Raw genomic sequence first — 126,017 nt, 5'->3', positions numbered from 1 at the left:
TAACGGGAGACAATCTCTTTCGTGTGATTACATCGCGTGCCGATGAAACGATCTGTCGATGAAACGTCGTCCGATGAACTGATTTGACCGCCAATGAGTGACGACTGCCAGTAGAATTTTAGGGAAATAATTCTGCCGGCTGCCGGGAGACTCGACCCTACCCAAGAATTACCCCGGTTCTTGTTTGTTTCCCAACATTCTGAATTGTATACCAGCTTATTAGTACCTCTTCGGATATTACAGGAAAAAAAACAAAAAACGATGACCGCCACAAAAACTCTGGCAGCCCGGCTCACAGTCATGTGGAGACTGACAGGTGCTCGTCAGTCGCCACCATGCCTTGAAAGCTACCGGTTCCGAAGAACCGGAGCGCGCAGAGAACTTGTTGTTCCACGGTCCGAGGCGGCGAACGAGGCTCGTCGCAGAGTCAACGCACAACGGCTTTCGATAGCCGGTACTGTCGCCGAAAGTCGTCGTCGGGGAGTTGAAAGGCGTCCCCGGTGGTCTCAGTAGCGACGCCGACGGTGGCGGAAGATAAGGTCGGCCGCAGCCAACGTTACTAAAACACTCAGTTGGGAAACTCGCCGTCGAAACCTGGGCCGCTGGCGTCCACCGAGACCGAGCTAAATGCGACAACAGCGCCACTCTTTATCGTTTGTCTGTACCGTGGTCACCTTGAGCTTTTTGAAAGCCTGTTTTTTGCGTCAAAACATACGGAAAAGACTCTTTTTGTATGAAATTTATTGAAGTTTAGTACCAAATGATGGGCGCGTGATGTTTTTAACATCTTTAGGTTGCAGGGTTTTGCGGCACAATTAATATTGTTTTTATACAACCATGCCTCACCGGTCCTTTCAGGTAGCGCGTCCCGACTTAGGTGCATTTAACTTCGGTAGCTGAACGCGGCGCGTCCGCCGGGGAGGCCGGGGTGGCACCCCTGTAACCTCTACCGCTGTATCTGTTCTTAGAGCCACAATAGAAGTCACGTGCAGTTCCTCGAGTGGCCGCTGCGGGAGATATGGTGGCGTTGTGTTCGTCATTAGCTCGGTGCTCGGAGACAGATTGGGGCCACTTTTTCAAAGCTGTCTCTATGGGAGTTTTCCAACTGAGCGTTTTAGTAACGTTGGCCGCAGCGTACGGCACCGCCATGTTGACAAAGTTTAACTTCGCCTCGATCCGAAGCGAAGATCTCGAGCTCAAACCACGGCTCTCGCAAAGTTCGGAAACGTCACTTTGACGTCAGCGACAACTTCGACAAACGAGGTTTCTTTTTAACACAAACTTTGGAGGGATTTGGAGCGTCAGCCGGTCGCCTAGGGACAATCTGCAAAGCATTAATTTTAGCTTGGCGTAGGGATGTAGGGACAAACGGGCGCTACGTCATCGGCGAAGCCGTTCAATCAGCGGGCTCCTCGCGCCCCTCACGCGCTGCACGCTTGCCTCGATGAACTTCGCTACATTCTGCCACTTTCAAAGAAGTGAGCGTTCGAATGATTGACAGCTCGCTCGGCGCGACGTCAGGGTCGCGAGGATCCAATTAGCGCGTTCCGCAAACTTTGGGCACAAAGTTGTGCTTGACGAGTTTAGCGACCCAGGTATGGACTCCTATTGAAAACCACGCCAGAAGCCTGGCAGATAAGCTCTACGACATTAAGGGAAGGCAGGGAGCAGTAGATAGCGAATACCCGTGTTTCGCCATACCGCGTCTCCCTATTACGTACGCCGCAGCTAAAGTCACCAAATAAGCGACGCTTCAATGTAAGGACGCTTCAGTCATGGGTGGATGCTAACGGTTGTACTCTTTATAACGGGCGGTAGCTTGCGCCACCTAGCCTAGGAATTAAAAACCAAAATTATGATTCCTCCCTTCGCCCTTCTAAGCCAATTTGCTTCCCCTCTGCAATTTCGTAACTATCACCAGGCGGTGTGGAGTGTCACCAGGATGACCTTTGCACCTTGGCAGTGAGCCTTTCAGTTCACTGTCAAGAGTGCCTGTACGAACCGTCTTTTAATACCACCACAATTTTGGGAAAGCAGAGAGAAAAAGTGACACGCGAGGTGCTCAAGGCCAGAGCCGTATATGGGCAGAGTTTGCGCATAGATTGGGAAGTATATGCAGGCAAATAAGGAGGTGCCATTAGTCGAAAGCGGGCTGGGCGTGTTCCATGAGCGTCTTCACAAATTCGAATGCGGCCATGCCGGAAGCTGCGAATAATAGCCTAGCGGCAGTCACGAGAAACAAAATGAATAAGTGCTTCAGGGGGACTCTCGGTGACTGAAAATATGGTGCACGTAATTTTTCAATCACGGTCATGCAAAATACGAATTTATCACGGCGATCGACGTAATCCGTACGCCAGGCGCCGAGGGCCGGGAATCTGCCGTCCAAGCGATCAGACTGCGTCTGAGCAAAACAGAGTTCGAGCGGCACATTCGATTTTTACATCTTTTTGCGTGATCACAATCGAAACATCACGCGCACAATATTTTCAACCATGAAGAGTTACTACATTTAACTCTTACCGCTTATTAAAACTGTTTCTCGCTACCAGAGCTAGGAGATTCTTTTCGGCATCTGGTTGGCCAAGAGAGCATGTCAAGCCCTCTATCTGCGTCTGGTGCACACCCTGGCTCTGTCCGCTCCTCCCATCGACAAAGCTCTCCCTATATACGGCTCACCTCGAGGCATTTTATGTCCGCAATGATGTAAGAAACTGCATTAGCGCAACTAAAGTGGCGTTGTAAGGAGCTGCAATTCCTGTAACTGACAATGAAGGTCCAGCGGGTGCCGCAAAGAATCGATATCATGGTCAGAAGTTGTGCGTGTGGACGCGCGGAACAATGTACGTTTTTTGTTGTTTTTTTATCTCTCAGTAAAAATACATAGTGGCGAGTCAGCCCTCTGTCCTGAATTTCCCTTTGTCACTTCCTTTTGTACCTCTTTGCGCTGCTCTATCGCAGTATGCTTAACTCCTGATGTTAGTTATCCCCATAATGTTACCACTTTAAAGTCCACTATACTTCGTCTCACCTTAGAATGGACGAACCGTGAATGCTGTGCTAGCGCAAGCGGCTAGCCGTAAAAGGGTTATAAATACATCGCTAACAATAACGGAGTAACCTTGACTCACAGAAGAATAAACATTGACACTTTCGCTGACATACTTACGATAACAGCTGTCCAACAATTTGCGTATGCCATCAATAGGGAGTTTTAGAAAAACGTACGCAATTTTAGCGCACGCTAGCGCTAAATTTAGCGCTTGTATTAGCGCCCGCGACGCAAGAGAGTTTTAAAATATGCGTTTCTCCGTCGCGACGCAAAAGCCCAAGCATCTCGCGCTTGCGACGCCACCAAGATAGTCACAATTTTTATTTCACAAACGAAATGCTATAACTTAAGAAAAAAACAAGTTTTTTGGTCCAGAGTATTATTTTAGATTTGTTTAAACGTGAGAATGCGACGCGAGCGGTTGACCGGTTGTGTCCGCTTGCGTCGCCTCGGCAAGAAAGGTCTTGTGTACTGACCTTCGCACATCGTACCTTCGCCGAGAAATCTTCGCGCGTCACAAGCATCAAGCTGTCGGTGATCGTTGTCAAACCGAGTACAATGTCGTCCCGTATTGAAAATCGCAGTCGCGAGGATGCCGCCGACGTCGCACTCACGACGCCGCCACAGCAGCCGCTGACATAATCGTGGAAGCAGCAATTTTAGATGAGGAGCATCTCTTGCTCGGGTCTATGTCCCGCGGCGTCGTAGTCCGCACTCACACTACGCATGCGCAACTCTCCTCCTTCCCTCTCTCCAACAGCTGCGCGTTACTCTCTCCGCTCTCTCTCTCTACCAGCTGCGTGCACTTCGCGTGCGTTCGCTTCTACTCACACCGCGCGCGTATGCGCAACTCTCCTCCTCTAGTCTCCTCTCCTTCAAGTGTGAATATAAGCAGCGGTAGCGCGCTGCGCGCGTTCAGTTCACCCGCTGTTGACTCCACTTCACTCCGTTCTTTCGATGAAGTGTGATGGAAGCAACAGTCGCGTCAGTTAGTGGGTTGACGCAAGCAAGCGCCAGCACCACCCCACAAACTAACAGCAACGCTACGTCCACTAAGACAAAGCTGCGCAGCGAAGGGCACGCGACGCTGAGCGCAAACGCTTGAAGCGAGCGGCAGACCCTGAACTACGGCAACGAGAAGCGGCGGATGCTGAACTACGACAACGTGAAGCAGCGGCAGTTCGAGAACGTCGAGCAGCAGAACCTGAGGTTCGGGACCGTGAAGTTTAACGTAAACGTACGAAGCGAGCGGCGGAACCCGACCTTGGAGAACGGGAAGCCGCGTTGGTTCGTGAACGTCGAGCAGCAGAACCTGAGGTTCGGGACCGTGAAGTTCAACGTAAACGTACGAAGCGAGCGGCGGAACCCGACCTTCGAGAACGGGAAGATGGTGTAACTTTCTTTCGACCCTGCTCGTCTTGGCTTTAGCCAACTTCTCATCACGAATCCTCCTTGGAGAAGCGCAAAGACTTTTAGCGTACGCACGCTATTTCTGAGAAATAGCGCACGCTAAAATTGCGCACGCAAAGCGCAAAATCTGGTTTGCGTTCGGAGCATGCGCAGTGGCGACGACGCTATTTGCGCACGCAAAGCTTTAGCGTGGGCTATTCTAAAACTCCCTATTTTGTGTGTTTGCGTTAGCTTTGCGTGTTCCACACTGCGCGTGCGCCAAGCCAAAAATCGCGGTCTTGGATGGCGCATGGCGATGAAGCACACGCACAACGTGAGGCACGCAACCCTAACGCAAACCGCTTGCGTCTGCTTCTATGCGCAATACTAAAACTCTCCTGTAAAGTACAATCCCATACCGGCTGCGACACTATGTCGGGGCAGTGAAGAGTTGTTTGCATTTGGAAATGACATTTCGCGAGCCAAGATCGCGAGCAGTTCCGCCATACTCGCTAAGCAGGAGAATCGGGGGAGGCCGAGCGTCAAGCTGGAGACGCTATCCATAAGTAAAACGAACTGCTCTTCTCTGGACCATCTCAAGTTTAGATCTTCTTTGCTTTCGGGTCCCAGACTGCCAGCATAATCTAATTTCGATCGAACCAAGGAGTTGTATGGCACATGTGCAAGAAAATATGAGCGTATCAACACAAATGTTTAGACAGTGTATTACAACCCCTTTCTGTATCTTTCTCCCACTGATGTGGAACCCTATAGACCGACACGCTGTTTACAAACAAGCCCGCGTTTGCCCACACCAGGTGTGGGCACTGCGCGTGCGCAGAAACCGAATTTGCGTGAAGTGAGACGTCTGCGCATGCGCTGTGCCGTCGACAGCGCCACCGCAGTTGCGTGACGTCAAGGCCGCGTGTTCTAGTACAATTTCTCCCCTTCCTGCCTCACGGGAGCTCTCCTTTACAAGGATTTCTGTCCTTCATTTTATTACAAGTCCCTGGGCCACATCTGGTTTGCTGTTGTAAAGGTGAGAGGCACATGCACAAAATGACAAGTGCAAAAATATAAATATTTTTTATTCAAAAACAAAATTAACTTTGACGACAATACAAAGTGCTGTAAGGAAACAATGCCACAAACAAGATGACTACTCAAATGTCACAGTAGATGTCCCACTTCCGATATAACAGTGTTGGTGCCTTGTCTTCAGACTAGGCTTTGCGACAGTCCTGGAATAATCTATCAGTTAAACTTTCCAGTCTAAATGGCCACAAAAGTGGAACGCGACATGGCCATATTGTCTTGGTTGAACAAGATTGATGTCCCGACATGAGAACTCTTTGCCAGTGCTCGAAGGTAACCAACCCTATTGGTAAAATTTGGCTGCCATTCTAGGGTTTCATGGTGCTTCTCCCATTCTATGCTTTGGGGACAAGTTTTAGAAGATTGTTGAGATTAAAGCATATGCACAGGAAATATTCAAAATGTTCGATCTCTCCAGCGACACTAAATTTGACAAGAGCTAGGATGCAAGCACATCGCTCATGAAGGGGTTTGTGCTCTTAGGTAGCCAAACCTCTTGCAAAATTGGAGCCAAAGCAAAACTTTGGCTCCAATTCTGAGGCTTTTATGGAGCCTCTTCCCAAGCATTGTTTTCCGCATGCTTTGGTGATATTTTTTTGAAGGTTTGTGAGATCAATGCATACATACAAAAGAATGCTGAAAATGTTAATATCTTTTCAGCAACACTACAAATACGCTTCATTTCAGAAGAGTTAGAATGCAAGCAGATTGTTCATGAAAGGGCTGGTGCTCTAAGGTAGCCCAATCTCTAAGCAAAACTTCAGCTGCAATTCTGAGGCTTTCATGGTGCTCTTCCCAAGTACCATTTTCCATTGTATGCTTTGGTGACAAGTTTTAAGAACATTAGTGAGGTTAGTGCATACTCAAACAGGAATGTTCAAACTGCAGATTTTTCCAGCAATGTTTACGACATGACTCATGCAAAAGTGCTAGAAGTTGAGCTATGGGAGTGACAGTGGCAGTAGTAAGGGAGCGGTTAGCCTGGCACGGGCAGGCATTGCCTGGCTTAAAGCACAAGTGCTTTAAGCAATGTCGCATATGGAGAGAAGCATGTTTTCACCAGGGACACATTCCAGAGCTCAGCACTCCTTTCACAAGGGTGCACAGGGCTCTGCTACTCAATGTTCACGATCAGCACAACAGGGCAATTAAGTTTTTCATAACAATTCCAACTTCAGTATTTCGTGAGGAATAACAACTCTGTTCCAATAAAAGTGTGCGACAGGAAGGTAGATGCAAGAAAAACTGGCAATTAAATGATAACCAAGGCACAGGTAAGGCAGCTCACACCAGCTAACCTTTCTACATAATGACAAAGGAAGTGGCACTGCCTGTGGAACACAGCATGTGCAGATAGATGCTTTACTTTTCGAAAAGCAAGCTCCTGCACATGCATGCAGTGCTCACAGCTTCTGTACAATAACCTGCTTGTTTACAGACTGAGTTGGTGTATAGGGGTTGGGGATGTTGAAATACAGGAAAAAAGTAATGGATACAGTTTCAAGGCATGAAAAACAGCAGGTACAATATTATGTTATGAATCAGTCTTTCATTGAATATTATTTAATCACAGCCAGTACCTGGATCACGAAATGGACCTGTATGATAACATACCCAACTCGCAGACACCCATTCCTCATCTCCGAAGTCTGGGAATGCCTCTCTCACAGCATTCCTCTCGGTGCTAAGGCCAACCACTTTTGCACTATGCCACCGGAGGGGGCAGGGGCAAACCAGATGACCCCCTCCCCAGGGACGGGGAGCAGTGCCCTCGGTATCCCTTGCGCGCCGCCGGCCAGTGTTTGCCCTGCCCAGTGGCGGCTGTTTCGCGGGGGCAAAACACATGCCTTGCCCTCCGGTTGGTATACCCATGCCCATCAACATCACTTCCTAGAATGCGCACCAAAGCACATATCTGCTGCCAATAGTAACCATGAGATAGGCTGAGCACACAGAATGTAACACAAAAGAAGGAATGCAAAACTTAAACAACCCTGAAGGAATATTAGAAAAAGTATCGAGTAGAGAAGGCAGGCAGCTATGAAGTAAAAAGGCTTTACCATAACACTGTGAAACAAGAATTAAACAAATATTCTATTTGGCTTTTTTTTTTTTTTTGCACCGTACGAAGGATGTGTTATTTTTATAAAACATGCACTGTCAATCAAGCCGGACATGGCATGTTCCTACCGGAGCCACTACTTTGATGTTGCTGTTGCATGAACTGTGCCTGCCAGCTGCTTACCAGGCAACTGCTCACAGAATGCAGCTTCCCAGACTCGCAGAAGTGCAGCTTGACCCGCATAAGGTTCTCGCTATAGCCGACAACCTCAGCGAGAAGGTCTTTTCCCGCTGTAGACTCCACAAAAGCCGCACATGCTTCAGCGCTCCAGGTACGTTCACGGCCACTACCTTTAGGCTCCACGTCGGCCAAGCACGCCTGCACCGCCTGGAAGGGCAGGCGTAGGAACTGCGTTTCCAGCGTCTTAACCCAGCTCGCAGACACCCATTCCTCATCTCCGAAGTCTGGGAATGCCACTCTCACAGCATTCCTCTCGGTGCTAAGACCAACCACTTTTGCACGATACCACCGCTCATCGTCCCTGCTTCTGGCGGCTACCAGCTCACCTTCAGATTTGTGTACCAGCCTGTCTTCATTAAAGGAGCTACAGCTGCAGGCCACTTGCAAGGTCTTCATGAGACTCTCAAATCTCTCTTTGGAAGCTGACGATCCCTTCTCAATGAGCTTCTGGATGGATTTATGGCCATAGGGAAATATGAGATAGAAGTTGCTAGGGCTCACTGCATACGAGACCTGTGCCAATACTGTGCAGCCTTCCTTGGGGAGCTTGAGGGTCGCCATGCATGTGGGAACTTCCTCCTTGACATGCAGGATCATGGAATTCGTTTCACCCAGGATGTGCTTGTAAATGCAGTACTCGCCTTGCCTGCAGTAGCCCTGGTTGCTATAGAACTTGCATATCCTACTTTCGTCCTTCACAGCAAAGTCTGCAGTGGCCACTCCAGGATCGTCTGTGTCGACCTTGTAACTGTTGAAAGAGTTGTGGTAATCTTCGTCCATGGGACTGAAGTCTTCGATGGCAGATCTGTCAATTCTTTTGATGAGGGACTCTCTCCGACTCGGTGCTCGTGCATGTCCATCTCTGATCAAGCGTTCTGCAATGTCACCTTCAGTTCTACTCTTGAGATTCACAACAAAGATGTAGTCTCCGTAATCATCGCTGCTCTTCTCCTTGCTGGTCACCACGGCTACCAGCGGCGACTCACTATGGGTCAGCTGCGCAAACCGCTTCACGTCGATATCTGTCCAAGCATTCCAAGGTTCGACACCGGCTAGCTGAAACCTCAAAGCCAAGGGGCCCTGCTGTGCCAGCTTGGCATCCATCTTGTAAAGGCACAAAGAGCTGACTGTCTTCCGGTTGCCATAGTCGACGAAGAAAACTCGTGTCTGGAAGTGTGATCCCACCTTCTCCAGATCCTCGACTCTCACCCTGACCGCAGACTGCACTGCGAGGTCTCTGTAGATGTAGTAGCTCCCTTTGCGAACTTCGGAGGCAGCGCAGGGCTCCAGGTCACATCCTGCAATATTTCTTTGAACATCGGTTAAGCGTCCTCTCAGCCCAACAAGCTGGCCGTACCAGAAGTCGGGCGAGCACGTGAACGTAACTTCAACTTCAAAGCAGCTCTCTTCGGGCACAGCCGTGGGCGGAAGACTCGATGGGACACAAGGCGTGTACTCGATCTTCGAGACCGCTTCTGGGTACGCCTGTATCGAAGCGCCAGCGCCCGTGTGATTGGAAACGCTTTTGCCGTTCATGAGCGGCTTCGTTGTCTTCACGTCGGTCGGCGCCGTCACGTTGAGGTACCGCAGAAACTCCGCAAACCCGTGCTGCACGAGAAGCTCAGCTACGTTCAGGCGATTGGTCGGTTGCGCCTTTGGATCTCTCACGAACAAGTCCACGTCGTACACTCCGGCGTCCGACATCCCATAAAAAATGGCGTCGAAGAGAACTTGGCTGTGCGGAGAGACCCGCTGCAGGTCAAGGCGAGAACTCTGGCTCGTTGGCCGAACCTTGCGAAGGCAGCACGGGGCTGTCATGTTGGGCTTCGAGGAAACTTCTCTGGTGATGGGAAAAACGCAGTCGAGCCCTATCATGTCCGTGTTTCCCCGGTCAACGTACAAAATCTCGGCCGATACCTGGATGCCGCTGAGGTTCTTATGGACGTCGGTGACTTGGGCCCTGAGGAACCGCTGGCTCTTCTCCTCGAAAACCAGGCAGAACATTCCGATGTGAACTTCGTACACGTGAGACACCCCTGGCGCAGGACTCGGGACGCCGTCATCGTCGGAGTCGTCGAAGTTGTAGCGGAGGAACAGTTTCGTGGGTCTCGCGTAATGCGTTACCTGAACCGACACACGGACACGTATCGGAACGTCAGTGGGTTCTGGTATGACATGTCGCCGTGCGACGGGCATTTTGGAGTCGGCTGCAGTCACCCAAACCTCGGGGTGGATACCGAGGTCAGTTGCCCATCCCGACTGGAACGTGAGGGAGCTGCTTCGGTGCGAGGGACAGAATGGAAAGTACAGCGCAAGTCAAGTCGCGGAATCAGTCGTCGCAACCACCAACAAGGCAAACACTCGTTCACACGGACAAGAACACAGACGCGTGAAATTAATCGCGTGACACGAACTGTTCCACTGTGCAACGTCTTCTTCTTAAAAATAAGGGAAGAACAAAGACTTCCTCGTTGCGTTGATAAAACGATAACACGATAAAAGACGAAGACGAGTGAATGGATGATAATCAGGTTATTATGCTAATGGTTGTATACTCGGCTCTAAACTGTACCCTTTTTAACGGGCGGTAGCTTGCGCCACCTAGCTCATAAGTCAAAAGTTTTTTTGTTTTTTTTTGTTTCTCACCCGCCACGATTCGAATATGAACGCGAGAAAACAATGATTGCACTTTAAAGAGATACTTCAACGAAATTTGAAAGATACCAGTCATGTTCAAAAATAGGTTGAACATGACCCACAATATCCGTAAATGATAATCACAAGTTGGTATTTTGAGCCTGGTTGCTCCATTTTTCGTTATAAACGGCCCAACCTGGCAAGCGCTCGGAGAGCAGCCAGGTAACGTTAGCAGCCAGTGGAGACCACGTGACATCCGACGCAACCGTGACGTAGTTCGTCTCAGGACGAACAAAGCTGCGGTGAGGCTGGCGTCGAGAGGATGGCCTTATAGTCCTTCTAGCCACCGAAGCGGCTGCTTTTGTACGAATTTTGAGTGACGGGTTACAATCTTCTGTAATCTTGTAGAGGGACAATAGCGACTTCTGGGCTACCTCGTTGCTTCTGGGACATACAAAAGAAACTCTCGGGGAAAGAGGAGTTCCTCCCTTTCCTCTTCTCTCGTGGTGGCCAGAGGCGAGACCACTGATCTCTATTGTAGATTAGTGGGCGAGACAGTTAGAGTCACTACCTTTCAAGGTTCCTAGACGGGCATTACAAACAAGGCATTAGCGACATCCACCAGGTGCTCTTTGCTAATCGTTTAATTTGTTTTAAAATTCCTTTTTGTGCTTCTTTTAACAAGATATCGGTGTGTCCGATGTGATACTGCTCCTCTGAATACATATAGACCAAAATATCAAACCTATATGCTGGGCTAGTTGGTATTGGTCTTGGGTTGCCAAAGGCATGGTAGCGCTTTTTTGGACGAGGACAAAAGAAAGAAAGACAACGCTCGTGTCTGTCTTGTCTTTCTTTCTTTTGTCCTCGTCCAAAAAAGCGCTACCATGCCTTTGGCAACCCAAGACCAAAATATAAGTGCTGAAATTTAGTTGTAGTATCCCTTTAAGACAAGAAAAAAAGAAAGAAGACACCACGGAGCGCTAAAACTCTGTGGTGTCTGCTTATCAACATGGAAAGGTGTTGGGATTGATTTCAGGAACCATACATTCTGCAGATCATGGAGCTTGTGCCCTATGTACTCCGAGCAGTGGAGCGTTGATACACTAAGCCACCTATCCCCTCCGACACTGTCTGCATTGCCCAATAGGTACCGAAATTTGGAGTTAATCGTGAAAATATAGGGAATAAGCGCATGTGAGGCCATCATTTATACATATATATGTACTGTGCATAATTTTTCAGGTGTTTCAAATATTGGGGGTGGGCAGATGCACAGTATTCTATGGTAGATGCCTAGGCCCGAGAAAAATTAATATTGTGGGCGATGTTTGTGCTGCACAATATGTGTGCGAGATAGATCCTGTGTCGTTGACAAACATCTTATTATACCCCGTCATGAAGGACTTTCATTGATGGTGTTCCTCTACAAACACCAGTAATTCAGACCAATTCAAGAGACTTAATAAACAATATACACTTCTCTAACATATTTGTCGACACACAGAAATAGCAACAGTAAGAATTAACATAAAAAAAGCTCCAGCAGAGAGTGCAATTTTACCTCCGAGTGTGCTCAGTTGCTATGCATGCACATAGAGGTAATTTAGTCATTCACATCACGATTGTCTTTTGGTGCAGCTGCCTTGAAACATCCACATCATGCAGCATAAAAGAAAACGCATGATGCAACTGCTAATGAAACTACCCTATGTTCAAGTAGTAACAAGATGACAACTGTCGAGTTGATGCAGCTTTATTCAACATTTTTATATTTGTTTCTCAGGTTCACTGAGCATATGTAAATAAAGAAGATGAGTAAACCCCTGTTTCCCTTCACTTTATTTATAATGGCATTGAAAAAACATTTTTAGCACATTATTAATTCATAATCTAACCCAATATAAAATAGCATTAAGATATATCACAACATCATTCTAGCACGTGTAATAAACAGTACTTAAACAAGCCCTTGAGGAATGTAACACCAAAAACCACGAAAAATGCCAATGACTCTTATGGTTATAGTAAGAATCAAATGCCCAAACAATTTACATTTGACTAGATTTTGTTAAAATTAATGTAAACAGTGTATTCTGGCCTACAAACATGACAACTAATTGTTACTTCACCCAGGGGCGGATTTAGAGGGGGGGGGGGGGGGGGGGGGGGGTCTGGATGTCCTGACCCCCCTCTTGATTTCTGCTTGTGCAAATTTTAGAGCAGAAAACGAAGGAGAGGGGGAGGGGGTTCCTACACATGTGGTATGCTGACCAACACCTGACCCCCCCCCCCCCCCCCCCTTCCCTCAGGAAATTCCTGCATCCTCCCCTGACTTCACCATTGGTGCCTTCTTTTCAGGAAATAAATATAAAATCCACATACTGCATCAGCACTGCTTGAGGAGAAACAAGATGGTTAATGTTTCCTCAAATACCACACTTGTGATTTGCACACAAAGCACAAAGGTAGTCAAAACTGGTCAGACAAACTTGAGGAAGAGTCATCAGTAGCAGACGACATTTCGCTAATAAAAGACAGTGTTTGTGGCTTCACTTTAGGTTTTGAAGAAACTAGATCTTTAAGCAAAGTATTGCCTGCCACTCTCAAACTCCCAGAAGGTTCTTTGTATCCCTTACAAGCACATGCGATTTGATGCACTGGATTCTGGTACTGTCCACCATGAGCTGAGAGTTGTAACAGAGGGCAAAGCGTACACTTCAGAATGAGATCATAAGGCCATTGAGGCAAGTTGATACAGATACAATATACTATAAGGAAAATATTGCGATGTTATCATATTCCACGCAAGTGTCCTTATCCGAGTATGGCTGCTAGGAAATAATATACCCGCGGCAACAGTATGAAGACGAGACATGCCTCAAGCATTATACAGTTGAACCTTGATTTAAGGAAACCCAATTTTACGAATTTCCTGATGTAATGAACAAATTCGGATTCTCCGTGCAGCCTACGCGCGATGTCTCCCTTCCTCGACTTTACAAAGTTCCCAATTTAACGAAATAATTAAAGGGTCCCGGTGACTTCATTAAATTGAGGTTCAACTGTAGTAGGCAAGGCCAACTTTTCATCGAAAATATAATGTATATTCTCTATCGAGCAAACAATACATAATTAGTGACAGCATCATAAAGCTCAAAGGCTCGAAAGGAATATAGCGGTACATGCTTTAGAGATACATGGAACCGAGCTCTCGCAGAAAAGTGTGCTTGCACTTTTTATACTGAAAAAATTGTAAGGGTGCAGGCGAGCTGGTGGAAGTTAACCATAGTTTTGTTTAACCCGAGACTGGGGTATTTCGGAAAAGGGACGAGAAGAAAAGAGGCCACAAGGAGGCGACGTCTCAAACACAGCTCAAACTCAAACAGCTGTGTTTGAGACGTCGCCTTCTTGTGGCCTCTTTTCTTCTCGTCCCTTTTCCGAAATACCCCAGTCTCGGGTTAAACAAAACTATGGTTAACTTTTTATACGTGGCTTGCGTTGACGTCACATCAGCTGCCATTGTTCCGTACCATGCTCCTGTGCCCGTACCTTCTGCAGCATGCGCTTGGCACCCTCCATTCTGTTCTTCTCGGCAAGGTTTGATGAGAAAAAATTCGATGGTATGAAATGTAAGCTGCGGAAGGTATGGACACAGGAGCATGATATGGAGGAGCAAAGGCGGCTCTGGTACGGTCCCAATGACATCACATGCAAGGCACGTATAGCCTATGCCATGAATGGCGTAGCCAGGATTATTATTATTTTTTTTATTTTGGGGCGGGGCGGAGCTAAAGGTGTTAGGACGTATATGACTTAGGGTGTGTGTGTGTGTGGGGGAGGGTGTCTGAAGCCCTATAAGCTCTCACCCTGGCTATGCCACCGTATGCCATAGACACTCAGTATGCTAAATAGCTACACATAAAGAGTTGGTATTTGCAAAAAGGCAGTTAGACATGATGCATCTTAGCATGGCCCACAACAGACCGACTGCACAAATTTCAGTGGTGAAGTGCCTTTGATAAGGAGGCGGTGATTTTCCCTCTCTGCGGCGGGTGAGGGTACCATATCCTCGTAGCAATCCCCCTATCGATGTCTTTGGCGACGTTCATCCTCTCTTGGCCGTTCTCTCCAGTCATTACAAACATGTCTACCTGATACATGCCCGCCTCAGAAGTTCCATAAAAGACTGCCTCCAGCTCTGCACCTGGTGTGACGCACCAGTCCACCATGTCTCGAAGACGCGTGCTGCTGGGCGACGTCAGGCGGCGAAGGGAACAGGGAACAGTTAGGCACGGAATCTTGGCGTCAATTTCAGACAGGGGAAACAGCTTGGTCATGCCCAGCACTAGGGATAGCCCGCAGTCCACACAGCAGACCTCGGCGGATATGGGCATGCCGAAGCCGTCCTTCTGGACGTCTAGCACGAAGGCCCTGGCGAGGTCGAAGTTCCTGCCGGTGTCCGCTACGCAGTAGGCTCCCACGTTCAGCGTGTAGAAGTGCTTCGTCTGTCCGCGGACGAAGTCTCGGATGTACGGATCGCGGTGTTTGTTGTCCTTCAGCCTGAGCCAGAACTTCGTAGGGCTGGAGCACACCTGCGATCACACGCATAACTCTGCCCCATCCCTCACGGTGCATCACTGCCCTGCCCTTCATTATACCTCTGTTCATTAATCACTAACATAATCACCCCCTCTAGACGGGCCTCACAGGCATTATTGTACGGGCTACACGCCTTTCTGTGACGCCTGCGCTCACGAGCGCAAATAAATACCAAATACCAAATGAAGTTGCTGACCCAGACGGGCAGAGGGACCTTCATCGGAATGCATCTGAGCTCGGGGATGAGTGGAACTTGCATTGCTTGGAACTCGAATATCAGCTGCGCTGAAGCCAAAGCTTTCAGCGGCTGAACCCACAAATAGCAGGGTAGCTGAACGGCTGAACCGCCAAGCTACAGTGGGCTAGCTGAGCTGGTGCCTCAATGTCCTTCTGTTTAGGGTGATGCCACCCTTTGTAGCACCCGATGCCGACAGCACGCGCTCACGGGGAAAATACAAAGAAATCGACGAAAACAAAATGTCGCCATAGCACAGACATCGCCGAAGACGCGTGCAGGGACAAGCTCTTTCACGCGCTTCTGAACAAAAAATAAAAATAAACCCGTGGGACAAAATGGCCTAATGTCTCCACCCTAAGCAAAGCGCACATGAAGGTATTCTAGCTGAGCTGAGCCAGCTGAGCTGAATTTAGTGAACTGAGCAAGCTAACAAACCACATCTACCGCGTGGAACAATATCCCAACGTTGCGTGAACAGGCGTAAAGTCTTGACCGTCTTGACGTCTTGACTCTTGAGCGGCCTTGCCAGCCTTGCTGGCCTTGCCGCCTTGCCTTGAGTAGCCCTGAGTGCATTGAATCAGCCAGCCAGTCAACCAAGCCAGTCGCCAACCACCAAACTTTTTTTTTTTTTTTTAGCTGAATTAAGAGAATGTACGGACGCAGTTTTAGCCAACGTTTGTTTAAGCATTTCAAGCGTTCCAGTTTCGGCGGTTTTCGTGGACCTTTTCGTTTCCGTCTCACGCGTCTCACGCCGCTAGGGACCCTTGCAATCGGATTTCCAAATGTTGTGGTAGTGAACGTTGGTGGTGGCTACCGGTGGCTACTTCGCTCTTCGGTTTTTCATGCCACCGTATTTCCGCGATGGCTACGTCCACGGGAACTCGTCGGGAAGATAAAAAACAGGTATAGTAGGTAGCATGCTCCCTATCACGGCGATGGCAGTGTTGGACATTTAGGAAATGCGGGCAGTAATCGTCCGGTCGGTCTGTGGAATTTTTGCCGAGTTTGCGTTCAGTTCCTACCGCAAAACGCGAGGTGTGGATAAGATCTAGTTCAATTTCGAAACCATTGGGAGTTGCGAATTGTTAATTGTGCTACTGGGGTGCCATGAAATCAAACTGTTTTTCATGTGTCAATTTCTAACATCTGAAATTTATCTCGAAGCTGTAGACCGTGAACCACTCCGCTGCAAGCACCTTTGACGTAGTTCTAATGACATCGGAAGTTTCTATTATTCTTTCATTTTCAGGAGACCACAACGCTGCCGTTGCATGACAGGATGATGCAAGTAGTTGATAAACATGGCGAACTGATACAAGTTCAGGCATTGGTAAGCTTTCCTCTTTCTAAAGATCCAGCATTAACTTTGCGTACAAGAGCATGAAGTTCAACTTCGAGATTTAGGCGAGGAGACATGATATGTGATATGGACACAGCCTCAAAAGCAGCCGTGATGTACTACAGCAAGACAACTGAAACGTGAGACCAAGCAAGCAGAGAGAAGACAAACAGACAGGCAGAGATGTGCATTGCTTATCAAACATATCACCGCCACTCGGTTATTCAAATATTGACCTATAGCCGGCTACTCAAAGCTAAGTTGATTACCGCAGCAGCTGGAATGTCTTCCTCAGGTTGGGTTTCAATTGAGGAGCAGAAAGTTCATTACATAGTTCGACTAAAAAGAGGACAACATGTGCCAAAGACGGACTATCTCGTGGCAACATTGAGTTTGGGCAGCACTGTACACTGCGCGGAACTGTTAGCATGACTGCGACGTTGGCACATAGCATGCATGGCGTCACCGGACAAAGAGAAATCCTTGGTGGTAGATATCGCTGTTGTCATACCGGAACAGTACCACCAATTTTCGCTAGTCTGCCCTACGGGCCTAGGTTACCTGCATACTGTTGCCCATATTTATTACGATTGTACACTCACTACTTTTCTCTTCTCTTTTGTTACAGAGCAGAGGATTCGTAGAGCTTGTGTACTGGCTGAAATACCGACCAGCGAGATGCATCTTCAGCTTCGAGGACCAAATGCAGATATGTGCCAATCAGCTCGACAATCTCGCAGAGCAGTACAGGGCTCCCATCGACGAGTGGCTGGCTCGCATGACTCATATTGAGCAGGATCTGACGAAGGCCCTTAGGATTCCACATAACAGGTACGCTTTAAATTCCTTGAAGTGGTCCCGGTTGCCCGTTATGATGCTTGGTGTCTGAAATGCAAATCTGTATCCGTAATTCACTCATATATGCCTCCACAAAAACGAAACTTGGTCCAAGCTCGCAAGGCCATTAAGTTTTAAAAGACTTATCTTGGTATTTAAATTGTTTGTTCAGTGCATTTAAAAAAGGCAGACATTTTCTTCTTTTTTTGTGCTCTTTTCTCACTTTATATCTGCCTGCTATATCCAACTCGCTGCAACCGACCAAGTAGACTCATTATTCTTATTAAAACTTTGGTTGGGGCTAGTTGGTTCATATCGATTAAAAGGTTAAAAGGCGCAAACAAACGGGACGAAAAAAGTCACACGTACGACACCTGTCGCCTGTCCTTGCCGTACGTTTGTCTTTTTTCGTCCTGTTTGTTCGCGCCTTTTAAGCTTTTAATCATTGCTTTTAGTGCATGCTTATTTCCTGAGGTTTGCCTGCCCGTGTATGTTGTGAGAGTGACTATCCAACTTCTTTTTGCCCTCTAATAACAATGTCAAAGAAATACAGCAAGAATTGCTTTATCGCACATATCAGGGGAGTGTCCTCTTTTTTCCGTAAGGATGAGAAATTTACACAAGCTGGGTATTGAACAAATTAAAGTCAGCATTGAATAGTGGGACAACAAATTTTGTTTTCTTCTAAATTACTTCGAGGTAAACAGATTTTAGTCTCATTACCCGGACACATGGGTCCACTTCAGTGGCTCACAGGTTATGTCATTATCACAAGTTGAAAGTTGGTCGCAGCCCTGTGGAAATGGAATATGTAGAACTTAGCAGTCTGCTGGAACCACTGATCTCTATGTCTATTTGCTGGATCGCGTTTGACCAGCTCCTCCTATGGACCGGAATGCGGTCACTGGCGGCCATCTTTAGGTAGAGTTATATCATCTCTAGCCATCATAGTAATATGGCGGACAGCGCAATGGCGGCAGGCTGCCATAAAATAGCCGTAGATCTAGTACACTGTACCGTGGGTGACATTTCGTGCTTGATTGAAGTTGTTCGACGAAGCAGATTCTTGAAACCCGGCGTGAACAGTAGCCTCATCTTTGAGGACCCGGCAAAAGTTCTACGAAAGCGCAGCACCGGGGGAAAGCAGCGCAGCTCGCATCAAAAGCAGACTCCGTACCGTCGTCTGCTTTCGATGCTTCTTTCGATGCGACTTTCAATACGTGCTGTGCTGCTTTTCTCCCGGTGCTGCAATTTCGTGAAACTTTTACCAGGTCCTCAAAAACTGTTCTGTACTGTTCACGCCGGGTTTCAAAAACATGTTTCGTCAAATAATTTTAATCAAGCACGCAATATCACCCACGCTATTTTGACCGCAGCCTGCCAACCCGCCTGCCAAAACGCTATCTGCCATGGATGAATGATAGCGGCTGCAGCAGCTTACAATGGCTAGAGGTGATATAACTCTACCTAAAGATGGCCGCCAGTGACCGCATTCGCGGAGCGGGCAAACGCGATCCAGCAATTGTCATAGAGATCAGTGGCTGGAACATACTCTGGCATTCTGCTGGTGTGGTGCAAGGTCCTAACAACAGGTTTATTGTCATATTGTTCATGATTGTGGAGTGGGAGCCTCTTTCTTTGCCTATTCTCACACGCAAGTGCTTACGTGTGGCAGAGTGAAGAAACCTGAAATTAAATCATAAATATTATTATTATATTCAACCTCAAAGGGTCGTGTGCAGCGTGGACATAAGCATGGGACTATCAAGTGACTTCCTTTCCAGGGGCTTGTGCAGACACGGCATATTGCAGAGCTATTTTCTTGTGCTCTTTTTCTTTGAGTGCTCCACTCAAGAAGGGTGAATTATGTGTTTTGTGTTACGTGCAGGCATACCTCGGCAAACCTCACTCATGAGGGCCCTCACTCACCCTCACTCACCCTCATCTTCACAGGTGAGGTGAGGGGGAGTGAGTTTCTGAACCAGGAAAATTCATGAGTGTGAGGGTGAGTGAGGGCCGTGAGGGGGGTGAGGGCCGTGAGGGGCCGTGAGGGCTGTGAGGGCCGTGAGGGCCGTGAGGGGCCGTGAGGGGCCGTGAGGGCCGTGAGGGCTGTGAGGGTCGTGAGGGCCATGAGGGCCATGAGGGCCATGAGGGCGGTAAGGGGTATGAGGGCCATGAATGCGTGAGGGGCGTGAGGGTGGTGAGCGGCGTGAGGGCCATGAATGCGTGAGTGGTGTGAGGGTGGTGAGTGCGTGAGTGGTGTGAGGGCCATGAGTGCGGTGAGGGCAGTGAGTGGCATGAGAGGCGTGAGGGCCGTGAGGGCGGTGAGCGCATGAGGCGTGTGAGGGCCATGAGTGCGGTGAGTGCGTGACGCCCCCTTCAGATCGAGCATCTTTCTCAGCAATTTTGGAGTTAATGGCGGGTTGTTCTCTAGTTTTCCGTAGATCGACACGAATTGCTGAGATCGGGTGCGGCTCGGAATAAGCAAGCAATTCGGAGCAATTCAAATGCGTTTGAAACGGCTGCATCCAATCAGGGACGCAAAATTTTCACGTGATACCTCGTGCCGGTGATGATGACACCGAAAGACTTGGTTCTGGTTTGAAATCAATCGTTTTTTTGGAAATAAACTGTTTCAGAAAGGTGCATTAGTATTCTTAACGAGATTTAAATGCATAAAAACACGTTTATAACGCGTAATTGTGTCTAAATAGTGCAAGAAAAATAAAATTTTATGATGACGATGGCAAATTGCAGCAATTGGTTGCTGCGTGTGATCGCGGGCGGCCCGTGTTGCTTTAGTTGCGACGTAAGGTTTCTGGGCGAATTTGCCCCATCTGAAGCTGGCCTGAGTGGCGTGAGGGCCATCAGTGCGTGAGGGGTGTGAGGGCCGCAAGAGCGGTGAGGCGCGTGAGGGCGGTGAGTGGCGTGAAGGCGGTGAGTGGCGTGAGGGCGGTGAGTGGCGTGATGGCCGTGAGTGGCGTGAGGGCCATGAGGGCGGTGAGTGGCGTGAGGGCCGTGAGGGCCGTGAGGGCGGTGAGTGGCGTGAGGGCCGTGAGGGCCGTGAGGGCGGTGAGTGGCGTGAGGGCCATGAGTAAGTGAGGGGCGTGAGGGTGGTGAGTGCGTGAGGGCCGTGAGGTTCAGTGAGGGTGAGTGAAGGGCTGAAGGTGAGTGTGACTGTGAGGGTGAGGGTGAGTGAGGGGCTGAAGGTGAGTGTAGCTGTGAGGGTGAAGGTGAGTGAGGGGCTTAGGTGAGTGTGGCTGTGAGGGTGAGGGTGAGTGAGGGCGACCTAAAATGCCGACCTCTGCGTGCAGGCACGTAGCCGGGGGGAGGGGGCATGACGCCCGGGCTCCCCCCCCCCCCCCCCCCCCCCCCGAAATCTTCTATTTTGCTGGGTCCTCTTCCTTCCCCTTCCCTTCATACAGCATTTTGTCATGGGCGCCCCCCCCCCCCCCCCCCCTCTTCCCGAAACAAAATCCTGGCTACGTGCCTGGTGGCAGGAGGGGAGAAAAGATTCCAAGCCTTTCATGGTAACAGTTCTTGGGATTTTAGGCCTGGCTTGAGAATTTTCATTAAGGAACAAGCATAGTATCTGGGTTTTAGCTCTACTAAGGCAGTAAAGCATATTCTGTTGATGTTACGAAAACCTTTTCCTCTCATTGTAAAGCTCAATTAATCCAATAAATACACCACAAAGGCATAGATATTGTAAAGCTCAATTAATCCAATAAATACACCACAAAGGCATAGATATATGGTATGTAAAATTAGGGCTCAATTCCTTTTCTCCCGAATTCAAAGAATGTGGCAACTGGACATGGTATGTTGATGAACTAGCGGCTCCATTTCCTTGCATAAGTGCCAAAGTGGGCTTCTGTTGATGCAAAAAAGTACTACAGTTCCAAAAATTCAAGAAAAGTGCCTTTACCATGTTCTCTGTACAAGAGGTGCTTTTATTGATTTGGTTCTTGGAAATAAATCGAGGAAGCAGCCTTTGAAAAAAGGTCACAATCTCATTCACCGGAAGAAATAAAAATCGGTTCAGATAAAATCCAAAATTGTGTCCCGAGTTCTTCAAAAACAAAAATCTGAAACCATGCAGCTCCAACTTATTGTTGTTTCGGGTACTGCAAAACCCTGAAGTGGGTTTAACTCTGAGGAATTCCTTGTTCAGGTTCTGGTCGCATGCAATGTATGATGATGGATTCCACCAGCTGCTGGAGTCTTACCTCCGCCTGGCCCCGAGGTAAGCACACTTTCGTTGCAGTCTTTGAAGAACAGGGGTTCTCTTCGACGAGCAACAAGCACTCGTTAGACTACCATAAAATTACGAGAGATGCCTCACACCCGAAAGATGGCCCGCCCCCAATTTTTGGCTCGATTTGGTATTTTTTTTTAAACACCGAAAGGTAGCCCACCTTTAGTAATAGTAGTGTTGGGATCAATGATAGCCCCGGCGTAGATGCGGCTAGTTCGCTAGGGCGCGATAGTAGCGAACGTTGCTGACTGGGAAGATCAGTCATCTTTGCTTCGTTGCCCCTCACCACCGTAACAAGCTTGGAAAGGGCACAACCTAAAAATAGCAATTTTTAAAACTTTTCTCTATTGTACTTCGAAAGTTAGCCCACTTCATATTTTCAGCCGGTTTGCTCCTGATGTTAGCTGGGCTATCTTTCAGGACTTTACGGTACTTCAGTAGTTGTGACCTCTGTTGATTTTAGCAAGGCTTGTTACCATGTCTGCAAGGACAGGGCTTGCAAGCTACTGTTTTGAGGGATCCTGTTCATTTAGTAAATTGTTCGGAAAAGGAATGCCTGATTCCGTCTTCAGGTTGGAATAACTTTGGCCCATAGCTTTGTTGTGCCATTGAGTGGTCATTGTTACAGACATTTATTCAATTCGCATGAGCTGAAGCTTGAAGGGTGTAAAGAGTACAAAGACATAGAAAGAGAGTCCCATAGACCGTTTTTGCCAAGCACTTGGGGCATGCATGACGCCGCCATAACTAGCCCACAGGTGGCAGTGCACGAGACGACTTGCACATGCAGAGCAGTGGCGAGATTGGTGCATGTGAAGATCTAAAGTTCCCTTCGATGCATCGTGGCAGCGGTGCCGCATCTGAACTGGCTGGCGAGATCGGTCTGTCGGATTAGCTGTTTTCTCTTCCAAAATATGATGTGTGACATTGACTCTAGTCATTTGCCTTCTAGATAGGTACTCATTTATCCCTTATCCAACGACTTTCTCCAGTCCAAAATAGCTTGCCGGGGTCCTGTGCCCATTCTAACCTCTCTGCAACTGTCCCCTCCCTTTCCCTTTCACAAACTGGAGGCATTTGTGCCGTACATCACTCCGTAGTTACTGACGGCTGAAGAAACGCAAGACGTCAGTTATTATCTTCACGCTTCTTGTTTCGTGATACGTTTTTCGGTGCTCTTATCAGCCAATGTCGCAATTTCATTGGCTGTGGAGTGACAATGGGGTGCTCGGGACTTTTCGTTTCCTAAAGTGTCGTTGAGTGTAGTCCTTTGAGCAGATGATGTGCATCGTTCGGTGTGCAGGTACACGGAACTTCACCGCTACCTTATCACCAAGGAGATGGAGGATGTTGAAGACAGGGTGTACAAGCTGGTGTTCCGCACCTTCCTGCGGCTGTCCACTTACAAGGAGTCCAAGGTGACCCGAGAAAAACCCTCCAGAGTTTTCCTCGCTATTCGTGCTTTCCTGTTTCTGGGGCGCCGATTGACTGATGTAGTCTAGCGGAGCTAAACAAACTTATACTGCCGTAGTAACATGGGGGTGCCTCCGCTTTGAAATTCTCCTCGGAGGTTGTGGAATGAATCTCGACACATTTAAACGATTGTACCGAGGTTCATCGACCCGTAAACGTCTTTCACATCTGTCAATTTTGCCAGGTGTGACCAGAGTACTTCTGCAAATTTCTCGCTTCTTTTTTGCCATTTTGTTTTAATGCCTTTTGTTCTATACCATGCAAATGTGAGCCCAGTGCTAATGATCTTCTAAAGTGACATTCCCAGTGCATGCGGGGCAATAGTGCGTGTTTAATGAATCCACTTCTCCATTTTACTAACTGATTTCCTAACTATTATTGTGGCAATACTATGAAGTGGTCTCCAGGTCGAGACTTTTGATGTTCTCAATTTGGTCTTGCTTCATCACAAATGCCTTTATACCACGCAGGTGAATCACATTGACAAGGAGAAATTTGCCAACCTCCTCTACGACAACTTCATCTTTGACATCCCGAAGATCTTTGACTTGTGCGTCCTGTTCCAGCGAGGCAATCACGACCTCGTCTGCCGCATGGTCGAGAACATCATGGGTTGTCAACAGAAGTACACCTCGGACCTGAAAGACATCGAAGACACCATGCTCATGGTGATTTCATTCAATCAATCAGTATTTTGTGTTCGTACGAAATAGTACAGACACTGGGGGTCGTTTCTTGTCCGGGTCTGGTCGCCCATTTTCTCGGCAAACAACATGTATGCACGGGGACAGAAGTACATCAATGTACCTAATAGAACACACAAGTAAAATAAAGATCAGCATTAAGAAACTCACAAAAACTTGTTAAATGGATTATCATTTTTGAGCCAACTCTATGCACTTTTGTGTTTGTCCTTCGGTTTGTAACCAACAAAGCTGGTGGCATGCGCCTCTTGCATACCTACTTCAATCATGCATACGGGAGTAATGCGTCCAATGAATGTGATGTGATATATTAGCATCTTGATGGCAATTACAGTTACCAGAAGTCCTTTTATGTTTATTTACATATTATGTTTATATTGATATAGCAAGAGAGAAACATTTGAATTGCAGTAATGCTACAACAAAAGTTGTTGGTTGGTTGCGGGAAGCCCGTCCATGGGAAGGGGCAGTTAGGTCAGAAAATGATCTGAATTGGTTTTAAATCTGACAGAAGACCTCACGGACGTCGACAAAAAACATTTCTAGAATTTACGCGGCAGTTCCTAGGCACTTTAATAAACATCTGTGCAGTACAATGCTGCGAAACGCTGTCGCGCTTCAGCGACAATCTGCCCCTTTTTTTATGAGGGAGTTGTTTTTTTTTTTTCCGATATAGTGTTTTGACATTTGAGTGCATAGCTATCTTGTTCTTAGGTGCCTTTATCTGATCGGGAATACGAACGACTTCCTGCAGGCATTTGAGAGAGCGGTGCACTCCATTCAGTCGGACATCGACGATGATGAATTTGAGACGCTGCCGAGACGGCTAGACGACCTGGCGAAAGGATCGGAGCTGAGCTCCATGCCCTTCTGGAAGCTGCTGGAGAGGGTCACATACACCGTGGACATTGCAGCCAGCCTGCTGGCCTTCTTCGAGGTCTATCCAGCCGTCGCAAAGATCTTTACTCTTGGGACTGTCGGACCTCGGTTGGTCAAGTATTTTCTCTGGATTTTGTTCATTGTGCTCTTATGACTTGGCATGGTTGGGCACGTAAAAGGTATTCACTGTGCTGAGAGGTTGGCATTGCTACTACAATGTTATACTACTACAGTGAAAGCTCGTTAATTCAAACTTCAATAATTCGAATTGATGAATATTTCGAACTGTATGACTTGGTCCAGCCAAGCTTCCATAGAAGTCTATGTATAAAAAAGCCCATTAATTTGAACGCTAGTAGGTTCCACCACAAATAATTCGAATTACGCTCCACCGCGCCGGCGGCTTCACGCCTGGCACACGGCCAGAGAAACGCACCCGCTGCCTACACACGGGGCTGCGTCGTCTCCGAAACTGAGAGAACGGTGAGAGAAGGCAAAATCGGGAAAAATCTAAACGGCGCGGAGGCGGTCAGAAGCGCCAGAAGGCAGCGGCGGCTGCCTCCTCTTCAATCTACGTGCACGTGACCTCCGAGACTCCTTGCCTGCGCCGACCCGCCAAACAAAAAAAAAAAAAAATCCTTGGTGGGCTTTTGCTCCCCTCCCCCCTCTCCCCCCCTCTTTTACAACGCCTAAACACACACACACACACACACACATCTGTCTCGACTGTCTCCGTCGGGTGTGCTCGTTTGTATTCAGCTTTGGGGGTACCGGCCGTCGCGATTCCTTGTGGTGTTGTTAAGCCTCTGCTAAAGTTTGTTTTGGCGGACATCGGTGGTGTGGCGCCGGACCGAGAGCTGCGACTTGAAGATGACGTGTTTTGCGGCAAATACCGTGCCAAAACACTGCAAGACTGACGTCCTGCGGGAAGTGGACGCCGGACTCTTGTCTAAGCAAGAAATTGCGAAGAAGCGTGCAATACCGAAAAGCATGCTATCTACTTACATAAAGAATAAGGGGGCTATTGGCGGCAGAAGTTGCCAACGAAAGGAAGAGGATGCGGGCCGCAAAGTATCGTGACCTTGAGAAAGTGCTTCTGCTTTGGATTAAGGACATGTGTGCACAGGATATTCCACTGAGCGGCCCTGTCATACTGGAGAGGCAGCGGACTTTGCCCAGCAGCTGGGTTACGACGACTTTGCTGCTTCAGATGGGTGGTTGCACCGATTCCGCGAGCGTTACGACTTTGTTTTCCGTGCTATGTCGGGAGAAGGAAAGGCCGTTACTTCACTTTTGTTTGTTCAAACTTTCGTTAATTCAAACTGAAGCGGCTTCACCTTGCAGTTCAAATTAACGAGCTTTTACTGTACTACAATATTAGTACATAAACATCAGTGCTGGAGGGAAACGCAAGCTGCCGGAATTCTGAGCGTCTTGTAGCGACGTTTTGCTACGAGACTTATCTAAATTAAGGGTATGCGAAAGTGGATTTAGAGATTGCCTTTTTTATGATGCGAGCTCAACCTACCTGTTCTAAGCACCCTAAAAAGATAAAAATTACAATCATGAGTGACCTTTCCCTCTAATAAAAACGTGACCAAGCATTGTGTCACGCCCCTTTGGCCCAAGCATCTCAGAAAATTCAAAATTTTGAATCGTGGGAGGCCTTTCTTTTTTTAAGAATGCGACCAAACATTGCAACACACCCCCTCCTTCTGAGGTGTGTCTCAGAAAAAGGGCATATCGCAATGTTCGGTCACATTTTCAATGAAAAAATAATCAGCAGATGATTGTAATTTTTGGTTTCCTGAGACGCTTAAGGCATGTAGGTTGAGTTTGTGTCATAAAAAAAGACAGTCTCGAGATCTACTTTAGTGCCCCTTTTAGTTTTTTAGAGAAAATTTGGCTACTGCTTCGAGGTTTTCGGCAGGTTCCTTTTCGAGTTCATCCTGCCATCTGTGACCACTTTTATGTTTTGCTTTTACTTTAGATAAAATATTAAAGTGCCTTAGGTAAAGTATATAAAGTTGCGTCGCTCTGAGGGCCACCTGTAATGTCAGTAGGAGAAATTAGCGCCTGCACATAGCAAACTTGGAGGAATGTTTTCTCCAACAAAACAGACTTGGAGGAATGTTTTCTCCAGCATGCTTTTAGGGGTAAGTTTTAGCACCTGATGTTTGAAGGCATGGCTCTGTTCCTGTGAAAAAAAAGAGAGCAACGTCTTTGGAAAGGAGATACATACTACCAAGTTGTGCTGGCAGTCAGGGTTTTTCCCCTTACCAAGCTGTGGTAGGATTAATACTTTTGAGCTGAAGAGTGTAGTATTGCAAAAGGGGAACTACATTCGTTTAAAGAGTTTTACAATGGAGCTGTTAAGGGCTAGGTTCCCCGGGATCGTGTCCCTGTATGTCGACACAAACCTACCTGGACAGCTACCGCCATCTATAAGCGACGGCGGCATGCACACAACCAGTATGGTTTCCGCCGTCGCTCGTAAATGGCGGCGACCTTTCCAGTTATAATAGAAGAATGGATAGTCGCGCGCATTGGTGAGAATTCATCGTAGGAAACAGTGCGAAAAACAGACGACGACGAAGAAGAAGCACACAGCGTATTGAGTATAGCTCTGCTGGTCTTTCTTCACGAGAGTGGAAAGGCTGAACGTTTTTTTTGCATGGTTTTATTGCGTAAATATTTTGTAGAAAACTTTATCTTAAGTCTCCTCGCAGTGAAAAGCCACACTGTGTGCTAGTATTAAGCCAAGTATAAAGCCATCGATGGTGTTTTTTTATTTGTTTTTTTACTCATTTCGTCACATTTCAGGTTAGCGGAATTCTTTGACTCGACCTTTCCCGTCCTGAAGGAGGAACTCATCCGTCGCAACAAGCTCAAGAGCTTTGAGCCGTGAGTGTGAAGCTCTCGTTGATGTGACCTGAGCAGAGTGTGTTCACCTTGTCCGTGTGCATGCCCAGAGTGTTCACCATGGTGAAGAAGCGACTCTCCTACGCCAAGACCTGTATCCTGAAGGTGTTCCGGTCCATGCTCCAGCAGTCCTGCCTGCAGCCGCTCACCGAGCTGGGGTCTGTTTCCGTGGAACACACACCTTCCATTTAATTTGTATTAGATATATATTATATCGACATAGACAAACATGTCTAACCGCCGAATTCAGAAACCTCACTCAAACTACACTCAAACTGAAGGGCCCCTCCACTTCCTCGAGAAGGCGCGAGGGCCGGCGCTGGCCAATCGCGAGGACAGATCCGCCGTCGCGATTGGCCAGCGCCGGCCCTCGCACCTTCCTCGAGGAAGTGGAGGGGCCATTCAGTTTGAGTGTAGTTTGAGTGAGGTTTCTGAATTCGGCGGTAAATCTCTCTAAGATTGTCACACGTTGCAACCATTTGTAGGTTATCAAACTATTTAGCATTGCTTTGTCCCAGAACAAAAATGAAGTGTGTCAGCGGTATTGTGTTTTTAACAAAAGCAACATGTTTTAACTTTTCAAGGCTTGTTCCCATATTTGCTGTGGAGTGTGCTCAAGTGTGTTGCGTGAGGTAGCCCTTGAATTGCGTATAACGAGACTGGAGGTTTTGAGTAGGTGTGAGATCAAAATTGGGTTATGGGGATATTTATACAGTGTGTAGTTGGTCAGCCATTTAAAGTTGCGACGAGTCACTCGCTGTAGTTGAGCAGTTTAGCCAGTGTAGTACAACCGCTAGCCTGAGGTCTTTAACGTGCACCACGCAGTAGTGATACACGACCGCACGATGAGATCAAATATGTGTACCATATATGACACATTGTCAGAATTATTCCAATCCCATAATAAAAAAGTTATGCGTACAAAATTGTAGAAATACATTTGCAGGTTGAGTGTGCTTTAAAGGGGCCCTGCAAGCACTTTTTTACTAGTTTTTAATTTGCATCAAACCTGAGCGCACTGACCGTAGTAACTTAATGCAACTTTTCTTTTCTCGAATTTCGCCTTATTTTAAAAGTTATAGGCAAATTAAAATTACAAAAACAAGCAAAAAATAACCTCCCTCATGACGTCCTTGGTTGCTGAGCGGCCGTGAACTAGAGGAGTGATAGTGAGCTCAGCGAGCGCTTACGGCTGCCGCACTCCGTGTTGACGGCGCGAGAGGGCGCCACTAAAGCGTATTCTGGATAGGCTGTATACAGCGGGCAGCCAGAGCGGCTCTCATTGCATTTGCTGCGCGATTAAACACTAATTCGGCATGACACTTCATTGGCCACGAACGACAGCAAACACGGGGTGAAGATCAGTTCAGAATGGGAGCCACTTCGCGCTGCCGTACCGCGAAATGGCCAAAACGCAAGACAAAGCTACTCGCTGAAGGCCTTCGGAACGCTCGGAGCCGGTCGGATCCTCAAGTCCGTAAACGACCGCAGCGCCGCCGCGTACATTCGGGACCTTTCCGTGTCGGCGCCTGATCCCACTACTCTTTTCTAGTATGCGCCGCCTTTTCCCCCGCTTGGTGGCGCGTATGTCGACGGGTCATTTCTTGTTTCCGTACTTTATAAACTGCATTTGTTTCTTTTCTGACCTAAAACATTGAACAAAAACTACTTTTATAAACAATTGAAACGTTTCGCGCCACTTATATTTTGTATTTCGACTAAAAAGAAGCTTTTAGCGGCTCTGACCAGTAGTAAGCCAAGGACCAAAGACGTCATATTTCGCGCGCTTTCGGTACCGCGGGTCGCCCCCGTCGGTGGAGGAAGCTTCCGCGTCGTCCGGTTAAAATATGATGCACTGATATTCAGTTACTCTCTCCGTGCCCGCTGGCTTGCCCGAACCCCAAGACACGTGGAAACCGCAAAAAAAGTATACACTTAAATGTGATTGCAGGGCCCCTTTAAGGCACCTATTAGACGGCACCAGTGTGCCAGAGGGTTCTATCCTTGTAAGTGGTTAGAAGTAGAAATGTGCGAATAGTGGATTTTAAGTTCAAAGCGATGAGTGGTTTCGCCGAATATTTTTTAATCGGATATTGAATATTTTCTCTAACCTTTCACTACTGCACCATGCTCTAAATGAAAACCCAGCCGAATTCGTGAAGGTTGTTCCCAAGCTTCCATTTGTCCATTTCGAAGCTAATTTTAATCTAACTGTCTTTATTGACTATGGCTTCAGTAAGTCCAATGCCTACATCGGAATGGCAAGTAGATGGTGCACTTGACATAAAATTAAACCTATAGACAGACAGATTGTTTACGGACAAGCCCACATTTGACCACATTGGGTGTAAGCACTGCGCAAGCGCAGAAGCCAGACTCGCACGAGGTGAAGTTTCTGCGCATGCGCCGTAGCAACAACAGTGCCACCGCAGAGATGCGACGTCAGAGCCGCAGGTTGGCGTATAGGGATGCCCAACTCTACCTCATCGAGGAAATTTATAAATGTTATTGCTAAATGCAAATATTGTTTCTTCAGTTGTGAATGATAAATGCAGGTTGTCAGGGCATCTCTGCTGAACATATACTTACGCATAATAGCGAATTTAACCTTGAAAATTTTATCCAATGGAGACATTAACATTCACAAAGCTTTTTTTTTTTTTTATATACACCAGTGGTTTTTTTTTAGCACGTGGCTGCATTATCTTGTACTTTTAGAAGTGCTGATCGCTGGGTTCTAGTTTTGTTGGGTGCACTTCTTAGTGAGCACTGGTGCAGTGAGGAGATGACTTACCAACGGCAGTGAGCTCCACGGGTGTTGCTTCTTTGTGGTGCATTGGTGCTCAGTAAGAAGTGCGCTCAACAAGGCTAACCCACCGCAATCAATATTTAAAAAAAATATTAATATTGCGGTTTACCCCGAAATGAATATCGAATGGCGTATTATTGTAAACTGCTGTTCAGAAATTTGAATATTCGCACAATTTTAGTTACAAGGGAATGCTACGCAAATGAGCTCACTCAACGCAAATGAGTGAACCAGCCTTAAAACATATTTGCTGTACTCTTCCTGACAAGACTGCGTTCCTGCACCCATGAAAGAATAACCCTGCAAAATTTCTTTCTTTTCACAAGTACTTGTTCAACAAAACAGTTTTTTACAGCCACATTTACTGCCATCTTGCTACTTAACACACCATAGGACTTGCATTTCTGACATAGATATAATATATTTACTAGAACGTTACTTATGCTATTCTTACTCTAAAGAAACTCTTAAAAGCAGAATGACTAACAGATCTACATAGCTTAAATTGTTTCTAGGCTAGTTATGTGTAGCAGCATTTGGTTCTAATTTTATCACTTTATGTCTTCTATTTCAACACCAGTCAAGAGAAACCAACAGGCCAGGAACTTCCCTACCTGGAATCTTTCTTCGAAGTCATCTGCAACTGCCTGACAGAGAAACAGTAAGTTTTTCTCTTTCCTTGAATTTGTATTGTCCCGTATTATTGTGGCTTCCCAAACTTACTTGGGAAGCCACCCAAGGATTGCTGGGTATCACGGGTTACTCGAGCCTTCAAAAGGTTTTTGCTTGCCCAGCCCTTGAGTTGTGTACAGTGTAGACCGTATATAACGTATGTCGCGGGAGTCGCGAAAATCCGCACTATAAGCGGTACCGCGCTATAACCAAAACATAGATTTTTCAGCCCAAAATACATGCCATGAGACAACTTACCTTTGTAAAACAATTTATTTTATATTAAATGAAAAAATGAAAGCCGTTTACAACTCCCTGTAACGCCGAATTAGAGTGCAGCTCTTGAGGAGGAGGAGGGAAGGGTACTGGGGGGTGGGTCAAGTGACCTCGGGGGGCGGGGGGTCACGTGACCTTGGGGGTCACGTGACCTTGTGGGTCACGTGACCTTGTGGGAGTCACGTGACCTTGGGGCGTCACGTGACGTCGGGGGGTCACGTGACCTGGGGCCACGTGACGATACCGATGACGTCATCAGTAGCGTCACTGATGACGCCATCAGTGATGATGATGACGATGCGGATGCCGGTGACGTCATCAGTGACGTCACTAATGACGTCATCAGTGATGATGACGATGACGATGCGGATGCCGGTGACGTCATCAGTGACGTCACTGACGACGTCATCAGTGCCTATGACGTCAACGGGGGGTCACGTGACCTCGGGGGGTATCCCCAGGTCACGTGACCCCAGGGGGGGTCACGACCTGGGTAACCATCGTGACCCTCGTGAGGGTAACCCTAGTAACCCTTGTGAGGGCAACTCTCGTGACCCTCGTGAGGGTAACTCTCGTGACCCTCGTAAGGGTAACTCTCATAACCCTCGTGACCCTCGTGAGGGTAACTAACCCTCGTAACCCTCGTGAGGGTTACGAGGGTGAGTAACCCTCGTGAGGGTAACTCTCATAACCCTCGTGACCCTCGTGAGGGTAACCCTCGTGAAGGTTACCCTCACGAGGGTTACTAACCCTCGTAACCCTCAAAAGGGTTACCTTCACGAGGGTTACCCTCACGAGGGTTACTAACCCTCGTAACCCTCGTGAGGGTTACAAGGGTAAGTAACCCTCGCGAGGGTTAGTTACCCTTGTAACCCTCACGAGGGTTACAAGGGTGACTAACCCTTGTAACCCTCGTAACCCTCGTGAGGGTTACGAGGGTTACGAGGGTTAGTTACCCTCGTGGCCCTCGTGAGGGTAACCCTCATGAGATTAACCCTCGTAACCCTCGTAACCCTCACGAGGGTTACGAGGGTTGCGGTTACGCCGACGGCGACGGCGACGCCGACGCCGACGGCGACGCCGCTCAAGCCGGGAACAGGCCCCTAAGAGCTGCGCTCTAAAATAAAGCTTAGTTTGAGGAAAGTCTTTATTTCACCAGACTAGTACACTTCTCTCTCAAGTGTGTCATGCATTTTGAAAGAAATGAGCGACTTTTGCCTGGTGCAGCCTTTTAACGGTGTCGCGGGTTGCGGACGTACGTTGCGAGCGTTCAGGATTGCTAACCCTAATCACTTCTCTCCGGCGATGAAAACGCGTGAAAATTCGCATCCTTTATACGGTACGCGCCAGTAATACCTTCAACTTGAGCACAGTCATGAAATGCTCCAAATAAGAAATCCGGGCGATGTTCGAAAACACAAATGCTTAGAAAGCACCACTGTAGTCGAAGTAAACAAACACGATGACACGGGCGTTTCTGCTGTCTTGAGAGTGCCGCCATGACATCGCCGCACGAGTAGGTGGATCTTCCCTTCTAGTACGTGCTGGGTTATCATAGCGACGCTCGACGAAAATTCACAGTCAAGGATAGCGCTTTTACGCAGAACGATAAGCTTCCACCACGCCGTCTACGTCGACGATCACAACCAACGCCATGCTTGCGGATAGAAGAAGTCGCCCCGCGACCGGCATGCAACGCGCGCGAACACTTCTCGACCTGCGATTGGTCTGTCGTTGCGGTTTCCAACGCAGCGGAGTGACGCACGCACGTGAACAACATGTGCGTGCGTCCCTCCATCGCTATGGCAACTGAAGCTTCTCTCTTCGCTTCTCCCCGCTTCTTCGAGCAACCTCCTTGCACCGCGAGTTCCGCTTGCGGCTAGCGCCGTCCGCCGTTATTTTGCTTATCTAGTGTCGCACAGAGAAGCGTGCTCGCTGCGCCGGTTGGCGCGGTCGGCGGGCTGTTTCAGAAACCGCATTATAACCGGTATTTCCATTCGCGCGCCTGCATTTTAAGCGGTATGTAATTACATGGAGTTCTATGGGAGGCGAACCGGTGGTTTAAAAAAGCCGCGTTATACCCGGTGCTGCACTATAACCGGTTACGTTGTAAGTGGTCTATACTGTACTTCTCCAGCTTAGCTGAACTTTGGTCGTGGCTGAGTTGTGCTCTCATGCATTTCTTTAGTAAAAGAATGGCATCTTTATTAATAACTCAGATGGGTTTATTTTTTATATGGGTGTCGTGGAATACAAATTTTTAAACGTTTCGTAAGCCTCGAATGAACTAGTAACCCCTGCAACGACTTTTTGACTGATTTTTAATTTGCACCGAACCTGAGCGCACTGAGTGTAGTAACTTAATGAAACTTTTCTTTTCTCAAATTTTGCTTTATTTTAAAAGTTATAGGCAAATTAAAATTTACAAAAACAAGCAAAAAATAACTTCCTTCATGACGTCCTTGGTCGTGGCTTGAGTGACCGTGAACTGAAGGAGGGATAGTGAGCTCAGCGAGCACTCATGGCTGCCGCACTCCGTGTCGACGGCTCGAGAATACCATAAAGCATATGCTGGATAGGCTGTATAAAACGGGTGTTCAGGGCGGCTCGCATTGCATTTGCTGCGCGATTAAACACTAATTCGGCATGGCACTTAATCGGCCACGAACGACAGCAAACACGGGGTAAAGGTCAGTTCAAAATGGGAGCCACTTCGCGCTGCCATATCGCCAAACGGCCAAACCACAAGCCAAACCTGCTCGCCGAAGGCCTTTGGAATGCTTGGGGCCGGTCGGATCCTCAAGCCCGTATATGACCACAGCGAATCCACATACATCCAAGACCTTTCTACGCTCGCCGCTCGTCGGTGGCTGATCCCACTACCCCTTTCTAATATGCGCCACCTTTTCCACCACTTGGTGGCGGGTATGTCGACAGGTCATTTCTTGTTTCTGTACTTTATAAACTGCATTTGTTTGTTTTCTGATAAAAAATACTTAACAAAAACTGCTTTCATAAGTAATTGAAATGGGTCACGCCACTTATATTTTTTATTTCGACTAAAAAGAAGCGTTTAGCAGCTCTGACCAGTAGTAAGGCCAGGACCAAAGACTTCACATATCGCACGCTATCGGCACCGTGTGTCGCCCCCGTAGGTGGAGGAGGTTTCCACGTCGTCCGGTTAAAAAATATGACGCTCTGATATTTAGTTACTCTCTCCGTCTCTTGTGGTTCGGGCTTGCCCGAACCACAAGAGACGTGGAAGTTGCAAAAAAGACGCTTAAAAGACACTTCAATATGATTGCAGGGCCCCTTTTAGGGGGTACACTATCTAAAAAGGTCAACTTTTGAACCTTTAGCTTAATATGGATTAAATTTACTGCATATATTGGCAGTTGTGAGAGAAAATGCAGTGCAAAGTTTAATTTGTGTATACATGATTTGTGAAATAAATTATATCATAGTTGTTTTTATTTGGAGCACACTGACATTGTTTAGCAAAACTATCGTAAAAAAACTAATGTAATACCCAACATTTTTCTTCGCTAGATATGCAGCAGAATGCCGGGAGAGTGCAACTATGAAAACAAAATTTCAAGGAAGTAATTTCTTTTATGCTAACATTGTGCTGAAAGACCAAATAAATTTTTTACCTTTTATGTTGACAAAATTTAACATCTATTGTAAAATACACTCTGAAACTAATAAAAAAAATGACACAGTTGCATTGCTTACCAAATTCCAGTTAGCAAAGACAATTAGGAAGCTTTTCTTTTTGTCCCTTTACCAAACAGTAGTTTTCCTACAGTAAAATTTATGCCAAAAACTAAAAGTGAAATGGAGAGAAATGCTTTCGAAGTGCTCTAGCTTCTACGTTTTCTCTAGCATCGGTGGATCGAAAATAAGTTATAAAAAAATAACAATGCAGTTTAAACAAATCAAAATTTCTGGGAATGCTCTAGAGTCGAGATGTTGGTGGGTGTAAATATTGCATTTTTCAAAATTACCTTTTTTGGCAGAACTTTTTCTGGTCTAATAAACTGCTCCTATTCTGCAAGAATTGTTCATCAAGGGACATATTTTTCTTGCTTGCAGCTTCATCTTTGCATACCAGCAGCTCTACCCGGTGGAAGAAGACATTGGAATGTTTGAACAGTTCAATTTCTTTGTGTATCCTTTTGTTCTTGTTTGGCCCACCAAAGCTTTATTTGCTCGTTTTATGTTGGTAAAGATCTTAGAAAGTGCGCATGGCGTTAGCGAAAAGAATAAACGGGTATTTTAGTGATTAGTATATTCTCTTTTATTCTGCTTTTATCTGTTAGATCACTACAAATGTTTTCAAAGGAATCCGGTCAGAAGTAGACTAATTTACTCACAGTGCTTATAGTGTTCAAAACTGCAGTCTCACCACACTATGACAAAAAAAAAACACCTTCTCTGGTCTCTTTCATTAGTGCAAATGTGGCGAGGTTAACTACATCATTGTACTCACCTCACTTGATGTTAGGGGTTTTTTTGGTAGCATTTAGCAATGTTCCATGTTCTTGTTTGCCAATCCTAAAGAGCATGCTTGAAAGGGCAAAGAGCAAGACTTTTGATGATGTTCTTAGAATCTGCCTGGTAATGAAGTGTGCACCAGCGATAGACAAATCAGAAGGAGCCATAGTATAAACTATTATCTCTGTCTCTTTATCCGGCCTTTTTTTTTCTGTGATTTTTGGGAGATTATAAGAAATGCTGGGGAAAAACTGGCCCGCATTTACAACAGAAAATGCCGATCCACTTTTGTTGCTTGCCGTTAGTGACCTCCGCTAGTCGCACGCCTGGTACCTTGTGACAGATTATGTTTTGAACGCCTCGTGCTGGTCATTTTTCAAATGTGAGCATGCCGATTCCTTGACCGAGTTCATTCCAGGGACAACACGAGAGTGTTGTATGTCCTCCAAAGCATATGCATGGTGTACGTGGGACTGGGCTGCACGCCTCCGACGAACCTCTCCACTGCACAGGTGGGCATACCTGGGACCGTGACTTCTGGTTGGCAGGGCTCACAGGCATTACTGCAGGTCCTGAACGTAACACGTCGCAGTTAGGTGGTTGCTTGCATGAGGCATTGGCTCTCAGACAAAGGCCTGCAGACATCCACGAAAGCATTTTAAAGCAATAGCTATAGTTGGGAACCCCCGCGTTCGCGGTTGACTGACCGCTTGATGTGACATCAATTTCCCCTTTATATATTTAGTGGGGAAATCATTGTGGTGTCGCACGATGTTGCATGACATGGTCGCTCGTTAATACTCGACGAAGCGCCGTTGCACCTTCGTTGCGTTTGATGGAATGCCTAGGCCAAGCGGTCTTTTTGTGGTCCACGAAACCTCGCTCGTCAATCTTTCGATAGATGTGGCAGCGCGCTGTGCTTCTGCAGGACCTGGCCACGAAACCGAAGGCAGAGAAAACGATACCTTCCTTCCACAACGCCAGCAACAACAACGCTGGCAGCGGCGGCAGAGAGGAAGGAGCTTGCGGAGGCGGACCGTCAACTTCATCGGCGGCTGCGGACCAGAGTTCCCAAGTGCAGAGCCTCGGGGAGCTTTTCCCAGATATGCCTTCGGAGTTCCTTCAGGTACAATTTTTTGGATTCTTTGCCGTTCAGTTTTTAGAATCATTTTATGTCAAGTTTCTACGTAGCTAGAAAACAATTTACAGTAGACTCGTTAATTCAAACTCCAGGAAGCCACAAATTTTGTTTGAATTATCAGAAGTTTGAATGATCAAATTCATCTCAATATGATGCTAGATAAAGTTATGATTTGCCATATGAACGGCTACTTTTACAAAGCAGATATTTGATGATTTCCTTTACATAGGGCTACTGTTCATAAGCAGATGTGCCACACATGAAACATTTATGAAATGTATGGTGTGAGTTTATTTATCTCTAAAAAATGTTTATTGTGGACTGTTTAGACAGCACATGACATCACGGAACAAAATTAAGCTTGTTCCTCAGGCCAAGAAGTTGTCTACATGAGTAATGAAAACAGGAATCACGTGGCAATTTTTATAACAACTTGCGCGTAGTGCCAGTTTTCATAGCTCATGTGCGTTCTGCTTGAGCTCCGTTGAGTGTGCTAATCACCGAGCAGTTGTGCTCTGCGGAGAAGCAGCACCCACGGAAACAAGCTCTGCGGATGTTGCTTCTCTGCAGTCCACTAATGCTCGGGAAGAAGTGCACTCAACGGGGCTGCAAGGACAAAAAGTATGAATTACACGAAAACGCCGTTCGAATTAAGCGGCTCATGAATACATTAAAAACATAGAGGGACAGCCAAAATTTGGAAATTCGTTTGAATTATTGCGAACCAACTGTAGTCTAACTTAGGCGCCTTTAGGAGAGTCGAATGTAAAAAATCATCCACTCAACTTTAACATTGGCATTCTAATAGTGTGAATTTTAATATTGACTGGACATTTTGGGTATAGTAGTTTTCCTACACTCTATCTCGCTAGTTGCTCACCATGCTACTATAGGAACAAAGATGCTAGCAGTTGGGAGAAGAGGGAATGAAGGAACTCCCCTCTTAACCTGACCCTCTTTTGTGTACCCTGTGTTGCTTTTCTCCCCTTCGGAGATTAGGACGTCGCTCGAAATTCGTATGAAAGTGGCTTTCCTCCTTCTCCCACCTGTAGCTTCCAAAGCACCATATGCAACTATAGTCGGTGACAGGTCAAGAACGAAGTGGAAGCTCCTCCCACCTCTTTCCACTTTAGCAGAGCAATCGCCGAAGAGGAGGCGATCTCTTCTCCACCGTTCGCTCTGCGAATGTGGAAAGAAGTGGGAGGGGCTTTCATTCTTGACCTGTCACCAACTATAGTGAGAGAGTATAGTTCCACCTGCAGCTTAGTAGCATACATTAGAGCACTGTATGGGCCTACCTTTTACGGCCCGGGCCCGTTGGCCCTGAGTCTTGCCCAACTGGGTCCGTCCCGGCTGGAGGTTCCTCGATAGTGGGAGATAACGCACGTCTGGGGTGGGACCCGAGAACAACGTGTACTACCTGGCCCGGCCTGGCCTGGGCCCGTGGCAGAGCTCTACTCCACCTGGCCCATGATTCTGCTGAAAGTGTTCTCTTGCAATTTGCCCATACCCTTTAACCCGCTTCACTGCAAAGGGTAATTACAGTCGCTGATCAATTTTCAGACTTCACAGGGACCGAAGAAACATTTAAATAATAGAGCGGTCTGAAAAATAAGCGGATTAATTAAAAGAATCGCTTTTATTATGCTGAGCGGGCTTAAGAAAGACGTCAATATTGTTTTGCTTCAGGTTATGCCTCCGCTTGCATTCGGGCACTTTCTCTTAGCTCAAGAATCGCTGCCTTCTTCTCTAGCATTGTGGCCAAGTACCTTTCGCGCTTTTGAGCAACACTTTGCGGCACGTGTAGAACAGTTAGGGTCACGACATCCGAGCCAGCATAGTTCGAAAATATGATTCACCGAGACTAGATGAGGGGCGCAAGTCCACAGCTGCAGATAGGTGAATGAACAAAGCAAAATCGTAACAGTGATAATAATGACACGCAGCTAGAGATAAAAAAAAAAGCCATAATATAGCGTCACCTAGCGTTAGGCCTTAGCAGTACTCAGGTGGCGCTGCCAAACCAAGCCAATCCTGGTTTACAGGACAGAGATAACATCTTCGCGCGAAGATACCATCTGTAAAGAATGCATTTGTATGGAGAATTGTGTTCTTTATTTGATTATTCGCTATGTTATTTATGCGCAACGCGATGATTGGCTGTATATGTGTTCTGCGGGAAAGTAGGCGCAAGGGCCTTGTTCATAAATAGTGCGGCTATTAGTCGAGGGAATACGGTATTTGTATCGGGTAGATCACGGTTCCTCGTTTTTCTGGCCTAAATATCAAACAAGTCCCGAATTATCGGCTCCAAAAAATTGGTCGGCGACTGTATAATATTTGCCAGTCTACAAAAACTAAGTTTGAGTAAGTATCTCTGGGAACGAAAGGTGCTATTGTGCATGCCCTTGATCAGTGGGACATCTTTACAAAGATATGAGCTCATGCCGACAACCTTGGTAGAAGTGCAATGAGAGCGTACAACCATGGATGAACCAGGCTTGTGTAGAGCACTGACCACATTTGATTAAATCGTATGTTTAGGTTTAAACTTAGTTTGCTCGGTATTCTTTTTTTGCATATATAAATGTGTTTGTTCCTCTCTGCAGCAATGCCTCGAGTACTACAACAACTATGAGGAAGTGGTTATGGCACTCCTAGACAACAACCTTCCTCCAAGCCTCTGTCAGCCAGAACCTTCAAGCTCACGGTAAGTCAAGTGATGAATGTTCCTCTGGGTTTTTTATGTTTTTTTATTTTGTTTTGTTTTCTATGCGAAGCACTAGTAAATTGTGGTGTTGCGGAGGGTTCTCGTGTTTTTGTCCAAATTTGCACGTGCAAAATTACTAGTTCCAGTGACATGCGAGTTCGTAGCAAGATCCTGCGTTTTGTTTTGCGATTTGCGCTCATGTTGTTGGTTCCAATGGCTTACAAGTTTTTTTAGCCAGTTTCTATGTGCTTATCGCAACATGAAACACAAATTTGTTGCATGCACAATCTGCTGTATCCTTTCCCCGTTACGAAGGAGTTTGTAGCGAATTCCCGCGTGTTTATTGCGTTGTTAAACATGAATTTGCTGTGTCAGTGATCTGCGGTGCCGGTTCCTGTGTCCGGTATCCCTGTGTTTATTAATTTTTATAAAGCTTTGCTGCCTCATCCCCTAAGATAGCCCACCTCATGTTTTTTTACCATTTATATGTCTTCATTTTGTGTGGGCACCCTTATGAAATTTTACATTAATTTGTTTTCTGTTTTTTTTTCTGTGTTGCATTTCTGATTTGGAAACAATCCTAACTGAATCAGGTTCTACAGAGTGAAACAAAGAGACGCCAGGCTCTTTAAATCGACCGGAAAATTCGGTTTCTTAACCTATCGAGCTACGACTTTGTGCAGCGTTGCCCACAGATGGTGCATTTTTTTCTGTAAAATTTGCAAAGAGCGAACTTACCTGAGGAAAAAGTAAAGAAAGAAAAAGGCTTAGCTCCTATGGAAAGGCAGCGACGCCACCGGTCTTCAAACAACACGGCGCCGTTTCGCACAGGAGACAAGAGATGGCGCAAGCGGTCGCGACGCCAACTGCCGCCAACGAACGAGCATACGACGCCGAGAGCCGGCGTCTTTAGCAGACAAGGAACTGCAGTTCCTTGTTGTTACCGCGCCTGTTTTTGTTTCTGCGACTGTCGCCGCCTGCGGAACGCGCCGCTTTTGAGTCCAAAAAAAATTGTCCGCTAAAGACTGTCCGCTAAAGACACTGGCTCTCGGCGCCGTATGCTCGTTCGTTGGCGGCGTTCGTTGCGCAATCTCTTGTGTCCCGTGCGAAACGGCGCCGTGCTCTTTGAAGACCGGTGGCGTCGCTGCGCTTCCATAGGAGCTAAGCCTTTTTCTTTCTTTACTTTTTCCTCAAGTAAGTTCGCTCTTTGCAAATTTTACAAAAACAAAATGCACCATCTGTGGGCAACGCTGCACAAAGTCGTAGCGCGATAGGTTAAGAAACCGAATTTTCTGGTCGATTTAAAGAGCCTGGCGTCTCCTTGTTTCACCCTGTATTACATTTTATGAACTGCAGTCTTACTAGGTAGATGTTAGAAATCAAAAGTATCACAGAGGTTTCATTCAACAGGCATGACTAAGTACTAATATATCTGTGTCAGTCGTTATCGAAACATTCTCCCAAATAAGAAAGTCAGTGATTATCTTCATGATCTCCGTTAACGTCCTTTTAAACCTTTCTCAATGTTCGAAGCCCTAAAAAACATTTTTCTCTCTTTCTCCATTTTTAAAAACCTTTCCAGGCTTGCCACGCTCGAAGCAAGGAGCATCTACGACAATGATGAGTTTGACATCCTACGGAGGGACGACGTGGATTTGTCCAGAATACACATTGGAAAGAAGTATGGTTCCTTCGACCCTTTTGAGTTTACAGTCTTGCGTTAGATCTTGTTCATCTGGAGGACCGACTGACTGTAAATAGCGACCATAAATACTTTGTAAAAGCAAGAGCTAGGAGACAGCTATTACCTACTATTTATACAAATATTGATACATCAGTTACACCACGGGTTCGAAATCGTAGCAAACTTCCCCTTTCCAAATTGTGTCCCGTAAATCTGGGTGCGGAAATATCGGTTGCTTGGTTTCAGATTTAAATCAACATTTGATCTTGCAGAGCCAAGAAAGAAAAAAAAGAGCCTTAAAGTGTGTTACTTGGGTTTCTATGGATACTTCACAAAAGTAAAGGCCCGGGGGCCGCTTCTATGCTCCGTTTCGCCTTACGATAGACTGCAACAGTTGCTACGAGCCGTCCTATTCTCAATCCAGTGCTGTGGGCTTATCACGTGACTCCCCGCCCCATATGTCACTGCTCCCTTCCGGAAAGTCACGTGATGCTCCCACGGCATTAAACTGGCTCCGATGGCTCGTGGTGTTCGCCATGATCTATTGCAAGGTAAAACAAAGTATATATACCGTTGAGACTGGTTATAGCGAAGTTGGTTATAATGAAATAGCGGCTACAGCAAAGCGATCACAATTTCCCGTTCCCGTTTGCACTTTTTCAATGCATCTGTGTCTGTTTCTAGCGAAGGAAATCGAGCGGCTCCTGTGGATATAGCAAAAATAAATTTTGTGATAATTTTAAAAAAATAATAAAATTCGGAAAGTTTATTGAGTCTCGGACCGCCACACTTTGCTGCCGCCGCCAAGGAGCCACTCAGAACAGGCTGCAGAAGATGCTGGAAAGGCTGCCGGCGGCAGTCTCTGCAACGTCGTCTGCTTTCTGTTCCTTATCTGGGAAGTGGCTTTACCGCATCGCACGCGAAGAAGCCGTCTTGGCATGTTGATAGGGGCATTCGGAGCACTAGCAACAACGTACCGGCGGAGATGACGGAGAGAGCCTAGATTTAAGAGAAGGAGCGTGGCCAGTGTGGCGAGGAAACTGGGCGGAGAGGTGGACACGTTAGCAGAAGGTGAACGCTTTTGAGTTTTGACCCCTTGCATGCTGCAGCTCGTTTTGCAAACGCGGTCGACAAACCACGTGACCCCGATCGAGCAGTTGCCCCATCTCTTAAATCTAGGCTTTTTATACTGATGACAGACAAGCTTGAGCACGAACTCGGTGCCGTGTATGCTTCTTTATTTGCTTCGTGATCCGTGGCGGCGTTGCTCAAGCACCGATTCGGTGAATCATTGCCACTCAACGATGTAGAGTCCCGGCACCCTCGGCACCTCGACGGGGAAGAGGAAGGCAAGCTCCTTGCATCAAAAGTGTGCCATCCACGACGGAGTGCTCATAAGCGTAAAAAATGCCATCCACTGCCGGCGTCCTCCTTGGGGCCATCGCAGCTGTCGACACAATCTGTACATAGCAGGATCTTTTTTCGGTGGGCTTCTCGCAGTTGGCAAAAAGCGGCTCCGATCTAGCAGCAAACGCATGCAGGGAAGCCTTGGCCGCTTTCTGCAGGCCCGATAAACATGTGCCCGTGACAACCTGTGTTACCTTTTTTTTTTTTAATGTTATTTGTATGAGTCCAAGTATAACGAAGAAGCGGATATAGCGAAGCGATTTCCGATTCCCGTTGACTTATTGTTATAACTGGTCTCGACAGTAATAACATACAAATATCAATACCTGTGTTTCACTATGGCCACATAATAGTAATACTGAGTATCCCTTCCCCAAAATGTATCCTGTGAATCTGGGCCTAAAGTATGCAGCGCGCCACTTCGGCTGCTTCTTTTGAGTCGTGGCGGTGACGTCAAAATGCCAAACTCTGATTGGCTCTGATTGAAGGATGGTGGGTAGACCTCAAGGCAGCTTGCAATGAGTTATACCCCCTGTCCTTCAATCGGAGCCAATCAGAGCTCGGCCTTCTGATGTCATCACAACCCCTGCAGAAGAAGCAGATAAACTTACGCTGACATTAGGCAGGTAGCAGCTGTTTGGTATCTAATCTTAAACGAACATCCCTCAAAATTGCGGGCCTAAGAAGACGACAGACCTTAAAGTGCGTTGCTTGTTTTTGTCCAGGAGCAAGACGCCAAAGTCCCTGGACGAAAAGGGCCACGACAGAGTACTGAAGGAAGTCTACGAGAAGTACAGCATGATTCACGAGGACGTTGCAGAAGACACGTACGAGGACGAGTATGACGACACGTACGATTCCAACGACGTCGGTCTCGAGGAGCCGGCCCGTGGGGACGAACTGACGACGCGAAGGTAGGCTCCTTCGAGGTGCAATTACGAACCCAGTTGTCACTGAAAGTGGGGTGGGCGTTCCCCCATTATTTTACGGTACTACCTCTGTTTGTCGTCTGTTGGCACAAGTCGAGCGAAAGAGCCGTAATCACCCGTAGCTTTTGGGGGAAAAAGTTTTGATGGGCGTACGGGAATTTCAAGACACCATATATATTACGGGTTTAGCCGCCGCACTAACGGGGCTAGGTGATGATACTAGAGGTGCGACAGCGGCAGAAATTTGTTCCTGAAGGATCACTATGGTGACGGGATAGCCAACTGCATCTACATATACTCTGTTATAGCAGAAGCTACTGGAGCGGGTTTCGGGCATTCGGAGCCCGCGGTGCAAGCACCGTTCGGGACAACCAGCTTGTCCGTGTAGTTTCGGCTTCGCTCGCATTTGAAGTGAAACGGACTGGAGCGGCTGTTTTACCAGTTTTATTGCTTCATTTGTTTGAGTATTATGATTCATGGTTGGGCCATAGTTTTGGGATGTGTATGTAGGCGTGTATTACGGAGCGTGTACAGAAAAGCAGTTCAAGAGTGGTGCCTAGCGCAAGCCTTGTCCATCCAAGAAATTTCCCTTTGAAAGTATCACGAAGGGCCAGGAGGACCAGACAACTGCCAACTCTCGTCCAAGTACATCCTGCATTTCTTGGTGTAGTCTGTTGTCGTGGAAACTGAGTCAACTTGAACCATCTCCGTCCTAACAAGCTGTCCCATCGCAAGGAAAGTTACTGTGGCTGCTAAATCTGCCGTATAGCGCAGTAACTAGGTAAATGTGGGCGTTGCCCCAAGCTGCTGTTCAGAAATTTAGGCGTGTCTGTGGTTTGTCTCGTGTTTAATGCGATTGCATGCGCCGCATCTCTCAAACGTTTTCTTCTGTTCAACTGGACCCTTCCCAGGCCCTTCACCGTACCTCGTGTCTTGGAACCAAAGCAGGGGCGGAGGAATGGAGACAGCCGCTATGACGATGGCGGAGGAGCCTTCGAAGAGGTATGTTAGAGTTATAAAAAGATGTTTTCTTGCCTTCCCGTTAAAAAAAACAAGGTCTCACCATTTTATGAATTCAAGTCACAGGATCTCTCATTCCCTTCATCACTTTTTTTGGGGCGAGTTTTATTAGAATACCGTATTTAGTCACATAATGAACACACTTTCTTTTCCCAAACAATTGGCACATATTTGGGGGGTTCATTACGCAGGGTAAAATTTTTGCATTTACACACTTCGTGCAAATGTCATATTAGGTGCCAATATGACACGGCAAGGTACTGTGGCACGTCTCCACTGATGGAGACACACCCAGTAATCATGCTTTATAAATTGCGAACCTTTTCAGTGCGCTTTCGGCGTGCCTTTTGCCGAAGGAAAAGCGTCCTACGAAGCTCACTTAGCACAGAGAGCAGTGGGGCCATTCTTAGGCCTAACCACTTTCATGATTTCACCGTCCAAAAGCGGACCACAGCTGACGGCGTGTTTGTTGACATCAATGTATCTGATGGACGAAGCACGTCCGGGGCTGGGCAATTCCTCGACCCCAGCTTCGCTAGGCGTGTGCGCCGCTTGGTTTCACTGTTGATCACCTTTGCAACTATGCACTTGGGGCTGCTTGCAGTCATTTCGAGAGCAGCTTGGCTTGGCTTGATTTGGCCTGACTGCTTGACGGCAAAAGAAAGTTGGCTTGGTGGCTAGCTAAATTAGATGCAATTCGAGACTCGGGGAGCCGAAAATTGGAGGGGCGTTCATTACGCGAGGGAAACAAAAAGTAAAAATATTGATATCGGTCGCGGGGGTACATTCATTATGCAAGTGCGTTTATTATGCGAGTAAATACGGTATCTCCAACTCTTCAGCTTTCTTGGAAAGAAAGTCAATTCTGGACCTGACCCAAGAATTTCATGCAAGGAGTAGGAAACATTAGCATAAAGAAACAGGCAGGGTGGAAGTGGGCCTGTACCAGCCGGCAGAACCGAGTTTGTTGACGGACAAACCAGAATTAATACTACATCTCATTTATGCTAGGGTCTCGATGATACTAATCACGCTTTTCTCAATCAATCATGAATTCAATCATGAAAATCTCAATCAATCATGAAAAAAAATTTTTATCATCCCGAACATTGATCAACCTCGGTGGTATCATCAATGTTTTACTGTGCTGGGAAGCGAGTGCGTAGATACGAAAACGTGCTCAAACTCCAGTTTTCTAGGCTTATGAATAGTTTCAAGCGGCAATTGTACAGAAATGTTCGGTACCATTTTTGTATCGCGTCTTCTCAGGTAATTTAACGTCGACTACGAACGATGTCCACTTTCATGCAAGAAACTCTGTAGGTGGCATCGATTCTAGAATTCGTCCTGCCCAATTCCGGGCAAGCGAAATGCCACGCTTAATGTCGAAGTGAAGAGAGAACACATTCGCACGAGTATGTCATGTCTACCTCGTCATTTGCTAGGTTCCTTCCTCAGGTTGCTGACGGCTTTCTCTTGTGGATTGCAGGAAGAAGAGTGGCAGCCTCCGAGGGACCAGTTTGTGGCCAACCCGGCGGAGATCCGCGAGCGGCGCGAGCAGAGGCATCGGGAAATGATGGAGAGGAAAGGGGGACCTCCCAGGCAACGAAATGTTAGAGGTGGGCTGCCTGCTGTTATTCGCTTTCCCGTCGTTTTAATTGAGACCGTACTCGGTTTCTTTACGGGTGCGAGCGTAACGGAAGCTGCAAACCCGAGTTCCAGGCTTCCGACGTCCCTGCCCATCACACACGCTCGTGCAGTGCAAGCGTCTTTTGGGGGAACGTGCTTGTAGCTTTGGCTTTGCTCGCGCTTCGAGTGAAGCGAACTGTAGCAAACCAACAGATTTGGGGGCTCTTCGCCGAGATCTCGCTGTCACACGCACGGGGACCAGTACCGGACCCCCTGAACCTCGCTTTTGGCTTCTACTCTGTCCCAACTATGGAAGGTCCCTTGGGCAATGGGCCAGTCTCACTAACCGTCCCACTTGTGCATGAGTGAGGCCGCCATAACTTTAATCTGCAAGGGACCGGCTGCGGTGCACTGTCTCACACTCTGCTCGCTTAGATCTGCAGTGGGGTTGACACACATGCGGGACTGCAGTTCCCACGACTCATGCAGGCGGCGGCAGCGTTACAAAACTAGTTTCGGGGTAGTGGGTGATTTCACATTGAGAAGTGCTAATGAACAGACTTACTTCATTTATTTTCGGAAAAGTTCAATATTTTTGGTGCAGTCTCGCTTTAGGCATGATCACAAAACAATATTAAGCTTTAGCTGCTGCAGGCAACATTGGCCTCATGTTGTCAATGCCAGGGCACAGCCGCGTGCTATGGAGAGTCATGCGATAGAACACAGTTGATGTGTCGTCTGCCTTACTGCACACGCTGCATCCACCGACATCTGCATTACTCTGGCCCGCGCATGTGTGGTTCAGAAACGCAGCCAAGTTTGTAAGCAAGATGTTATCGGGACAGATCAGACGTGCACTATGTCAGGATGAACTTACAGCAGACAACTGTTCTGGCATGTTCACAACGCTGTGTGTGTGCCACGATCCACTGCCGATCACACTGTTTTCTCAATAACAAAGATTACGTGATGTTGCCCCTTAAATTCCTTAAGGCTGTAGCAGGAGTGCTTGACATCTGATCTTCGTGTGATGATTTGGCACGGCTGTCTTGCCTTACAAAGGTTATCACAAACTATATTCTGCCTCTTTGCACCCACTGTAGAGCAGACAGCTGCAGTCTCATGTCAGATCAGGCCTGTTATGTTAAGCCTTCCTAGTCTTCAAACTAGAGGTAGGCTCGACAATTCAACGAAGTAAAAATGTCTGCAACATAGCAGCGGGGTTATGCAGCATGCTCTACTTAACTTCTTGTGCCTATAGTAAAAAAAAAAAAAAAAAAAAACAGTTTCTCTCAACAGAAAGGCTGTTAGGTGTTTAACCCTTTAAGTGCCACTTTTTTTTTTTTTTTTTAAAGCAACCTAAAAAGGCCATATATATTTTTTTAAGTTTTAGTCCTCTAGTATATAACAAATAAAATTTTAAAAGTTTATTTTGCCAAAATCAGCGGCGGCAAAAAGAAAAAAGGCGCCAATTCAAAACGAGTGCTGCTATCTATGAGCAGCACCGCTAACTACTCAGACGAGCCTAGTTCGTCCGAGGTATCAAGGGCTACCGGAAAACCACTAGACGAGCCGAGCTTGTCCATGGCATTTTTAACCAAAAAGCGGCCGACAAGCTAAGCTCGTCCAAGGCTCTTAAAGGGTCAAGTCTCATTGCAAAACGCCATTCCTGACAGTGTCAAATTCTGTCTATCCTGGTGTGCTGGAGTCTGGTTGACTTCTCTGTAAATTTGTTTGGAAGAGAGTAAAGGCAAAGTTTCTCATCCCCCCAATCCGAGCCCGCCGGATTGTGTCCAAAGATTTACAGAAAACTAATCCGCAGACTCTTTCCAATTAAAGCTTGTAACCGAATCCCCGTAAATATTTCAAAGCATATCAGTTCTTGTATAATTGAAACAGAAAACCCTGTGGCAAAGGTTCTGAAACTTTTCAATCTCGATGACCCCTGTCCGCCATGAATGGCACCCAAAGAACCACTCCTGGTCTTGGCATCGATGTAATAAAGCAGCACAGAAACTTACACCTTGTAAGTAATGACTAGGATTCCATGTTTTCGGAGTTCATTTTTCTTTAAATTCAAACGGGGGTTTTCTGAGTTCATTTTTCACTGAAGATTTAAAGTTTATTGGAGTTTATATTTTTATATTCCCAATGCTCCAAAATAGATTTTACTGTTTCCAATATTTTGGTATTTAAAAGAAGAGTAAATAATATCTGGACACAAACATGCACTAAATTTATAAGAACTCACCTGTATTGAATGGTACCTTTGAAGCTGCATTTAGCAAGTCCCTTACCATCGTCAGCACCACTAACTGCCCCACGACAACTCTCGCAAAGGAGTGTTGTTGCAGATAATGTCGACACTTAGAAATTAACTAAACACCTGGACGTAGTCGCTGGGAAGCAGGAAGCTCCAACTGCTCTGCCCCTCCTATAAAATCTACAGGTTCATAGCAGAAAATCATAGCTCTCACTGTTACAAAAATACAACTAGTACTTCTACCTCAAAGCACCAATATCGTAATACTCCAAAAGATGCCCCCCCCGAAAGATTCTAACTCATCCCTATTTTTGGCATGATTTGCTATTCTTTCAGTAACACCAAAAGAGAGCCCACTTCTAGTAATTGCAGGGCCCTGGCCAGTGGTGAACTCAGCGGAAATGGTGTTACTTAGCTGCGGCGGGAGATTAGCAGACATTGTTGCCTGAAGAGGACAGTAATCTTTAGTTCATCACTCCTTGCTGTAATCACAAGTTTCGCAGGTCACAGAATCTAAAACTAGCATTCTTTTAGCTTTCTTTTACTGCACACCGAAATTTAGCCACCTCCTTCTTTTCACTCGATTTGCTTTCAGTTTTATGGGGGGTATCTCAGGGTATTACGGTAGTAGTATGGCTTCGAGCTGGAAACCTGAACGGTGGCTTTTGTAGTGATCCAGAAGTACAATGAACTGTTGCTCCGAACAAACCTTGATGAGATAAACAATGAACTCCCTTTTGTGAATAGTCCAATATTTCAAAGGAAACTGAAGTGGCCTCTCCTCAGCACCACTGTCCCTGTGCTTTTAATCGATCGATTCGTAAAATACTTAATATTGCTTTTTATTTTTTTATTGTTACTCCGAAATTCAGTTTTTCGGATATATCCGAATTGACGAAAATATTACAGCCTATAGTCAGTTACAGGTTAAGAAGGTAGCGGCAAATGCCCCTCAAAGGGAATCAGATATCGCTCCGCCACCTCCGCATCCAATAGCGTCCCACCGTTTCCGTGACGTCGCGGCCAACGCGCGAGGAGGGTCTTGCCTTTTTGTAGATATCTGCTTTATCTTTCGACTCTGACTTAGCATCGTGGAAGGCACGAGAGGGAGATTAGAGTTCTCCCCCACCGACGGAAACAAATACGACTTTCGGGGATTAGCTTCCCCCCCGATGGATACAAAGGCTGCTTTCAGGGGCTCGGTTCCCTCTCCGATGAATACAAAGGTCGCTTTCTTAAAAAGTGGGATCGGAGACGAGTTGCAATCCATTGAAGCGGAACAAGGAGCGTTTCCAGTGAACTCTTCTTTCGACTGCGGAGAGATTTGAAACGGGCGCATCACACTTGTGGGAGGAGCTTCTCCTACCTTCTTGACTTGTAACCGACTATAGTGTTTTTCGGAGTTCTTCGGATTTAAACGGAAACACGGAACCCTTGTAATAATGCACATGCTAAAAGCATTCGGCTCATAGTTATGCATTAATCGATGACTCAGATCCACTAAAATGGTGCTTGAACTGGGAAAAAGTAGTTTTACTTAGGGGCAAGGACAGTCGAGGACATTTGAGAGCTCTGGAAAGCTTTGAGTGGTGCTGTGGGTAACTCTGGGTTCCTCAGAGTACCCTCAGGGGCTCCCCGAGCTCATACAATTTCTTAACCGTAGGGACGGTCAAGGAAATGTCCCTAGCCCTAAGTGGGTGTCCAGATTAGGCACTATCTGAGCAGATCTGAGCCATCCATTGATGTATAAACGTGGGTCAAACATTCCCAGTGTGCGTTATTCTGTACATGGTTTGTGGGCTTCTGCGCTGCTTCAATGCGTCAATGGATGCATAAGAGCCCCTGGTGTAGGGCACGAGACACCGTGTTTTCAAGTGGTTGGAGAACAGCAATAAACCTTGGGCCACATTGTCTGTGTCGTAAAGGTGGCCCCCGCGGACGAGGCCAGTCAAGGGACGTGTTGCGGGACCGACAACTGAAGGAGAGGCACGGATCTGCAGGGCATAACCAGAGGGCCCAGGCAGACCACAAGCGCAGCAGAGGAATGTACTCTTAGCGTCCGCACTCCTTCACCCTCTCCCCGTGTAGGTCTATAGGCCCGACAACCGTCGGGTGCGGTGCAACGACGATCCCCAAACGGACGGTGTTGGAACTCTACCGTGTTTTTGTGGGGCGGGCTGTGCAGGGTGTGTTTTTGGAGCAGCTGGTATTTTTGTTTGGTAGAGCTCAAGATTGCGTTTGTTTGGTAGAGCTCAAGATTGCAACAAGCACCGCATTCGTGGTCTGCAACACCGAAGGTGGTTCGTGGTTGACGTGAGCGCAAAATATTTTGGTCAGGGGGTTTTCCAAGAGCTTGGTGACATTTAATTTATGTTTTGCGACGATGATATGTTAGTGGCATTTTGCAAACATGTGGAGATCTGTTTAAAAATTTATATTAATTCTATTTGGTTGTTTTACTTTTGATCCAATATTCATTGACAGGTGTGGGTCGCATTAACGTTTTATTATGCTGCTTATAAGGTAATTAATTTATCTGTCTTGACAGAGAAGAAGATAACTCGGAATGGTTTTGGTGGTACAAACTCAAGATTGAAGTTGTTCGGCGTCCTGCACTAAGGAAAAAAGACTGCAGATATTATAACGAGGTAGCGAGAATGTTTTTCAAGGGCTATTTCATCGCTCATACTGTAATTATTCTTTTTCTTTGCAAATGAATTGTCTTTCATATTTAAATCTCGCAAATATGTTGTACATACGAGAGAGTATGCTAATTATTTTCCGAATATGTGCAACCATGTACATTGTTTGGATTATCATAAAGCTATTTTTTTCCACAACCATTTCTGTGACCGACTTTTCGCTGTGAAAATATGAGTTGTCTAGAGCCACCCTATAGTGTGCTTGCTTGAGGCACAAAATAATGCAGTCCTGAAGTCTGCTATTTTTGACCCAAATTAGCACCAACATTATCAACACTGGTCACGTCCGTGCCTTGCTTGCATGTTCCTCAGAAAAAATTTTCAAGCCCTGGTTGCTAGAATTGCCATCGAAAAAACTATTTGAATAGATCTTGCTTTGAAAGAATGGTTCAACAAAAGTCATAAACCAATTTCACCCTTTTCGTTGTGGCCCAAGCAAGTCCTGCTTGCACCACAATACTGACTTATAGTGTTCTGTAAATAGAAATACTGTAATGGGGCATTGATAAAAAAAAAAGCACCCTTTAGAAATATTTGCGGGGAATAGGATATTACCCACGAAAAGTTCCCAGCGAAAAACTTTGGAGCCGGTTGAACCTGTCATAGTTCGGAACTTGCTACGCCCTACATTTTTAAGCTACCAGAGATTATGGTTTTTTAACAGACTTCAGCTCTCTCCAGAAGAAGTGCATCAAAAAGGTAAGCTCTTTGAACATGTTTTTTTTTTTTTTAATGTGAAAGCATTAACTGTCTTATGGAGCGAACCGACGTTATGAGCTATGAAGCCGCGCCAAACGGCACCTTCCCGTGTCCCAATGGAGCGAAGCCTGTCGTCTGTAGCACAAATCTGATGGATAGGCTCCCATTGGCTGGCACGCGTCATCAAGGAACGAGGCTTCCATTGGCTCTTGGGTGGCATAGTTCCCAGGGACGCCACCAGAGAAGCCCTCTCCACGGTGGCGCAGCGCACGCAGCGGCTCGACCTCCGGTAAGAGGTGTTGCGGTGCGGGCCTGGCCACACAGCCCGCTCGGGCGAACTCCGGAGAGGCGGCACAGCCAAGCTCAGCGCGGTGCGGTCACTTCATAGAGCGTGCACTCGGCCGTCCACGCCACTGCGCCGCAGAGGAGCTAAGGGAGCGGAAGAACGACATTTATGCTTTCGCATTCACAACTCGTAAGAAGTGCTTAGGTGTCCTCGGACTTTTTTTTTTTTGCACTTTAAGTTGGAGTTTGTTTTACCTTTGCAACTAGTGCCAGAGGGATGCCGTCCCAGTTAGACATTGTCACAGATTGTTGCAGTACCGGCAATTGTTCTGGTGCAATATTGCCACGAAAATTGAGCGGACAAAATAGAGGGCTGGGTAAGCGCACAGATAAGGCATGTTTTGGGCATTGTAGTGCAGGCGTTCTTTGCAATAGTGGTGACCTCTATTCGAAGAAACGTGACATTTGTTTTGAGGTGTGCTGGCAGCAAGAAATAGTCTTGTGATGCTTGCCAGTCATTAATACCAATTGTATTGTCAGTTGTTGTTTTTTTTTGACAGCAACAGTGTGTTGGGTGGAAACGTAGAAAGGGGCGGCAGGTCAGGCAAGCTTTTTCCAGTCTACAGGTTCCATGAGCCATCTTTGACTGCTGCCACCGTGACAGCGCTGCAGAGTGACACCTTGAGGTCCCCGTCGACTGGGAAGGTCCAGGCACATCCTTGAGGTCTTGTGGACAATGATCTGCGCCTAAATTCGTAATATGTGTTTAAGAGCTCGTGCTTTTTTTTTTTTTCTATTGCTGTCACTGTCGTGTTTCTTTATAAGGATCGCAAAAAGGTTTACAAGTGGTGTTCAAGCGAACTGATAATTGTTTTTGAAAAATGGTAGGTCAGGCAAAGTTGACAGATGTTTTGCTCTGGGAGTTGTTTTTTTGTATTGCACCATAATGTTAAATTTTCTTCTAGCACTGCAAGACAACTCTACCTTTTCACTATGTAGAAATAGTCTGCTATCACGAAAGTTATTGGAGCTTTTAGAAAATTCGGGAGTGCAAGTTTACATTGCCACGGTTCTTTGCTGTATATTCTCAAGTGAAGTGGGATCATCTCGCAAAGCTATCGGCTTGGGCTACTGACCTTCGTAGATTGCTGAATCACATACAGATGAACTGAACTCCTCAAAACAAGGAAAGGGTAATAAGTGAGGCTTGTCATGCTCCTTATATTTCTTTATTTATGTTCATGAATTTTAATTTTTTGTACAGAACAGAGCATCAAGTGTAGGTTATGTTGGCCGGGCGTGCCTTTGCTTAACTGTCGCTGTATGAAGTTTTATTCTGGCACAATTGGCAGACTTGTAGAATTAAACTTAAAGAAGTGATGCAGGCATTAATATCATAGTTAGCACCTCTAGCTCTATTGTGCAATGTGTGTGATTGTTTGGAAAGACAACACTGGACCATATTGCATACATCCAAACATTGTTTTGGACTTGCTACAAAAATGACATTTCCTCTGTTAAACCAAAGTTCTGATTGCATTTCTCATATCTGAGATTAAAGAAATGGGAATATAGCTGTTAAATGAGTGCTTGTGATCTTTGCCTATTGCCTATGCTTTCTTCTTGATGTGTGATGGTGTGACAACAGAGGTCTCATATTCTTACTTACCTTAGGGTCATATCTCCATTTTTGTCTTTGGAGGTCGTTGCAAGCAATCATGACAACATTGGTGTCTGCTTTTGATTCTGGGGAGTCTAGACAGATTGACTCGTCTGTCTTGATGAATCCCTCCTCGGTAAAAACAAAGTGCTGCAAAGAGGGGAGGTAGCAATGTGCTGTCTGGACAAATAGCGGTATGGTGTTAACCTCGGAATTTACATGTTTGACGTCGGTCACAAAAATCAAGTGCTTGACCAAAGGAGGTAAAACCCAAGTTTTAATTCTGCTTCTTTAGGTATTGAAATCGAAGCATTCGTCAGATTTGGCATTTAGAACTGTTCTTGCATTAACTCCTGCAAAATCTGACAGTCACATTCCCAATGTTTTGTTAACATATTCAAAGCTAGTTTGGGATTCAGAGTTACTTCTATGAATGATCAAACAGCTCTAACAATGTAGGGCTTGTTGGAAAGAATGTTTGGTCCGACAATGTGTCAATATTATATATTAGTCAGTCTGCCCAAAGGAAGATATCCTGAATATCGAAAGTTGGAAATATTCTTAGCACCTTGTTCATACACAAGCATTTAGGCAAGTTGACATCAGAAGATGTCCTTTCCCATTGTATTTCATACCTGCATTGCATAGTATGTTAATGCACATTCCTCCAGGACCACTCTCCCCACTGGCTGGTGATAATTCTTGGAGCTTGGCCTCACAAAGCATTTCCCACTCTTTTTATTTCTCACCTGCAATGATCACAATTTTCTTATAGTCTGAACGTTTTTCACTGTAATGTACACCTTGTGAATTTTACTTTTCATTAGCAAAATCATATATTTTGTCTAAAATAGGTTGACAAAGCTTTTTTTTTTTATCGTGGTCACCAATTTTTCGTTTAATGCAGAATTTTGGAGTTTGGTGGAAAATCTTATTGAAATGGTAGAATCTGTAGATTCTGTCTATGTTGTACAATCTGTTTTCCTCTTTCTGTTATGGCCAAAGGTTAAGCTTTGCTTAGTGTGTTTTCATATTAGAGTGTCTAGTTATGCCTGTATTTTTTATCATTGAGTTATGTGTTTAATTACCCGAGTGTCATGATTTGTTTATGTTAAGTGATTGAAGGCAGCATGTTTGAAGCGGCTCACCTTGCCAAAGAATCTGTTATCGTTGGGTAGAAAATTCTCTGGCCATATGTTTTTGAGGTACCACTTAAAACTCTTGCACTGAAGCTTTTCGCGAAGCTTCTTTCGGGCAGTGACATCTTGTAGCATGTGCCTCTTCTTCACATCTGTTTGGAGAAAGTTTCGATTTTTCTTAACTTGAATCTTTCCCACAACTATCCCTTCATGAGAACAAAAGAACATGTGACATTATGTTCCGCTTCTATTTGCCCGGTGGTTCTCAAACGTTTTTATCACAAGGAACACTTGTTTTTCTCGATTGACAGCTGAGGGGCATTTTTCGCGTTCTTGGCATTGATGCAATAAAGCGACAAAAAAGAGTACAGACTGTGTTAACAGTAATGCACATGATAGAGCTTGTTGGTTACATAGGGTATCTAACTATGCATCAACGACTGATCTGGTCACATTAATGTTAAGCTCGAAGACCACTGTACTTTTGGGGAAGGAACGACCAAGGACATTTGGGAGCTCAAGGAGCCCTTGAGGCCAGGTTACAGCATGGGTTCTCAGACTGGGTTCCTCCAAGTACCCTCAGATGTTCCTCAAACTCCAAAATATCTTTGACTGCCCCTCCTTCAAAGTAATGTTTTTAAGCGCTATTAAAGTGTGAAATGCCTCTTAACGGAACTAGCCCCAATCCCAATTATTTTTTCCGGTTGTCCGCGTGATTTGACGTTAAGAGACTATACAATGCTCTAGTTCCCCCGCTAAATTAGGCTGAAGAATTTACGTCACGTGACGTGATGTCACGCGACCTAAACGCCGATTGAGTTTCCCTCTAAATTTGACGGGGAAATTGACGTCACGTGACCTTATGTCAAGTAACATATGCCAATTCAGTTTCCCCGCTAAATATAGCGGGAAAAGTGACGCTACATGACCTATGCACCCCAGTTTCTTTGCTTAATGTAACGGGGAAATTGATAAAAATAAAGGTTTTTCTGCACTCAAAACCACAATTTAATATCTCCTGAATGATTCTCAACGATCGCACTTTATTTCCTAGGCAAAGGAAATAAACAGACTCGATTGAGAAAAAAATGTCATAAAACGAATTTACAAGGAAAAAAATTGCGCGAAATGAATTTGTAGTTGGCGCCCGCGGGAGCCCGCGGAAAAGTGGCCGCTAAAGTCACGTGACTGGCCGCTATAGTCACGTGGTGCTTGCGCTCTTCCGGGAGTTTTCTGTGGGCTCCAAAAGTTATCTATTAATGCGAAAGCATTTACTGTCCCATGGAGTGAAGCCGGAAAACGGCACATAAATTCCCATTGGCTGCGACGCGTCATATGGCTCCATAGCAACGGTGTCATCGTTGCTAAGGAGCCAGCCGAACTGCTGGCGGCGCAACGCAAAGGGTGGAAGAAATTGGAAACTTTTTAGTAGAAGGAATAGAAACAGAAAGGGAAAGGTTCCTTCTACTAAAAAATTTCCAATTTCTTCCACCACAGTCTCGGGTGTTATGAGACAGGATTAACTATCACCAGCTCGCCTGCACACTCGCTGTCTTTTCGCTTACAGTAGAAACACGTCAAAAATTTCTCGGAAGAGTGTCTACATCCTACGCGCGGGGATGTAGACAAGTCGGGAGGAGATAAGGCTCCATCCACGCACTACCTCACTTCCGGTGTGGATGTACTGCCCTTTACCCTCCAGTTGTTGATTCAACAACTGGAGTGCACTTGCCTCTTCATTGCAGAGACTGTCTGTGCCAGCCCAACTTTCAAAATACCATGATCGTGGGGAGGGCTCGTGAACAGCTGCGAGGGAAGTGCTTGAACCGCATGCTATAGAGAAAGAGGGCACTGAAGGCTGCGTGAGCCAGCCGTCAATTTTTCTGCATCAAAAGAGTGATTTTATTGACGCGTGGTGATGAGTGACGCCACTGAGCGATTCAGCGGTGGCAATCAGTTCGTCGAACGACGTTTCATGGACAAATCGTTTCGTCGACACTGCGATGTTTCATCGACAGATCGTTTCGTGGAAACGAGCACCCGCTCGTTTCATCGACAGATGTTGCGACGTTCAGTCGACACCTCCCTCTGCCAGCTCCTGGCTCCGCCAGCTCCGCCAGCTGCGCCTTCTCGCGACTTCTGCGCCTGCGCGGCGCTCGGCCTTGTGTTGGATGGATGGATGGATGAAAGATGGCCGACTGGGCCAAGATAGAGATCAGTGGGGCCAAGTATGGCGAACCAGTGCGCAGCCATCTTCCCTCACCAACTTAAACTATCGCATTTTTTTTTTTTTTTTTTTAGGGGAGGGGGGGGGGGGGGGGGGGGGGTCGCCGATTGCACTGATTTTGGAACTTTCGATTTGAATGGTTTCGCTCGTGTCTTTGCCCGATCCTTTGGGGAAGTGTTGTCAAAGCCGGGAAGTTTTGTTATCGACCAGTGCCCTTTCTCAAATTAGATTTTAAAACATTCAACCATCTGCGCTGCTCTTGAGGGCTACGCTTTCGGCAGCATACGTGATCGAGGTATCTGTACGTCATCGAATGCAACCCTTCGCGGGCTGGCCGCCGGCACTCCGACTGTTTTGAAAAAGTGGCTGGGTCATTTCCAGAGCAAGCGTAGCTTTCCGCGCGTCGCGTCTTTTGGCAGAATCCTCAAGAGCCACCTGAACATAGCATAGATAGTCCACACGTCAAAACACTGAAGCTCTTAAAGAAAATTTGAAAGAATAAACGAGGCCCGTTTGCGGTGCACACAGCCTTCCTACCGTTGAAAATGGCATAAAATCATTTCGACAAAAACCCCGAGACTGGGACAAAAAGGGACGGACAAACACAAAGTTGTCCGTCCCTTTTTGTCCCCCCTTTTTGTCCCAGTCTCGGGGTTTTTGTCGAAATGTTTAACCACCTCCAGCTCGTTTGCGCCCTTACCTTTTGTGCATAAAATCAGTTTTCAAGCTAATTGGCATCTGGTCTTAGCCGCTAGCAATAAACTTTGAAGGAGACTGAGCATTTTCCTACGCGTTGTTTACTTTTACGGTGATAAAACACGGTTGTTTTCTCCTCCAAACACTGGGTATTCAACGTACTGTACTTACCAGACCGCATACGATTTTTAGTTTTAGCATATTTAGCTTCTGGATAATGAATAACACAATAGTTCTGCATATGTTCTGCCTGTACTGAAATATTGCATGCAGATAAACCAATATGTGACCAAAGAACATTAGATTTGGAAGCCGCTCTTTTATGAAAAGAGCTACGAACTTGCCCCGGGTATCTGTCTGCTGGCATCGATAAAAGAACAATTCAATGTCGCGTGTGAGGACCAGTCGGCTGCTGCCGACAGATTTCGTCTAGTGGTACTACCACCTCCAAGGCCTTGCATGTGGCGGCTGCTCGAGACATTAAAGGGTAACTGCAAAGAAAAAAAAGTTTTTTTTTAAGCAGCCTAATTGGGACAAGCATGTCACAAAACAAATGTTCCGCGAAAAAAATGATTTTTTTAATCAATATTTACGCCACAGGACGTAATTTAGTAGAGTGAGAACCTCTCCACATTTGAAACTCCCGCTCTTTCGACCCCCGCGGAAGAGGAGTACGCCCCGCCCCTCACTCTCCTTGCGTTGCGGAGTTGAACGACGCAGCGTCTCGACTTCCGGCAAGATCTGGCAACTACGCCAGGCCGCGGTACCAGCGGTACCGCGGTATTGTCGTATTGTTTTGGTTTGACGCGGGTTTGCGAGCACATGTAGCGAAGACGTGACCGGAGAAGTGCCCCTGTGATGTTCCCGGAAGACGAAAAGTATCGTTCGTAATCGTCGTGCGCGCTTTGAAAGCGAAGGGAGTCACAGAATCCACCAGTGCGCAACCACAAGCCAAGGTTCACGACAGCGCTGCGTTGGTTTCGGCGATCTCGTTCTGTTTGGTGCAACACGGCGATGCGACAGAGCTGAAACGTTCGTGGTGTGTGTAATGCGGTGCTAACACGGAGCGCAAATTGGTTGTTGTGGGGTTGACGTTCAACCAGTTAAGTCCCGTCGTCGTCAGCTGATCCAGTCAAACTGGTCCGGGAGGACGCTGGGAGCGTTTTTAAAAGTAAATCTGCCTCGTTCTGTTCCAAAATGTGGAAGTTTCCCGACGCATACCGTGAGTAAAAAGCTGCGGGCGTTTTCAACAAAATTACGTCGTTTTAATTGAACAATAGACTCCGAATTGTTGTCCTAAATCTGCCGTTTTTATGCTTTGTGTTGGACTGCGTTTGTACAGCGACGTGTTACATCGTGCGGTGTGAATAAATTTGGGCACGATTTCGTACCTGCCTACAGATGCATGAACTGAGACCATTTTTACGTAGTGGACATAGTGCTTTTTTATTTTCTGTCTAGTCGCGGACGTTAGGTGCACACGGGGCGAATCTCGACGGCCTCCAGAGCGATATGACGAGAACGTAACTTGACACGTTGGTCGCTACGCGAACGCCCGATTGCCTCCAGCCAAATAGCATTCCTTTCGGGGCGACATGGCTGCTGGAAGGCTCACTGTCGGGATCAAACATCTGACATCTCCGAAAAGTCAGCATTTGCACGCGCAAACAAACAACCAACAAAAAAAAAAAAAAAACACGCTACGCAAGCAAAGAGGAAAACGAAAGAACCGCGCTATGAAAGCCAAAACCCCGCGTCGCTTCCTTTCACTAACACCTGCGACAGATGCTAAACACACACTACTTCACTTCAAGAAGTCTCACTCAAGCACCTGGGTCAGCACGAAACGACGAAACACTGATCACTTCGGTGAAACGATTAGTCGAGGTAGGCGAGACCGGCGAGACAGGCGGGAGCAGAGACTTCGGCGGCCATGAGAGAATGGCGAAGCGCTTTTGTTTGTATGAATCCAAACGGAAGTGCCCGTCTTGTAAACCTTTTGTAAAGAATAATAACTCTCATCACATGGGTTATTCTTTAAACGTAAAAATATGCCGCTCAAAAGGAAATTGCAACATATAACAAAGGTTTAACAACCAAGATCTAAGCTGTCAATCGAACTCCTAGCCAATGAGAACCTTTTGGGATTGACGTCACATAATCACAACTTCGTGGCGCGCGATTTAAAACGGACGAAATAGCCGCAAACTAAAATGAGTCTCACGCAATAAATATTGCTGTAAAAAATGTTTTTTCTCGCGGAAAAATTGTTTTTTGACATGCTTGTCCCAATTAGGCTATTTAAAAAAAAACTTTTTTTTCTTTGCAGTTACCCTTTAAGATGCACATTCGATATCAACTATGGTTTACTTTGTGTAATACGACTAAACTTTCAGTGCTGTTTTATTTATCTCTTACCAATTCTCGTGTTTATTTATTTATTTATTGCATTGCAATGTCTTTTTTTTTTTTAGGTTTACTCGCGGGCAGCGTGCTCCCGGTAGTGCGAGTGTTATTGGTTCTCGTGCTTTTTTTATTTAATTTTATGTGACATTGTTTACAGCCCCCTTGTTGTGTAATGTCCTTTTTAATCGGCCCTTAAGGATAAATGACGATGAAACGAGTGCGACTAAACAGTTTTTTCGCGTATAAGCCGCAGTAGCCAGTAAAACACTGCATCACTTTTCCTTTTGAATAATTGAGGGTAATGAACATGCTTAACTTCAATTGAAATATTAGGGTTGTAACGTTGCAATAAAAGGCTTTTCTTCTTCCAGTAACTTTCGGTTCCATAAACGGGCATCGGAACTTGCAAATATCCGAATAGGCCGCGCGCGAAGTCCTGTGCGCTCTTGCTTCTCCATCTGACACGGATGACAGCGAAAGGATAGCGCAGTTGCTCTCCTTGGAGAGCAACTGCGCTAGGCATCGTCTTTTTCATCCGTTACAAGCGCATTTCCCTTAAGTTTACGGCATTCCTTTCGGAACCGCAAAAAAAAAAAAAAAAAAAAAAAAGTTTGTCGACGAAACGTTTTACGGTGGTGCTGTCGACGAAACGATTGTCGACGAAACGTAACACTGTCGACGAAACGTGTGTCCACGAAAAGTTGTCCACGAAAAGTTGTCCACGAAACGTAATTCCACGAAACGAGTTTCGACGAAATGATAGGGACCCGCGATTCAGTGTATTTTTATCGGAGGTTGTTTGCTTTAGCTGTTTTTAAATAAATGTTCAGTTGAGAGTAAGCGCTCGTCCTGTTCGCGGCTCGCCTTCCTTTTATGTCTCCGTCTTTGTTAGCGCTTTTAAATTTTATATATAACTCCCCCCCCCCCCCCCCCAAAAAAAAAAAAAAAAAAAAAAAAAAAAAAAACAATAACTGTGCGATGCGTGTTACATAAGCTTGCGACTGATCACGAATAAACTCCAGAATAACAGGATGATGCAACCGCAAGCCTTTCAACTCGCATGGCCACGAACACACACTTATCTTTCTTAACAAGGTGACTGCGACCGCATCACCGAAACACACAAAAAACGTACAAGGAACTGATCCACTCTCACTTTTAATAATAATGGTACCGCTCGGTCTTTTGTTCTTAGTCAGAGCATACAAATAAAGAATTGATTAGCGCGTGATAAAGAAACAGCAGTCGTATTCAACTCACGACCTCGTTACCACACTACGAAGCTCGTACCGGGGCGACATAAACGAACCGGGAGCATCCATCAAGATGGCGTCTTCTGCCCAGTGTATCCAGCCGGATCGAGCTTTTTATTTCACTGTTGTCAAACTTTTTGAAAGGGGTCTATATAGGACGCTGCTTCCTGTCGGAACGCTTTTCAATGACTTTCTCACCACGGTTCATGTTGAAGTAGAATGCAGCCCACTCGTCCATCCAGACGGCGGCGACTCGTGCCAGATTTGAGAAAAGGACGCTTCCGACACCTCCGGGGTTCGGAAATGTGTAAGGCGACGTACGGCGGAACAGGTGACCCACGTGGGAGCACGGCACCACCTCGACGGAACCTCCGCACTGCCAGATCTGCCAAAGAAACGGTTTGCCCATGAGCCAGAGTGACAACCAACGCAAAGGCTTTGGTGAGCATGCACTGTGATGACTGTTTCTTAGACACGTGCGAATGGTGGATTTTGCGAGTTTGAAGCGAATATAGCGATTTTGACTAAATATTTTCTAATCTGATATTGAATACTTTTTCCAGGCTTTTCACTACCGTGCACGAAAATTCAGCTGAACTTGTGAAGGTGACTTTGACAGCTGAACTTCTGAGGCTGACATGTGACTAAAACAAAAATTCAGCTGAACTTGTGAAGGTTGTTTCCAACCCTCCACTTCTAAGCTCAGTTAATTTTAATGTAACTATATGAATAGGGTTCTTCGTTTTCGGGTTTTATATTGTTCAAAAATAAGGAGTCAAAAATCGTTTGCTATTTTCCAGGCCCACAATCGGGAAGAAATCCGGTTTTTTTTCTTCCACAAACCAGTCTGGAATTTGGGTTTTATTTGGTCCTAGCGTCGACAAAGTCTATGGTAGGAATGATTCTCGAGAGCACATAATCTTTTCACCTTCTCGCCCATTAACTGAAGCGAATCTATGCCAAGGTTACGTGAGTCGAAGAAGATCTTGACATTCAAACGAGTGACCGAGGAAATACATTTCAGAGATCCAGAATCGTTTCTATTTTCCGTAAATACAGCTGATGTCAAAGCTGGTTTTCGAAGAAAATTGGGTTTTACTTGATTTTTATAAAACCGAATCGGGGGACAAAAATGGGGTAATATCAGGTTTTACTCTGTGAGGGTACGGATGACAGAGGCAGAGTTAAACGTTACTTAAAGGGTTTAATAACGATGGCAAATTCATACGGCGGTTATGGCGGGAACATCGCATAGCGGGAGCGTCGTCTAGAGTTCCCTGGTTGGGCCAGGCTTGGCTTTGTGAACAACAAGATGTCGGCAGGTGGCGCTAGTAATGAGCCTGCTCACATCCGACTCCCTCTTAATAGGACCAAGGCCCTTTGGTCCCGAAGCTTTCATTCAGAAAGGTCGTAATCTGTCAAGTAGTTGGGCAGGCGCCGCACTCGTTGGGTCCTCGAGCTTGGACCGGGGGTTGCAAGTTCTGTGTTGACACTAGGCGTTGGTCCGGTTGTTAAGGGTTCTGCTTCGGCACTGGCTGTTGGTCCGGTTGTCACAGGGTCTGGTTCGGCACAGGCTGTCGGTGCGGGTCGCAGATGGGCAAGGAGGGTAGGGTCAACGTATGGAGGACGGAATACTTTGAGCTGGCTGGAGTGCGCAACTCTCTCGTCTCTTGATGAATTGTCGGCTGGATTAGTTATACGGCGAATCTCATAGGTGACTGGAGTCTTCTGTGCGATGATTTGATAAGGTCCCTTGTAGGTTGGAGCAAGTTTTGTAGTGCCATCTGTGATTGGTTCTTGACGTCGAAGCCATACATGCTGGCCTGGTGTAAAGGTGACATGGCGATGGCTCTCGTCATAGCGACGTTTCCGTCGTTGCTGAGCTTGCTCAGAATTCTGTTGCGCTTCACTGCGGCGTTCTGAAAGGTCTAGAAGTCTTGCTTCTAGGGTGGTGGTTCCAAGGCGTCGGAACTTCTCCATGGGCAGTTTGGGCACATATCCGTGCAGCAACTCAAAAGGGGAAAACTGTAAAGTTGCATTGACGGCTGTGTTCACAGCGAAGGCTGCGGCGCTTAGTTTCTCTTCCCAACGTGATGGCTCTGCGTTGCACATCTTTCTCAGCACCGAGATGAGCGTTCCGTTACTTCTCTCGACAAGCCCATTGCTTGCCGCACGGTAAGCTACCGAGAAGTGTTGTCGAATACCATGAAGAACCAAAAATCGTGTGAATTCGCAGGACTCAAAGGCACGGCCATGGTCAGACAGGCAGTCATCAGGCACACCGTAGTGGTAGAAGACTGTGTACAAGTGCTGAATCACTTCTTTGGTGCAAGTAGTTGAGACGGCACCTGGCACAATGAAACGCGTGGCAAAGTCTATAACGTTCAGAATGTACTTGCCACCATCGCTTAGAGGCATTGTAACGTGGTCCAGTGCAATAGTGCTGAAGGGGACTTCGGTTGTCGGCATGAAGCCCATTTTCCCAACGTTGCGTGTGGTAGGGCGGTTGTTGACCTGGCATGTTTGACATCCGTCAACGTACTGGGTCACTGTTGCAGTCATTCGTGGCCACCAATAGCGGTCCTGCAGTTTCTTCAGTGTGCGCTTTGCATCCATGTGGCCGCTGTTATCGTGAGTCAGCTCAAGCACAGACTGACGCAACTTGTGGGGCACAACAATTGTGTGCACGTTTGGATGCGTGCGACGGTACAGGATGTCATCGATGACGACAAAGTCCTGCCTTGCTTCATCGTCGGTCAGCAGTCTCTGATGTAGGGCAAGGCACTCCTCGTCTTCTTGCTGAAGTTGGCACAAGGTCACCATGGGCTCCACAGTGGCACAGGCAAGACGTGACAGCATGTCTGCGACAACATTTTGTTTGCCTGGTTTGTGTTGCACAGTGAAATCAAACTCCACAAGGTCCATAAGCATTCCCGTGAAGCGACGCGACGGCTTGAAGTTGGCCGTCAGGCAGGCGACTGACCAATTATCAGTCAGTAAGCAAAACTTCCGGTTAAGGAGGTAGTGCCGGAACTTCTGGGAGATAGCCCAATGAACAGCCAAGCATTCCCAAATGTTGCTGTGCAAGTTCTTCTCAGTGGCTGACAAAGCTCTGCTAGCATACTCAATGACCACCTCGTTGCCATCCTGGAGTTGTGAAAGGACAGCACCAAGTGCCACAGCTGATGCATCCGTGGTCACCGTAGTCGGCGCTGAAGGATCAAAATGCCCGAGAACAGGAGCAGAGGTAAGCGCTTGGCGGAGAGCTTGAAATGAAGATTCACAAGCAGGGGTCCACTTAAAGGTTCCAGTCCTGATGATGGTCTGGAGAGGAGCCGAAACCTTGGAGAACTCGGGGATAAAACGTCGGTAAAAGTTTGCAGTCTGCAACCAGGACAGGAGAGACTTGGCAGTTGTCGGTGTGGGTATCTTCAGGATGGCTTCCACTTTTGCTGGGTTGGGTCGTTTCCCTTCTTTGGAGAGGACGTAGCCTAGGAACGTCAATGATGGTACAGCGAACTGGCACTTAGTTAGCGAAACTTTAAATCCACTTGTCTGTAGCAGTGCGAGGACTTCTTCGAGCAAGTCGATGAACTCGTGAAAATTGGTGGCAAAGAGCAGGACATCGTCCAGATACACACGAACTCCACACTTGGGGTGTCGGGATCGAAGCTGCTCGAAGACTGCTTGCATGGCTTTTTGAAATGTGGCAGGGGCATTTTTGAGTCCAAATGGCATTCTTGTCCACTGGAACGTGCCACGATGCGTAATGAAAGACGTCTTGAGCTGGTCTTCCGGGCGCACTCGTATTTGCCAGTAGGCAAACCTCAGGTCAAGGCAGGCGAACAGCGAGCAACCTGCTATGTCGTCCATAATGTCCTCGGCACGGGGAAGCGGCTGAGCGACACTGATTGTCTCCTTGTTAAGTGGGATGTAGTTTACACACAGTCGTTTCTTGCTTCCACGAGAAACAATGACAATGGGGAAGGCCCAAGGGCTAGAAGACGGCACTATGATGCCCTTCCTCAGGAGCTCATCAGTTTGCTGCTCAATAAACTGTCGGTCATCAGCAGCATACCGATACGGTTGCCGACTGTAGGGTACAGCGTCTGGAACGAGGTCAATGGCGTGCTGTGCTCCTTCATAGAGTCCCAAGTCGTTGTCGTCTGTAGCAAAGAGAGCAATGTGTCGCTGCAGGACATTTTGAATCGCAGCAGACTCTTCTGGCTGTAGCTCTGTGCCAATTTGGGCTTCGTTTAGAATAGAACTTGTCTTGTTTCTCTCGAAACTGTTCGGGCTACATGTTTTTGGAGAATCACGCTCTGGCTGGGGCGACTTTTCATGGCATGCCAGAGCCAGCCACAAGGGCTGGTTGTCATCTGGGAGAGGCTCAAGTTGGAGACCACCTGTCGAAGGGATAGTCGGTGCAAACGGGGAAGAAGTCAGGGTGTGGAGAAGGACAGCGTTCGACATCCTCGGCAACACCTTCTCCTGGCACAACAAGACGGCACCTGAGCTGGGGTGGCGAATTTCAGTTGGATTAGGCGGCCTCACAACAAGTTCTGCATGTGCTGCTTCGAACCAGTCCTCTCCGAGGATCAGAGGCAGTGGGTTGCGCGCAAGTACCATCACCTCCACGACGGCAGAGATGGGACCAACGGAGATGCGAGTGCACAGAGTACCAGTTGGTACAACTGTGCTGCCACCAACGACAGCAATGGGTGGCTTTGTCCATGGTAGCAAGCTCAAGGTTCCGATAAGCTCTTGCGACAATATGGTCAACTTAGACCCACTGTCAGGGAAAGCGTCAACCTTGCCGATTGTTGGGACATCGGCTTGGACTACAGCACACTGGACCATTGAGCCCTCAAGTGGCTCAGAGTTCTGGAGGCAGGACATGGCAGGGGCATTGGTCTTGAAGCTGGCTGGCTGCTGATTACGTGGGGTCCTTGCAGCGGTGCACTTGGCGGAGAGGTGACCCAGCTGCCGGCAGTTGTAGCACACAGCCTTGCTCAAATCTTGGCCGGGGCGATGGGCGGGAGCTCCGTGTTTTGATGCGATGGCAAGGTATCGTGCCTCCTGCTGTTCTTGTGAAAGAGACGAAATGCGCTGTGGTATGGCAGACACACGTTCAGCTCGATTTGAAGATTGAGTAGAGGAAGGCGTTGCGTGTGGTTTGGCAACTGGTGGCCTTGCACTTTCAGCCTCCGTGCGGTTTGACCTTAAACGAGAATGGCTTAAAGTCTGGTCGAGTCGTGTTACAATGTCCATGTATGCAGGGACCGTCGCAGGACACTGCGCTGTGATGGATGTCGCTAGATGTTCGTCATTGATGCCTTGAACAGCATACTCTATGCGCTGAGCATCAGTCAGCACAACGGGGCATTTCGAAATGAGTTTTAGTTTTGCCAGGGAATAGTTCACGAGGCTCTCTGCAGGCGACTGCACCAGAGTGGTGACCTTGTGCTGCCACTGCAGAAGCGTAAGGCGATCACCGAACTGCGCCTGAAAGGCGGCCTTAAAGCTGTCCCAAGTTAGGCACTGGCGTCCAGAAACAGCTTTCCAGTTAGCGGCTGGGCCTCGAAGCTTGCCGAGAGCGACTGCGAGAAGTGTCGAGGGCTCCCAGGAAGCCAGTCCTTGTGTTCGCTCCAGCTCCTCGATCCAATGGCGGGCCGAAATACCTCCATCGCCGCTAAAAGTTGGAAGCGACGCGGACAAGTCCGGCAGGGTAGTCACCTGCACAGGGGCTGGTGCACGTTGAGACACGGTCAGGAACTGCTGCAACAAGCTTGTCAGTAGCTGCGTGGACTGCGCCGGGTCGAGAGTCGGGAGAGGCGATGACTCTTGCGGGCCTTCTGCGGAGGCCGCCGAGTCGGGAAGAGGCAGGGTCGATGGCGGTGGCGGGGGGCTTCGGGCGATGTCGTCCAGGAGGCGGTGGATGATTTCCTCCTTGGATCCGGCGACGTCAAGTTTGCGACGAGACAACTCGTCGCGAAGGTATTCCGCCGTAAAACCGGCGAGGTCGCTTGGCGTGGCTTCGGCCCAATTGACAAGAGGCATGGCGGGCGGGCGGGCGGGCGAGCGGGCGAAACAAAAGATGCGACTCGTTCTTCAGGCGAGTTAGGCAGGCGGTGCGGGCGGGCGAGTGGCATCCAGGCTCCTTGACATGTCGACTGCGCCAAATGTGAGGGTACGGATGACAGAGGCAGAGTTAAACGTTACTTAAAGGGTTTAATAACGATGGCAAATTCATACGGCGGTTATGGCGGGAACATCGCATAGCGGGAGCGTCGTCTAGAGTTCCCTGGTTGGGCCAGGCTTGGCTTTGTGAACAACAAGATGTCGGCAGGTGGCGCTAGTAATGAGCCTGCTCACAACTCAAAAACGAAGAACCCTATAAATGAACTGTGGCATGTAAATATGTTTGTTGCAGCTATCCTAATCGAGGGGATTTATTAATGTGCTCGCTATATGGAAATATTGGACAAAACGTTAGGGCGCGAACGAGCTGGTGAAGGTTTAACATGATTTAAGACAAACCCGCGAGACTGGGGAGACGACGAAAGACAACACAGTAAGCAGTCTCAAACGCAGCTGTGTTTGAGACTGTATGTTGTGTTGCCCTCCTTCGTCGTTTCTCCAGTCTCAGGGGTTTGTCTTAGCTTATGCAAATATTTTTTCTTACATTTCGAATTTGATAAAAAAAAAAACTATGATTGATAAACACGGGCTTCTCAAGACATCGCTGCCTAACTCGCATAAAGCGCGAAACACATGTACGACGAAACCTTCCGATCCGACGTGCGGACTGCCGGAATGACCTTGGGGGGGAGAGGGTTTTCGTAGCATCGGAGAGCGTTGAAAACCCTCGCCTCCGACCGTCGTATTGCGCGGTCGGACGTCGGATCGCACGGTTTCGTCGTACATGTGTTTCGCGCTTAACCGCGGCAGGTTAGCCGCATTGAGTGAGCTTCTCACCGAGCTCCTGCGCACTGCAGGGAAGCAATGCCCGGGTGCTCCGTGGGTGTTGCTTCCCCGTAGTGCGCAGGTGCTCGGTGAGAAGTGCACTCGACAGGCTTTAATCTTCCATGATCAACACTTAGAAAAGTATAAATATTGCAGCTCACCTCACAGCGAAAATCGAATAGCCTATTATTCTAAACTATTATTCGAATATTTGCACAATGCTACAACTGCGGTAAAGCCACCAATTTGTTCTTGAACAAGAACTGATCAACCTTGTTGTGTTTAAGGAGGCATAAATATGTGAATGTTTCGTCGCAAAACATAACTTTTTGTAGTTAATTTCGATACTTGTCTGGCTCACAACATGGCGTCAGGAAGCTAGTCATCATGGGGCTTTATCTTATTGCCTTCGTTGCACATCATATTTTGCTGCAACATAAGATCAACAGTTGATGCTCTGCCTCCAGCATGCGCTGGTTGCTTTGCCCGTTTTGCTGCTCATGCGCCGCAGTGGTATGAAAAGTGGAAAGCTTGCGCTGGGGGAGATGGAGGATGTATGGCTGATCTTGCAACAGCGTATAGTATTTTTTTGTTTGAAATATATGTGGGTCACTGAGGATCACCCAGATCCATCTTCCATCCAATTAGTAAAAAAAAATGCTTTAAAGGGACACTGACAGGGTATTTATGCTCGCAAGGTTTTCATTTGTACATGACACATGAGAGCCCAACTACACGGAACATAATTTGCGGCTCGAAATTTATTTTCTTTCCGCTCGAAAACCGTCGATCGAGGACTGGCCGGTTTGAGTCGCACTCACTCTCTTCTCCGAGGTCACGTGCCATTTTCAAGGGTTTAGGTACAACCACCAAATATAATCAAAGCCGTAGGCCATAAAAGGCACACACTCAATATTAAAAATGAAAAAAAAAATGATACCCATTTGTTGCGGCTTCTAAAAAGTTGCAATTACGTTAATTAAAAAAAAAAAAAAAAGTTGCACAGCCACGCGATTTTTGGCCACCGCTCTCCTCTATATTTCTTCTTCCTCACGAGTCCAGTTTCGGTTTCGGTTTCGAGCATTTGCATTTTTTTTACTTTATTAAAACTATATGTGATGCTGTAGCAAAATATTTAGTGGGTAGTCTTCTGACACCATTATGAATCGCCTGGCAAAAAAAAAAATGGGGGTGTCAGTGTCCCTTTAAGTAAGGTTTATAACCTTCCCACATCTCAAGTGTTCTTGGTACGTGTGGCACATACCCTAAACGATATCTCCATGTTCTCCCCTCCCCAGATATCCATCTGGTCGTCGTAGGCCCCCATTTCATAGAAGTAGCCCCTGTCTATCGAGAACAGGCCGCCAGCCATCACCGGGGTCCTGCAACAAAGCACTTGTCAAAGCTTTTGCACTCCTGTTGTCACTTTATTACAATTAAGTGTTATCATTCCAGTATAGCATATCGTAGTTCACGCGTGGTCTTGTGCAAGTCCACGGGACATCACGACGTCCTATAGATCCTGTCTCATGTTGGGGATTGTAGCTGCCATTAGCAACTCTGCCTATAACTAGGGTTCCCTGTTTTCAGGTAAATCCGATGAACTCCGAAAGACACCCGCCAGTCAAATTTTTGACAATTTGGATTTATCCGAAAACTTCCGAATTCCAAGGTCATGATGGCAAAATGAAAAGCCGGAAAAGACAATATTTTACGAGTAAAGTTTGTCACTACTCGGTGTTGGTCTTAAAAAAATACTAATCCGGTTTGTTTTTATCTTTGGTTATTGACAAAAGGGAATTTCCTATTTATCTCGTCAAGGTTTGGTCATGACAATGGGCCAATGTACCTCTTCTGGACCCCGCTAAAAGCTTCTGTTCCAGTTTCCAGTTTGAACCATACTATTGGTGCTTGTTAGAGGGAGGAGAGGTTGTGCTTTTGTAACAGTGAAAGATGTGAGCCTGTTGATTTCATGGATGAGGAGGAAAGCTGAAGGTTTTATGCAACCAGGAATTTGGCTCTTTCAAAGTACCAAAGTTTATTGCAAAACATTTGTTTTCAAGAGTTGTCGCGGGACACTTAGTAGTGCCAATTGAAAGGGTTTCAATGTCACATGCAGCTGCAAAATATTTTTCAATACCAGTGATTTTTTAAAATAAATTTAGTATATGTTTTTGTTCACACATTATTTTTATTTTCAAAGAAAATAAGAACACAGTAAAATTAGGCTTCGAATTTCGGAGAATTGGGAATCTAACAAAAATAAACTCAGATTTTTAAGCGAAAAATAAATTCCAAAAGCATGGAATCCTACCTATAATCTCATATGCTGAGGGTTGCAAGACGTTGACCAACCTGAAAGGAGCAGTTGCATTCCCGCTTCTTCGTTTGTGTTCTCTCTCTCCCACGGGGAACCAGCGGAAGTGAAGCTCCCAGTTGAATGCTCCCCAGTGCATCTCGAAGCTCCGGACGTAGGCAAAGGTTTCATCATTGATGATGTCGATGACAGGACAGACCACTCTCGTCCTATGTAAGCAGAAAGCTTGGTATCATTCGTGCTTAATAGGCTTTCAACTGATTCAAAAAGATGCCACAATAATGTGAAAACATTTCTTCTCTGGCAGGTAATATACGAAATCAACTTTTGAAAATTATGCACAAACTATTTATATAAGCAAACCAAGTGTATGTGCCACCACTAATAATATGTTTGGCCTGGCAAACTTGAACCAAAGAGTCGGGTGGTATTGGCGACCAGCTTTTTTCATTATTTAGTTATTAAGCCTCTGTTTTGTCTTGTATACCATCATCAGTGTATAAACGTAGTTTTTGAAACACCCACATGATAGCTAGCCAGGAATTAAGTATGAAGCAGGAATAGGGTTTAAATGTTTTTGAAAGTCAACTGAACTGTGAAGGTCTCTTGGGGAAGACTCCTCTCTGTTTATGCCATACCACTGGTTTCCAACCGTCTAATGAATATTGTAAGAAGGTCCGATATGCTTATTCAGTTTTTAAGTCTTCTGATGGTGCTTCCCTGTATCCATCTAAAGATACTTGTAAAAACATCTTTTAGAGAAACATAGCAAACGTGTTGTTACAAAGCGTTGCTGCGACGAAGCCGTTCTCACCTGTCTTCTGCTATCCTGGCTAGGAGGGGCTCTAGCCAGCCCCTGGTACACTCGCAGTGAGCATCGAGGAACGTCAGTACTTTCCCCTTAGCCTGTGCTGCCCCAAGCAGCCGTGCCCTGATGAGTCCGGTCCGGTTGTGTGCCCTCACTACCTTAGTGGGCACAGGCAGCTTGGAAACATACTCATCGAGTGGTGCTTTCAGGAAGGCTGCATGCAATAGTAAATGTCGCAAAGGTCACATTGCAGGCTCCTTGGCAGCATGAACATATGCCATTGGCACTTCTGCAAATTATTTACTGTCCAACAAAAAATTTTGGTATTTCATGCTGGTGCTTTATATAAACATTATATGCATTTGCAGTTCTGATTACAGCTTTTCAACCGGGAGAGAGAAACAAGGAAATGCAGCAGTCACGTGTTTTTGTTCTTGTGCATCTGTATGTGTTACCGCACAAAACATTAGCCAACATACATAAACCAAATAATATGCTCATAGGATTTTTTTTTTTGTTGTTTCAAGGGGGAGGGGTTTTAGACCAAGGGGTGGAAGGAGGAGAAGCAGAAGGTACTCCACATTGTGGATTGCCTTGTGGTTTGAAGTTCGCAATAAAGAAACTGTGTCCTCTCTACCACTGACAAATACAGATAGGAAGGAACGATTTTGATGGAACAATGCACTTGCGAAAAACTTTCTTTATCTTTCAGGGTAAAAAACCAATGTAAAATGCATAAAAAAAAAAAAAACCGAGTGTAGTAACGCAATATCTACGCTGCGACATTCATTTTAAGCTCGGAACAATTTTGTCTGTTCGCGCGTGGGAAACACTGAAAACCACTCAATCGTACAATTTTAGAAAGATTTCAGGCTCGTGGAGCGTTTTATGACGTTTCGACGAAATCGCCGATTGGCTGATGCAAGAGGTTTCGGTTTGCGACCAGCCCGCATCTTTTGACACGCTCCCTTACCTCCGAAAGAATAATTTCTTTATATCATTTAACATAGCATTTTTAAAGAAAATAACATTATAACATTTTTAATGAAAACGCACCATGATAGAAAGAAATGGGTGCTTCATCAATGTCTGAAAACATTTTTAAAGAAAACAATTATTCTTTCAAAATTCCTAGCAGAGAAGGAACTGTGGCACGAACCGGCGAAATGATGTGCTGTTCTAATGATGATGCAAGAATAAACTTTGATTGTAGGGCTCACTCCCGTCTTGCGAAGAGTGCGTGGCCTCACACATTGTCGCTTTGGCTACGTAGGAGCAGGACCGTTGGCATTGCGATGCGGTTTCGATAGGAAACCGAAACTTAAAAACGAGTACAAATTTTTCGGCGGGCCTTATATTTTTGTAAAGTGCACTAATTTAGTGGTTCTCGAGCGTGTCAAGAAATGTTCTAACTGAAACCATGCCTATAACTTTACTGATTCAAAAGTTATATATTATATCGAACGTTATTAATCTTCCTAAATTGACCCTTTGGCAGATACCGATATATGACTCCAACTCTTTTCTATGTGATGCATCTTTTCGTAGGAGCGATTTGGCCAGTGTTCCGTGCAGGGGCGGATGCAGGAATTTCCTGAGGGGGGGGGGGGGGGGGGTCAGGTGTTGGTCAGCGTACCATATGTTTAGGAACCCCTCCCCCTCTCCCTTGTTTTACGCCCTAAATTTTACACATGTAAAAATCAAGAGGGGGGTCAGGACATCCGGACCCCCCCTCTAAATGCGCCCCTGGTTCCGTGTAACAGTGTGCATATGCAAGGTGTTTTTTTTCTTTTCTTTTTTAGGCTTTACAGATTTGTTTTAAAACGATCTGTAAAAGATACACTAGCGTGGTCTGTGGAGGTGAGTTATACGGGGACATAATATAAGGATCCACTCGTCTCGATAAGTTGGATAATTGTGCTTACAGTCTGGTAATTAACTTTTTAAATGGTGAAGGGAAACATTGTCCCAATCGGAAACTCGCTAAGCGTCAACAAAAACAATAGTCTGTAAATAAAAATGAAAAAGCAGCTTTGAACACGCGTGGGGAGCGCGATAGTGCGCAAAAGCTGCCAGTCGTGCAACAGGTGCACGGCTGGCCGCGCGAAAACGATGATGAGCCTTTTCGTACTTCCAGCCTTGTCGCACGAATGGAAACTTCAGCTCACTTAAAAATACCTGGAAATATCTCCCTGTATACTAAAGATATGTAACGTTTTCTGTAAGAAGTAAAAATATGGCGCTGTAAACTTACTTCGTTCGCTAGCGTCATCCACGAGCAGGATTTCCCGCAGAAGGTGGCGCGGCGAGCGATTGATGGCCGAGTGCACGGTCCTTAGCAGAGTGGACCAAGCTTCGTTGTGAAAGACGATGATTATGCTTGTATCTGGGTAGCCCTCCGTGTTGTACTTCAACTTCTTGCAGCTATCACGGTAAAGAGATAGTTTTGTTATGAGGAAAATTCTAGAATAAATGACAAAAGCACTAGGGCGATCTCACTACACTCCATCTCACAAACATCTGCAGTGCAAACAAAGGCATGGGCACGAGCGCGTGGCTTTGACGTGCGCTCGTGTTCTTTCTTCAACCTCGATTTTGATAGAAAACAATGAACCACGAATGATGAATGCAAGTTATCAAGACGTCTCTGCCTAGCATTTACTCGTGCATAACAGCCACAGTTTTATTTTGAAAAAAAATTACTGCAATGTAGATATCAACATTTACACTTTCCGTTTCTTTTTATATACGCCAGGCTCGCGCGTGCACCATCCCGTTTTGAAAGTATGCTTTTCTCCCGAGAACGCAATGGACAATGTGCAAAACCGGGGCGCCCCTAGCGGTTGAGGTGTAAGGGCAGACGCAGGTATCTCTGGGGAAGGGGGGAAGGGGGAAAGGGGGAAGTCAGGTGTGGGTCAGCATATTGTCACGGGTGGTGACCAATAAACAATAAATAAACAGAAAGAAATAAACGTTTAATGTGGCGAACTTGTGCCAAAAATAAAAGGGTACAAAAGATAATAACGGAGCGTCGCGGGCGTCGAAGTCGGCGTAGCAGCAGAGTTGAACGCTGGGCGAAAACTGACTGTGGCTCGCCACCCGGAGCCCCTTATGTACATGCGTGGTCTTCTGGAATAATCGGCGTAGAAGGTTCGGCGTGTAGAACATTCCGACCTCGAACAAGCAACATGGTTCTCGAATTTACCAGAACATTACTTTACAGAGTCAACAAAAATGTGCCTCCGCGTCCAGGAATCGAACCCTGGCTTTCAGCGTGGAATGCAAGCGCGATAACCGTTAGGCCACGCGCGCGCTGCCTACTTGGCCAGCTGCGCGCGCGGCATTACTCCCCCCTTTAAAAGAGTGCATCGTCCCGATGCAACCCAAAAACAAAACAAAGCAAATAAAAAGGACGGTAAACTAAAGAGTCATTTGGAACACATAAGGTCCACAGTCCTATCGAGCGTAATACGGCTTCAGTCGCACGACGTGGACGACTTCCGGTCGTGGAGGGCGGCGTGAGGAAGTCCGTGTTCCGTCGGGCATCACCTCGTAGTTCAGATCACCGAGCCGACGAAGCACTTTGTAGGGTCCAAAGTAGCGTTTCAGGAGTTTCTTGCTGAGACCACGGCGGCGGATGGGTGTCCATACCCACACCCTGTCTCCGGGCTGGAAGTGGACGTCCCGGCGACGAAGGTTGTAGCGGCCAGTGTCGATACGTTGTTGGGCTTGTATCCGGAGTCTGGCGAGCTGGCGGACTTCTTCTGCCCGTTGGGCAACCACCTGGACGTCGTCGCTTCCGTCGACAGCCGGTTCGTGGGGTAACATTGCGTCCAGCATTGTCGTCACTTTGCGACCATGAACCAGTTGAAAGGGTGTCACCCCGGTGGTCTCTTGCACGGCCGTGTTGTAGGCAAATGTGACGTACGGTAACACCTCGTCCCATGTCTTGTGCTCCACGTCGACGTACATGGAGATCATGTCGGCGATGGTCTTGTTGAGTCTCTCCGTCAGCCCGTTGGTCTGCGGGTGGTACGCCGTTGTGCGCCGATGGCTGGTGTGGCTGAGACGAAGGATTTCTTGCGTCAGCTGGGCCATGAACGATGATCCACGGTCTGAGATCAAAACTTCGGGAGCGCCGTGCCGGAGGACGATGGATTCGATAAAGAACTTGGCGACTTCCACAGCAGTCCCTACAGGAAGGGCTTTCGTTTCGGCGTACCGTGTGAGATAATCTGTGGCGACAATAATCCATCTGTTTCCTTGCGTCGATGGTGGGAAAGGACCAAGTAGATCCATTCCGATCTGCTGGAACGGTACGGTCGGGGGAGCGATCGGATGCAGGAGACCTGCCGGCTTCGTCGGTGGTTTCTTGCGTCGCTGGCACTCGTGGCAGGACCGTGTGTAGAAGTGAACGGTCTTCGGCAGCTTGGGCCAGTAATACCTTTTACGAATTCGGGCCAGCGTACGGCTGTAACCAAGGTGTCCGGACGTCGGGTCGTCGTGACAGGCTTGGAAGATCTCCGCTCTAAGGTCGGTGGGGATTACCAGCAGCCATGGTGTGCTGTTGTCTCCGAAGTTCTCCTTGTAAAGTACACCTTGTCGGAGGACGAAAGTCGGCAGGGCTCTCGAGAAGACACGGGGGACAGTACCCCCTCGTCCTTCGAGGTGCTCGATTAGCGCGCGCAACTCAGGATCGTCTCTTTGACGTCGTGACATGTCGTCGGTGTTCACTGCACCTAGGAAGCACTCGTCGTCTTCGTCGTTGCTGCTGCCGGAAGGTGTTTGGATGGGGGCTCTGGACAGGCAGTCGGCGTCGCTGTGCTTGCGGCCTGACTTGTAGACCACAGTCATGTTGAACTCTTGTAGTCGTAGACTCCATCGAGCGAGGCGTCCTGACGGGTCCTTGAGGTTCGCAAGCCAGCAGAGCGAGTGGTGGTCCGTGACTACACGGAACGGGCTCCCGTACAAATACGGACGAAACTTCGTGATTGCCCAGACGACAGCAAGGCATTCTTTCTCAGTTGTGGAGTAATTTTTCTCCGCCTTGGACAGTGTCCGACTTGCGTAGGCGATAACTCGCTCGGTGCCGTCTTGCACTTGAACCAGTACCGCGCCAAGTCCAGCGTTACTTGCGTCCGTGTGAATTTCGGTTTCCGCATCTTGATCGAAATGTCCTAGAACAGGAGGAGTCTGCAGTCGTCGCTTCAGCTCGTCGAATGCCTGCTGCTGCTTCTCGGCCCATTCGAACTTCTCGGCGTCCTTTGTGAGGTTTGTGAGTGGTGCGGAAATCCTTGCAAAATCCCGGATGAAGCGCCGATAGTAGGCACATAGTCCAAGAAACCTTCGCACGGCCTTCTTGTCTGCCGGTACTGGAAATGCTGCGACGGCGCGAGTCTTCTCCGGGTCGGGGCGAACGCCTTCGTTACTAATTACGTGACCTAGAAACTTCAGTTCGTCATAGGCGAACCGACACTTTGACGGCTTCAGGGTGAGTCCGGCGGTCCGTATGGCTTGGAGAACTGCTCGGAGTCGTCGCAAGTGCTCGTCGAAGTCGCTGGAAAACACTACGACGTCATCGAGGTAGACGACACAGCTCTGCCACTTCAGTCCTGCCAGTACGGTGTCCATGACACGCTGGAAAGTTGCTGGAGCCGTGCACATTCCGAAGGGCATCACCTTGAACTCGTACAGCCTATCTGGCGTGACGAAAGCTGTTTTCTCTCGGTCCCGTTCGTCGACTTCGATCTGCCAGTAGCCGCTCTTCAGGTCCATGGATGAAAAGTATCGGGAGTGGCGCAGCCGGTCTAACGTGTCGTCGATGCGGGGGAGTGGATAGACGTCTTTCTTCGTCACTGCGTTCAGCTGCCGGTAGTCCACGCAGAACCTAAGCGTTCCGTCCTTCTTCTTAACCAGTACAACTGGAGAGGCCCACGGACTGCTTGAGGGTTGGATTATGTCGTCATTCAGCATCTCTTGCACTTGCTCCTGGATCACCTCCCTTTCTTTCACGGAGACTCTGTACGGCGATCGATGCACAGGGCGAGCGTCGTCCTCGGTAACGATGCGGTGTTTCGCAATGGTGGTTTGGCGAACCCTCGACGACGTCGCGAAGCAGTCACTGTATTCGGCGAGAAGGTCACTTAGCTGCCGTCGTTTCGGGCCTGGAAGCTTGCGGTCAATGTCGAGCTGCGCTGGCGCCGTAATGTGTTGCTGAGGTGGGAATGATTCTTCAGCAATCGCGGCGATTTCGGCGGAGTTCCGAATTTCCTCGACGTGGCCTACAGCGGCACCTTTCGTGAGGTGTTGCGCTTCTTGTCGAAAGTTTGTCACGAAGACCACGGTGCGCCCATCCTGAAGTTCAGCCACTCCTCTTGCGACACCTATTCCTCTTTCTAGGAGTAATTGAAGGTTGCCTTCAAGAACAACTTCGCCGCAGGTAGCTACATCGGCCACTACGGGTACGACAACACTTGATCGCGGCGGCAGGCTCACGTGGTCGGCAGCGACTCGGACGGCGGCTGACGCTGTTTGAGGTTTCTCTGAAGACGGAACGGGCTTGCGCAGCGTCAATCTGTTCTTACCAAGGTCGATGACGGCGCCGTATTCACACAGAAAGTCCATGCCGAGAATAACGTCTCTGGAACAGTCTTGTAGAACGATGAACTTCACAGTGCACGTTTCACCGCGGATCTCGACGCGAGCAGTGCATCTCCCGATGGGTGTGATGAGGTGCCCTCCGGCGGTTCGTATTTGAGGTCCATCCCACGGCGTCGTGACTTTTCGAAGGCGGCGGGAGAGCCTCCCACTCAAGACTGAGTAGTCTGCTCCGGTGTCCACGAGTGCGGATGCGTCGTGGCCGTCGATGACGACGTTTAGGTTATTGGACACCACTGCAGCGGCGTCGTTTTGGTCTCTGGTAGCGTTCGAGTGGGGGCCCCCCGACGTTCGTGGAGGATCTTGGCGTCGGTCGTTTTCGGCAACTCCACCTCCAGAGGTTGCCGCGCCTAGTTTCCCCGGCGAGGAGCGAGGGGGGACAGGTTTTCACGTCGTGGTCGGTGCATCGGCGAAGCTGGACGTCGCGGTGATGGCGACCGGAACTCTCGGCGGGACGCAGGCTCGGGGGACTGAGGTCGTCGTAGGTACTCGTCGATCTCGATAGGGCGTTCACCATGGCGGGGGCGCGGGTCGTTCGGGTGGAACCCGCGTAGCCCGAGTCGTCGGTATGGGCATCGGCGGTAGGTGTGGTCCGCTTCCCCGCAATGGAAGCACAGAGGGCGTCGGTCGGGCGTTCGCCACACGTCGGTCTTGCGCAGTGCGCGAGGCTCCGGGCAGGCGTACTGGACCTGGTCGTCGTGGCGTCGGTCATGCTGCGGCGCAGGAGACTGACGTCGGGGCGGCGTGACATAGGTGCGACGAGGAGGCGGTGGCCGTCGGGCCACTGCGGCGTAGCTCAACGTCGGTGGTTCCGGAGCGGTGCTGACGAGAACCTCAGGCTGCAGCGCTTGCTGGACTTCTTCCCTGACAATCTCGGCGATTGAGGGCGAAGCTGGGCTTGCGGCGGCAGGTAGAAGTTTCTTGATCTCTTCCCGGACGACGTCTCGGATCATCTCGCGGATGTCCGTGGTGTTGCAGCCGGAAGGCGAAAAGGAACCGACGCCGGGAACTCGGTGATAGTGGGTGGCTCGTGCTTGAAGGGCACGTTCGATGTTGGTGGCCTCCGTCATGAAGCCTTCGACGGTGGTAGGCGGGCTCCGCACGAGACCACCGAAAATGTTTTCTTTGACGCCACGCATCAAGACTCTCAGCTTCTTCGCTTCGGATGCTTCGGGATCGGCGCGGTTGCTCAGTCGCAAGACATCTTCCACGAAGCTAACGACGCTTTCGTTAGGGCCTTGAATCCTCGCTTGAAGAAGCTCTTCCGCGCGTTCTCTTCGTTGTTCGTTCGTGAACGTTCTTCGCAACTCAGCCTTGAGTTGCTCCCAGGAAGTGATCGAAGCTTCGTGGTTCTCGAACCAGTTCCGGGCGGTGGCTTCCAGGGCGAAGTAAGCGTTTTGCAGACACTGTTCCGGCGTCCACCCGTTATGACGGGCCACTCGTTCGTAGTGTTGGACCCAGTCGTCGATGTCTTCGTGGCTTTCGCCGTGGAAGGGAGCCGGTGTCCGAGGAGCGACGGGTAGGTAGACGACGGCAGGAGCGGCGGGGGCCTGCGACTGGTTGTCCATCGTCGTCTTCTTCGGCTTGGGTGTGTCCAGGAGCAAACCGTACTCCGGATCCTCTCCCTTGGTGCGGCGGCTGGTCCGAGTTTGAGGTTCCGCGCTGAGTGGTCTTCTCAGCGAGCTTGGAGTCGGGCTTGCACTGCGGGTCCTGGGAGGGGAACGCTGCACGGGCATGCGGTACCCCGCACCTCCACCAAAATGTCACGGGTGGTGACCAATAAACAATAAATAAACAGAAAGAAATAAACGTTTAATGTGGCGAACTTGTGCCAAAAATAAAAGGGTACAAAAGATAATAACGGAGCGTCGCGGGCGTCGAAGTCGGCGTAGCAGCAGAGTCGAACGCTGGGCGAAAACTGACTGTGGCTCGCCACCCGGAGCCCCTTATGTACATGCGTGGTCTTCTGGAATAATCGGCGTAGAAGGTTCGGCGTGTAGAACATTCCGACCTCGAACAAGCAACATGGTTCTCGAATTTACCAGAACATTACTTTACAGAGTCAACAAAAATGTGCCTCCGCGTCCAGGAATCGAACCCTGGCTTTCAGCGTGGAATGCAAGCGCGATAACCGTTAGGCCACGCGCGCGCTGCCTACTTGGTCAGCTGCGCGCGCGGCAATATCACATGTTTAACCCCCCCCCCCCCCCCCCCCCCCAACCCCGTTTCCACGCCCTAAAATTTTACACCTGCAGAATTCAAGAGTGGGGTCAGGACATCCGGACCCCCCCCCCCCCCCCCCCCCCCCTTCCCCCTCTGAATCCCACCCCTGCTCAGGTCCACTCTGGAAAACATTTGTCAGCGAGGATTTTAGTATCGGTTCCCTCCGTCAGACCGTGGCCAGCCGCAATCGGACACCGTGAACCTGCACTATACTCCTCAACGCAGCATATACCTCACCAAGTCTTTGCAGGTAGACTATCCTGTGCATGTCATGCAGTAAGCATACTTCTTCTGACTTTATGAGGCGGTAACTAATTCAAGGCGAAGGCAAGTTTCGGAAAGTAGAAGACGGTGGCAGCTAGTGGTCAAATGAATCGGGGTAATGAAAGTGAAAAATGAAAATAGCTTAGGAACGAAGGATGAAACATTACATAATGACATTATGAAAGCCCGATACTAATGTTGATGCTGGTCCTGCTTGAAGTCTGTCGAAGTCGAAAGCCAACACCCACAAGGAGTTGGTGCTTAGAGCAGTGTACGCCGATTTACAGTGGGTTTAGTGTCGCTGAAGCAACGTGGCTTGCATTTGTCTTGAATCAGTTACCATCTGATAAAGTCACGAGAAGTATGCTTACTGCATGACATGCACACGTAGATCAGCCTACGAAGACTCGGCGAGGTATGCTGCGTTGAGAGGAGTGCTGCAGGTTCGCGGTGTCCGCTTGCGACTGTCCGCAAGCGTACACCTCCTCCTTCCATTTTTCGACGAAGGATTTAGTTTCGGTTTCCTCCACCGGACCGCGGCTGGCAGCGGCCCGATGGAGGAAAGCGAAACTAAATCCTTCGTCGAGAAATGTTTCCCAGAATGCACCTGAGTCGCTAGGGGCACCTCGGTTTTGCACATTGATTGTCCATTGCAATGTTCACAGTTTTTCAAGAGTTAATCGCGGCGTTTTACCCCGTTGAGCGCGCTTCTTACCGAGCATGGGTGCGCCGCGGAGAAGCAACACCCGCGGATCTGACTTTTGTGGGTATTGCTTCTCCGCAGTGCACTTGTGCTCGGTAAGAAGCACGCTCAACGGGGCTAGTAGTGAGAGATGGTTGGTACATCGTTCGTTTTGACAAAAGCGCCAAAAGACAAGGACATGCAGAAAGTAAGAGACACAACACAAGCGTTTCATTGACGTCAGGGGAACTGCAATTTGTGGATTTAAGATTATATTTTCAAGAAGAGCCCGTGTGCTGGGGGAGTATAGATCACGTTCAAAGAAATGGGTATTGCCCTTCAATTCGGCCCACTCTAAGTTTATAAAAAAAACGGGTCGCTTCCTCCCTAATGAATGCATCCCTTGCCAAATCGTGCCAACACACCATGAACAGTAGCTTTTTCAACCAGGCGCCTGAGATTGTCGGGCTACCTTGATCGTTTTCTTCAGAGGGTGGCCGAAACACTTGTTTCTAAAATTAAGAGGAAAAATAATGATGAGGAAGCACCGAGGTCCAGGAAAAAAGTGAGACCCGTCGTACACACTGCGACACTGTTAGCGCGAACACGACATCGGGGGATTTTCGCATTTTACTTCTCAATAGTATTAGCGAGCACGAAATTTTATCATTTACATTATAGAACTAAATGAGCTTTTTCCGTAGCAAAAATAACTTGGATGACATCCCTTAGTTTTAAAGAGAAAAACTGGAAATACCGGGCGATCGCTTGTTCGCGCTAACAGTGTCGCGCTCTGTACACAAAAGTCTAATACAACATAAAAAGGTGGCGTCGCATTTTGGTGTGCCGGTAGTGTTTTCGGCTGCAGAAGAGCTGTCTGGTCTCTGCCGAAAAATCAACAACAAAAAGGGGAGGGTGACGTGTGCAAAAAGAAACGCTCAAAGCAGTTCGTAGACTGTGCCTTCTCGGTCGTGTATGAAACTCTCATGACTTGCGTTAAGGCGCACGTAGGTCAAACGGGCAGGTGCGTCAATGGCAGGACACGAGAGCACGCGCTGTCAGTAGGGAATTCCCCCTCGGGCAATTCGGCAATTCATTGTGGTTTAGAACTGGAAAAAAAAAACATTCTAGGGAACTTAAGAAACAAGATCTCGAGATAATTGTAAGAGTCACTCAACATCAGAATGCGAGGGGGGTTGACAGATGCATAAGTGCCCTGACAGTTCATTTAACAGATAACTAATTTGTATTCCTCCCTGAGAAGCCCCAATTGGGTGTATACATATATTCGTGTTGCTTCAGTAAACAGTCAGTTGAACTGCTTGTGTTGTTCCTCTCACTTTTAGTCCTTGTCTTGTGGCGCTGTTATCAAAAAGAACAACGGGGCTATTACGCCGCGATCAACACTTTCGTAAAATGCGAATATTGCAGTTCATCCCCAAGCGAATATCAACTAGTGTGTTATTCGAAACTATACTATTAGAAATATCGAATATATACAGGGTTTTTCACCGAAAAAATAAACTGCGCTCATTGTCCGCCCAAATAGTAGCACTAGCTGTCCGAACCATATGCCAAAGCTTCATAACTAACGATTTTCTCATTCAAGGGTTGTAAGCCATTTTGTAAACAAATGGGGCCCGTTTCTGCCCGTTTTCGTTAACTGACGCCATTCACCTTTATGTATTCGAAAGCTCCGCCGGCTGCCATTCTCCCATGGAAAATTTCAGAAAATCACTTATAGCGTTTGAATAAAATAAGGGTTAGTTCTCATACTTTGGCGGTTCGGACCTCTGGCGTATACGCTTGGGCGGAAAATGAGCTTTCGGCAACGCGTAATTTATTTTTGCGCTGAAACGAAGAAAAAAGCTTTCACCCTCTTCATCTTGGTGAAGGAGGAAGAGCAGCGGAGCTGTACTATGTGCCGTCATCTATGAGAAACGCGGGAACCAGACAACAGGCAAGCCGGATGTCTGGTTGCCGCCTTCGCTCATAGATGGCGGTAGCTGTCCAGAGGGTTGTGTCGAGATTTATTTGTCCACGGACACGAAACTGGGAAAATTAGCCCTAAACAACACCGCTGTCAAAAAAAAAACAAAAAAAAAACACAACCTTGTAGGTTACTTTAAAAAAATTAATAAAACTACGGGAACCGCGAGGGCGGCGGAGAAAAGCTCACTGGAGAATAGCTCACCGGAGAAAAGCTCACCGGAAAACCGCCAGATGAGTAGAAAAGCTCACCGGCCCTTGACCGATCGCGGAGAAAAGCTCACCAATTTCTTTTTCTCTTTCTTCGTAGGTTAGCGGATTGTGCGTCCCACGTGGCACTTTAACACAATTTTAATTCGTCGTATTATTGCCGCGCACGCAGCTGACCAAGCAGGCGGCGCGCTCGTGGCCTAACGGTTATCGCGCTTTCCTTCCACACAAGGTTCGATTAAAGAGTCAACAAAAATGCGGATACGCATTTTTGTTGACTCTATAATGTGATGTTCTGGTAAATTTGAGAACCGTGTTTTTGATTCGAAGTTAGAAAGTTCTATGTGCGGACCTTCTACGTCGATGGTTCCAGAAGCCCACGCGTGTACAAAAGGGGCTTTTCGTAGCAAGCCGGAGTCAGTCTCGCCCCAGCGTTCGACCCTGCTGTTACGCCGACTTCGACGACCGCGACGCTCCGTTGTTATCTTCTGTTTCCTTTTTGTTTTGGGCACAAGTTCGCCGCACTAAACGTTTCAGTTTCCTCAGTTATTCCTTGTTTGTCACCTTGTCATTCGTGACATTATTAAAATATTGTACTTTTTTTAATATTCTTGAAATTTATTGGGCATATGTACTAATTCCTCCGAAATTATTAATCACCCATTCTGCATATTAATGACGCCGCAAGTATAAAATCAGAACATAAGACACTTGCAAAAAAAGACAACAATTTATTGACAGCTTGACAGTGCGCCGTCGGTAGCTCTGTCAGATGAAGAGGTTTATTTTTTTTTTGCGAGCTAATATGAATACCGGTGTGGTGAAGCGTTTCAGCTCCGAAGATTGTGTGGTGCCCGATAGATAAGTAGGTGTTTGTTGATGTAATCCGTGTCGGTTACGCTGTTTTCTTTTTGTTTCATTAATAAAGCTTTAGTCGCGAGAACAGCTTCGTCCTGTCGTCTTTGTTGTCTTCACTCCGTCTTCGTCGTTTGAGCGGTTTTCTTCGTGTATAACGTTTACCAACTCGCCCAATTCGCTACCTTACAGAAGACTAGTTCTTATATAGGTCACAAGTAATAACGGTGACAGTGTGCAGCTCTGAAGGTTATGGGTGGTTGGCGGGAAAAGAACACTATCACACAAAGACAACGCGTGGGAAAACGAGCAGGAACGGCTAGAAAAAGTGCGTGTTCGTGGAAGAAAGAAACCTCGATATCCCACTAACCGTTCAAACCTGTTTTCAAAGTTAACAAAAGCTTCAAAGAGAATTTCAGGCACCGCATTGTTGCGCGTGCACTTTCGGATTTTCGGCATTTACAGTTTTGATTTGCAGGTTTTAGACAGAATTATAAAGCTTTCTGACTTCTTCCTATTCTTCAAGTTCATAAAGTTTTCAGTTAGGCTTTCGTTGCCTAGAGAGTAAACCACAGAAAACACTCGCCCGCAATTATTAATTTGGGTAAGCTTAACAAATATTACAAGAAAAGGACTTTTTCTTTCTTACGAAACTGACGAATTTTAGTGATAATAAATCGATGTATGTTACGTACGATCCGACAGCCTCCGCATGAATGTAATAAAAAAAAAATCGGAGTTTTTCGCCGCATACGCGCAATGACCGGTGAGCTTTTCTCCGCATCCGCTGGTTTCGCGGTGAGTTTTTTTCCGTTGAGCTTTTCTCCAGTGAGCTTTTCTCCGATGAGCTTTTCTCCTGTTAGCTTTTCTCCGCTGAGCGTTTCTCTGGGATTCGATCCGCGAATTCGGTCTAGCTAAGTAATAATAATAATAATAGAAAGTATCATAGACCTTCCTTTGACTTGGGCTTATGTACTTACCCCTGTTTCCTGGCATCGGGCAGAGATCGGTTGAGAGCTATCTTGTCGCTGACTAGAAGATTAAATTTGTTGATATGGAAGAGCAGCTTCATCCTAGCGTCCTCGTGCGGCAGTGCCACGACGGGCTGTCCGCGTTCCCCGGCGTTTTTCACCGGGGCGAAGTCGTTGGCATTGAGAATCTCTGCGGGAAAAGAAGAATAGTCCGCCTCGCTGGAAACCTTCTTACCGCCACAGTCCGATGAATGGCATGCTCAGGTTGTTAACAGAATTCTCAACTTTCATGACCTATAGGGAGCGCTCATTGAGGTGGCTGTCATCTAGGTAGTCGACCTTGAGGAGGAGTACGAGGTTGGGTCGGAGGCGCGTCATTGCAATTTTGTCCAATACGAGCAGCGTTAGAGCATATTTCAATTTTGTTGTATGTCACGAGGGTGTGTAAGAAAGCACCTTCATTGTGAAACCTACCATCCATGAACTAAAGGAGCGTGAATCTCACTCTGCGGTATCAGCGGTGTAATTAGTTGGGGCGCATATAAAACAAAGTCCTCCCCCTCCCCCTCCTCCCCGAAATCGCATGGTGGGACTAGAATGTTCCTACGTTTTTGTGACATCGCTACGCTCTAGCCTGTCATCTGAAGGGTGTTACTGCATGGAGCACCTTTAAAGTGTTAGCCCTGAAAAAAAAGAAGAAAAGAAACGAGAAGCACCTTTAGGACTGTAAAACGTTCTAGCTTGTAAGTGACAGTACCTATTTTTTATATTTAATTTGCAACTATCGTTGAGCAGGTGTGTACCCGAAGCAATAGTATATCCTGATTAGCGACAGGCGGTAAGAGACCTTTTTCAAGAGGCCATCAAGCAACATTGGCGGTCGCCATTTCTGGACACGAAACGTGTCCTTGAATCCGAGTAGTCGCCGAAAGCTGACTCAGCCCTCGTGTCCAATACGTGCTCAGAATACGAATGAGCAGACAATGGCGGATGCGGATAATTGGCGCAGCAGGATGACGCGCACTTTCGAAAAGGTCAACCGCGAGACAGACACGGCCTACCACCCCTACGGTATGAAGACTGGTTGACCGCTATCAAGAACTACAAAACAAGAAAGCAGATCATGAACTCGCTCATCTCAGGTCAGCTAGCGAACCTGACACAACACAGCCAATCTCGAGCTTCCAGCCCATCCAACCTGATCTCTCCCATTCACGCCAGAGGATAACTATAGTCAAGCTATCTTGGTTCGCCTTTCCTCTTAAAACCCCTTCTATCAAGTCACTGACAATGTGAGGACGGCAAGAAAGTGCTTCGGTTGTACCGCTTCCAGCGCGAGTTTCCTATATTCGACAACGCTTCGGCGTCTCATGCTCGCGCGCGCAGTCAAAGCATGGCGGAAGGCGTGGAACGAGTGCATGGAGGCCGGGCGTTCCAATTTCCAGACACGCCCTGCTGCTTTCATTCTGTCACTTACTATTGGCGCCGAGGTGTGCCGTTATGACAGGGTTTTGTCACTCCGTGACGTCACGAGTTGTGATTTCGGCTGCTATCTTATCATCAGTTGCGAGAACCGGTACGATGGTGAGGGTAAAAAGCACGGTGAAAGCTATAGGAACCGTCGCGTTCCTAAACCAACGCCGTCGAAGTTGACGGTCTGCCAATGCTGCTATGCCCGTCGTTTGACCAAACGTGGGGAGCCGACCAGACAGAAGGCACACGTCCGTACCATCGGTGAGGTTCGGGGTGACCTCCCAGGGCAGGCCCTTGCCCATGTAGTGCCCGACGATGACGTGGATACCCCGGCGGTTGATGTACTCCTTCTGGTGCGCGTCCTTGCGGATCCAGAGGCGCACGTCCGGGTCGTCGTCGTCCTCGACCGTGGTGTGCAGCGCCAGCACGAGCAGGAGCGCCGACGACGTGACGACCAGCGCCACCAGGGCAGGGGACCTCCGGAGTCGGCGTCCCCACGGACGAAGACGCATGCTGAGGACGCCCGATCCGCCCGTCGACCATCCACGCAATGAGGGACGTCTTCAGCCTGCCTTCGTTCGTGGCCTTGAGTGAAGACGACAGATCCTGCGCAAAACGACGCCCATCTAAGACCGCATGGTAGCGGACTAGCGGTATAGTAACCTCAAAAGCAGACCGGCCCTACACTGTGAAAACTAAAATGTGCAATATTTTTTTATGGGGGGTGGGGTCGGAGGGAATTGGGTTAGATTTGTAGATCATGGGTTCTTAGGTAGCGAGAGGCGTCCCCGGAATATACTGATGGGTTCCCGAGCTTCGAAATTTCTTCGACCGTCCTTGCCCCTCAGTAAAGTGTCTTTTTTTAGGTCATCCACTGATGCAACACCACGAACCACTTCATAGTATGTGTCTTATTGCTCGCGAGGTCTGTAGACCTCACAACTGCTTTACTGGTTACCGTAAAATACGGAGCATCCGCCCATTAAGCGCCCACTCCTGAATTTTACAACATTCGCCAAATAAACAAAGGACGTGTCTTTACATATGTTGTTGACCTAGGGAGTGCCCGTCCCCCAGTTTTACATGATTATCTCCAAATTTTGAGTGGGCGATTGCTCGGGATAATTTCGAGACCGGCAGGATTGAGGGGATGGTTGGCCGACTGTGTTGACATATAGCAGCTCGGAGCTGCTATAGACGCTTTACACACGCGCCAGATTGAGCCGCCATAGCCGCCCTTCTCTTGTCTTACCGAGAGGCAGAGCCACTGAAGCGGACGTTGACGGGTCTTCACAAGGGCCTAAGCTGGGCACAAGAACACAGTAGCATCTAAAATGGCAATAACCTGTCCTGCTGTGGTAATGATGAAGTGAAGCGAACGGAATAAGAGGGAACTAAAACTGAAGGTCAGTTATGGCGGCGCCCATGCACAGCTGCTGCAAAGCGTCAATATGTTGAGTGGAATGAAATCTCGCGCTGCGAAACCCATGGGGCCCTGGGTTTAATCCCAGCCGTTGCCGAGCCGTGTTCTTGGGCGTCATATTCAGTTCTAGATGACAGGAGATATAAAATTTCCAAACACCAGGCCTGGGGATTGTCAAGGTGTCATTGTGGTATTTTGCACAGCCGTAAATTTCACACCGAAGCATGCATGTAGTAATAATGTTTCCTACTTATATTATGTAAGGTTTACAACGTGCACACAGACTATTAAAGACTTCAGTAATTATTATATGCAAAAAAAGTTACGAAAGACGTCAAATAAACATTCACAAATTGTTTACCAAGAAACTATTTCATATAAAATTGCGCAAAATGTATCAAAATGAGCCCCTTTAAATTCAATTTACGAATATGTAAAAAAGATACGCTTAGGCATTATTGCAGTTGTGTTATTAACGCAGAAACTAAGCCAATTTCTCTAAATATGGCGAAATTGCACGTCAAACTATAATGAAGCTATTTTCTTCCTTTTATACTCTCCTTGATTGTCTGTAGTGTCTTGAACTAATTTATGATGGCAAAAGATTCAGTAGCACGTGACCTCCAAAATAGAATAACTACAACAAATTCTTCACTCAAATAGATCTAGCTTGTCTTTGTTTTAGGGGTTTTGCCGCATGACGTCGGCTCCAAACAGATATTTTCTAAAACTGACAAAGGCTGTACAGAGGTGCTCCTCAATCTTAGGGTGAAAACGTCGTGCAGTCCCTAGCTCAGCGTTTTATTTGTAATTATTGCGATGCCCCCTTCTTGGTCCAGGTTAATTTTCCAGATATTAATTGGGCCTGCCTAACGCATGGAAGTACTGATGCTGAAAACTGCGCTGAACCAACAGATATTGGTTTTTCTTTCAATTTATGTCAGATTGTTGACAGTGACACGAGAGTAGTCTCAGTAGTGGGAGATTGCAGGTCAATCCTAGACCTGATCTTTTTGTCTGCTGGTGCTAGTGCTGACGGCTATTAATGTGAAGTTGTTAAAGGCTGTCTGGATCACATGGCACTATTACTTACTTTGTTTAATAATATTGCTCCCCCCGGAGAAGAAGATTAAAGTATTGAACTTCGGTAATGCCAACGATAACGCTATCATTGACGAACTGGCTTTTGAGTACGATGAGTTTGTATCCTTATCAGCAACACCGGAATGTCTGGATCAGTTATAGAACCTTTTCTTTGCTATTGTTACTCGGTGCGTTTCGAAATATGTCCCTTACCGAAATAAAAAAAAATAAATGAGCAAACATAACCCATGGATCACGAAAGCGTGATGCATATGAAAAGAAAAGTGAACAGACTGCAGAAATCTTGGAAGCGATCCGGCCTTCTATCCGCCAGAGAAAGCTATCTTTGTTGTAGCAAGATACTTATATATCGAGCAGTACGCGAATCAAAACAATGGTATTAAAATGTCTGTCTTTTGTCATTCACAAAAACAGCACCACATAACTTTTGGCAGTATGTAAGTACTTTCAAAGACAAAAAAAAAATTTTTTTTCATCCCTTGTTGTTGACGGTTGTGCACTTGTAATTGATCACGAATTTAAAATCGCTACCATTTTTAGTGGTCAATTTTATTCTGTTTACAAGAGATAACAACATTGTTCCTAATTACGACGTCCGATCCTGCAGATACCCGGTCTCCAGAACATTACTAACAATGAGGCAGGTATCTTGTCATTATTACTAAACTATGATGTAGGAAAAGCAGCGGCCCGGATGACATCCCCAACATGTTCCTTAAACGCTATGCGGTTTGGGTTTCAAAATATTTGTCGTTTTTAAAACGTCACTGGCCTCTTCGAGATTACCTATAGATTGGAAGCTATAGCAATCGTTAAGCCCATAGCAGTTAACTATCACCCCATTTCTTTGATGTGTATCAGTTGTAAATTACTCGAACATAATTATTGCTAAACATATAGTTGCCTACGTCACGAAGCATAATCTTCTATCGAATCTACAACACGGTCTTAGAACCAGATACTCGACAATATCTCAATTAGTTGGAACAGTGCATAATTTTAGTTCAGTTATTAATCGCCGAGACCAAGTTGATGTAATCTACCTTGACTTTTCAAAGGCCTTTGACAGGTTTCCCACCCAAAGATTTTATTAAAATTACGTGCGATGTTAGAAAACGATCAGATCGTAAGCTGGATTCAGGATTTCCTTTCGGGGAGGGGACAATATGTAACGCTTTACCAAACTGCATCTCTCATGGCAAATGTAGAATCCGGGGTACCACAAGGATACGTTTTGGGGCCACTGCTTTTCTTGATATTTATCAGTGATATAGCTACTAATATCAAAGTAAACATAGGATCGTATGCTGATGACTGCATCTTGTATCATGAAATCAAAAGTCCCGATGATCACCTCATCCTATATAATAGCCTTCAGGAAATATCAAAATGGTGCGAAGATTGGCAAATGCTACTTAACAAAGAGGAAGCTGTATTTATGTCTATCACCCATAAAATGCACCCCTCACTTTTCACATACCACATAGATAACCAAACACTGATCCGGGTTAATGAATATACTTATTTGGGACTACATATAACACACAATTTAAAACGGGATAAACATATCAGCGCGGTTATTGGTAAAGCATCTAGAAAACTATAGGCTATGAGACGCAAATTATGGCAGGCAGCTCCGGATACGTAACTATTGGCGTACAAAACTTTTGTTGTTCCTATCTTGGAATACGCGAGTGTGATATGGGACCTTTACACACACAGAAAAACACGTCAATAGGCTGGAAATGGCACAAAGAAAAGCGGTTAGATTCATCTACGGGGTATGTAACAGGCATGCTTCAGTTAGTGAGTTACTTAATAAAACACAATTATCAACCCCTAGTATGAGAAATACTATTAAATAATTGAAAGTGCGCTCTTCCAGGTAATTCATGACGTGATCAACATCAGTCGGGACAAGCACATATCATTTTCTGCACGTTCCAATAGACGTAGCCAACACCCGTATTATATCATTGAGCCATATTGCCGTGAAATAATGTTTTCCAATATTCATTTTTTCCTCGCACTCTCAAAGATTGGAATAACTTACCCGTTGAAATGACGAGCTCTGGTTCCCTAATTTCATTTCTTGATTCTGTACGAAAACATATCAATGTTGAGTGAAGATTTCGTTTTTACTTGCTTGTATGTTTTTCCTTTCGTGACATATTAGTGTCAGTTAGTTCTTGTGTTTTTTTTTTTTTTATTGTGATTTTGTAACCTCATGAATGTAACCATTCCTACAATGGTCCTGAATAAGAACCAGTGGTATAAATAAACAAAATTAAAAAAAAAGCAGTATACTACCTGCGCTCGAAATTGCCAATTACTTTACTTTTGACGTTTAAAAGCGTCAGTTCAGACGACTTTTGCTTCTAAAAGCACTACTGTTGCTCCACTATGACATTATTTCGCTAGAAAAAAAAAGAGTCGTTGCATTAATTACTTGCTCAAGGAGATTGGATCAGTAGAACCGAAATTGGTCGGTAATTGTTATGTAATTTTGATCACCTACTTCGTGAATCACGGACGCTCTTGCAATTTTTACTCAGGAAATATGCTGGTACTCAAAACTAGATTATATATATGTGAAAGTGACCCGCTACTTAAGTGGGCAAGTGAGTTTGCCGCAAGCACTGTTATTCCTAAGTTTGTGTATTATGCTGTATATTTCTGATTCAGTAATGGGAAGCAAAAACATTGAACTTTCAATGCCCGATGTGATGTAGGACTCTTAATCATAACTGCCGATGACATTATTATTGGAAGCACCAGGCACGAAAACAGTGGAATGTATCTTCAAGAAGAAAGCATTGGTACAGGCAACAATTGTTTGACGTCGTCGCTACAAGAACCTTCGCTAAAGCTGTCCCCGCACAGCAACCGCAACACTCTCTTCCACGCTCCTTTTACACCCTTCAAAGATGAAGGGTGTTCCCTGTTTGTAAAGTTTACACCTTTCTTAAAACTTTCCTTAAGAAAAGAAAAAAAGATTATGGAAAGGTATCGACAGCTGCATCCGCGTGAGTCTTTAAAGCTGAAAACTTTTAAGGAAATCTCCGCCCGCGGATCTCGAGTCACTTCAAGGTCAGGCTGCTCTCAACGAGGCATTGTTCCGTTAAAATGGCCGCCTTGGGAAGCTGTGTCTCTCCATAACGCGCTGTGTCCTTCCGCATAGTTAATCCTGCCCGGGTGTATACACAAAGTCGTCACGACTGCTTTGCATGCGTCCTTGCTCCGCATGGGTCGTCCCATCGTCGCGCCACGAAAGAGATAGCATCGGCACGCGCACCAGATTCAATGAGGTCAGCTTGTGCGTATAACCTTGCCCCATACACGTATACAGTGGACTTTCGCGGCGTTACAGGGCGCTTTGTGCCATCCTCACGTATGGAACTCGACCGCTGTTGCAATGCGTCGCACACCACGGGCTCATATGATATCCCTTTCGTCTTTCGGAATATACGGTCCTATATCAACGAAAAAGCAATGCACCCGTTGAGGACCTGTCGACGTGAGACACCCTCGACGCGTGCCGCAAGTAATTATGCATTTACAGTACCTGACGGCGTAAGAGACTTAAGGTGATTCCCAAGCATCTCGCTCCGCAGCCAGTCAGAGTGCGGCATGAGACGCGGAAGAGCCAACCAGGAAGCAAGGGGCGTGATCATTATACGCCCCGCTCCGCGTTTCTTTAAACAGACCTTGAAGTGCTCGTGTCGAGTGAGTGCTCGTGAACTGCGCGACCAAGACGCCTTTCAGGTTTTTATCGCAGCACCGCAGGAAGTCGGATTCGTTTAATACTGAACAGTATGCCAAGCAGTCACAACTCTTACGTTAGCTCTATATCCTGCCTCTGAACGCCATAGAAGCACCGAGTCGTGTTTTAAATCGTCGAAATATGAATAACCGGGATTCAATCCCCAATCGACAAACGTAATGAATATAGGCACCGCCCTTCGTTGGTTTAATATTCTGTGGTGTGTAATGATGCCTATTTCGACGACTTCTATCATATAAACGATGCATTCGACTCGATAGTGTGAGGCAAATCGCCCTCTGCAGTACATACGCGGGTAATTGACTATGTTAGTATTTGATCAATTTAATTGCATGTGCAAGCACCAAACAAGATGGTACAAAGAAACAACAACAGAAAACTTGGGGGTTGGAGGTGTGCGTGTGTGTGTGTGTGGGGGGGGGGGGGGGGGGCGTTGGAATGGTGGTAGGCGCACAATTGCTTATTACGGCAAGCGGAGATACCCCGAGGAAAGGACGACCAAGGATTTGCATACTCGCATTCCGGAGTCGAAGCAGGATCTTTACATCAGCGTCCAGTAACAGCTAGCATTAATCAAAGTTATACTATAAGCAGTGTAACATCGTACATCCTATGTAAAAAAAAAAGAAAAACCGCAAAGGTTGACCAAAAAAATGAAAGATGTTTACAATCTCCTGTAACGCCGAATTAGAGCGCAGCTCTTGTGGAGGAGGAGGGGAAGGTACGGAGAGGAGGGCATGCCCCTCCTCCTCATCCGTTCCCATTCTCACCTCCTCTCCCGCTCGCGTCCCATTAAGCGGGAATTTTTTTAGCGGTGAAATTTTCCCCCTAAATTTAGCGGAGTACTTTTTCTGCTAAATTTAGCGTGGAATTTTTTCTGCTAAATTTAGCGGGGAAATTTTGTCGCTAAATTTTGCGGGGATTTTTTTCCGCTAAATTCAGCGGGGAAATTTACCCATAATGTAACGCGCGGGGACATCACGAGTGACGTCACTGGTGACCCCCGTGACGTCCTACGTGACGTAACGTGTGACGTCATCATGGGAAACGTCCCATAATGCACCGCGCGGTTACGCCGACGCCGACGCCGCTCAAGCCGGAAACAAGCGCCTGAAAAATTGCGCTTAAAAAAAAAATGGAAACAAAAAATAAAAAAAAAGAGAGAGCACGATATGCGCCATAACAAAATTTGTCACCGTATTAGGAACTTGAAGCAGTCTAAAGAGAGTCGCATGTGATTGACTTTTCAGAATTGGTCAAGCACTCACCACGACGTCTTGGGTAGGATTATTTCTTCTCTCATTGATGCAAATATGAGCAAAGTCAAACTATCAACTCCGGAGGTGTTCATTTAGGAACGTGATGAGGCTTCCACCACGCTTTTTATGCACCATCAAACTTGTCCCTCACTACTAATAATATTTGTCGTGACGTTGGGGATACGAACCTTTAGAGGGCGCCACCAAAACATATCGTCGCGGATAGGTTTCTTGCACCTGACGTCACTTCCGATTAGCCTCGAGATCGAAACCAACACTGTCGTCTTCCATCGGTGCCTTGGCGCCATGTTGTAGGCCTCCGGCGTCTTATAGACCACTTGCGCCTTTCCCGTATAAAAGATGCAAATAACCAATATAAGGCGTTGACGAACGCGCGTGCATGAGGCTATTTGCTTTAGGTATTTGCTTTAGAAAAGTTACAACTGCTGAGGCCAGCACGTACGTGCGGCGCGTGGAACACCAATCCCTGCATTCTCCTTGGTGCTTGGGTAATAAAGCAATAGGCATATTGCGGCAGCAGTAGTGGCGCGTGCCTTGGCGTTTGCCTCGCTCGCGTTCGATGATAAAACAGATTGGGCGCGAGCAGCCGATGGAACACACAGAACAGCACTCCACGCGAGCACTCGAATGCGCGCGTGGAGTGCCGTCGCTCGCCACTTGAACGCCTCGCAAGAGTCCCGTCGGACGGCAAAAAAAAAAACGCGTCATTAGTTAATCATTTGCGGTGACTGACAAGAAAATTAGCGCCGCTACCGATACGTGGAATCATTGGTGGATGTTGTGCAGAACTTGTCAGCACTGTAGCAGGTCCTCCAACTTTTTGACTGGCTATGCAGATGAAGACTGGAGCTGTTACACAAGTTCTGACAAGTGCAGTTCACATGACCTTAGTTGGTACGAAGCTTTTCTGTCGAGATTGTGCCGGCGTAGCCGTCGTATTCAATAATGACGCCGGCGAACCGACTGCTCGACTGTCGCCTTGTCCTGGTTCCTAATAATTGCCGGAATTAAAAAAAAAAAGAATTGTTGGTTGTAAGTTTATTTTGCCGCCGACATTTACGCCTGGAACGATTAATAACGGCTCGTGTTTGTTCCCCTTCGTGTTTTCTGAGCTGTTTTCCCAATCATGAATAACGGCTCAACTGACCATTTTAAACCTCGAGTGAGCGGACAAACTACTGCGCGAACACCGTCCCAAAGCACACGAAATATAGCATAATGAGTTCCGACGAGATTTTCGAACCGGAAGTAGCGTTAGTTGTCCCGCCTCCGGGACGAGCTTCCTATTCTCCATCGCACAAACATCTGCCGTGCAGACAAAGGCACAAGCACGTGCGCGTGGCTTTGGAAAGTGCCTCCTATTCACGAGTTTTCGTATACAAACAAAAGCATTCTGCTGAGCCATTCTCAAGCGCCCGTGCCTTTCTATGTACTGCAGACATTTGTGAGATGGAGTATATTGGGGAGGAGATCGAACAGTCACGCCTCTAGCGGCATGCTTCAACTGTGTGGCGAACAAACTGAATTTTGTTGTCTGTTGTTGATCAGAGAAATCTATGATGACGATACGAAGGCCGCTCCTCGTGCGTCAAAAGCATTGGTCAAAGCGAAGCGCTCGTGCCAAGACCGCACTAGGCGGGGTTCAAGTTCTTTGTTTTGCTATGTTAGTAGACACCGGGCTGTGTGGACAACAAGCCCGATAAAGCGCCCCCTTTAGTTCGATCTCCTGTCCAATACCTCCGATAACACTTCAGTGTTTCGTAAGCCTCTAACGTGCACGCGCACTCCAAGCATAACGAAAGGCAACGCGTGCACGTGCTTGAGGCAGGGGCATCAATAAGAGATCCATGCCTTTCCATTTGTGCACGCTTCAGTACGCCTCGCTGTATACGAAAAGCAGGAGTGGAGCTTGACGTACTTTTGAAACCCGTGAAACGCCACACCGCGCAGTGTGTGCCGTCAACTGAAGCCGCCGCAGATTCTTCCGTCATATGCACGCGCTCCACGAGAATCACAAAGGAAGCCTCCGATTCAGCCACGTGGCCTTTGCGCCGCGGGCGGACGCCGGCGTCGCTCACGCATCCACGCGTGCACTATCACGCTTCATTCCCTTGTATTCATATAGGCGTGCTGCATGCGTATGTGAACCGAACGTCAGTGCCCTCATCGCTGATGATTGATGGTGAGGCGAGCTGACAGAGGGCGCAGATCCGGTGCCTGTTTGTGACGCCACAAAATATGGCTTGCATGTGGTGTCCTCGCATATACCCGCGTTTATGGTCATTCCTATACTTGTTCCTACCAAGAACGTACGTTCGGTCGTGCGAAATGTATGCTGCATGCAGAAGGTGTACGTGCTCGGCGCAGCAAGACCACCACAATGGCAGCTGATGTGACGTCCGTGCGTGCGATGTGGCGCGGGGTATTTATAATATTCGCTGCGCGCAGAATCCAGGGAGCAGTCCCGGATTCGAATCCTCTTCGCTTACCATTTCAGTCTGGACGAGTGTCGTACCGGCGTGTGGTCGTGTACTCACCACTGTGAGATATATATTAAAGACCAAGGGTATATCCGTAGTGCTTTGCTAACTATAGCTTTCTCACCTACAGGGTGAATCAGTGTCGCCATGTCAGACACACCAACCTAGACTGTCTAAATAATACTCACGTCTAACCCTCTTTGCTTACGTTAAATTACTCATCTAGACTGTGAACCAATGTCGCCATTCCTCAAAAGGTAGGCCGACCTCTCTATATCTATACACTACCTCACAAATAGCTGTAGTGCTGACAAAGGCAGGGGCATGACCCCGTGCTTTTTGAAAGCGCCTCCAATGAACGCGCCTGGGATTGTCTTTACTGCAAACATATGTAAAACGGACATTTTTTTCTTTGTGAGGAATTGCCTCTTATGGCGTAGAGAGCGGAGTAATGCCGGCGCAGTGAGATTTTACTGTAACACTATAAAGGGAGCTAAAGCTCTCGATGTTTTCTCGTCAGTTTAAGACTTGAGAGACAACTTCAAGTTGCTTACTTCAAGTTGCACTCGCGCGATGTGGAGCGACATTGGGGACAGAACTCTCGTGTACTTTGCGCCTCAAGGAGCAATTCCCTTCCCCTCGGTCGTTTCTCAGTGGTTCATATTCTCTTCCTGTCAGTCTCATTCCAGACGGATCATCGTCATCATCACCGAGGCGTAATTCACTGCGGGGTGGGCGCATGCGCGGCGACTGAGTCTATTCCGCAGACGAGAGCTGACGCGCATGCTCGGAAGTCGTGCCTCGTTATGCCGTCCACTAGACAAAGATGACGGCGCGCAAAAGGCCATTATTGGAGTGGTATACGCACATCTTCAGCGGGTGCAGGATCTCCTCGATGAGTGGCGCCCCAATTGTGAACCTCGGTGCTTCATTGTGCGAACAGATGATGAGAGTTGCCCCTGCGGCGGCAGTGAAGAAACGCCTCGACGCCCGCGCGGCCATCTCCCCGCTGAAAGGCTTTCACTTTCGTAATCGGCGAAGACAATGGCGACGTCGTCGTTACGCTACGCTGGCTGCCCCCGCACTCCTCCTCCCATCGGCGGCGTGGCCATTAGGTGAGCGATGAACTGGCGGCAGAGCAATCGTCCTTGAGCCATTAAGGGTCACTTTGTCGGCTCGACGAGTCTATACGTCTCTGGGGTCGCGTAAAACGGCACAGCCCCTCCGCGGAACTGGGGGAGGGGGTCAGAATCGTATCCCCTCCATCGATATTCACGCCGGGGAACTGAATTATGGGACCTTATAGGTCTTGTAGCCCACTCAATATTTATGTTAGTCTAGGTCCCGCTACAAAGAGCGACATATGCGCCACTTTTTGCTGAAATTCACCAGAATCGGCCAGCTGAACAGTGCCAAGAAAAGGGCCGCAGTATTGTTTTCTAACAACCAGTTGGGTGCTAGCTGCACCTCTCGGCAGGAATTTCTAAGGGTCGTGTAGCAATTTCGTTTCTTGAGTAGTATATGCTGTGTTCACATTTCAAGTGAGTGTACTCTCAAGGACTACAGCTAACGCCCCATTGCACATTTTTTGCTTTGGGCTCTTTGTTAAGGAATATAATATTTCAATTCTTTGCACGTACTCTTTTTTTTTTTTCCTTGCACACGCAAATATGAAGAAGCACTGCCCCAGTCTTGCTAAAGTCATGCTAAAATTGTAATGTTTTGACCCGCACTTTTTTAGTGCAAGTCAGTGAAAGCCTATCGTCGTTAATCACGGGTCACGTTAATGCAAGAAAAAAAAAAATCCTTTGGCTTTTCATTAATCTAAACTGTCCGCACGTCAGCTTCCTGCCATTCTTTTTTATTGAAGGTACTTCAGAGAGTTTGATTGACTGCATTTACTTGATCAGAGGTTCGTATCCCCTTTGTCGATCTTTGAGCATATTGCAACTTAGCTCTTCCAACAAAGGAACCAAATAAAACCAGGTTCGCCTTTATTCGTAAGTTTTAGTTCTGTGTGTAGTTTGTGCAGATGACACGTTCAGCCTTTGAACAAGGATCACCCCAATTTTCGCGAAACAAGATCAATCGGTGGAGTGGCCTAGCTTATGTTTAACTTCATTCAAATACACTTGAGTAATAATAATAATATTAAGAATGATAAAAAAAAAAAAAAAAAAACTCGTGTATCTGTGTTACTTTTTTTTTTTTTCTCGAAGTCAGCGTATAGACAATCTGCGTGATTTATGAGACTGCTAGGGAATGCAAATAACGCACTAATAAGAGATACGCTGCAACTCTAAGCAAGCTATAGTGACTGAAAGGAAATCATAATTTTGGCACGAGACATGCCTCATCTATACTGACTGACTTGCATTATTACGAATAATTCTGGCTCGCGATATGAAGTCACATGTTATAGCTTGTCATTAGAGCTTAAGCTGCGCAAGAGATGCCTGTGAAGACGTAAATATGTCGCAGTGAAATGTACCTTTCTCACCCTCGCGTACACACTGCCGCCAGAAGACAAAATAATATAGCTGTAGAAACGGCGTTCAAGGTCAGCGGAAAAGGGAAAATTTAGGCAGCTTCAGTAACACTCTTTTTTACCGTGAGAGCTGAATGGTAGACAAATATATGGATAACGGAGCAGATATACACTAATTGCAGGGATATATTATTGACTACACTCAATTAATTTCTACCGTCATTACTAGTGCAAACCTGAGTTGTTGTTTTTTCATAATCAACCTGTTCTTTAATTAATAGCCGGTATTGTAATGCATTAGCATAAATTCAATACACGTGTGCCATTGATAAAAAAGATAGTTCTTATTTCTTAAATAATATTTAACGTACATTATCTACGGTCTACCTGATATCTACCGACAAGCGAATAGCACAAGTTCGTAGGAAAACAAAAACAATATATGTATTAAAAAAGAGAAAACGAAACCGCTATTCATAGCTTTATATAATGACAGTCCATGTTTTGTTCAATAATGTTTCGGCTGGTTCTGGCTGCTTCTCCTGAACTTTAACTGGTTAACCCTGCATGTAGATTATTCTGTCCGAGGCCTATCTCTGATGAGTATATGTTTTTTTTTTTGTTTTTTTTTTATTGTCGGTGCTCTTTATTGTGTAAAGAGTGGCGTATTTTAGTCGCTTCCCTAGCCGATGTTAGGTAGACCGGCGAGTATCGATAAAATATTTGAAATCGGACGACTTGAAACTGAAATCAAAATAGCACATAAAGCAATCTGATATTTTCAAGAAGAAACTGTATTGACATACAACTCGCGCAACTGACTAATAGAAGGGTCAGCTGCCTCCCCCTTTCGTCAAGTCGCATTAAGCGACATGGCGCCAGAAATTCAGTGTTCATCAGTCTAAAGCGACTGTTTCAAGGCCAACGAATGTTTATGGCTTTTCTTTCTATTTTCTTTCATGTGAAAAAGAACACACAAAAAGAGTTTTTTTTTTTTTTTTTTTTAAGTTCCTGATCTAGCGCTAACTTGTGAAAACTGAGGTTCAGGTATTTAATATCAACTGTTGGTCTATTTATATATACAATGGTGTAACTTCAAATCACCACACTCCACGCTTCCTTTCTCTATAGAGTACCAGTTGTGAATAGCACCTGTCCTGTTTTGTCGCTTTCGTGTTCCTGTCCTATTCAGTTATTGTGTAGTATTTATGATGTTTAACCAACTAGCTTAGCAACTCATTTTAATTCGGTTTCTTTCTTCGACATTGAGCCCTTTTCAGTGCGTACCGTCTGTAGATCCTGTCCCTTTTTATGCCAATTTCATCGCCATCTATCTTGGATAATTCCGTTGTTTACTTCAACTTCAACTCCATTGTTTCCATTCAGAGTGAAGAAGGATGAGAAAACAAGGCAAATTTAACCGCTTCTCTTCCTACCGAAAAAAGAAAAGTCACAAAAAAGAAAAGAAAATAACAACAACAACAAACATAGGGATAGCGTTACTTACGTGATTATAAAAACAACAAAACAGATTCACCCACAAAGTGGCGGCGAACAACCGAGGTAATGTCTTCGTCGACACGTGAATGAGTTATGACTTATCAGACGACACAGCATTCGTGTATTGGCACGTAAAAATAGCCTTTTATGTGGATGTTCATTAAAATCTCGGAGCCTTGCACGGAAGTTGAGCACAAAAAATAAAAGCAACGGCAGGTATTCTTTTCTCTCTTTCTTTTTTGCACTCCCAAGCAGAGCGCAAGTTCGTCTGCTTCTTTTTCAGGCTTTGTGATGACGTCAGAACGCTGAGCTCTGATTGGCTTTGTTTGAAGAACAGTGGGTAGACCTCAAGGCAACCTTGAGGTCTATCCACTATCCTCCAAACAGAGCCAATCAAAGATCGGCGCTCTGACGTCATCCCAACCCTTAAAAAAGAAGCAGACGAAACTGCGTTCCGCATGTTCCATCTCATTCATTTTCAAATAATACGTGCACTCATCGCGGAAGCTTGTAGCTTTAGACATTCCCGAAGGGACGAACTAACCTAGCAGTTACTTCACTAGCCTTACCACTCGCGACCCAAAACCGCACAACCATCTTCCTTGAGACAGCTGACGCCTTTTAGTCAGCGACGGAACAGGACTGGGCAGCCTCCAAGGCTCTCTGCTCACGCATGGATGCACGCGTTAAGCATAAAGCCGCGTTCCCACCAAAGTGTCAGCTGAAAGCAGGAGCTACTACAGACCGTTTTTCTGCAATTCAGGTATTTAGCAATAAGCCCATAAACTAATCATAGTACTCACTTCTGTTCCTTGAGGAGGATCTTCATTCCGAAGTATTCAAAAGGTGTAGCCAGCCGCTGCCCCAAGTTCTTTCGCACCCATCGTACCCACGCGCACTTGCCCAACTAGGAGACCCGGAGGAAACTCGTCCGACGGGATTTTTTTTTACGGCTCTTTCTTTTTTGTCTCGGGCATTCGGCGCGAAGGTAGCACGCCCCGCTCTCCCCATCGCGATGCGCCGCCCGTGCAGCACCCCTCCCTTTAAAAAGGCGAACAAAGCGCTTCCCGCCCTTCATTTCGAACGCGGATGACCTTAGCACCTCCTAACCCAGGAATCCACGTCATCGCATATGATACTGCAGAAATGCAGCCGATTTATGAATTCATATCGCTTAAACGGACTTCTCGCAGTCTGCTTTAAGCGTACGTGTGGGCTACGTAACTTACGTTATCATACTCTTTTATTTATTTTTTATTTGAGCTTTGTGTGGAGGGGATGTCTTAATTTTTGGGTTCCAGCGTGCTATGCAGGCTTTGTTTATTAAACCCTAGCGCTGAACTGCATTCTAGTTTATGGTGTGTTTGTTTCTCCCGCCTTTTGCGTGCATGTATTTGTTGCGCCTCTAGACGCAAGGTCGTGCTGGTGAAGTCTGGGAGGCTGCTGGGACTGGGATGGCACAAAACTTTCACGACAGACGATGGCGCTACAGCAGACGCCCTTCGAGCGCGAGTCTGCGCTACACTCCGACAGATGGAACGACTTGGCTGCGGGCGCTGCGGTGGCTGCGGCGTCGCTTGCTTCGCAGGAAGTGACGTCCGGCGTCCGGAAGCGGATGGCCGAATGGCAGACAGTCGCGAAATGCAATGGCCGCTAGTGGCTGTGTTCGACGTCGCTAGAGGAGCGGCGAAACAGGTGGATTGTGTGAACTGTTTTCGTGTTTGATGCTCAACGCTGTGTCCTCGACATTAATCGTAGCAACGCCTGGGGCGCAGCTGGAGGAATATCGTCATAAAGGTACGTTTCCGCAGCCGCGGTTTGTAGTAAAACGCGCTTCGGCGTCCGGTTTTACTCGCTGCTCGGTAGCACACGGAGATCCGTCATGTGCTTCGGGGCCTCACGTCACCGTAGCGAAGCACCAAACAAAAAATCATACACCTCCCTTTTCTTTCTTTCCTTTTTTTTTGTGTGATTGCGGCGGTTGCACATTGTGAACAGGCAGCTTCCTGGCTTTTCACGATCTGCTTGAATTAAGCGCCGGCGTTTTGTTTTTTTAACTGCTCATTAAGCAGCTGTGCTACAGTCTTTGTTCAACGTTTTCAGACAAATTAGGTGAGCGCTGACCTGCCCAGCCTAGCCCCGAAAAAATAAAAAAATATGAAATAAACTTGCCGGTTTTTTTTGTGCTTTTTTTTATTGACTGGGCCGTGCCCTCTTTTTTGCATTCCGTTATGGCGATATCAGTCGCTTTCTTTTATCTGAAGGCAGTTTTGCGTCGATAGATTAGCGCTGCAAACGTCGCCACCGGCTCGTGTACATGCCAACGTGCAAGCGCGGCAAATTGCATGTGGGTAGGACAACGACGCGGCGAACCCCTCTCTCCCTCCCCATCGCGTTTCATCGGAAGCTCACGAGGTAGACTTGAGGTAAAAAAGCAAATAGGAGGAGACCGCACCGGCCAACCTTGAACTTTCCAGAGATGAACGTGCCATCGCCCTATAAATGGAGCTTGATGATAGTCATCACAACCGTACTCTTGCGCTTTCCCCCAAAAAAACTTTCTTGCGAATCTTTGCAACGTTGGCTTCTATTTTCTTAGGGCGCACGTGTGGTGCGCAGCAGGTGTAGCGATAGAATAGTTCGTTCGTTGACTTCTTTTTATTTTTGTCTATGTCCTGTACCACATTAAAGGCTGGTACACGCGTCTGTGCACATACGGGTGACTGCGTTTCTTATTAATGACGGCGTCCCTGCGTACTACCTCGTGCACACCTGCCTTCCTCGATTTTCTAGTTTGCGACCTATTTTCGTTTTTTTTTTTTTTTTTTTTTTTTTTAGTACTCCATGCTTCGACGGCATGGGAAAGCGACTTACATGAAAGGTAACGTCAAGAAAACGTTGTAACAAAAACCCCCCCCGAAAAATAGAAGAAAATGTCTGGAGTATTGTTTTGCCCTTGGGAGGCCAGAAGCCGTTATCTCCTCAGCGAAAATAACAACAGTTTAGAAAGTCGGTAGATATCGATTTCCTGATAAACGGGAAGGAAGCAAGGTGTGGTGTAAGGGCGTTTTACTGCCGCCGTTTTACTTCCTCCTTGGTTCCGGCCTGTTGACGTTTCCTCCCTGAAGAAAGCGCTTTTGGATCTCTTGCTCAACGCGTGCCATAATAGACGTTCTTTCAAAAGAAGGCTTTACAGATCGGTGGTTCCTGTTGGTTTTTTGGGTGGGTGTTTGAGAAGAGTAGTGTTCGTTTCAGGAATTCTAGAAAAAAATAAATCTTCCTAGCACAGCCAGCGCGCGTTCTCTTTTGACGTTCGTCCGTCAGCCCTCCCGAGAATGTGGGACGGGATCCTGGGATCCGGTTTTGGACACACGCACACACGGCGTTGTTACTTGCTTGCTTGCTCACCTGTTTTGACCTCCCCTGTCTCTGCCTCGAAAGAAGGCCCGGCCGCTCTTTGTAGGCTGCTTTGTTTGTTTTTGATCGCGTGATTAGGCCGGTTGCGCTGGTCAGCGGAGTTGTGGACTGACCATTATCGCTGGAAGGCATCGGCTGCTACCGGGAAAAGAAAAAGAAGAAAAAAAATGCAATGGAATGAGGTAAATCGGGACTCTTATCTTTACGCGATTTTTAATTCTCGACTTCTCTTACGTTGATGCGGAAATCAGTGTTAATGCCATGGAAAGCAGGTAGTTGAACGCCTTTGACAGGCAGAAAACGTCCACCGGAGACGGCAAGAAACAGCAACGGCACAGATATTTGTTGCATACGATTACTTGCTTGTGAAAAAAAGCAACATGCATTATGTCTTGGAGACACGAGCACATGTTCACCGATGGTTTCAGGTAATGTCTCGCTTGCTTAACGAGGCAACATGCCTAATGCCTTGGAGACATGATTACATGTTCAACGATGGTTTCAGGGACTTTCTCGCTTGTAAAAACGGGTAACATGCGTGAGGTATTGAAGACATGATAGAATTTTCACCCGTTAGTGTATTTTTGTCACCGCTTCTTCGTTAAACAGTTCTGTTCACCGACCAATGGTTTAGAGGCATTATAGCAGAGTGCTTAATTTTCTAGCGTGTTTTTAGTTTCACCGTTCTTGGGTTACGTGATTTCGTGGACGAACCAAGTTCAAATCCTGGGGTAACAATGGAAATGGAAAGCATTGAACCGTGTTATCAGTATGACCGTCCTACTGATACTTTTGGGAGGAGTCATGGCACGCGAGGACACTGCTACTCTTTCGGAATCCGAACATCACAATCCGAATAATAGGGTTATTGTCAGGGTTTTTGTGAATCATAGTATTGCACCATGATAATTGTCGGGACAGCGCGGTTCCGGAACTTCTGTCGCTATCTACACTTCTACTCTTCTGCGAACATCAAACTCCCAATAAGATGGCTTTTATCAGGGTTTTCTGAGCCGTATTATTGCACCATGATAACTGTCGGGGCAACGCGGCCTGATACTAGGAAGGGTTCCGGAAGTTCTAACGCTATCTATTGCCAACTGGGGGTTGCAACTCACTCGCTTTTCTGAGGCATTTCTGTTACTAACCCTGAGCTGACAAATGATCCGGTGAAACTTCACGATGAAATATAGACGCTTTACACACGCGCCAAATTACAGCCGCCATTGCTGACCTTCTCTTTTCTTACCGAGATGCCGAGCAACTGAAACGGTAGTTGACGATTCTCTGCAAAGGCCGATGCTTTAGAAAAGGACACAGTTGAATCTAATATGGCAGTAGCCTGGCCTGCTATGGTAATGATGAAGTGAATTAAACGAAATAAGAGGAAACAAAATCTGAAGGTCAGTTATGGCGGCGTCCATGCACAGCCGCTGCAAAGCGTCTATACCTTGCGTGTTCCTTTTCCTTTTTTTTTCTTTAGTCTCGAGCTGTTTTTTAAATGATTGATTCCCAGTTCGCCGTTTACCGGTGGAAGAATGGTTGAATAACAATACACAGAGACGACAGGAAAAGGAGCTACTTTTCCTCTTAGAAGCACTGTCCCTGTCGTGTTTTGTTGTCATTCTGTGTCTGCCTGTACTTCCAGAACGTGTTTTATTGTTATCATTTTTTTTTACTGCCGCTGTAATTTTAGGTTTGAGGAAGTCAAGCTACGCTTTACAACCTTGGCCGTATTCTTTTTTTTCTAAGGGGCGGTATATGAATAGCTTTTAAGATAATCAGAAAGGCGAGTTCTCATCCGTGGTTGTCCTGGTGCTTGTATGACGCCTATGGTCATTGACAGCTTAAGTAATGCAGGGCGAGGTGGCGCAAGGTACCGCCCGTTATAGAGGGTACAGCCTTTAGCATCCATCTGCCGGAACCGACTTCCTATGAAGGAAGAAGAGGAGCACGAGCGAGGTCGAGCTCGGAGACCGAGCTCTAAACAGCGAAAGCTCCCGAACGAATCGGACATGTATATACTAGTGTAAATGAAGTTGGGAGGGGAACACCGTTTTTTGTCAGTTGGTGACCCGGACAAGGACCGTCAGCCACCTACGCTATGACCACCGGTGATCCACCCCGGTTCCTATAGCCACTCACGTCCGTACTCTCTGACTTCCCAAGTTCTAACCAGTAGACCCGCACCCTTTCAGGCAACATTTCATGGGCGCCGCCATTTTGACGTCACGTGACCCTGCCGCCATAGGCGCCCTTCAGTTTCTCGCCGTTCCTCCGCGTTCTGTGCTGCACCGGCCACTACCGGAGCTTTGTTTTCGCGTTCTTTTACGGTCCGCGTTGAAATCGGGTGTTTTCTTTAGGTCTTTGCGATATTTCGGGCTTTCATTTAATCATTTGATATCTATATTTCAACATAGCTCTTGTATTTTCTTATTTATGGAATGGAATCGGACAGCGAAAGGATCGACGATACAGGATTATGGCTTCAGAGACCATGTAATACCCCTGTCAGACGGCAGCTAAAATGGCATTTACGCCAAATGACATTCAGTGTAAATGTCATTTAGGCACTGCCACACGGCAACTCAAATGGCATTTAACCTAAATGCCATTTCGGGTAAACAGAGTTCCCCAAACTCATTTACGGCTCGCAAAGCGTACTCTCGATGGCAGCGCTCGACACATATTACGGGATTGTTTAAAAAAAAAGAAGGCATATATTGCGGAAACAATTTTTACATCGTCTTAATTACGAAAATAATTTCTTTAACGCGTAATTCGCACGCACTTTACGTTCCTAATTGTTTAACCTACTCACGACTCCAGTTACCCAGTAGGCCTAATGGCTCTGAAGTCTGAACCGCTGAACTTGTCGTGTGCTCGCCTCGGTCGGCTCTCGGTTCGTTGGTTCCACTTGCGATGCGCTCCTCATTTACGCGTTTTTACGATATCGGAAGGAGCGCCTGCCGACAAAAAAAGGCGACCTGTCCCGCGAGACGTCGGTACTCAAACTATGTGAGACGAGCACCTCGAATGGTCTTCGGTAGCAGAAGCGGAATGGCGGGTTCTGCACCGGCCTACGGGCAATTTTAGAAGTCCTCCGTTTCCTCAAGATATACATCGCGCTTCATCACAATACCGAAACCTCAAGGAACATTTTTGGGTAAGATATAACTTTAACGGTGGGCATAACCAACAGGAGCACGCAAAACAATTAGCGGAGCGGACGGCCGCCTAGTATTCGTTTTGTGTGTGGGTCGTCGCAGCACTGCGTACCTCGAACGAGTACTGCGTACCTCGAACGAGTTCATTGCACGACGCTTGGTCGTAGTTCATACTAGCTGACTTCACCTAGCAGCGCTTTAAATTTCGCGTTTGTTGCTCTGGCAACAGTTTGCGAAGTTGGCTGAATCTTTACTTGGCTGCCGCGAAGTAGAGATTCTGGGAAGAATGCAATACGACAAAAAGAGTTTACTTTTCTTTAAGTTGTACAAATCTTGTAAATGCCCTGTTCTAATAAACGTAGTGTAGGTATTCGTCACCCTGACTTTTGACCGGCTTTTACATTCCCATTGACATCCTCCAAAAAGAAATAAAAAGAAATGCTGCGTGAAGTCAGTCTCTCATTGTTTCTATTTCTAGCTTTCTTTGATGTTGGCTAATCCCATACTGTTTCAAAGCGAAATATGCTACGTGTGTTTACATGATAGGTGCACAATTTTATTCCAAAACATCCTAAAAATTGTTTAATAAGGCATTGCATATATACATCGAATACAGTTGCTGCACAGTTGCTACTTGAGATATTTACGTGTTCCAGAAAACATCTGCTGCTGGGGGCCACCATAGAAGTAGGCAAAGTAGTGAGCTGGCTACATTACAGAGGAATCTACAACTTCCCGGGATCACTGTCTCTAAATAAGTGGCAGCTTCTTGCAACCGTGGCCATTTTTGTGACATTCTCCTCATTTGTTTTCAGACGTGCAGTGTAAAAGTATCGCAGAAAGCAACCTGTGTGAGGTACCTTCTAGAAAAGCAGCAATAAAATAATTGTGTGAGGCTGACGATGACAGTCCAATAGCCAGCGTCAAGGCTGTCACTGGTGTTGACCCCAAGATACCCGAGACTAGAGGCAATGTCAGTGATGATGCCACGAGTACCAGAACAGGCCGACGAAGCAGTGGTATAAGGGCCGGCACAAGCAGTAATGTGCAGCTGAGCTGACAAGAGTGAAAAGGAAAAGGCCACATAGCCATAGAAGCTGCTTCGGCTCGTTGTTGAAGCAGCCCGACATGCCCCACTAGAGCACTCGGAATTGATGCGAGTCGCAGTAGCAGTGCCACGAAATGTTGGAGAAGCAACTGCTCGCATTGCGCAGAAGGTCGAGTGGGTAACTACGTTCAGTAAAGAAGGCGGTCATCGTCTTAAAGACGAAAATCGATTTCGTCGCTGCAAATCTTATGGAGGCGAAGGAATTGTGAGAAGGGAATAGAGTTGATTTGGGATCTAGGATGGATCAAGGAGTAAAGAAGGTAGCTATGGCTGTCAGTGGGTTTATAGTGCACAGAGGTGTGGAACCTGTGACGGTCGCTAGTGACTTTTAAGTCTAGGAAGTTGACAGCGCATTTCGATATCGGTGAGGTAAACTTGAGGGAGGGGTAGGCGTTAGAGTGCAGACCACCACGTTTCCACCCTTATCGGCTGGCTTGGTTACGAGGTTGGTGCGGTTTCGAAGGGAGTTTAGAGCGGTAACTTCTTGTGGGGTTGCGTTGCGGTATTTAGAGATTAGTTTGCTAGAGGAGTTGGCAAGGATGCTACGACATGCTTTTATTGAACTGTCAGTTTCAGGGTGTTTGGCGGGAAGCGGGGTCCGGATAGTAGTCTTTGGGTTAATGGTGTCGAACATGGTGCGATTAAAGTTAAACGGATGCTGGGTGAAGTGGGCATCTAAAAGTAGGCATCAGAAGAATTGTTCGCTGTCCACATGTAAAAACAAAAAAGGCTAAGGTCGGCTTTGAAGTGCAGGGACGAAGGACAGGCCCTTCGATAAGATAACGTGTTCAGGGGCAGTGAGGGGTAAATCGTCTCGTATGGTGACATCATCGATGCGTTGGATGGCAGCCTCATCATTTCGGGGCAAGGGTGTGTATAATTTCCTTGATTTACAGGTGAGACCATCGGCATAGAGATATGAGTTGACTTCCAGAATTTTGTCAACAAGTTTGCATGAGTGTGAATCGAAAGATGAGTCAAGGGACTTGAGGAGTCTTAGCGACAGTGAGCGTTTGGCGTAACTGGGCACAGTGGTCATTATGATATCTCAGATGTGCCTTCACTAGCTGGAGAGCAGCATTATCTAATATTTGTGACACTTTTGAAGGGCCGGAGGAATTCTCAATGGCAGGTTGTAAGGAGGGCCGGTGTGTTTGCACGCAAGACATGTCGGAGAGCCGCACGGCGTGGTACCAGGGAGCAAAGTCTGAGGCTTTGTGGTCTGGTTGCTGCATACTGGAAGGGATCGTAAGTTGGCCTTCGATAGGAAGTTAGGGCGGGTGCTTTAGAAATAACTGTAGAGTCTACGAGGTGGAAAGTGGTTTTCATGATTAGTTTGCCGAGCCTGGGTACGGAGGGACGGAACTTAAAGATGAGGGGGTTTCGGAGTGCTTGCTGCATACTGGAAGGGATCGTAAGTTGGCCTTCGATAGGAGATTAGGACGGGTGCTTTAGAAATAACTGTAGAGTATACAAGGTAGAAAGTGGTCTCCATGATTAGTTTGCCGAGCCTGGGTATGGAGGGATGGCACGAAAAGGTGAGGGGGTTTCGGAGTGGTTGCTGCATACTGGAAGGGATCGTAAGTTGGCCTTCGATAGGAGATTAGGGCGGGTGCTTTAGAAATAACTGTAGAGTCTATGAGGTGGGAAGTGGTCTCCATGATTAGTTTGCCGAGCCTGGGCACGGAGGGATGGAACGTAAAGATGAGGGGGTTTCGGAGTGGTTGCTGCATACTGGAAGGGATCGTAAGTTGGGCTTCGATAGGAAGTTACGGTGGGTGCTTTAGAAATATCTGTAGAGCCTACGGTGTGGGAAGTGGTTTCCATGATTAGTTTGCCGAGCCTGGGTACGGAGGGATGGAACGTAAAGATGAGGGGGTTTCGGAGTGGTCGCTGCATACTGGAAGGGATCGTAAGTTGGCCTTCGATAGGAGATTAGGGCGGGTGCTTTAGAAATAACTGTAGAGTCTATGAGGTGGGAAGTGGTCTCCATGATTAGTTTGCCGAGCCTGGGTATGGAGGAATGGAACGTAAAGATGAGGGGGTTTCAGAGTGGTTGCTGCATACTAGAAGGGATCGTAAGTTGGGTCTGTCGATAGGAAGTTAGGGTGGGTGCTTTAGAAATAACTGTAGAGTATACAAGGTAGAAAGTGGTCTCCATGATTAGTTTGCCGAGCCTGGGCACGGAGGGATGGAACGTAAAGATGAGGGGGTTTCAGAGTGGTTGCTGCATACTGGAAGGGATCGTAAGTTGGCCTTCGATAGGAGATTAGGGCGGGTGCTTTAGAAATAACTGTAGAGTATACAAGGTAGAAAGTGGTCTCCATGATTAGTTTGCCGAGCCTGGGTATGGAGGGATGGAACGAAAAGGTGAGGGGGTTTCGGAGTGGTCGCTGCATACTGGAAGGGATCGTAAGTTGGCCTTCGATAGGAGATTAGGGCGGGTGCTTTAGAAATAACTGTAGAGTCTATGAGGTGGGAAGTGGTCTCCATGATTAGTTTGCCGAGCCTGGGTATGGAGGAATGGAACGTAAAGATGAGGGGGTTTCAGAGTGGTTGCTGCATACTAGAAGGGATCGTAAGTTGGGTCTGTCGATAGGAAGTTAGGGTGGGTGCTTTAGAAATAACTGTAGAGTATACAAGGTAGAAAGTGGTCTCCATGATTAGTTTGCCGAGCCTGGGCACGGAGGGATGGAACGTAAAGATGAGGGGGTTTCAGAGTGGTTGCTGCATACTGGAAGGGATCGTAAGTTGGCCTTCGATAGGAGATTAGGGCGGGTGCTTTAGAAATAACTGTAGAGTATACAAGGTAGAAAGTGGTCTCCATGATTAGTTTGCCGAGCCTGGGTATGGAGGGATGGAACGAAAAGGTGAGGGGGTTTCGGAGTGGTCGCTGCATACTGGAAGGGATCGTAAGTTGGCCTTCGATAGGAGATTAGGGCGGGTGCTTTAGAAATAACTGTAGAGTCTATGAGGTGGGAAGTGGTCTCCATGATTAGTTTGCCGAGCCTGGGTATGGAGGAATGGAACGTAAAGATGAGGGGGTTTCAGAGTGGTTGCTGCATACTAGAAGGGATCGTAAGTTGGGTCTGTCGATAGGAAGTTAGGGTGGGTGCTTTAGAAATAACTGTAGAGTCTACGAGGTGGAAAGTGGTCTCCATGATTAGTTTGCCGAGCCTGGGCACGGAGGGATGGAACGTAAAGATGAGGGGGTTTCGGAGTGGTTGCTGCATACTGGAAGGGATCGTAAGTTGGGCTTCGATAGGAAGTTACGGTGGGTGCTTTAGAAATATCTGTAGAGCCTACGGTGTGGGAAGTGGTTTCCATGATTAGTTTGCCGAGCCTGGGTACGGAGGGATGGAACGTAAAGATGAGGGGGTTTCGGAGTGGTTGCTGCATACTGGAAGGGATCGTAAGTTGGGTCTGTCGATAGGAAATTAGGGTGGGTGCTTTAGAAATAACTGTAGAGTCTACCAGGTGGAAAGTGGTATCCATGATTAGTTTGCTGAGCCTGGGTATGGAGGGATGGAACGTGATGATGAGGGTGTTGCATGGTGGTTTAGATCTTGGTTGGGGAAATAGAGCGTCGTGCCGTGAAATGTTAGAGACGCGACTGCTTGCATTGCACAGAACGCTGAGTGGGTAGCTACTTTAGATAAAGAAGGCAGTCATTGTCTTAAAGGGGCACTCAGGTGGATTCTGAGATCGTCTATTTATTGTCATAACTCAATCTATGGACTCCAAGCATTTTACGAAACCCGAAATTACATACAAGGGCGGTCAATCTCGCTATTTAAAATTCTATTAAAAATTGTGGCATGCCCTCCTTTCTGCACCGTGGCGCAGAACGCCAGAGGGTGCCATCGGACGGGAAGGCAGCAGGGGAGGGCACACGACAGCCAATTACGAATAATGGCTTCCTGGCACACTAAATTTTCAATCATGTGCACCTTTGAAAAATCAGTCCGCCGAGAAGCCGTCACTCGTGACTGGCTGTCGCGTGCCCTCCACTGCTGCCTTCCCGTCCGGTGGCACCACCTGGTGTTCTGCACTACGGCACGGAAAGGGTTCCACAATCTTTAATTGGATTTTTACTATGAAAATCGGCTGCCCTTGAATGCTATCTTGGTTTTTTTAGGATGCTTAAAGCCCATAGATTGAGTTATGCCAATAAATAGACGATCTCAGAATCCACTTGAGTGCCCCTTTAAGCTGTTGACGGAAATCAATGTCGTTGCTGCAAATCCTGCAAAGGCGAAGGATCTGCAGCCTCTAACGCCTTTTTGAACTCCAACACTGGTTTGCCCAGGGGACGACGCTGCAGCCTTTTGTCCAGGATACCACACACCAGACGGTCCCATAGCATGGCTGACAAGGCCTCACCAAAGTTGCAGTGTTCGGAGAAGCGGTGCGGGGCGGGGACGAAATTCGAGATGCTTTCTCCAGGCTGTAGGCTGCACTTATGAAACGCAAAGCACTGAACAATCACTGACAGGCACGGTGTGAAGTGGGCAGTGAGCTCCAACACAATGTCCGCATAGGGAGTCGACTGGCACACACGAGCATACGACGGAGTAGATTGTCGGTCCACAAACGCTACACAGGACTGCGTACATTGGGGACTCCTCGACGATGTTGTGCACAATGAAGAAAAAGTTTAGTCGCTCCTGGTACAGGGGCCACACTTCAATCTTCTTGGGTCTAACTCTTCGAGATGTCTCAGCCGCCCCATGATGACAACGTTAGGCTCGTCCTTTTTCGCCATATGCTCTCGTCGTTGCCAAGTTGTCACGAAGCTGTCGTTGCTCAAAAAAGTGTGGTTGCGTGCCTCGGAGTTTGAATTTCTTCATTCTCGTTGTTGCCCAAAGCTTTATTCAGGCGGCCGACATGGCCGTGCAGAAAAGAGGAGTTAGACAAGAGACACGTGGTTTACGACGAGTCCCCAGAATGACAAACGGTTCGGTAAAACCAGCTTGACTCGCCTTGGCTCGACTTCTGCTGACTCGCCGATGTTGCCAGATGCACACACACAACACTCACGACGCAAAATTCCGTTTCATTTTAAGTGCAAGAACCAGGCTTTCAATGTCGCTACCAAGCATGCACGATCATGCAGTGGTAGCATCGTTCAGGGCAACATGCTCACGCTCATAGCCTCAGCTTAGTAAATGAAACCATAGCCCCTGTATCCACTCTAATTCTCCAAGTCAGTAGTAGGCTGAAGTTTATCCATCACTACAAGAAGTTGGGAGTGATGCTGAGAAGTCTGGGAGGGTCGTCGCATGTACGGAATTGACTGATCGACGTGCAGTTTCCTGCAAGATGATGTCCTGGGTTGGGCAAGGTTCGAGCATGTTGGATGTTATCAGGAACACTTGGTTACACAGGATCCGTGGGGGCATGGCGGTCCCATTGACTGTGGCCATATGTGCCTGGGGTGTCACTGCTTCCCGAGTGCTAGCCAGTGCCAACCTCTTGAACATAGTCACGACACTGCCTCAGCATCCCAACATTGAGACACTGGAACTGGTAGCAGTGGTCTAGGAGAGCCAGAGGAATCGCTGTAGTTGGATAGAAACATTGCAACAGATGCATCAGTCCTCTAGGCATAAAATATCTTACACCTTAGACATATTATTCTCAATATTGTAGATTCAATGGGGAAGCAGAGCAGTCAAAATTTCACCAAACAGCTAGCTTGGAACATTTCTCGGAAACTTCACAGAATGGCAAACATTCTATAGCTTCTAAACATACTATTTACAGTGCTAGAAGCTGGCACTCTTGTCTCGTATTTAGAAACAGTTATTCAGTCATTTTCACCTCATCGAGGATGCACAATTGGGAAGATGATCAATCCAGTTGTTTTATTCACATTAAAGCGAATTAACGAATAACTTTAGAATGCTGACAGGAGCTATATCAGTTAGTTTTGAGTGACATTCAGTAAAAGGAAGACAAGTGAATTTTTTTTTCTTTTTAATTTTGTGAGTTTGAAACAAGATTGCCTGCATTTTCTAAGAGCTAAAAAAACATGTAGGGATATTATTTCTACTAGTTCAAACATTTTTTCTTGTTTTTTTGCAAAAAAAGGAGGTACTTACTATTTTTATTATGCTTTGGTAGCCGCTGGTGCTGAAACTTGATGTCCTAGGTGGCATTCCTACAGCGATTCTCTATGACCTGAGGGAATCCTGAGGCAGTTCGGCTATCCCGTGTGTGTTTAACCGTTCAGCGGTCGCGGCGGCGCTCACGATCTTGGGCCAGTCGCGTCGGAGGGATGCGATCACTTGGCAGTGGTTCGCCTCACGACGAGCAAGTTGGCGATGATTCTGTCCTCCGCAGGAGAGTATGGCTTTGCAGCGCCGACTCACTTTGTCACTGGGGTGGTTAGGTGCACGCAAGTCACCTGGCGAACCAAGTACTCTATGTAACACCGACACACATTCACAAGGTGCCTGATCACGTCGCCGGCATCAGCCAAACGCCTGCTTGAAGAGGCAGTACGTTAGTAGGTACGGTAGCCTGTTTTCAAACCGAAGCTCGCGGAATGCGTCTACGACGAAGATGATGGACGGCCTTCTCAACAGCCGGAGACGCTCGAACCAAGATCAATCCATACCGCCGTGATAGTGACGGCGGAAGCGCAATACGGCATCCAGGATCCCTCGCAGACGTAGAAGTGAACACGGCAGCCGAAGATCGAGCGTGAGGGACAACCAGAGCAAGCAAGCACTACCGAAATTAACGAAAGAACTGTGCCACTGTGCGAGCAAGCTGTCAGCTGTAGTGGCACTGGCAAAGCGCGGGAGGCTCGGCTTACGGATCGGCTTATGACGACGTTAGGTTGGCTAATGGATTTCGCCCCACGCTTCGCTTTATTTTTTCGTCAGAAACTAGTGAGCGCAACTTTCTATCCCAGTTTTTTGTTATATTTTCTTGTCCCAGCAGACAACACACACAAAAACAAGTGTTTTGCCGTGTTAAAATTGTTTATTAACGAAAACGTGTTCTATGTGCACGAGACGAATTTGCGATCGCAATCGTACTAGACATCACTTAAATGTCATTTTAGTTGTCGTCTGGCAGGTCCCATCTTGAATGTCATTTGAAAACCTGAATGTCATTTGGCGTAAATGCCATTTTAGCTGCCGTCTGACAGGGGTATAAGTTCATCCCATTCTAACGTTTTTCTTGCTAATAAAGGGCAGTCAACACCACTGCAACATATGCAAATTTCAACTGACGCAGTAAGGCAATCCAGTCGTGTTTCTCGCTGCATGTGCGCGCTCGTTTCCGTAAAGCCGACCCGCATGTAAGCGATTTTGCGTGCGACGAGGCGAGCGACGGCGACAACGACGAGAGTTAGCGACGAAGATTTCTCACTGTCGCCTGTTGCATCGCTCGGTTTTTTGGGTTTCTATAAAAAAAAACTTCGTTTCAGCTTCGGTCCAGACACAGCCGATGCTACAAGCGCGAGCATGTGGCCCAGAACGGTGCTTGCACTGCGCGAGCGCGCGTGCTTGGCAGGGATGCTGAAAGCCCGGAGCTCGCGCTTGTAGCTTTGGCTGCGTCTGGACCGAAGCTGAAACGAAGTATAGAAAGCGTCGCTCACCGTCTTGGTCACTTGCTCCCGTCGCTTCCATGCGGTTTGCCTCGTCGCGCGACTGCCCGAGCGACAGCGAAGCGGGTCACCGTCGCTGGTTTCGTTGCTCGCCGGATCGCTTGCATACGGTTTATACTTAATATCGAGGCGCCAATGGGTCAATGCTCTGTGCATGGAAATTAATTGAGTATAAACCGTATGTAACCGATTTGGCGAGCGACCAGGTAAGCGACGGCGACCCGCTTCGCTGTCGCTCAGTCAGTCGCGCGACGAGGCAAACCGCATGGAAGCGACGGAGCAAGCGACCAAGTCGGTGAGCTACGTTTTCTAGAAATCCCAAAACCGAGCGATGCGACGGGCGACGGTGAGAAATCTCCGTCGCTCGTCTCGTCGCACGCAAAATCGCTCACATGCGGGTCGGCTTTACGGAAACCAGCGCGCACATGCAGAGAGAAGCACGACTGTAATAGCCTTGCTGCGTCAGTTGCGATTTACATATGTCGCAATAGTGTTGACTGCCCTTTATTAGCGACAACAACGTAAGAATGGGATGAACTTACATGGTCATTGAAGCCTCATAATCTTGTATCGTCGACCCATTCGCTGTCCGATTCCATTCCATAAATAAGAAAATACAAGAGCTATGTCGAAATATAAATATCAAATGATTAAATGAAAGTCCTAAATATCGAAAAAAACCTAAATAAAATACAAGATTTCAATGCGGAACGTAAAAGAACACGAAAACGAAGCTCCGGTAGGGGCCTGTGCAGCACACAACGCGAAGCAACGACGAGAAACTGAAGGTCGGCTATGGCGGCCCGGAACGCGCGCGGAGGGCGCGCCGACTGGTGGCAGCTCGGGTAACTGGCTCGCTGAAAGCGTCTTCGCGCAAGTCGAGAGCCACTTCACACCTAGTCAAATAACCTCGCAAACAGAAGTTTCACCACGTTGTGGCCGCCTTACGTCCCGAAGTTGCTGCCGAAATTCGTGACGCCACCCTTGAACCGCAGACTACGACGCCGTATAGCACGTTAAAGGGATGGTGAACCGAAATTTGGATTAAAAAAAAAAAAAAAAAAAGAATGCTGGAGATGTAGGCGGGGCGCTACAATCCCTACAACACTACTAGTAAGGCGATATCTCAAATGGACGGCCGTATTTGTGGAAAAAGAAATCGAGATTGAACCAAGCCGACGAGGCGCGTGACCGTCAAGATACCTAGTTTCCTCCTCTCTTCGCTCCGCTCCCTCAAGGCCGCGAGGCGGAGAAGACGCGAGGCCGTTCCCTCTCCTTCTCGGAGAAACATGACGTCAATAATCTTGCCAAATGCGCCTCTTTTTTTTTTTTTTTTTTAATTACGGTCATCTGTTCGAGATATCGCTGTATGGGTGATGTTTTGGTGTTTGTGGCATCCCGTTGCACGCTTTTGCCGCGTGTTTTGGGGAATCCAAATTTCGGTTCAGCATCCCTTTAAAGGGTGAAATCAAACGTACATCGCATCCGAGCATCAACGGCTTCAACAGCTTCTCGTTTTAGAAGCACTAGACGACCGCACGCTGTCTCAACTTCTTCGCCGTCTCCAGCAACATCTCGGAGAGCAAGCGCCCACGTTCAACGCCGCTTTGTTGCGAGAACTTTTCCTACAAAGATTACTCAACAACGTGATAATGGTACTCGCCCCCACGTCAAGACTGACTATAGTTGAGCTCGTCCAGCTGGCAAATGCGTTAATAGAAGTAGCTGCACCCCAAGGCACTGACACCGAGGCCAAATCTCAGCTGCATCGTGCTTCCGTAAGCACTTCAACTGCCACGGTCAGCTTGGATACCTTTCACCGAGAGATCCAGCAAATGACCAAGATCATCAGAGCTCAGATAGCTGCCCTCACCTCTCGGTCAAGACCAGCATTTCGCAAGTAGTTCAAGTCCTGCTTTCGGCATAGCTCTCGCTCACAAACACGGGCCACATCACCACACTCTGGCCTATGCTGGTATCATGGATACTTCGGTGGCCGCGCTCTAAGCTGCACCGCCCTGCTTCGATTCGGGAAACACCCGGACCTACCACTATAGTGATGAGGGCATACAACTCAGCCGCTTGTTCTCCGTAACTGATCGCGGCTCCGGTTTCCGAGTTTTGGTTGACACTGGCGCAGAGGTGAGCGTACTATCTGTTTCTGCCGTAGAAAACAAGGGCTGTAAGAGGCTTATCACCCTTCAAGCAGCAAACAAAACGCCTATCGCCACCTATGGCGAGCGTGCTTTGACAACATCAATCTGTGTCGAGTGTTTCGCAGGATCTCTTTTGTAGCGCACGTTCGGCTACCTCTTGGTTGACATGCAGCGAAAACGCCTAGTCGATTCAACGAGAAATCTCGCCGCACATCCCACATATTCAACTTTACGAACTTCCAAATTGCTTCCCTGCTCCAATCCCGATTCGCCGTACGAAAAATGCTGCCAGAATTAGCGTCTATCACGCGCCTCACCAACTTCCATCGTCCCGTCAAGCATGATGTTGCACACCACATTGCGACCGCTAGGCCGCCTACACATGTTCGACCACATCGCCTTCCACCTGTTCGCCTCAAAATAGCCCGTGATGAGTTTGATCACACGATGGAGCTCGGAATTATCCAGCAGTCATCAAGCCCATGGGCGTCTCCACTGCATATTGTCCCCAAGAAAATCACCGGGGACTGGAGACCGTGCGGTGGTTACCGAACCTTGAACAACGCCACAGTTTCTGGCAGGTATCCTTTACCATACATCGCAGACTTCACCACTTCCCTGCATGGGTCGAAGGTTTTCTCCAAAATCGACTTGGTGAAAGCCTATCATCAGATCCCCATCGAGGCAAATGACATACCCAAGACAGTATTTCATCACGCCTTTCGGCCTGGTCAAATTTCTTCAGATGCCATTGGGGTTGCGAAACGCTGCTCGAACGTTTCAGCGCTTCGTAGTCGATGTCTTCGTTGGCTTCTATTTGTTTACGCCTACATTGGCTATCTTTTGATTGACAACCCTGATAGCGAACAACACCTTCAGCACCTTCGACTGCTCTTTCAACATCTCGAAGAACATGGCCTCATTATCAGCAGGGAAAAATGCGAGTCTGAAGTTTAGACCAGCAGGTTGATCACACTGGAGTCCGTCCGCTTCCCGAAAAAGTGGCGGCAATTAGGGCCTTTGCGTAACCAACAACCTTCTGCAAGCGCAGGGAGTTTCTGGGCCTCGTAAATTTGATCGTCGTTTCATCCCACACTGCGCATCTGACTGATAGTCTCAAAGGTGTCAAGAAAGACTCCAGTTTCTTAGAAAGGTCTTCACCACCTAGTCATGCCTCGAGCTTCATAAAAGAGAAACTCGCCAAGGCGACCGTGTTCGTTCATCACCACCATGATTTTCTTATCAGCGTCATGACGCATCTGACATCGCTGTTGGCGCTGTTCTACAGCGACTGTGTAACAACAACTACCAGCCCATCGCCTTTTACACCCGGACGCTCACACCCACTGAGTCCCGTTGTTGCATGTTTGGTAGAGGGCTCCTCGCTATGCACCAGGCCGTCAAACACTTTCGTCATTTTCTACATGGTCGCAGTTTTTTTTTAATTATTGTCACCGATCACAAGCCCCTAACATACGCTCTCAAATCAGAATTGACGAATTTACTCATCGGGAAATACGCCAGATGTCATACTTACCAGAGTTCACCGCAGACATCCGACAGTTCAAAGATGAAGACAACCTGGCATCCGATGCCCTCTTACGGGTCATCATCCCTCCATAGCGCAACATCGTACCCATGGCAATTGATTTTCAGGCCATGGCCGCAGCTCAACTGAAGATCCTGAACCTCAGCAGCTTCGCTCCTCGCATTGCCGTCTGAATCTACAAGAGGTCAAACTTCCAATGTCCAATACACCTCTCATCTGCGACTGCACCATGGGCGCACCACGTGCATGAGCACCATCGGTTGCTCCCTGAACACTTCGTATGACCTGAAATCAACAAAGAAGTGCAAAATTGAACCCACTCTTGCCTGTCTTGCCAGCGGTCCAACGTTTACCGCCATAAAGCAGCACCATACCATACTTTTCCGACACGGACAGAACGTTTTGACACAGTACACAAGACATCGTCGGTCCCCTTCCGTCATCTGCTGGAAATTCTCACTTACTGACATGCATCGACCGTTTTTCCCGCTGGCCTGAAGCATTTCCCATCCCCAACGTCACAGTCGAAACCATCGCAAGAACATTTGTCGCAAGTTGGGCTACTGTGTTCGAAGTACCTTTATCTATTACCACGGACCGAGGCAGACAGTTCAAGTCTGCTCTGTCCCAACACCACAGCCTATCACCATCGCTAAAGGCGTCGTAGAGATTCTACCGCACACTGAAGGTGTCTCTCACAGCATACGATGACCGTGACGACTGGACCGTCTATCTCCCCTTGGTCCCGCTGAACCTCCCAACAGCTCCTAAAGAAGACCTAGGTTGCAGCCCTGCGCCGCTGGTATACGGCGCACCCCTTCGTCTTCCAGGCGAATTCACCGACCCTTCTAACCGAACTCTCACTAGCGACCCCACCAGTTACGCCACACAACTTACAACGACCATACTTGCTGTCCGTACAACGCCTCCGCGACCCCAGCAACGTAAATCGACATATGTTTCTGACGAACTGCGCTCAATGCACGTATGCATTCGTCCGCCATGACGCGCGTCAAAAATGTTTACTACAGCCCTTGCGTCGGCCCATTCCGAATCGTTGGGCGCCACACAAAGTACTTTCTCCTCGACTTAAATGGACGAAAAGACACCGCCTCATTCGATCGTCTGAAGCCAGCTCACCTTGGCGGTGATATTTCCAGCTCTTACTTTGAAACTACAAGAGAGCGTAACCCTGGAACAACTTTGCTCGCTTCATCACCCCGCACTGTACTTCCGCGCATACTTTTTCTTGTTGTAGGTTGGAGAGAGAGTCCCCCTGATTGTGAATAAATAAAGTTATCGTAGTAAATAAAGTTAAGAAGGGAACACCGCTTTCCCCCACATCCATCCAGGGCGTGGAGGGTCCAGCGTATCAATCGGCAGCCGATTGGATTGAGACATCAGCCGATAAGAGCGCCATAAATCGAAGCAAGAAGCGCGATCTGTGGAGCTGGAGAGATTTCCAAAACATGTTTCAATTAAAAAAAAAAAAAAAAGAAAAGAAAAGAATGAAAAAGTCGATAATAGTTTAATAGGGACCTTTAGCAAACCGTTTCCGTGCTCCGCGTACCGCACTACCGGAGCCTTTCAAGCATTCTTTTAAGCGCGCGCCTCGCGGTCACAGTACCATCTGGGCGCGCGCTTAAAAGCATGCTTCAAAGGCTCCGACAGTGCGGTACGCGGTTTGCTAAAACTCCCTATTAGGGAGTTTTCGTAGACCGCGTTGCCCCCTCCGCTAAGCGTTCCGCAACGAAGAAGTTGCTACTGCGCCTGCGCGCCGATAGCCTTGACTGTGGAGTTTCCGCTATCGTAGCGGGTTGCGGAGGGCCTTGCGGGACGGTGAAAACGATCTACGAAGACTCTCTATTGTCAAATGCCATCGCACCGATAGACGTCTACCAAGCGATTTACATCTGTCGTTTTAGAGCGCAGCTCTTAGGGGCCCGTTTCCGGCTTAGAGCGGCGTCGCCGTCGGCGTCGGCGTAATTGCGCGGTGCATCATGGGAAATGTCCCATAATGCACCGCGCGAGCCCCCCACCGGGATCACGTGACCCCCTGAAGTCACGTGACTCCTGAGGTCACGTGACCCCCCATTGACGTCATCGTCACTGATGACGTCACCGGCATCCACATCGTCATCGTCATCCACTGATGACGTCACCGGCATCCACATCGTCATCGTCATCATCACTGATGACGTCACCGGCATCCACATCGTCATCATCACTGATGACGTCACCGGCATCCGCATCGTCATCGTCATCATCACTGATGACGTCACCGGCATCCGCATCGTCATCGTCATCATCACTAATGACGTCACCGGAATCCACATCGTAATCGTCATCATCACTGATGACGTCACCGTCTTCCACATCGTCATCGTCATCATCACTGATGACGTCACCGGCATCCACATCGTCATCGTCATCATCACTGATGACGTCACCGGCATCCACATCGTCATCATCACTTATGACGTCACCGGCATCCACATCGTCACCATCACTGATGACGTCACCGGCATCCACATCGTCATCGTCTTCATCACTGATGACGTCACCGGCATCCACATCGTCATCGTCATCATCACTGATGACGTTACCGACATCCGCATCGTCATCGTCATCATCACTGATGACGTCATCAGTGACGTCACTGATGTCGTCACCGGCATCCGCATCGTCATCGTCATCATCACTGATGACGTCGTCAGCGACGTCACTGATGACGTCACCGACATTCGCATCGTCATCGTCATCATCACTGGTGAAGTCATCAGTGACGTCACTAATGACGTCATCGGTACCCGGATCGTCATCGTGACCCCCAATGCCGATGACATCATCGGCATTGGGGGTCACGTGACCCCCAAGGTCACGTGACCCCCCGAGGTCACGTGACCCCCCCCCTGGTTAGTCTAACCCCCCCCCCCCCCAGCGCCCTTCCCTCCTCCTCCTCAAGAGCTGCGCTCTAATTCGGCGTCACAGGGAGTTGTAAGCGGCTTTCACTTTTTTTTTTCGTCAACTTGATTGTCCTAAAAGATTACAAATTCTTCCGATTGTCTTAAATGTCCCGTTATTTAATCGACACGCCCGTGTATACACAACGTGCTTTTTACCGGTTGATATTATGTTTTGTATCGGAAAGGAGCGAGCCTAGTTTGAAATCTTGGATTGTGTGGCAGAGAAGTTGGACGGTCCTGCGAGAGACGAACTTGTTAAGTTCCCCGAGAAAAAAACAGCCCTGGCATACAGTGGGTATACGTTCGCCAAAGAACTTCAAATCGCGCTAAGGACTTGGATGCAAAACGGGCACTCGGGTTTTGGCTAGTCGTCTTCGCAGAAGCGGAGCGAAGAAGGACAGCCCAAAGGCAAGCAGAAACTTGAGCTGTTCTTGATCATTCCATTCAATGCCAAATAATAAATCGTGTGTTCTGAGAAAAAAAGGCGAATGGAATGTTTTAACGCAAATAAAGTCGCTTCGAGCGTATTCACAGAAGCTTACGATGTGGCAGAAAGTTTTCCGATTTTTTTGGCACATCAGGTCTTGAGTTTGTCGCGCTATTCCCAGCTCCGGTGCTTTAGGCCTAGCCACGCCCGGGGTTTCTTTAAACCCGCGTTCAGAGCTTGCGTCTAACGTGTGCGTGTTGCTTAGGCTTGCCTTTCCCTTCTCGCCACCGGCCTATGTCGTTATCGACGCATTGAAAGCGTTGCGAGGCGGCAGTGTGTTTAATGGAAATCGGCAGCGCCAATTTCTTGCGCTTCTTTGTATTTCCTTTACCGATATTTCCTGCCTGATACAACCAGCTGTCTCTTTCGGAACTGTATCTACACATGTGCGTCGACAATCTGCGCGTGAAATACATTTGTAAATAACTAAGTGAATGGCGAAAAAAAAAAAAAAAGTACGACACGCGCATGCACATTGCAAACGAGTGATGGATAGATGAACGATCCTGTATTTTTTTAGCTATAGTTTACTAGAGTACAAGCGAGCTGTGCTTGTGTGTTTGTGTTGGTTAAGGAGGGGGAGGGGGAGGTTTGCAAACTAGTGATGCACGATTTATTCGTCTGTGGCTGTAGGCATGGGGTAGCACCGTGTACATCATGACCGTCAGGTGTATGATGGCATCGGTATGTATTTATCTAATTTCCCTCAGTACCCGGCTGCATTAGAGGTAAAGGGAAAGATAAAATAAATTTATAATAAAAGCAAGGCTAAAACAGACTTTTTTTTTTAGACTTTGAACGGTTGTGTTAAATAAGCACACTTTGGCCCATTCACACACGATGTCAATCTGCCGTTTGCTGGTCTTTTCGTCTAACGGATGGATGGAAGGATGGGTGGATGGATTGTTTTGGCTATATACAAGGTGTTTGATTTTTAATTCGCTCATTGAGTCTTATCTTGCGCATCGTCAACAATACGTATATATTAACGGGTACTCCTCTGACATTAAACCAATCGCATCTGGCGTTCCACAGGGCAGCATTCTAGGTCCCTTTCTGTTCAACTTGTACGTTAATGATATTGTTAACATAAATAAAAACATTAAATATGTCATTTACGCTGATGATACCAGCCTTTTTTTTACAGGATATTGCTTTCACGACCTTGTAATCAGTGCTAATAAAACTTTAAAAGATCTAGTCAGCTGGAGCCAAGATAATGCTCTAAAAATTAATGTTAGCAAAACCAAGGCCATTCTATTTCACTCCAGAAATAAGAGCATTAATATTACATGTGATATTATTTTAAATTCAACTAAGGTCGATATTTTAAGTAGCTTTAAAACACTGGGTGTTATCTTCTCAGAAAGTATGTCATGGGATGAACATGTTCATTACATTTTATCAAAACTGGCACGGGTTGTTGGCTTACTCTACCGTCATCGCTCTATTTTTCCGACGAACGTTAAATTAATGCTTTACCATTCGTTATTTCTTGCTCACATAAATTACTGTCACTTAGTATGGGGAAATACTACGCAAAAAAACATACACAAAATTTGTATGCTCCAGAAAAAAATTATTCGAAACATCTGTAACGTTCCATATGATCACCCTAGCAAACCTCTTTTTGAAAATTTGAATCTGATGCAAGTAAGTAGTTTTTATAAGTACCGTCTATGTAGAACTTATAAGTCTCATGAGCAGACAAATGTTGCAAATCTTATTCAATTAGCTTCTCTAACACCTAAAGTGACGACGTACCTAACCAGGGACTCAAACCGTAACCGTAACCGAAACCGAAAACCGTTTAGGAACGAAATTTTTTCTGTAACCGTAACCGGAACGAAACCGTTATTTGATATTTATAAAAACCGTAACCGTAACCGGAACCGTAAATTATTCACCGGTAACCGGTTTTAACCAATATTAACCGAAAAATAAACTATTAGTTTTTCTGAAGTATGACCTGGAGGAGGGATCTTAAATTGTTGTGGCCATTTGACAGAGTTACTGTCAGCGAGTGGTGCATCTGGTTACATATTTCCATTCAATCTGACTTTAGGATTAAGAATACTCAGATTGAATTAGTGATCGAGCTTATAATTAAAAAAATTCTATATTTCTAAATCTGCCGCGCTCCTACATCGCTACATGTATTCAGTACGTGTCGCTTTCAGTGTATTAAATAATAAGTTCGAATTCTCAGATGTCCATCCAACTCGGTTCTATCAAAAC

General features: G+C 47.1%; 4 protein-coding genes across 5 annotated transcripts; 1 reads left to right on the top strand and 3 right to left on the bottom strand.

Annotated features, from left to right (window-relative positions):
• Positions 1-5,507: 5,507 nt before the first annotated feature.
• LOC115326568 (tudor domain-containing protein 1) lies at positions 5,508-10,374 on the bottom strand. Its single transcript, XM_029987514.4, has one exon. The coding sequence runs from the start codon at positions 10,032-10,034 to the stop codon at positions 7,701-7,703; it is 2,334 nt and encodes a 777-aa protein (XP_029843374.3). The 5' UTR covers positions 10,035-10,374; the 3' UTR covers positions 5,508-7,700.
• Positions 10,375-13,966: 3,592 nt separating this feature from the next.
• LOC121838010 lies at positions 13,967-15,512 on the bottom strand. The gene is made up of 2 exons (XM_042293971.1): positions 15,257-15,512; positions 13,967-15,059 (listed from the first exon to the last, which is right to left on the bottom strand). Exons 1-2 carry the CDS (start codon positions 15,334-15,336, stop codon positions 14,477-14,479), a joined length of 663 nt encoding a protein of 220 aa, XP_042149905.1. The 5' UTR covers positions 15,337-15,512; the 3' UTR covers positions 13,967-14,476.
• Positions 15,513-16,012: 500 nt separating this feature from the next.
• Positions 16,013-51,607, top strand: LOC8026598 (activating signal cointegrator 1 complex subunit 2). Of its 2 annotated transcripts, none has more exons than XM_029987515.4 (19): positions 16,013-16,218; positions 16,565-16,645; positions 17,283-17,485; positions 21,666-21,737; positions 23,053-23,167; positions 23,693-23,890; positions 24,681-24,913; positions 27,629-27,709; positions 27,778-27,885; positions 31,117-31,197; positions 35,580-35,654; positions 36,400-36,493; positions 36,910-37,107; positions 39,732-39,832; positions 41,415-41,513; positions 43,649-43,837; positions 44,764-44,854; positions 46,362-46,491; positions 50,690-51,607. In XM_029987515.4, exons 1-19 carry the CDS (start codon positions 16,177-16,179, stop codon positions 50,818-50,820), a joined length of 2,322 nt encoding a protein of 773 aa, XP_029843375.3. In that variant the 5' UTR covers positions 16,013-16,176; the 3' UTR covers positions 50,821-51,607. The 2 variants fall into 2 exon arrangements, with proteins under 2 accessions (XP_029843375.3, XP_029843376.3); XM_029987516.3 differs by lacking the exon at positions 16,013-16,218 and adding an exon at positions 16,259-16,350.
• Positions 51,608-52,992: 1,385 nt separating this feature from the next.
• Positions 52,993-87,773, bottom strand: LOC121838089 (polypeptide N-acetylgalactosaminyltransferase 1-like). The gene is made up of 11 exons (XM_042294148.1): positions 87,503-87,773; positions 85,783-85,963; positions 74,177-74,346; positions 71,929-72,136; positions 71,153-71,323; positions 70,062-70,179; positions 62,030-62,216; positions 55,259-55,401; positions 54,746-54,859; positions 54,120-54,260; positions 52,993-53,197 (listed from the first exon to the last, which is right to left on the bottom strand). The coding sequence occupies exons 1-11, from the start codon at positions 87,756-87,758 to the stop codon at positions 53,051-53,053; spliced, it is 1,836 nt and encodes a 611-aa protein (XP_042150082.1). The 5' UTR covers positions 87,759-87,773; the 3' UTR covers positions 52,993-53,050.
• Between the last annotated feature and the right edge of the window lie 38,244 nt (positions 87,774-126,017).

The sequence above is a fragment of the Ixodes scapularis genome, unplaced genomic scaffold (assembly GCF_016920785.2).
Source record: "Ixodes scapularis isolate PalLabHiFi unplaced genomic scaffold, ASM1692078v2 PGA_scaffold5__190_contigs__length_132052651, whole genome shotgun sequence".
Lineage (NCBI taxonomy): Eukaryota > Metazoa > Arthropoda > Arachnida > Ixodida > Ixodidae > Ixodes > Ixodes scapularis.
The sequence above is the reverse complement of the archived record's forward strand: the minus strand, read 5'-3'. Positions and strand labels throughout refer to the sequence as shown.

Bases quoted from the DNA above. Each gene is read 5' to 3' on its own strand.
- LOC121838089 (XM_042294148.1), bottom strand. From the start codon at position 87,758: ATGCGTCTTCGTCCGTGGGGACGCCGACTCCGGAGGTCCCCTGCCCTG. The intron at 74,347-85,782 runs GTAAGTACATAA...TTACCGTGATAG, and splicing joins CCCGATGCCAGGAAACAGGG to CTGCAAGAAGTTGAAGTACA. The intron at 72,137-74,176 runs GTAAGTTTACAG...TATTGCATGCAG, and splicing joins GGATGACGCTAGCGAACGAA to CCTTCCTGAAAGCACCACTC.
- LOC115326568 (XM_029987514.4), bottom strand. From the start codon at position 10,034: ATGCCCGTCGCACGGCGACATGTCATACCAGAACCCACTGACGTTCCG.
- LOC121838010 (XM_042293971.1), bottom strand. From the start codon at position 15,336: ATGCAAGTTCCACTCATCCCCGAGCTCAGATGCATTCCGATGAAGGTC. The intron at 15,060-15,256 runs GTATTTGGTATT...GGTGTGCTCCAG, and splicing joins TGGGTCAGCAACTTCATTTG to CCCTACGAAGTTCTGGCTCA.
- LOC8026598 (XM_029987515.4), top strand. From the start codon at position 16,177: ATGGCTACGTCCACGGGAACTCGTCGGGAAGATAAAAAACAG. The intron at 16,219-16,564 runs GTATAGTAGGTA...TTTCATTTTCAG, and splicing joins GTCGGGAAGATAAAAAACAG to GAGACCACAACGCTGCCGTT. The intron at 41,514-43,648 runs GTATGGTTCCTT...GTTTTTGTCCAG, and splicing joins AGAATACACATTGGAAAGAA to GAGCAAGACGCCAAAGTCCC.